We start from the raw sequence: 119,147 nt of genomic DNA, 5'->3' as shown, positions 1-119,147 counted from the left end.
ACATTTGTTAGGAACTATTTCACGTGGGAAAGTCTATAAAGTATACAACGTATTTCTCCTACCCGTGATCAATAATGGACTCTTCCAAAAAATATAGTGCTATATTGTTAGTTGTGTAGAAAAATCAGTTTAGAGAATTATGTCTAGGTTAAGAGTTGAGGGTATGGTTATGTGTAGGCTTTGTCTTGACATAAGCTGATAATATTAGTTAACAGTTGACTACTAGCTAGCTAACACCCCTTATTTAGAAGATTCCATTTCAGTAATAATATGAAGAATAGATCTATACATCAGTGTCGGGTGCATGAATTAAGTTCTTACACACGGCTTAACGAAACATTATAGTAAACAGTAGGTTAAAAGAGCTAATGGTACCGCCTTAGTGTTTGATCCTAAGGTCGGTAGGGACTAGGGATCGATTCTTTTCACGGCATATTTTTTCTCTGGATCAGTGGCGTAGCGAGGGGGGGGGGGGGGTGCGGACCGCACCGAGTGACAATTAGGGGGGGTGACACCAAGGCAAAAAATAGCAAAATATATAGAGAAAAATTATAATTCCACTTAACTAAGTGATTAATTCGAGTATTAAATAGTCTTTTAAGAGGTGGAAATCGAAAGTTTGAGGGGGGGGGGGGGAGTGCAAATCAAAAATTGAAAGTTTGTCCCCGGGAAGAGTTGCTACGCCTCTGGGGGGGGGGGGGGGGTGACACCATTAAGTGCCGCACCGGGCGACACCCGACCTTGCTACGCCACTGCTATGGGTAAAGGAATTTGAAAACTGTATTTTAATTTTCAGTTTATTATCATTTATTCAAATAACTTTTTAAAAAATACTTGAACAGCTCCGTATGTTCTGTAGTCCCCTTCCCTCTTTAACCCCCCCCCCTCTCCTCTTTCTCTCTCTCTCTCTCTCTCTCTCTCTCAGATCTGCAGACATAACACCCCATGCAAATTGGTCATCTCTGATTCTGTCATTGATCTGATCACTGAGTAATTCATAGATATAACGACATTGAATTTAGAACTAATAATGCCCGATCATTGAGTTTCTCGGTTGAATTTTTTTTAGAGCGGGTCCGTTATCATTGACACTGGCATAGATACTATCATTGAATCTCACACAGACTGCTGACATCAAGGCTCACAAGCCAGGCAGACTGCCACAGAATGCATTACTTCCTCCCCCCCCCCATGTTACCAGCCGTTGGTGGGGTTCTAGCACGTGACCAGCACGTGATCACCCGGGAACCGAACCCGTCCCTATCGCTAGACCACGCCATCCGACAACTGGACTCCACGAGATTTTAACAATCATTTTAGCGCAATCAGATTTTTCTACAGTGTTTCTTCCAGACTTTTTTCTGCGGGTTGGGGGAGGAGACTTGATATTATTATTTTTTTTTTGGGGGGGGGGGGGGGTAGACATTGGTAAAAGTATGTTTTGTATATAAATTCAATTTCGTTTTGGGGGGGGGGGGGGTAGACTTTTTTCGGGTTGTCCTTTCCCCCCCCCCCCTCTCCCCCGAAGAGATTTCTGCCTTTCTGATATCCTGAAAACGAAATGCCATGATAGTTTGAGTTACAAAAAATATAGACAACATAATACAACATAATATAGTTGTGCTTTAGCGTAACGTTTTATACTCAGAAAGAAAAAAAAACTGCTGTAAAAAGATACCACATATCTCAGAGTATTTATAACCACTGTTTAAATAGCCCTCATAAATCTACCTCGAACTGATTCACAACTATTATTTCAATAGCCTTTACGCACCTACCGTATGCGGATTCACAAAAATCGCAAGGGATATGATGTTAAAAAGGTGCGCGGGAATGTAATTAAAACCTACCGTGTCTCTGATCAATCTGTCGCCGTAATCGATTGAACGGTTTGTAAAGGTAGAGCGGGGTTACAATATGTTTTTTGACATAGATCGATAATAGGGACCTTATCAATGGCTTTTTGTTGAGTGTTGGTTACTTTATAGGGACCTGGGGTAGTAGCTGGAAATTCAGCTTTATGGAAGGGGTGGAGGGGGGGGGGGGCGACTTTCAAAACTGTTAGACTGATTTTCTTAACTATCTATAGTCGTACTCGGTAAAAGAAAAAAAAATCCATTAAAAAGGTAACCCAACCAAAATTTATGTCAGAACAGTTTTAGAGGCATGGAATAAAACTGGTGCTTATTCAGTCGAAGACTTAAAGCCTATGCTTGTGGGTTGTTGTTTTTTTTTTCGCCTTGGAGCTTTTATAATTGCTTGTGCATGTCTCACTTTACAACATTAAAGTATCAGAGTTAAGCAATCCAGAGAGCCATCTAGCAGTCTAACCGGCACTAAGAGACTTGTCCAAACCACCACCCATCCAAACCACCAACCGTCCAACCCACAAACAACCCAACCGTCCAACCCGTCCAACCACCCACCCAACTCGCCACTCGTTCAACCAATCAACCAACCAACCATCCACCCACCAACCACCCACCCAACCCGCCACCCGTCCAACCACCCACCCAACTCGCCACCCGTTCAACCAACCACCCACCCAACCCGCCACCCGGTCAACCAACCACCCACCCAACCCGCCACCCATCCAACCACCCATCCCCCATCTCGCCATTATCCTCTGTATTTTGCCATGAACCCTGGTTACTTAGCGACGCTAACAACAAGGGAAAAAAACTCGCATAGAAAACTCTGACTTGGCATGATGACAAAGTAGAGGGAAAGTAGGGAATACTTGCCTGATATGTTGTCATGTTGACTGCCAAATACCCCGTGTAAAAACAAGAAAGAAAATGTGTTATTCTATTCGCGCTGTCGGCCCCCTATCGTTGTTTTAGCATGGCTGTTAAAAATGGCGATAATTAAAATACATTTTATGTGCCGTGTACGGTAAATTCATTTTCATATAGAGCGTGTTGTTTTGGACTAGTGGTCCCACTAATTTGTACATAGTCTAATTGGTACCTAGTCTAATTAATTGGTGCATAGTCTAGTTGGTAATTAATAGTCTAATTGGTGCATAGTCTGATGGCCCCACTAACTGGTGCATAGTCTAATGGTCCCACTAATTGATACATAGTCTAATGGTCCTACGGTACATCGCCCCAATGTTGGGTACATTCCCTAAGAGCCATGTGAAAAATGTATCAAATAAACTTTATCTATTTCACATTTTCCTATTTAAAAAAAAATTATTTGCTAAATTTGATTTCATATTTTCAATGTTTATGGTGTGATTGGTAATGAAATATGTTGGCCTATATCATGTTTTATTTTACAGACCATTTGTTCTGATTTGTTTTTCTTGTGTGAGTTGTTCTCTTCTGTGGACTGTTGGGGGGGGGGGGGCTCTCTTGTAAGGGCATTTAGCTTGAAGTATGGTCATATCTGGTGTGTTGCAATGACAGGTTCGCTATAGATGTGTTGCGAGAGGTTCTCAAAGATACTCGTAGAACATAGGGTTCGCTATAGATAAGTTGCTAGAGGTTCTTTAAGATACTTTAGAACATAGGGTTCGCTATAGATGTGTTGCGAGAGGTTCTCAAAGATACTCGTAGAACATAGGGTTCGCTATAGATAAGTTGCTAGAGGTTCTTTAAGATACTTTAGAACATAGGGTTCGCTATAGATAAGTTGTGAGAGGTTCTCAAAGATACTCGTAGAACATAGGGTTCGCTATAGGTGAGTTGCGAGAGGTTCAGGGTTCGCTATAGGTGAATTGCGAGAGGTTCTTAAAGATACTCGTAGAACACAGGGTACGTCAGTAAACAGAGACGTAGGGTGTTTTGTGTCTGTGTTGATGTGTCTGAGTCTCAGGATTAGGGTTAGAGTTTGGGTCAGGATTCGGGGCCAGGGTTAAGTTGATAGAACAACTAAACTATTCTCTCTACTGCCTTTATTTAAACAAGAATCACCTTAGAACTATTACACATATGTGTTGTATAAATATATGATGTAGTCGTTTAGTGGAGTGTGGCTTTAGATTGTGTGAACAAATGTGGTGGATTATAGTGGAGGTCGAACAGCCCAAGAACGGGTTGTTTGGTATCAATTGTTTTACTCTCCGCTCGCTTGATAAACCTTTTTCTTTACACATCAAAGCGAAAGTAAAGCAAAGCAGCTCACCACGCCCCTTTAGCTTGTTTACTATGTATGTAACATGTAATGAATGGGGAAGAGGGCGGGTTTAAACAAACATGCGTGTGTTGTTTTAATGTCCGATTGTTCCATTGATGAGATGATTCTGTCCAGGTAGGAAAGAGGTAAAATTTTGACGTGTTTGAGACAAACTTAATGTAGAAAATAGACTCGCGATAGATGTTCATGCAAGAGGGAACAGTGAAAACAGATACAGGGAGGGGCGGTGTGGTAGAGCTGGAGAGCTCATGGTTGCTAACTCCTACAGTCCAGAGTTCGGACCCCGGGCAGATGAGGCTCGTTAGCTGGCGGTAGCAACCATTCTAGGAGAGAAATCTAAAAAAAAAATCAAACATCTGCTGCGTTCAAGATTGTTCTTTGGTGGACAAGGGCTATGGAAGCAAATCCTTAATAAAAGCCCGAGTTAACGGGCCATAGTCGCGCATAATATGACGACACGTATTTCATATGTTACAATTTAGAAGGAGAAAAAAAAACCCAGAGGAAACGGTAAAAATAGTCTGTCAAAATCTTTATAAAATTATAAAGTCTCCCAACATGTCTGACGTCACAGGCAACTATTCCATATCTGTTCTGTATGTATAGCACCTAGCTCTATAGAATGTGATTTCAGAATGTATTCCACCAAGTCTTTTGTAACATAAAATCTACTGTATTGTCTACTTCTACATATCTAAACATTTTAGCCCTAAGTTAACTACCTTTCAGATCTGTGTTTTGAAATCTCACTCGAGAATCACAAGATTTTCACGTGTAATCACATATTGATGTGTAACATGTGTTTGCTTTTGTTATCGAACACTGATAAAGATATTGCCTAAAATTAATTTAACCTGAATTAAAGAAATACAAAATATATATAGACGGGCATAATTTTTTTTTCAATTACTCTCGAGGAAGTAATCATACTACATACTATTCGCAGTAGGTGTGTTGGGGGGGGGGGGGGGGCAGTGGTAAAAAATTTCAACCAAGGGCCCACACACACGCCGTATCCGCCCCTGTTTTTTTTTTATCTTCGCCGATACAAGATGGAGCTAGACAAGCTTCCGTTTTTCTTTACTGAGTTAATGCTGACAGATCTACAGAGTTATGGCCCCTTAGTACACAAATCGCGTTGCTATGGTTATATGGCTCTGTGATTAAGTGCGGTACGCAGTTCTGGTATAATTGAGACCAGGCCACGAGCTGATTGTTGTGAGGTAACCCACAGCGCATAAAAATAAACGTCTGCGATTCGTGAGTACGTCTGAGCCAGTAATGGAGGTGATGTTAAATAAGTTCACGTGAACTAGTAAGGGAGGTAACGTTAAATAAGTTCATTTGAACTAGTAGGGGAGGTAACGTTAACAATAAAATCAAAGATAGAATTAAATGTGATACAATTACTTTCAGGTGCAGTAGTTAGACCCCTTTGACGTCTGCGTGAAATGTGGCTCGACTATCACCCCAGACTTCCAGTACAATGCAAAACACATCTTGCTGTTGTCGTGATTGAATCTTCTAATTAACCTCGAGTTTGATTAATTACGACTCTGTTCAAGCCCCTGATCTTTATTAAAACACAATGCGTGTTTTTTGTCATCGTCTTGCTTGTAGTCACCCGGAAGTGGAACCGACGAGATAGCAAGTTCATCGCATTGAATGCTGGGATTTGTTTACCAACAACTTAGACGCTACTACTCATAGTTATTTTAGTTATGATCTCTATCGTCTAACGAGACATGGCGATTACAGGATAAGGATTAGATCTATATCCAGTTTCTATTGACTTGTGTTGGATGTGGATTTTAGCTGGATGTTTTTAAATGGTTGTGATGTTTCTTCAGCGGCTGTTGGTGACAGCCGTGGTTGTACAGTTGTGACATACATCAGCGGCTGTTCCTGACACTTGTGTCAACCAGTTGTGACAGACCTCAGCGGTTGTACTCTGGCCTTTGATGGGGTCCAACTGTTCCAGAATCGTCGCCAAAAATCTGAAAGACGAGCTATGGTCCTACACGGCTCTGTCCGGGCTGCTCTTCCTCCACATCGGCATTGTCCTCATGGTGTACGCCCTCAAGCGAGCCACGCCCCACTCGACGGTCCTCAAGGCATTCGGCATAGGCCTCATCGTCCTGGGGGTCATGGCCACCCTGGCCTCCTGGTACGCTCACAGACAGCACCGTCTGCAGCGGGACCTCTGCCTGTGCTGCGTCTGCTGTTCGCGGCACAAAGGACGGTCGGTCGGCGCCGACCTTGGGGCGGGGGAGGGCGTGGACAGCGGGCACTCGCGGAAAGGAGGTCACGTGACGGGCAAATCTAAAGACAAAAAATCTCCGTCCGTGCCTGACAATACGATCAAACTTTTCTCGGCGCCGGAGTTTCAGGTAAACTCTTCCCTTTCTGACGGTGTTTAACTAGTTTTCCTTTTCTGTCAGTGTTTAACTAAATTCTTCCTTTCCTGTCATGTTTAACTAAACTCTTCCTTTTCTGACAATGTCGTTTAACTAAATTCTTCCTTTTCTGTCAGTGTTTAACCAAACTCTTCCTTTTCTGACAACGTCGTTTAACTAAATTCTTCCTTTTTTATCATTGTCTTTTTAACTAAACTCTTTCTTGCTTCACCTATGTAATTTGTATAAGCCTATATTGTTAGTAAAACTATCAGTTTACAAAATACTGATTTAAAAATGGTATATATTGTATTTATAGTAGCATTGGTCTTTCACAAGAAATCCAGACATTTATTAAAAAAGAAGTTTATAAAAATCAGCGTTCATATTACTGGTTTGCCTCTAGCTGAAGCTTGTAAAAATAAATGTCTGCATTAAAAAAAAAACGTTTCTGTATCAGAATTGAAATGCTGTTGTTGATGATTAAATGACAATTGATTACGTCAAATTTCGCTCATTAATTTTTTTTATAACATTAAGACATATTATTTACATAAAAAATATATTAGCCAGACTATCATAAATATTGGTTGGTTTGTTGAGATGTGGGGGGGGGGGTGAAATTAAATCATACTCCAACACTATATGTAAAGGAAACTGAATGCAACTCTTAACTTTTACAACTACACGTATCTTAACTGGCTACCTTATTTATTCCCCTTTCTGTCTCTGTCTCTTTCTGTCTCTCTCTCTCTCTATCTTCCTGTCTCTCTATCCCTGTCTCTCTCTCTGTATCTCTCTCCCTCTCTCTATCTCTGTCTCTCTCTCCCTCTCTCTCTATCTTCCTGTCTCTCTATCCCTGTCTCTCTGTCTCTCTCTGTCTCTCTCTCCCTCTCTCTCTCTATCCCTGTCTCTCTCTCTCTGTCTCTTTCTCCATCTCTCTATCTCTGTCTCTATGTCCCTGTCTCTCTCTCTGATCTCTCTGACCTCTCTATCTATCTCTCTCCCCCTCTCTCTATCTCTCTCTGATCTCTCTATCTCTCTCTGACCTCTCTATCTATCTCTCTCCCCCTCTCTCTATCTCTCTCTGATCTCTCTATCTCTCTCTGATCTCTCTGACCTCTCTATCTATCTCTCTCCCCCTCTCTCTATCTCTCTGATCTCTCTATCTCTCTCTGATCTCTGACCTATCTATCTATCTCTCTCCCCCTCTCTCTATCTCTCTGATCTCTCTATCTCTCTCTGATCTCTGACCTATCTATCTATCTCTCTCCCCCTCTCTCTATCTCTCTGATCTCTCTTGACCAGAGGTACGCCGAGTTTATCAACGGGACCACGGCTGGTGTCCAGCCTAAGACGGCCAGACGTGAGTCACATCGCCAGAAGACGGCCGTCCATCCCCAGCGACCACAGGCTCTTCCACAGACAGAGCTTCATGTTAACCCAAGGTCAGTTGATCTATAACACAAGGTCAGTTGGTTTATGACCCAAGGTCAGTAGTTCTATAAAACAAGGTCAGTTGTTTTATAGCCCAAGGTCAGTTGTTCAATAGCCTAAGGTCAGTAGTTCTATAGCCCAAGGTCAGTTAGTTTATGAACCAAGGTCAGTAGTTATATATCCCAAGGTCAGTTGGGTTATGACCCAAGGTCATCATCATTCCTTTATGGCCCCTGGGGAGCAAAGGGCTGCAACCACACATCTCCCAAGGTCAGTAGTTCTATAACCCAAGGTCCGTTGCTTTATAACCCTAGGTCATTTGTTTTATAACCCTAGGTCATTTGTTTTATAACCGAAGTTCTGTATTTCTATAACCCATGGTCAGTAGTTCAATAGGTCAATATCAGTAGGTAAAAAAAACAACATAAGGCGTCGTGAGGCGAGGGGTGCGAACCGCACCGGGTGACAAAAAAAAATTGCAAGACATAGTGTGAGGGTACAGGTGTTTTGATGATGGTTACCACCAGTCGTGATGGTACGAAATGAGGATCTTGTTTGTGGTTCTACTAGATGTACCAGTTGTGAGGGTGGGGATTTTTTTAAGAAGGCGGAACGAATGAATCCAATAACGCACAGTTCAAGTTCAACTATAATTGTTCTTTATTAAAATGATATATATGTTCAAGTTTCTACCTAACTGATCTACACTGTACTATTTACTTCTACTACTGACTGTTCATACCACATGCTACCTACTACTACGCACTCCCATGACCAATCCTAACACTAACTGTTCTCTACATTCTACAACCTAACACCTTCTAGCTTCGCTAGCTAATCATGATCTCCTAACTATCTACATTCTCGGCCGTCTCTGCCGCTACCTAACACCTTCTCTACTCTTCGCTAGCTACCTATCAACTGCCCCCGCTAACTAATCATGATCTCCCGGCCTAACAGTGGCCCACGCTTCAGTGGTCAGCTGACCGTCCCATGACCGTCCCACGTGACCGGTCAGCCCTGTGCGCCCATTGGCCTCTCTAACCAACCAACTAGGCCTATAGTCTGTTTCTGCTAACCTATATCTGCTAAACATGTCTGACGTAATCTTGCGTCATCACATATCTCCCTCCCTTTCTGTAGCTGACAAATTATATTTTTCAGCGTCTACTACTAATCTAATACATCAACAACTATCTATCTTACTAATCTATTCTATCCCTAACATCAATCATGTAAATCAAATACAAAATGGGACAGCACAGTTTACAAAAACATAAAATCTTGTGTCTGTGTTCCTGAAAAAAAAATGTCATTGTTTTCGTTCTTGTGTAGGTATCCTGACGTCTGTAGTGTTTCTGCTTGATAATGTAATTCTATGTTATGTTATGTGTGAATCCAATCATGTGCAACTCAGTTCTGGCTAGGTTGTCGTGTACTGGCCTTGAGCTAATCTTAGTAGAATGTGTAACTGGTTGAACGGCTCAGCGAGCAGTGTAAGTGTATGTGTAAGTTATGTAATTGTTGTCGTTCCTCTGTGGTGGGTGGGTTGTGGCAAGTTTTGATGTAAATTCCCGTGAGGCGGGTGTATGCGTAACTTCGTTGGTCAATGTGATGACGCAACAATCTCATCTCAACGCTGGTTGAGACGTCCACGTAGAGTGGTTATACGATGAACTGGAGCTGTCTGATGCGGTGGCGAACAATGACGTAACGTTCCGACGCTGGGAACTTGGACGATGGGTCTTCTACCTTTTGTATCTGCCGACGTAGGTGTACGTAGCTGGCGGTCTGTTATTCAACCCCAGTGCGGGGGCGAAGCGGTGGCGATGCGTCCGCTGTCTTGACCAGGGCAATTCTCTGTTCAGCAGGGCTGTTCGCTGTCCAGGTAATTCAACGTAATCAGGGCTTCAGGTGGCGGCACTCTTTGAAGTGTTTGCTTTATCTCGTCTCATTCTGTGTAAGCGTTGGTGGGTCTGAAAATTGTATTACGAGATTATGAGTAATGGCTTTACGTGACCATCTTAGTGCCCGCGCAGACAAGTATTCAGACAGAGGTACCTTCCATTTAAAAAAAAAACTCAATCCCAAATTTATACGTGCTGAACATTTGTCTGGCGGTATAACAAACATTAAAAAATAACATTACAAAATTAACCAAATAAAAAATCAGTACACTCTAATCTAACAGCAATCTGTAAAGCCTAATAAACTCAATAGACGTAAACACTACTAGAGCATAGAAATAGCTTCACAAAAAGAATAGACATGTGAGTGTGTATCGTGCCATTTCAACACGTGATCATATAGTGGAGCAGCTCTCACTAACTGACTTCTGACAAAAAACTGGCTGGCTTGACTTCATGACTGACTTCACTTTTGACTTCAGTAACTTGACTTATTTCACTTTGACTTCAGTAACTCGACTGACTTCAGTAACTTGACTTATTTCACTTCGACTTCAGTAACTCGACTGACTTCAATTTAACGACTGATTCCACTTTGACGACTTCAATTACTTCAACTTGACGACTAACTTCACTTTGAAGACTAACTTGACCTCGACGACTTCACTTCAATTCAACTTAAAAGACTTCTCTGACCGACTTAAACTTCGACGACTTAAACGTCTTCACTTTGACTTCAAAGACTTTTCCTTGACTTCAACGACTTTAATATGACTTCAAAGACTTCACTTTGACATCAACAACTTCAATATGACTTCAAAGACTTCACTTTGACTTCAACGACTTCAATATGACTTCAAAGACTTCACTTTGACTTCAACGACTTCAATATGACTTCAAAGACTTCACTTTGTCTTCAACAATTTCAATATGACTTCAAAGACTTTACTTTGACTTCAAAGACTTCAACGACATCACTTTGATTTCCAAGACTTCACTATAACTTCGACGATTTCACTTCTTCACTATGACCTCAACGACTGTAATATAACTTCAAAGACTTTTCTTTGACTGCAACATGACTCCAACAACGTCACTATGACCTCAACTACGACTTCAATAACTTATTGACTGACTTAACTGACTTCGAATAACTTCTTTGACTTCGCGCCAATTTCTCGGCGACTTAGATTCATACAAAAAAACCTCGACTTGACTTCACCATAATGTTCATTATTCAAATCATCAGTGGGGGCGGTCCAGGTCAAATTCTATCCAGGCATTAATATACCAGATACCACACTAGGACCGATAGGGCGGGGCTCGGTGTGGACAAAGGTGTTGCGAGCCTTCACATGGTCTATGATTACTATACTTGTGTTTGTGTATGTGTGTTGATGGGGTCATCTGGTTTAACGCTGACCAGGAGTAACCGTGCTCTCTGTCTGCTATCAAATTCCTTGTTACATATTCCTCTGATTCATTGTTTACCGATTTCTCCAATCTCAGCAATCTATTACTGACTGTGTCGTTCTGAAGTCTTAAGTTAAGAACAACTGCACCAATCTCGGTAATCTTTATAGAATGATCCTCAATAACCTCGTTAATTTTTTCTATCAACTTGTCCGTTTTGAATTGCAATTCGTCTACTTTTTCGTTGTCTCGAATACTGGGCTGCTTGTTTATTTGTTGCTTGTGGCTCAATAATTCTACATTAAATTGCTTCACTCCTGTAATGTTGCCTAATATCATATCGTATGGCCCGTTTTTGAAAACAACTGCTTCAACTGTTTTACACACTGAGGGTGTGGCTATGGTGACTATAGCTGTTGGCCAAACATATGTGTTGCCTCTTGAACTGTGGACAAGTTGTGTTCTGCCTGTGTATTGGTGGTGTTGTACGAATGTGTTACGTACTGCCACTGTGGAGCATAGTGTATCCCTAATTGATGTTGCGTATTTGTTATTGACTTTTGATCTAAATATGTCTGTTCTTCTACTGGCTTCTGTAAACGATGACATAAAAGCTATTCTATTTATCTGTCTATATTTTGGTCTGTTGCGTTGTGCATCTTGTTGGCGTCTATCATAATATCGTATTCTGCAATTTATTTGTTTGTGGCCTGTTCTATTACAATAGTAGCATCTGACACTGTAATTGTGTTTTTGTTGACTGTAGTTAATCTGAATGTTGTGATTTGCGCTATTATGTTTTTGGAGTGTATGTGGTGTTTCACTTTTTGTAGTAGGTATTTCGCTTGCTTCACTGAACGTGTCATCTGAATCTGAGTCGTAGGAATAGTAAAATGTTGTTTGGGCTATCTGGTTGTTATTATTAGTATCTAAACTTTGCACCGTTTCTTGTTTGGCTTGGCGAAGTTCTCTCATTTTTTCTCTTTCTTTACGAATTCTTTCTGTTTCTTCTTTAATTCCGGCAAGTTTCTTTGCTAACTCGGCATCTTTCTTTGCATCATATTCTTCTTCGTTTAACAAGGAATCTGGATCTCCGGTTACCTTATAATCTACAATTCTATTGATCAAATCTTCCATAGCATCTGGATCATCTAGAGTTTTTGCGTCAAATTCTTTAACAGTTAATAACCAGTCTCGATTTTCTGTTGTCGTTTATTGTCCAAGCCTAATAATCAATTCATCCAGAATATCTGGATCCTCAATAGTTCTTGAATTGCTTTTCACTTTGACTGTATTCTGAACATTTATATCTAGTAACGAGTTATCAATTCTACCTGACTCTTCTAGGCCTGACTTAAGCTCAGTTTTAGTGCCCACTTCGTACAATGGAGGCATTTTTAAGGGTAGTGTGGTTGAAGAAACAGATAAGAAAGAGGCAGAAAAACCGCTGGCACCAAATATCCAGCACAGGTCTAAACCCAAACGTTTAAAAAAAATTTTGGAAGGTACTTATCTTTTTGGACATGTTGACTGTTTCCTTGTGTTGTTAATCCAAACTCGTTCCGGTTGAAGAAACCCGCTGTTGTGTTGAGTTGAAGAAAGCTGTACACCAGATGTACTCCGTCATGAGTAACCCGATATACAGTCTTTCCTGTACTCGACACGCGCTCCACCAGTTGTGAGGGTACAGGTGTTTTGATGATGGTTACCACCAGTCGTGATGGTACGAAATGAGGATCTTGTTTGTGGTTCTACTAGATGTACCAGTTGTGAGGGTGGGGATTTTTTTAAGAAGGCGGAACGAATGAATCCAATAACGCACAGTTCAAGTTCAACTATAATTGTTCTTTATTAAAATGATATATATGTTCAAGTTTCTACCTAACTGATCTACACTGTACTATTTACTTCTACTACTGACTGTTCATACCACATGCTACCTACTACTACGCACTCCCATGACCAATCCTAACACTAACTGTTCTCTACATTCTACAACCTAACACCTTCTAGCTTCGCTAGCTAATCATGATCTCCTAACTATCTACATTCTCGGCCGTCTCTGCCGCTACCTAACACCTTCTCTACTCTTCGCTAGCTACCTATCAACTGCCCCCGCTAACTAATCATGATCTCCCGGCCTAACAGTGGCCCACGCTTCAGTGGTCAGCTGACCGTCCCATGACCGTCCCACGTGACCGGTCAGCCCTGTGCGCCCATTGGCCTCTCTAACCAACCAACTAGGCCTATAGTCTGTTTCTGCTAACCTATATCTGCTAAACATGTCTGACGTAATCTTGCGTCATCACACATAGAATAAATATGTTTTTGCCAGTTAATGAATAAGAGGGGGGGGGGGGGGGGGGGTAGACACCATCTGCAAAACTTACATAGAAAAAAAGAAGGAGGGGGTGACACCATGAGGTGCCGCACCGGGTAACACCCGACCTAGCGACGCCACTGAGTAGATCAACAACCTTAAGGTCAATAACCGTCGCAAGATCAAAAGTTATAAATTAAACATGCCAATCTTGCAAGATATACACAATACCCCAGTATGACTAATCAAATATACAAACTCCTGACCCCAAACAATACAACCCCGACCCCAACACAATCATGACCCGAACACAATCATGACCCCCAACACAATCATGATCCCAATACAATCCTGTCCCAAATTCAACCCTAACCCCAATCCAATCCTTAGATCCTCCTTTACAATTCTGATGCAACGAAATACAATCTAACAACTGACATGGGATGTACATACCTGAACAATTCTTCATTAGAACGATGAACAGATATCGTGTCTACCTTTCTAACCCCCCCCCCCCCCCATTTCCTCCTCCCAGTTTTATTTTTTCCGTTAACTAGACAAACATTGATATTACTTACTGTCGTCTGATCTTGTGAAAACGTGTGTTTTCGCGTCTGCTACACGCCAGGAAAAGATAATTCACACACTTTAAGTTCAAGAGGGTTAACTCTTAGATCAATACATTTTTTTTCCTGAGATTAGCAGGGGCTTGCTTGATTGCAGTATATAAATATATATATATATATATATATATATATATATATATATATATATATATATATATATATATATAAGAGTGTATATTAAATATAAATGTACATATAAATATGTATAGGTCTGTGCATATATATATATATATATATATATATATATATATATATATATATATATATATATATATATATATATATATATATATATATATATATATATATATATATATATATATAGGCCTTTAATGCAACGTTTAACAGACACTAGTATTATACACATTGTCTAATTATAAAACAAACAACAAAAAAACCCAATATCGATGCAACTCCCGCAGTATAAAATAAGCGACTAGCTCAAAATCAGTGGTAATAAATTAGTTACGTAAAGTAGGTTAGCTGCACCTACTAGACAATCTGTCTTGGAATGAAGTTAATATGTGTTCTGCGTACACAGGGAAAAACTACGTTTCTGTACTAGTGTGAGGCGTTAATACAATGTGGCGAGATGCCGGAATTTTTATGTGTGTTGAGTAGAGGGGGGTGGGGGATGTAGGTCTGTAAGATTCCTTTTTTTTTTAAAAATAGCTGCAGAAATACCGCTGCATTGTCATGTTGACATCCATTAATACCATGCGTGGTTCGCCGTGCAATGCTAACGAGCTTGTTCTTAATTACCTCATGTGTACCTTAATTACATCATCTGTGTACTATATTTACACAAGTGCTCTTACATGATGACACATTCCGCTTACACATGCAGGTATATGTAGGTTTCCTTATGTACAGATGTTTGTGCGCTGAAGTACTTGTTATGTTTGTGTGTGTGTATTAAAGAGAAAAGGTTTATGGGTCTACCTAACTGTTTATAACTATGCATATTCATGTAATACGTGAATGTGAACGAGGATATTCAAGTATAACTGTGTGGTTGTGCATTCATTACAATAATTTCCTAATCGCATACAAATAAGAATATCCAAAAACTTGACTAAACGTGTATTAAACGAGACAATTGCAAACAAATAACCCATTTCCCTTGCCTTACAACAAGGCTACTTTGTTGATACCCCACTTTGGCCGAGCTGATGATTGGGTTATCTCCCTGCATCTAATTACAGCTGATCAAACAGGGCGGTAATCCAGTTTGTGTCTACAGTTCAGCTAGGGCAGGCAAGTCGACGTAATCGTGTAGTTAAGAATAAAGAGTTATTTTATCCTCATTATTTTGGTCGACGGAAAAACACATATTTTTCTTTTTAGCTTTTGAAAGTTAAATTTTTCCGTAACAAGTGTTTATTTTTAGCTTGAACTCGAGTTATGATCCCTTTCTTATCCATTTGCAGTTTGGTTTAAAAGAGCTGCCTTACAGGATTGTTTCCCTTTGTTCCTATCGCGCTCCTATGTGGTTTCATTTCCCCATCTGGTTTTTGGGTAGTTGGGAGTTGGCAACAACTTGACCCAGGGGCGTAGCTAACCATGTTGGCATCCGGGGCGGACACCCCAATTTATGTTCAAAGGGTATCTCTCTCTCACTCTCTCTTTATATATATATATATATATATATATATATATATATATATATATATATTTATATATATATATATATATATATATATACCTATATATATATATATATATATACCTATATATATATATATATATATATATATATATATATATATATATATATATATATATATATATATATATATATATATGAATGCCTATATATATTTGTAAATATTGTGTATATGTGTGTAAATGCGTGTGTTTATGGGTATAAGTGTATGTTTAAAAGAGACAGACAACCTGTGACAGACTTAGTCACTGTACACTGGTGTAGACCACATCAGATAAACGTCAATGTAACATCGCTGTACGTGAGCTAGTCGCTGGGTGTGACTAAACACACCAACATGAGCTAGTCGCTGGGTGTGACTGAACACACCAACATGAGCTAGTCGCAGGGTGTGACTGAACACACCAACATCGCTGGGTGTGACTAAACACACCAACATGAGCTAGTCGCTGGGTGTGACTAAACACACCAACATGAGCTAGTCGCTGGGTGTGACTGAACACACCAACATGAGCTAGTCGCAGGGTGTGACTGAACACACCAACATCGCTGGGTGTGACTGAACACACCAACATGAGCTAGTCGCTGGGTGTGACTAAACACACCAACATGAGCTAGTCGCAGGGTGTGACTGAACACACCAACATCGCTGGGTGTGACTGAACACACCAACATGAGCTAGTCGCTGGGTGTGACTGAACACACCAACATGAGCTAGTCGCTGGGTGTGACTGAACACGCCAACATCGCTGGGTGTGACTGAACACACCAACATGAGCTAGTCGCTGGATGTGACTGAACACACCAACATCGCTGGATGTGACTGAACACACCAACATGAGCTAGTCGCTGGGTGTGACTGAACACACCAACATGAGCTAGTCGCAGGGTGTGACTGAACACACCAACATCGCTGGGTGTGACTGAACACACCAACATGAGCTAGTCGCTGAGTGTGACTGAACACACCAACATGAGCTAGTCGCTGGGTGTGACTGAACACACCAACATCGCTGGATGTGACTGAACACACCAACATGAGCTAGTCGCTGGGTGTGACTGAACACACCAACATGAGCTAGTCGCTGGGTGTGACTGAACACACCAACATGAGCTAGTCGCTGGGTGTGACTGAACACACCAACATGAGCTAGTCGCTGGGTGTGACTGAACACACCAACATGAGCTAGTCGCTGGGTGTGACTGAACACACCAACATCGCTGGGTGTGACTGAACACACCAACATGAGCTAGTCGCTGGGTGTGACTGAACACACCAACATGAGCTAGTCGCTGGGTGTGACTGAACACACCAACATGAGCTAGTCGCTGGGTGTGACTGAACACACCAACATGAGCTAGTCGCTGGGTGTGACTGAACACACCAACATCGCTGGGTGTGACTGAACACACCAACATGAGCTAGTCGCAGGGTGTGACTGAACACACCAACATCGCTGGGTGTGACTGAACACACCAACATGAGCTAGTCGCTGAGTGTGACTGAACACACCAACATGAGCTAGTCGCTGGGTGTGACTGAACACGCCAACATCGCTGGGTGTGACTGAACACACCAACATCGCTGGGTGTGACTGAACACACCAACATCGCTGGGTGTGACTGAACACACCAACATCGCTGGGTGTGACTGAACACACCAACATCGCTGGGTGTGACTGAACACACCAACATCGCTGGGTGTGACTGAACACACCAACATGAGCTAGTCGCTGGGTGTGACTGAACACACCAACATGAGCTAGTCGCTGGGTGTGACTGAACACACCAACATGAGCTAGTCGCTGAGTGTGACTGAACACACCAACATGAGCTAGTCGCTGGGTGTGACTGAACACGCCAACATCGCTGGGTGTGACTGAACACACCAACATGAGCTAGTCGCTGGATGTGACTGAACACACCAACATCGCTGGGTGTGACTGAACACACCAACATCGATTTCAAATATTACTCACATGCTTGTCACTTTTTTTATTACAATACCCCCCCCCCCCCCTTTTCCGGTGGTTTTTTTAGTAAACGGATGTATAATTTATGAGAAATTCGATATAATGAGAGCAGTGTGTATTTATGTTAATCTAGTGCGACAAATAAAAGCTTTTGTGTGTAGGTATGGTGTAATAGTACAAGGGAGGGAACCGGTTTGAAATAATATAAGGGAGGTAATGCCATACTTTGAGTAATTGGTTGAACCTAGGGTCGAGTTTTGTGGGAATGATACTTATAGTTATAACAACTCTGTGGGGAAAATAATTGTGTGTGTGTGTGCAAATAACAGAGTGTTAACAGTATTCCCAGGTGTAGTTGGTAGGCTATTTTCTTTTTGCTACGTAGTATTTTATGCGAAAGTGGAAAACTGGATGGAAACGATGGCTGGTTGATGTAGACAAGAGACATAAACTTAAGGTTATGAGTTTAAATAATTGAGTACTATGTTTCTAAAAAAAAATTTAAAAAAAAAAAACAATAAAAAAAACTATGGTCTATCTTAGCAACGTTTGTTTTGTTTACCTGTCACCTGACAGAAAGGTCACCCGTCAGCAACCTTATTTATCTGTAACGTCAATTGTCAGTTAGGTCACCTGTTAGTAAGGTCACCTGTTAGTAAGGTCACCTGTCAGCGGTCACCTATCAGTTGTCACCTGTCAGTAGTTTTTCTAAAACTATCCCCACCTGTCTGTAATTATACTCCTCATTATCATGAGAGAAGTTACCTGTCCGTGTCATCACATGTATCATGAGAGAAGTTACCTGTCCGTATCATCACGTGTATCATGAGAGAAGTTACCTGTCCGTATCATCACGTGTATCATGAGAGAAGTTACCTGTCCGTATCATCACGAGTCAATATCATGAGAGAAGTTACCTGTCCGTGTCATCACATGTATCATGAGAGAAGTTACCTGTCCGTATCATCACGTGTATCATGAGAGAAGTTACCTGTCCGTATCATCACGTGTATCATGAGAGAAGTTACCTGTCCGTATCATCACGTGTATCATGAGAGAAGTTACCTGTCCGTATCATCACGTGTATCATGAGAAGTTACCTGTCCGTATCATCACGTGTATCATGAGAGAAGTTACCTGTCCGTATCATCACGTGTATCATGAGAAGTTACCTGTCCGTATCATCACGTGCATCATGAGAGAAGTTACCTGTCCGTATCATCACGAGTCAATATCATGAGAGAAGTTACCTGTCCGTGTCATCACATGTATCATGAGAGAAGTTACCTGTCCGTATCATCACGTGTATCATGAGAGAAGTTACCTGTCCGTATCATCACGTGTATCATGAGAGAAGTTACCTGTCCGTATCATCACGTGTCAATATCATGAGAGAAGTTAACTGTCCGTATCATCACATGTCAGTAGCGTCAGGTGTAACAGTACTCATGTATACACCTATAACAGTGCCTGCTGCTACAGCTGTTGTTTAATTAGCCCACCCTCTCCAACCGTGGATTATGTTAATACTATTAATAATAGCGCTGCATATATTTACCATCTCGTTTTAGTAATTTTATATTTTAATGGCTTATAATTTATTATTAAAAGTACGGTATTGATTGTTTAAAAATAGTAGACTATTTTATTAACTGTATCGATAAAAGACATGTACTTAAATTAGCGTCATAGTACTTCTAGCACTTCAATCTTTAAGCATTTTGTTGGGTTTTTTTGTTGTTGTGATAGTCAGAAACTTCACAGCAAGGTTCCGTAACTCACACCTAAGTTCGGTTACTCACAGTAATCCATTACTCACAAATAAGTCATGTAAGAGGTTTGAATTGAGCAATGTTGTATAACTCTGCCTCGTTTTTCTTTTGTATTATTTTGACACATTTGTTTTTAACATGAGAATGCTTGGAAGTATATGATCAAGAAATAATTGACTGGTTTTTAAAACACTAAATAAGTTTTAATAAAGAAGAAGCAATTTATTTTTAATAAGGTTTTTTTTAAATAATTTAATTAAAAACAAAAGTAGCTGACGAACCAAATAATGCCGAGATTTTAGGGGAGTTCCTGGAAGTGTAAAATAATATAAGGTCTTTTGTAGGAAATATTATTTTATAACAGGTAAGATTACATTCTCGATTTCAATTTTTTTTTCTTTTAATCAACACATGCGAGATGCGACTATGCCACGTTGATGTAAAGTAACTGGGACATTGTAGTTGTCACGAAATTTTCTCCCAGTCGATGACCTAAAAATAACCTTTTGTTTCATTGTGTTCAAAGATCAAAGCTTTTAACTTCTTATTTAGCTCGTGATTTAAATTATCTTTTTTTCCATTGATGTGGGCCTACTATTTTAATTTAGCGACCGTAATGGATTATCTTGCCTTATTTAACTTTTTAATTTAGCTAGCTAAGTAAAGGTTTAAATCTGAGTAATTTAACAGAAAGCCAGCAAAACTTCATTTATGGCTTTAGTCAGTGCACTATTCTCGTACTCTCTGCACTGTGGGAGGTATTCGAGTACCCTATGTTCAGGATTCAGGTATTCGAGTACCCTATGTTCAGGATTCAGGTATTCGAGTACCCTATGTTCAGGATTCAGGTTCTCGAGTACCCTATGTTCAGGATTCAGGTATTCGAGTACACTATGTTCAGGTTTCAAGTATTCGAGTACCCTGTTCAGGATTCAGGTATTCGAGTACTCTATGTTCGAGTACCATATGTTCAGGATTCATGTATTCGAGTATTGTGTGTGCATAACTCAGAGCGTGACAAGAGTGATGACATCACCACCCCCCCTGATGACGTCACCACCCTTTGATTACTGCAACATGCACACGCTCATACAAGACGTGGTAACGAATTAGTGAACGGTGTATGACTACCTTGTTCTATAAATAGATGCGGGTGTTGTGAACATGTTTGGTTGATGATGATGTGCTTGTGAACATGTTTGGTTGATGATGATGTGCTTACCTCCCTGTTCACGTTATGTGAAGTGTTGTGATAGTCGGTAACAGTGGCGTTGACGGCAGTAGACGTACGTTGTCTAGCCGGAAAGTTTCTCCCATTTTTTGCCCATACATAGGCTACCCAGCATACACATTGTGTGTGTTGGTGTGTGTGTGTGTCTGTTTGTATGCTTGCCTGCTTTTCTGCCTGCCTACCTGCCTCTCTGTCTGTCTGTCTGCCTATCTGTCTGTCTGTTTGTCAGTTTCTATTTCTGTCTGTCTGTCCGTCTGTATGTCATGCTAATAGAGTATCAGATAGCGTGTTTTCGAATACCTAAACACAATCCGTAATTGAAGGTACGCTGTTAAGTATGAAAACGTATTAGGATTAGCGTCAGCTGGTAATCAGAGTTCACAATACGGACTAATCTCTCACTAGATTAGTTGTTTCCTCGCCAAGCAGGCCATCTGTAGCTTGGCCATCTTCACGCTGTAGTTTGGCCATCTTTACGCTGTAGTTTGGCCATAAGTTTAAGTTAGACGGGCCATTTCCTCACCTTAGATGCGCAGTGTTTGATGGGAAATATGACGGTTGTTTGTAAAAAGAAAAATCAAGTCGTCGTCGTCCCCCCCCCCCCTCCCCCGGAGAAAAAAGTCTGGAAGAAACGCTGGTCAGCCGCTGCTGTAGTACATCCTGACAGGATGTTTTTATCTCAAATGTTGACCTCTATCAAGTTATTGAAAACAGCTGTCTTTCATTGAGTGAGGAAAATCGATCTGCTAAAACTGAGCTATTTTTATTTCAAAAACCCCATGCTTGATACAGTACAAACCCCGTGCTTGATACAGTACAAACCCCGTGCTTGATACAGTACAAACCCCGTGCTTGATACAGTACAAACCCCATGCTTGATACAGTACAAACCCCGTGCTTGATACAATACAAACCCCATGCTTGATACAGTACAAACCCCGTGCTTGATACAGTACAAACCCCATGCTTGATACAGTACAAACTCCGTGCTGGATACAGTACAAACCCCATGCTTGATACAGTACAAACCCCGTGCTTGATACAATACAAACCCCATGCTTGATACAGTACAAACTCGGTTAATGACCCAATATTTGAACGACGCGAGTCACGTGTGCCAATAGCAACAGACGCCACCCAAATTTACCATGGAGACGGGATACTCTCGGTGCCGCTGGAATGTGTGCGAGTTGTTTGCTCGGGTTCTCCACCCCATCTCCCACTTCTACCCCACCCCACCGTGCTAATGATCAATAATATTTGTGAGTTTGTCCCTGCGATCAATTTATCGCAATGACTCAATGCTTACAATATAATGAATGCCCCCTCTCTGTTCATATGCCTATTGTCGTGATTTCCCACGGGACTCCTTGTACGAAGACAATGTCACTTGTGTTGGTGAGAAACGGCAATGCTTGATGGGTAGTTTTAATAAAGATGGATTGAGTGGATGTGCTAGTGACGGTAGATGTAGGGTAGAGTGGATATAACAATTAATATAACGAAGGATGAAATAGAGAATATGGATGAACATTTCTTAGATGTGTAATGTTAACGTCGGCTGTACGCTGTAGAATAACAGTATGCATCATCAACGCACGGGGACTGATGGAGATTTAATTTACAATACTACAGTTTCATTCTTACACATACTTTCATTCCCATCGACTTATGTAGGTCAATGTTTTCAAATAATACAAAATGTCTGATTTAATGCCCAAAGCCTGAAATTTAAAATAGTGTATTATTAAATTTCGGATTAGACCTAAAGTTTGGATATGAAAGAGAATTGAAAATGTGATTCATCATGTCATATTACAAGGATGATTTGTCTCTTCAGCTAAGTTTCCAAGATGTATTCTTTTTATTAAAAGAGGAAATTTAAAAAAAAAAAAAAAAAACGACGCTGATTATAGATCTTTCACCGTCAGCAACATGTATCCAATGGTTGGTCTAAAATAAAAAATAAAATTATTTTTAAAATTCTAGTCTTTTTTTTTCCAAAATAAAATAAATTTAAATTATTAATATACTTAAAAACAACACTGATTCACATATTTAAGTGACATATTTTATTTACTATTATAATAAAAGAATAATTGATGCATCATGACATTTGTGACACGTATGTTTGATTCTTTTGTTCAGTGTGGGAATTCATTGAAGTTGTCTCTCTTGATTTCATGTACACATGTAGGTTGTATATTAAAGACTAAATAATAAATTGTCCTATGTTCATCAGTGACATCCTGCTGGAAGGGTTGTTGGATTTGAGTAATGATATAAGGCCTGTGGTCAATAGCGTATCCGGGGGAAGGGGGGGGGGGAAGCTCATCTGTTAGTAAGACTAGGCATATATGCATATAGTGCCAGAAATTTACTGCTTGTTACAAATCTTGTGACATACATTTAACCAACTTCCTGGTGTAGCAAATTATTCGAGAAAAACCTAAAAGTTAATGTAAAAACATAGTCTTTCAATTTAAATTTAAAGAATCAATTCAAACATGTCTTGTGTTTCAGGACGTTACAGAGGGATCATCCCCGCGCTCAACTACCAGCTGTTGCCAGTCCCATTTTGTTAAAACTTTCCCACTGAGTGAAGCGACGTCATTTCCTGGCATCACAGCGCCACTAGTTAGAGCCTCATCGAAGAAGTAGCGGGCCACTGAACGAGCATACGGACTATCAGTTTATGTGGAGTTACAATCTCGAATGGCAAGTCCAACAGTTACGCCACCCGCTCTGGACCTAGATCCAGACTATGTTGTGCCAGATAAAAAAGATACTGTTTTAAGACAACTCAAGTTTTATTTGGCCCATTCTTCAGTGAATCTGTACAGATATTTATTTTTTTAAATTCTCCTAATTCCGAGTAAAATTTAGACCTACTCTATACCATTATCATTAATAATTGTTAAATTAATATTCACAAGAACGCCATTGAAACCACCGTAACAATGTTTCTTGTGCTGTAAATCGGCAAGCCTTCCAACGGCGTAACTACATTTTGTTACGCTCATGCCACCCCTCCCCCGACAAGTATAGGGAGGAAAAGCTGATATTGATCCACCCCCCCCCCCCCATATTCCCCACCCGTCGTCACTAAATATCACCCCCACCCTCTGACATCGGGTGTGTGACGTATTTTGAGGACGACTCGGGTTACCTACACAACATAACCAGTTATCCAGCTAAGACTGAGAGTGGCTTCCCCTGTTCCCTAAAAATTAAAAACAAAATGTAATTAAATGTTCACTTGTACTTGTATGTTTAATGTAATGAGGTTTAACAGTGGTGTTTTAAAGGATTGCGAAAGTTCTTTTTTACGGAACGAAAATTTACTTGTACTTGTGATAAAACGAACACATTCGGGTTCCGCCGAATTTACCAAGAAATATAGCATTCTCTCACTAATGTTTCGCTGGATTTGCTTCCCTTCGTTAACACCCCCACTACACTCCCTATCGAGAAGAGCTAATGATGTTTACTGAAGCAATTCTTGAAAAATGCATCACTGGATCAACCTGGTGTAATACAGACCATAATTCCACCAAACATGGATTTAGAGCAAGCTCCCCACAAATGTCAGAAAATGCTACAATAAAAGGACAATAACGGAATCTCCTTTAAAAGGGTGGGTGGGTGCTATGTTACTGTGTGTAATTTATTAAAAACTAATACTTCTTGCAAAATGTCAATGCAATGCTATCCCTGCCCCAAAGGGGTCGTTCTTAAATGACGTCACACTCCTAGGGGGTCATCCATAAATGACGTCACGCTTTTTTTGACGATTTTTACCTCCCCCCCTCCCCTTCGTCACAGTTCGTCACAAAAAGCCAGACCCCCCCCCCCCCTAAAATGACGTCACACCTCAACCTACAACCCCCCTCAAAATTGCAGTTGAAATTTTTTTAAACATTGATATTTTTCCAAAATCTTGTCTAAACTATTACAATTTATTAAAACAGTTATCTAAAACGCGAAATAACGTCTAAAATTCGTTTTCTAACATTGCTTTTTTATAATGCAAAAATGTGACGTCGCAACATCTGACCCCCCCCCCCCCCCATCACACATCGTCACAAAATTACGGACCCCCCCCCCCTCCCCCTACGAGTGTGACGTCATTTATGGATGACCCCTAGGGAGAGGTGGTTTGTAATTTTGTGACGATGTGTGAAGAAGGGGTGGGGTGTCCAGATAGAGTGACGTCACATTTTTTGTATTTTAAAAAAGTAATGTTAGAAACTGAACTAAGTACTTTAACTGTTACTGCGATTTCGCGTTTTGGAAAACTTTTTGTAAATTGTAATTGCATTTAATATACTCAATGCTGAATCTAATATTTAAAATAAAACTGTAGGTGACGTCATTATGTAGGGAGGGTGTCCAACTTTCTCTGATGATGTAAGGGTAAAAATCGTCATAAAGCGTGACATCATTTGATGACACCCTAACCCAAATCCTGACATTACAAATTGATTAACCATTATGATTAACACCTATTTTTGTATGACACCACAGGAGAAATATTTACTTTTTTAGTTGGTATGTATACAATAAAAATATTCTTGTTTAAATGTTGACTTTGTTAGGCACCTGTTAAATTAGTTAATGTTTTTGTTATTTATTACTAATGCTAATAAACAAGTGACCCTTCATTCATCACTTACTTTTTAAGTGGGCTGTATCATTTTTTAAACCTTAGCTCATAGTATAATACTATCACTGCAGTTTTACCTAAGAGTTAATTATTGACCTTATAATTAGTCTTAGTGTAAAGCTAGGTGTTATGTAAGAATTACAATTTTCCATGCATTAACTGAAGGGAAACGATTAAGGTGAGTTGATATTTGGCTTTAAACAGGTTTACCAAAATGCTGTTCTCTCAAGATTCATGTAGAATCAGTGTACTGCTTTACAATTTGGCATACAGTTCTTCTATTTGGTGGTTCAGAACAGTCACACAACCTTCAGTATAGGCTAGCACAATTTGATGTCGGTCACTGGTACAGCCCATCAACCACCCACATCACTGATATTTGAATGTCCTGTTTTTACTTCTAGTAAACTCATCTGTATATGACATTAACATGACAATGTGATGTATGTAATGAAATCTATGACTGTTATCCTAATCAATTAAACCTGGTGATTTGTATGCACTACTTAGTTAAAGAGTTTTTTTTTTTACACAAATATGTTTGTCATTTCCAGGGAAGAATTGTTCCAAGATGGCTGTTCTATCTATTGCAATGCGCAGCACTGAGCCAAATATCTAAAAGTCATGTCCATGTGCTTGCACCTTCGGATATGCAAATATGCAAACGACAGATAATGGATCACAATTAACTAGTATTTGACATAAATGGTTTTAACCTTTCTGTCACATGATATTAAAAAGTCATGTGATTTCCATGTGTTAGGAGATGTCACCTACATGGTGTGGTCTGATCATGCAAGTAACAAAAAGTCTGAACCTACTGAAAGTACTTTTAATCATACAAAATATCAACAGATCATAGTTCTCATACAATTGTTTAGACTACACTCTTTATCCTAAAGACATTATTTGGTCTGTGACACTCATTCAAACAAGGAAACTCAGCAAAAAGGTGACATTAAGTTTTAAGATAAAAGTAAATAATTTGTTTTTGTAGGAACACCCATGATGCATTTTAAAAAAATAAAAAGCCTAAAAAAATAATTTACATAAATACAATATAAAAAGTGAAAAGAAGTATTTAAAAAAAACAGCTTATGCAAATACTAATTTTAAAAAGCCAATTCTAATTTGTATTAATTTTTCAAGCCCTATAAAAATACCAACTTAGCCAAAAAAATAATTACAAATTTTTTTTAAATATAAAAAGTAACAACAGCTATATTACAACAGTTATAATTGACTTCAGTACCGGTAGCCATAGTTGGATGTATCATAGCCAAAATTTGTCTGACTCAAACTCCTGAAAATATTAAATGAATATTTGCTAGTGTGCAAAACACAAAAGTAGGCTATGTGGAGAGAGAAAATTAAATGTTTACATTATTTTTCTCCTCCCATCACATATAGTCCAACACTTTAAAACACCTTCACATACAAAGAAATTATTTTATAATTTTGATAATGCGTCTTTATTTGATTGATTAAAAACCATCATATAGACAAACCATAGTATTTTTAAGTGAGCAATTAAATTGTATAACCAACAACATGCACGTACCTGGAATTGTAACTGGTACCAAAACATGACCCAGCATCTTCTAAATGTCTGTCTGAGGTGTAATCTAATGGAAGTTGTTGTTGCTGTTGTTGCTGCTGCTGTTGCTGAAGCAAATAGTAATCAGCACTCTCTTCTCCCCAAGTGCGCTGTCTCTTACCACCATACCCATCATCAGAGTAGTCAGAACCAAAGCCAGCTTGAGTGGACCTCCTTTTGTTGTAACTCCTGTTGGAATCATCCACTAGAAAACAAAGCTTAGGATTATAAATCTTTGGCTGATATTTTTAAATGAATGATAATAAATTGATCCAGTACAAAACAAAGTTTGAGAAAAATCTCTTGATAACAAACCTAGGTAAATTAGTATCTATTTCATTTAAACTAAGTTTACCATTTGAAATCTACTTTGATAAACTTTTAATTAATAATGTCCACCAAGCTAGCAAAAGTTCCAGCATGTTCTAGACTTACATGAGGAACTCCCAGGGAGGACATCAGCAGCTAGTCCCAAGCTTCCTGCCCCTCTCTTGGCTTGTTCCACAGCCAACTGGGTCTGGTTTAGCATAGCTATTTGGTTTTTGATTGCCATACTCAGCTGATTCTGTAGCAGCATCATTTCTTTTGTTGCCTCAACATTCACACCCATGTCACCTTAAAGAATCAAATAAGAACCCAATCAATTTCTCAGTTATAAATTTCATATAATTATACACGATTATACTGGTCTAAGTTAGCTATGCCTGGCTAAAACTATTGATATCTACTAAATAGTTGTGCCACTAAACAAACCTGAGGGTCCAGCAGCTCCTGTATTACCAAAACTTCTGTCATTGTACCTTCTGTTTGGTCGATTGTTGCGACCAAAGTTGCCTCCACTAACTCCACCACCAAATCTCCCACCAGAATTGTTATTTCTAGAATTAAAGTTTCCTGCATTTCTGTTATAATTTCCCCCCGCGAAGTTTCCTCTATTTTGATTTGGTCTTCTGGGGCTCCTAACAGGTCCATCTCTAACAAAGCCCCCTCTCCTGTTGTCATTTCTGTTTGGTCTTCCACGATTAGGAGGTCCTGGACGTCGGATATCAGGTTTGTAAAATGGCATTTTAGGTCCCTGATAAAAAATAAAAAGGAAATAAAAATAGTGATTCAGAACTTTGCACTCAAGTATAGTAGATTAAAATATAAGTAGTATTTAGGAAATAAATTACATAAGTCGTAAATAGATTGTTGTTTTAAAGGTAATCAATACAAGAGCTTGCATTTTAAAAGTAGATATAAGACTGTAGAAATGTGAAGCTAGAATGAGCGACAACTGTCAGAAACCATGTTAGGAGACACAATTTAGGGCTTTTGTTTGTCAGTTTTTACACATCACTTTTGTTGGGAACTTTTGTGGAGACTTGTTGGCATTAATTTTTGTCAAAAACAAAACAAATAAACTTACTGAATCACCAGGAGGCCTAGTCCTCCTTCGAGGATTAAAATTGCCACGCCCGCGACCTCTTTGACCATCTCTTGGAACAAAAGGCTTAAAAAAAGAAAACTTTTTGTGTTTGTCCAATCAAGTTAAACATAAATAAATGTGGTGCAATTTCTTTTACTATCACTTGGATCAAGTCACTTGACTAAAAGGTGTCTACTATATGACATTGCCATTTTTCATGATTTTTAACCATCTGACATGGTCAGAACCCCTTTCCTCCACATCACACATACCACTCCCCTCCAAAGTGTTTTGTTTTTAATAGTTATTTCTAAAATATCAAGCAAACTGGGTCAGCATTGGTTGACTTCTAATTACAAAAGGTGTTTCAAAAATTTAAACAGCAAATATTTTTTTAAAGAGCAAAATTATGATGCCACACTTCCCATCTTCACACATTGTCAAGAAAGTCCTAACAACCTTTCACACTTGCATTATGACATCCTCACATGTTCCCAAATTCTTTCAAGTGGTGATCACATTTTATAAAAGACAAATGACCAGAGACCCTCATACAATAATTATTTTTTTGTTTGCTTTAGTCTACAAGTCAGCGACCCCAAGAAAACAATATGTGGTGCCCCTGGAGATCATGACAAATGCACTTGGAATCAGTTGTTGAAATAGTTGAAAAACTACAACTATTTAGGCTTACACATAAATTTAAATAACCTTTTGGTATAGCCTACATGTAATTCAAAAATTATACTTTTCATTTAAAAAAAAGAAGATTGTGTCAATATAAGAACCAGAGAAGATCAAATCAGTTAATGCACATTTAAAAAGACACCAAATAAATTTAGAATTCATGACTCACCTTTTTATTTTCACCTGGCTTGGTGGGAGTAATGCTAGGTTTTGTTTCTTGATTTCCAGTGGATACATTCTCTTCCTCATTGCCTGTTGTGTTATTCACTTCCTGGCCTGCGTTATTTTCACTTCCAGCTGATGTTTCATCTGCTGGCTTTGTCTGAGCCTCTGGCTCTGTAGTAATGGTAGGCTTCTTCTCATCGTCACTGTAGGATATTTTGTCACTTTCACTGTGCTCTCTTTTTTCTGGAGATGTACAGCTAACATTCTAACAAAACTATTGGTGTGTTAATTATTCTATGGTGATCAGTGAATACATTGGTACTAGTAAGTCTTGTGTCAGCTGACTAATAACTGTAATACAAACTTCACAAAATGTTACCTAAAAGAGATATGCAAAAATGTAAACTTTTTTTTTAAAGATGCTAAATCACACCTCAGAAGCTGTGACAAAAGAAGTTACTTATCAAACTCTTGTGAAATTATAACTCAGGATAAAATATTGAATCATTCAAAACAAATTAGTTTCATAACATGAGCTTTCATCATTCAAAGAGACGTGAAAGAAAAAAATTAGCTTACTCTCAAGGGGATGAAGCTCTAGCACATTTCCTCCTAATTCCACTTTGGCAAAAGCCTTTAAACAAGGAAAGACATAGCTCCTGTTCTCAAGGACCAAACGTGCAGTTCTGAAAAAGTGGTTGATCTACTTTAGTGGAGAGCACAATAATTACTGTCAGTAACCTCAAACAAACAGAAAATACTTCAATTTGAAATATCAAAACATTATTCAATGTGAAAAAAATTTGTATTACCTAAATTATCTTAGACAAAATGACTTTTTTTTATAAATGTGTAATCATTTGCATAGCTAACTAAAAATAAATAAATATTGAACACTTTTTCTCCCCAAATAAATGTATACAGAACTTGCCTTGTATGTATATATAAAGTCAAGTAGAGAATCAGAGCGCTATTTGATTTCACGGTTTATGATATTAAAGTTTCATTTTCACAAAGAGAATGTAAAAATCAAGTAGTCATTATAGAGTAATCATGTAGAATGAATCCCAAACTCACAACTTTTGTTACTGTAATGATAACCCATCACTGAATAAAATTATTATAAAACTAGTTCAAACAACTTTAAAGAAAATTTTAGCTTACATGACTTTCTTAATTTATGTAGTTTTTATTTTCATGAAATACCATCAAAGGTTTTCACAAGAAAAATCAACTGATTCATGTTTCTGTTGACTGCTGAATTTGACTTTAGATGAACTATTTTTTTTTACAAAGTCAGCAATACATCTTGAAACAGCCCAAACCAACTGCCATTAGGCATGTGCATGCCAGTTAAACACCGCTGCAGCAGGGGACAACAAGTTATTGCTCAATTACCTGCTCAACGAGTTCAAGTGTTTTGGCAGCTCTTCAGAGCTAGGCTTGGAAAGAGTGTAGGCTAAACTTACCCATCTTTAAATTTGTCTGGGTTGAAGTTCACTTCTGCTGCAAACGGGAACAAGACCCGGAGCATATCTTTTGTGGTGTTAGTAGGCAGGTTTTTCACAAAAACCGAACCTATTACTCTGCTTCTTAGTTTTTTACTGCCTGGATGGGGAAACAAATTCAAATCGCTTAAAGTTCAGTCTCAGGGCCTGACAAATACCTGGCAGCCATCCGAAATAATAAATTTTTGATGGTCAACAGCTAAACCGAGTTAGCAACTGCAATCTCAGGTTCACTATCTAAAAGAACCTAGTCGATACTGATACACTGATGGTTTATTTACCAGGCCCCAGACAACACACCATGGTGACATTACAACAACTGTCAACACTGTTCAGCCACCATTGAGGTGTCTTCCATACAACATTCAACACTGGACTGAAGCTAAAAGCTTTTGATTGAGACACAATGCCTTGTTACAGAATGCAGTTTTCACCCGAACTCCTTGTTCAATTAATCAAACAAGGTTGATTTCAACAAGCAAATTATAGATGATTAACATGTCTCTAGAAACATCTATACTGTAACATACATTTCCACCAAATTTGTTATGTATCTTTATTGCTAAGCAATGCAGAACAGCATTGTTCAGTTATATTTCAATATTAAAAAATTCCAAGAATAGGGTACCACAAATAAAATTACATGGTGCTGGAGTTTGATAAGACTACACACATTTCTTTAAACATTTCTTAAGTACTCGTCTAAAGCCATGCAATACAAAAATATTGAGATGTTCGGTGATGGTACAGTTCTAACATGTACTGATTCAGCTTTTGTGTTAGTATCACAGTGTGTATCATTTTCAAATCAACTACTCCAGTTTTCTATTTGGCGTAACTTAAAAAGGTTTATATAAGAAATTATTTGGAATGTAACCACACATGCAGTAACAGCACGCAGCTGGCTTTCTTAAATAAAATAGCTTTTACAAGTTTATCAAACAATGTAGGTGTATTCACGAACTCAAGCAGATGCCAGACGATTTTAGAAATGAATCAGATTTACATCAGTCAACAGCGGTTGATAATTGCTGATGAGAATCAATTTACCATGTGTATACAACATACACATATAGGTCTTATTTAACCCTATTAAATAGCGACGGTTGGAAAGTCATTGAAATATAACTTGTGATACCTTTCTTTGAAAACAAGGCTTGTTTTTTAAAATGGCTTTTTAAATATTATTTTATAAACAGGTTTGCAGTTAATTTTTTTGTGTGCGCAATATTAATGTTAATATACTTTTACTCGCAATATTAATGTTAATTACTTTTACCATAACGAATACTGGTAAGCCATAAGATGCGTTGTAAAAAATAAAAGCCAATACATTCAAATTATTTGATTTTTGCATTATAAAAGTTGAAATAAACCCCATTGTTGTTACCATTTAATTTAAAAACCTACCACTTTAACAGCTGTATTGTTAATTCCTTACAAAAAATGATGAATGATGCCTAAAGTTTAAAACTTAATTTTTGTAAACTTAAAGATATTTTATGCTTTGTTTAAAAATATCTGTATATGTATTTGAGAGAATTGATATCTGTTACATAATAAGAAAATTAAGAAGATAGTGATTAGCAAGATAAATGATAAACAGAATCGGTACATATATAGGCCAAGAGATGCAGACATTAACAGAATTATGCTGCATTTTTTTTCTGACTTTAATTGCCTGATCTATGCATGGAATTAATTGGAATAAACACACGGAGATATTCATTTGTTAAAGTACATTTTCTATATATGTGGGATACATTATTCTTAAAAAATGGTATTTTAAGGAAATAATGTAATTAATGTTTTAAGTTTAAGTGTCTCATGGAACAAACATAATATAGCTATTCACAGGACTAACTGAAATAGTTTTTATGGAAGTTTAGCTGATAGATATTACTGGTGACTATTTCTGCAACAGTGTCAAATAATTAAAGCTAAAAGTCTTTAATTTAACAGTAGAAAAAGAATAGAATAGAAAAGGAAATAATCTTTATAATACATACTTCTTCTTGGAAGAGATGGAGTACACAACATCCTAACCAGCTTTGTGTCGAATCTTAAAAAGGCTAAAATTAAAATAACAAAATATTAACAAGAATTTGTACATTTTAAGCATTAAATATTAAATAGCAAGATTTAGGATATTCAAATTTCCATTTCTCTTTGATGTCCTTGGGTACAACCAGCCCCGAGGATACCTGACTAAAATCAAGCAAAGTAAAGGCAGTTGGGCATGACAACCAATTCCCTTTATATGATTAAATCAAAGAAACAGATGAGCTCTAATTTATCTGCACTATGGACAAGCAGATATTAAAGAGGCTTTTGTATTTTATTTACACATCAAATCTTATTAAGAGCAGCAAGTTATAAACAAGAATTTTCAAAATTACATCCAAAGTCTATACCTTGTAAATGGAAGGTGATACACTACAGGAGTTTATGATATTCAAATAATACTACATGGATGTAGAAAGAAGTGGGTTTTTTTATATAACTACCACACAAATAAACTCTTAGTGTAAATGTAAAAGAAATGCTTGTCTCTGCATCTCCTCTGACATCCACCTTTAAAAAATTTAACTAGCATCCCCAACTTGTTTTTTTTTTTTAAAATACCTTTTTGTTCAGTAGTCCCATCATTATTCTTTTTGATGATTTCAATATTAACTTCAGGAAAAAGGAAATCAAGTTTCATGAGGTTGTGAACAACCTTGATAGCTTGTCTTGCAGTTGATACATACATCTCTCCTTTTCTATTTATCAGAGTACAGCATTTCAAAATTACAAATAAAGTCACATTTTTAAATAGCAACAAGACAAAGACAATATAAAAAGATTATCTTAAGAAATTATGGATTTTTTGTAATAGTGCTGATGCATTAATTTTTTTTTACATTTAAAAAGTAACTTCAAGCTTAGAATTTTAATTTATTGAATAGTCTTTACGCATGTGTATTATAGGCTGAAATAAAAGTCATGTTCAATGTCTGTTGACACTTACCCTCTAGCATTTTTACCTTGACAGACAATGTATAGCAAGCTTTCTCTGGCATTTTTGAACACTTTTGATATTTGACCACTGACAAAATCTCCAGCCTTAAGTGGGTACACTTTTATCTGCCAGTTACGAGCTGAAAGTTTAAAAAATTCTGCTCTTAATTTGAACTTTATTTTACAAAATTTATGATAAACTGACACCATTTAAAAATTAAGTTACACTTCATGGACAATAGAAGAACTTACTGCCTAGAAGTGCCACATTAACTTGCGGCATTACATTAGGATCAACATTTTGATCCTTGTTCAAATCATCATCTTCTTCCTCCTCTTCATCATCATCTTCTTTTTCCATTTTCAGCTCCTCTGCATCACTGATATGGTCATCTCCAGCTTCACATGCAATAGCTATCTCAGCATCAGCTAAGGCATCTTCTATATTGGTTTCATTAGCATCATTCTCCTGCACAGGTTCATTAGCATTTTCAGAGTCACCTAATAACTCATCTGTATTGTTTTGAGTTTCAAGAGTCACATCAGAATCTGCCATCTTGTATAGTGCTGAAAATAAAAGATATAGGCCTAAACATTTTACTTCATGTTTTTATATTCACCATAAAATAACTTGTAATTTAGAATGAGGAAAATGCTATGTTTTACATCCAGGAAATGGTGTACTAAATACTAAAACATCTGATTAAAGCAAATCTAGATAGCATTCTTGGGCTTGGCCTATTTATTTTAATTTAAACTTTTACTAATTTTTATTTAGCAATTTACTTAGCCACTTCTGACTTCGGCTAAGTTAAAGTAGTAGTATTACTCGCTAACTTGGAGGCGTGGTCGGTTGCTAACAACAATATGGCGTCCGGACCGGACGCATGACTTCCGGCGATTTTTTGGCCAAATTCCAGAGACCTTCTACTAATTAAATTTAAAAATGTTTACCACGCGCAAAATGGCGGGATTTCCGTGTCATAACAACAAACAATAGGTGGCAGGGTTAGATATGCCAGAAAAGCATTTTAAAATTTGGTTTGGAGAACGGAGGCTAAATTCAAAAGTTGGTTTCATTAAAATTAATAGAATTTGAAAAATATCAACTATGTAGGTACAAAAATGATCATATAAGTAAAGCATTATTAAGTCTATCAGTCTATGTAAAAAGAAAGCAAATATTGTCGGCACTTTTTTTATAAGATCGGCTCTCATATCACAACCAATTTATTTTTATTTTTTAAAAACCACGTGACCGCTATTTGAGATCACTAGTGAGGAACTCTGGGTGCATGGCCACTTAAAAAGTCTAACCTGATTTGTGGTTTTCTTTAGCATCAAGGGTTAGAAGAGTTGTCATGGAGAGATGTGTTGGCCATGGCAGTGAGTGTCAATAAATATTAAATTAAGTAATTTTGTTTAAAATGAACTAAAAACTTCAAAATTAGTGCCTAATGGATTAAATATGGATGTCTATTATTCAGTGGTCATGTTTATATTGAAAATTGCGTAAATTTTAGATTTAGTAAGAAAAACTATAAAGTAGGTAGGCCCTAAATTTGAATAACTGAGATTGAGAAGTAGATCTAGTGTTGATGTCTCTATAAAGAAAATACAGACCAATTAAGTGATATCACTATAATTTAAATCGTTAAAAGTAATTCAATACATAGATCTAGATTTCTAGATAGTTTAGACTGCCGATTTTACAATTTTTAGATCTAGAAAATGGAAGTTCAACTTATCGACAATAGGTTATCAAATTAGTCATTCAGCTATTATACTATACCGTTAATAGTCCCAATAAATTCTTTATCTCGTGAGCTTCAACAGAAATTTGAGCCTAAATAAGTCTTAATGCATACAATATTGTAATAGATACACTTAATCCATTAAATACAACCTAAATGAGGTAAAATCTTAGTTTAGCGTCGTAAATTCCAACGTAGCTAGTAATGTGCGATGAAGGTAACTAATGAATATTTCTTTCATTTGGCCATATTTATGTCATATTTTACATAACATAACAGATAATTGAATAACAAATCACAATCCAAGACCAAACCAGTCATAAATAGTCTTAAATACCCTGGAATAAACTTTAAACTACCCCGTTCGAGATAACAATGAGTAAATACAAGCAGCGGCCATGTTTTAAAAACAATACATTGTCTATTCGCATGTCTTTTGTGTTGATTTTGTGGTTTAATATGATTGTTTTGTATTGTTTTAATATATGCCGGGGGTCGTCCATAAATGACGTCACACTCGTAGGGGGGAGGGGGGTCCGTAAATTTGTGACGTTGTGTGATGAGGGGGAGGGGTTCAGATGGTGCGACGCTTCACACTTTTGCATTTTAAAAAAGCAATGTTACAAAACGAATTTTAGACGTTATTTTGCGTTTTAAAAAACTGTTTTAATACATTGTAATAACAATTGATTAAAATACTCTATTTTGACAGAGTTCAGACAAGATTTTGGAAAAATATAGCTGTTTAAAAAAAATTCAACTGCAATTTTGAGGGGGGGGGGGGTTGTAGGCTGAGGTGTGACGTCATTTTAGGGGGGGGGGGGGTCTGGCTTTTTGTGACGACGTGTGACGGAGGGGAGGGGGGGGGGTAAAAATCGTCAAAAAAAGCGTGACATCATTTATGGATGACCCCCTGTATAGTAATTTTTCTTTTTTTTTAAATATAGTTGACATGAATGACTAATAGACCTTATCAGACTTAATAGTGTGCATCCAAGACCACAACAATTGTTGGGAGGTCGAACTTTTGAACACTTTATTTGCAGTAAGCAAATCAATATTAGATCGCTCATAAATGACGTCGCTCTTAAGATAGTAATGACAGCGTGCATTATTACAGAGCAAACATATGAACATATTGTTTCAGATAGAAATTGTGATTTGTGGTGGGGAGAGGTTGAGTAGAACTCAGCGATGTGATTTTGGAGACGGGTCAGGTTTTTTTTCTCGTGAAAACGGGATGGTTGTGGGAGAAAGACCAGCTGTAGAAGTATGACGCGTCATTCATTGGTGATCCATTTTCTCAGTGGGGACGATAGAACTATTAAGAAGGGTCAAGAAATGTAAAAAGCTTGCCGAGTCGCATTTCTTGAACCCTACCTTTTTCATTCCCCCACTTAGCACATCGTCACCGAGTTAACGCTCGCGCGTGACGTCATGCAGCGGTACCGCCGACCGTTAAGCTAATTTTATAGAAAAAAAAACAAGCACTGCCTTTTTGACGCTTTTGCGACGTTTAGTTTGATTACATAAGTTGGTGTTCATTAAACAGCCCCTAACACATCTATGACTCGTCCATTTAAACGTACGTAGTTATTTCTGCAAGCTTGCTGTCTTGATACTTTCGGCCCTTTAAAAATGCATTAAGCTCACACCGTATAGAACTAGACTACCCATATTAAGCTCCAAAAGAAGCTTGGTGAAAACAGGATGGCCGTCCGATTTTGTAGCTGCTCTGCGCTTTATAAAAACCACAATAAACGATAAGATGACACTTATATTAAAGTAAATTATAGTTCTGAATCTTGATACATTAAAAGTGATATTCGGAAATTAAGAGCCAGACAGTCAACATGATATTTCAATTTAAGTTTAAGTCCAAGAAAATAAATTTCCTCAAACGATGGAACATTACTAAATTTTCGCGCAGTTTAGCGAAATTGAATTTAAGTATTTACGTCATCTTACAAAGCGCGATAGCCTACTGGTGCTCTAACGCAGCCCATGCTAATGGCCGTATTCCTAACGCCCCGCATTAGACGCGGCTTATTCGTCGGCAGGCATTTGTTGGCAAGCCTTTTTGACGGGGATAATGTGTTAAGTTAAGGCCGTTTTGCCAAATGTCTTAAACTAGCAGGCTTGCAACATTTGTGATGATTCGTTTTAAGCAAGGTATACGTATACTAATGCTTATTTATCGTTATTTTGATTGAACAAAGCATTATAGAGGTTCTCCATCAATCACCTAGGTATTTTTCCCCGTTCACCTCCTTTCATGAGACCAACACGTCATAAATTGCGGAGCCGCTTTAGTTGACGTCACAAATCTTCACGCACTCCCGTAGCAAATCATATGTGACATCATTTATGGACAACCCCATATCACTCACTTGGGTACTTGATATTGACATTTTGACAACAAAGGATAACCAAAATGTGTCTGGCAGGTGGAGACTTGCGATCGACCATAATGACAACACGCTCTTTAGGGGTGGAGTGGCTGATTATTTTAGATGATGTTTTACGAGGGAAGCTGGTGGATAATACATTTTGTCTCTCTGTATATATAAATGATGACAAACATTTATTGTTGTCAAAATTATGGCTAGAGATCTTAGATAAGGCAGAGCGAAGCGTAATTTTTTACATTAGGGGTCATCCTTAAATGACGTCACGCTTTTTTGACTATTTTTACCTCCCCCCCCCCTTCCCTCCGTCACACGTCGTCACAAAAAGCCAGACCCCCCCCCCCTAAAATGACGTCACACCTCAACCTACAACCCCCCTCAAAATTGCAGTTGAATTTTTTTTAAACATCGATATTTTTCCAAAATCTTGTCTAAACTATTACATTATACAATTTATTAAAACAGTTATTTAAAACGCGAAATAACGTCTAAAATTCGTTTTCTAACATTGCTTTTTTATAATGCAAAAATGTGACGTCGCAACATCTGAGCCCCCCCCCCCCTCCCCCTCATCTCACATCGTCACAAAATTACGGACCCCCCCCCTACCCCCTACGAGTGTGACGTCATTTATGGATGACCCCTTATGACTTGTTGTGACATTGACAACAAAAATATGACGGAGGTTGGGGTTTAATTAAGGTAAAGAGAAGTAAAAAAATGTCATAAGTTACGATAGAATCACTAATTGATGAAAAGAAAAACCTGAAATGAAAATAGTGAACATTCAAACAATAAGAAAAATCTCAAACTATATAGATTCTAGTAATAGTAAGATCAAATAAACATTAGTAAAAAAAAACGTGATTTAAAACATGGATACAAGTTGCATCTCACAAAGCTTCTAGAATTAATAAAGTTGTTTGTTAGGAAATTCAATTTTTAAAGAGCAGAATTTTTAAAAAAATGCTTTGTAATACGTACTATACAACAAGACAATCATATTAAATACATTTTCATACGAATAGCAATGAAAGGGAAGCTACTCTAAATAACATTTTCTTAAGATGGCTGCTGTTTTTAATAGCAAATTTACTATCTCGAACAGGGTTGATAAAAATTAATTTCAGGATATTTAAATTGATTTAACCATAAATGGTGATCTATTATTCAATTATTTATAATAATTTATCAAAATATACGAAAATATACTCATATTTAATGACATATTCATTAATGCACTCTCTCCTACATTACTAGATTTGGCCGAATTTACGACGCTAAACTAAGATTTTACCCTAAATGATATGCCGTATAAACTTAATATGATTTAAATTTAGAAATCTAGATCAGATTAGTTAACTTACTCAGGATACGAGTCTGTTTTAGTTTCAAAATGTCGCAGATAATAAGCTAATGGTACATTAAGCGTGAAAATAGTAGATCTAGATCTAGATTTAGTTGACTATTTTGTAATTTAGCCAGCTTTTTTATATTATTAGGCCTAATTTAATTTATTAGAAAACATTTAACAATATGAGTAGATTAAAAATAGACTTGATTTTTTAAATATTATAAATGTTAAAATATCCTATCATTACTAACAATATTATTTTTATTAGCCTAGGTCCAGAACAAAAGAGGAAAGATATTTGTACGCCGAATGATAAATTATAAAATTACTAGATTCTAGTAGATCTATAAAAAATTAAACTATGTCGGGTTATTGACTAAGATTTGTTTTAAAATGGAGAGAGATCTAGGGTTAGTACAAACTATAGACATAGATCTAGTGTCCTACTCCTATACTAATGCTCAAAACGAGTTGACATTGCCCCAAATACTTCAAATAGTAAATAGCAACTACAGGACTAACATTAATAACATGGCGCTTAATATGTATGACTATACACACAATATTTTTTTTTTGATAGGTAAATTTTAGTTTTCGGGCACGGTCTTTAGTGACGAGTGGGGTTGAGTGTTAGAAAGTGTGACACCACACGTTTTAAAAAGTAATTTAAAATTTGAACTTTAGCCGTTGTTTTTTTCCGAAGGTTTTAAAAGACTTTTTTTTTAATAACTATGTTTCGCTGGACTCAAGTCAGTATTAAGCAGCGGCGTTACTACGTAGGGTGACACCTGGTGCGGTAAACCCAAGGTGCTACCCCTCCGCCCCCCCCCCCGAACGAAATCTAATTTATATAGAAAATATATACTTATAACAGTGGCCGCCCCCACCCCGGAAATTTTAGTCCGCCCCTCCCCCCCCCCCCGGGAGAAACAATTCTGGAAGAAACATTGTAGATGGTGTAGGCTACTATAGCACAATTTGTTGTCACACTCTCCCAAATAATACTAGCAACTTCAATAAGTTGATAGACTTATCTCGAAAAGCAAAGCTTCTAATTGAAATAAGCTATATTTCGGTTTCCTGTTATACTATATTGAGTGGTAGTCTTAGTTGTAACGTCATTTAAGGTGGGAAGGAGGGGTCTGGGTTTGTTTTTGTTTTTTGACGATGGGGGGGGGGGGGGTAGAGCTAAAATTGTTCTAAAAAGCGTGACGTTGTTTATGGATGACCTGTTACATAGTTGTGCAGCTTCCAGTCTCAAGCTAGGCGCACACCTGTCGAATTATCAATTTCAAACCAACCCTCCACCCTGTAGGTAGGCCTGTATATTTTGTTGGGACGAACTCTCCATTTGGCAGCTCTGTAAATTGGTCGATAACTACACCCTATTCTCGTGCCCATGTGAAGCGAATAAGGGGTCTGATGCAGAATAAAAGAAATCAGGATGAATAGAGAGCTAAATGTACTTTTATGTCCACGTTTTCATCTCTAATATTGACTGTTGAAATGCAGTTCCATTGTCTTGGTTTCCATTCGTTACTAGATAGAGAATCGCTGTTTTGGTAGTTGAAATGTTTGTCAATAACACTAATAGCGATGATGCACCATAATATTTAAATAGCAGGCATATTTAATCTTAAGTTTAATCACAAACAGATCTTCAAGAATTTCATTCAGGTCTGTTCAGTTGTTTCATAATTAAATTAGGATTGAACTTTCTAGAAAAAAAAATTAATAAAAAATTCACAGTGCAAAGCCATGTTACATTGTACGGTGATAAGTTAATTCTTGTATTGGTGTTTGATATTGTATCGGAGCAAATGCTGAGAATTTTGTAGATCTTGATGTATGTTATTTTTCAGTTTGAACCCAATTGTGTCATTTTTAGATAATTGAAGAAAGAGTGACGACCAAAGCTAGTCAATACAGTCACCTTGATTGAGACTTAAGACAATACATTTTGTTTTGAATTTCTTTTGTTTATGAATTATAGTCTACAAAAGAAATATACTCTTGTTCGATTTTAAATGCAGTAAAATTGTAATTATTGTCTCCCTTGACACACTTTATATTTAGGGATGGGAAGTAACTATTAAATTGTAAGATTCACTGTACAAAATATTTGCATTACTGTATCAATATACAACTCATTCAGCCATCAACCAAGATGTAACGACTTTTGTGGGTCTAGTAAATAACAAAATATGTAATTAAATTATAAGGGAAATAATATAAAATTCCCTAAGTCTTTTATATTGGTGTAGTGAAATATGCAGCTCTTCGGGGGAGCGAACCTCCCCCCCCCCCTGAACGAAATGAAATTTATATAATTTATATAGAAAATAAATACTTTTAACAGTGTCCACCCCCCCCCCCCAAAGAACGTCTACCCCCCCCCCCCCCCGGAGAAAAAAGTCTGGAAGAAACACTGGTAAAAACCTACGTATGTAAAGATCGGTATCAACTTTAACAAATAATAGTTAATAGTCAATTTTAAATTAAACACATATAAAACAGCAGCCTCTCTTATAAACTTTAAAATTTTCTCTTTCATTTTTTCACGTTTTTATAAAACCTTATAAAAATTCACCACATCTTCTATTTTGTATTCGGTATTGTACAGGATGTACCACAGTTCGCTCCCTTGTGTTTGATTCTCTCCCTTCCCTCACTGCTAAACAAATAAACCTGCAAGCGAGCTGCATAAACGAATACCTCAACGATTAGTGTAATCACGAAACACCAAATAAGGGAAGTTACGTGTAAATTATAATTATAAAGTCGTTACATACTCCACTAGAACTGCTTATGGCTAGTTTAGTTACCATAGATCCAAAAAACGATACTGGGGGGGGGGGGGGGGGGTATATAGGGATGGGTCAGAACCCTCACCCATGGACCCCAGACTGACTGTTCAGTTACAGCTACGGTAGTTACAGCTACAGTATTTACAGCTGCAGTGGTTACAGCTGCAGTAGTTACAGCTACAGTAGTTACAGCTGCGAAATAGCTACAGTAGTTACAGATACAGTTTTACAGCTGCAGTAGTTACAGCTACAGTAGTTACAGCTACAGTAGTTACAGCTACAGTAGTTACAGCTACAGTAGTTACAGCTGCAGTAGTTACAGCTACAGTAGTTACAGCTGCGAAATAGCTACAGTAGTTACAGATACAGTTTTACAGCTGCAGTAGTTACAGCTACAGTAGTTACAGCTGCAGTACTTACAGCTGCAGTGGTTACAGCTGCAGTAGTTACAGCTACAGTAGTTACAGCTGCGAAATAGCTACAGTAGTTACAGCTACAGTAGTTACAGCCACAGTAGTTACAGCTGCAGTACTTACAGCTTCAGTAGTTACAGCTACAGTACTTACAGCTGCAGTAGTTACAGCCACAGTAGTTACAGCTACAGTAGTTACAGCTGCAGTACTTACAGCTGCAGTAGTTACAGCCACAGAAGTTACAGCTACAGTAGTTACAACCACAGAAGTTACAGCTACAGTAGTTACAGCCACAGTAGTTACAGCTACAGTAGTTACAGCTGCAGCAGTTACAGCTACAGTACTTACAGCTGCAGTAGTTACAGCCACAGTATTTACAGCTACAGTAGTTACAGCTGCAGCAGTTACAGCTACAGCAGTTACAGCTGCAGTAGTTACAGCTACAGTAGTTACAGCTACAGTAGTAACAGCTGAAGTAGTTACAGCTACAGTAGTTACAGATACAGTAGTTACAGCTACAGTAGTTACAGCTACAGAAGTTACAGCTACAGTAGTTACAGCTGAAGTAGTTACAGCTACAGTAGTTACAGCTACAGTAGTTACAGCTGCAGTACTTACAGCTACAGTAGTTACAGCTACAGTAGCAGTTACAGCTACAGTAGTTACAGCTACAGTAGTTACAGCCACAGTAGTTACAGCAACAGTAGTTACAGCTATACTGGCGAAGGTGCAAACGTGTTCTTTTCAAAGCTAACATTGCAAAAGTTTAAATGTCATAAAAACCACAATTTTAGATGGAGAAAAACTGTACATCTCCATGACAAAATCCTGTCTCTACGGCAGTGGCGTAGCGAGGTCGGGTGTCACCCGGTGCGGCACCCCCCAGAGGCGTAGCGACCCTTACCGGGGACAAACTTTCAAATTTTCAATTCGCAACCCCCCCCCCCCTCAAGTTTACGATCTGCACCCCCCCCCCTTCAAACTTTCGATTTGCACCCCCCCCCTGTTACTTTGCTATTTTTTGCCTTGGTGTCACCCCCCTGAATTGTGTCACCCGGTGCGCCCCCCCCCCCCTCGCTACGGCCCTGCTCTACGGTACTAGTAGAAATCATATAAGTCAAGTAAGTCATATAGTCAAAAGTTATTAAGGGCTGTTATTTTACCAGAAGAATAGGCCTACATTTTTATAAGTGTTATTGTAGTGTTCTCGAAACTCAAAAGAACTCCTTTGTGTCAGAAGAAAAAGCAATCAGGGGCGTAGCGAGGGGGGGGCGGGGGGTGCGGACCGCACCGGGTGACACCATTTAGGGGGGTGACACCAAGGCAAAAAATAGCAAAATATATAGAGAAAAACTCGAGGGGGGGGGGTGCAAAAAGAAAGTTTGAGGGGGGGGGGTGCAAATCGAAAACTTGAGGGGGGGGGGTGCAAATCGAAAATTTGAAAGTTTGTCCCTGGGAAGGGTCTCTATGCCTCGGGGGGGGGGGGGGGGGGGTGACACCATTAAGTGCCGCACCGGGTGACACCCGACCTCGCTACGCCACTGAAAGCAATATATGTTTTGTGCTCACGGCCATAAAAAGTTAAACTTAACGAAACATGAACGTCCCCGTACGAACGCATTTGTCAAAGAATTGATTGATTTCGAATCGATGGTGTAACGGTTTTTATTGTAAATGCGCGTGTTGGTGGTTAATAGAAGTCTGCTTGGGGTTTCTAGAACATTGGGCTGTGGAGGTACTGGGATGGGGCTGGGAGGATGAAGTATAAGAGGGGGTGTGAGGGAGGTGAGGACTGAAATGTTAAAGATTTGGTACATTTTAAAATATAAATTGATTCACCAATACAGGGGTAGAGTCGACTAGGCCAAGTGCTGACCACACTATTCCATTATAGGCTGAGGTCAAATACACAAATGAACTCGACTTCGACTTCTCTTGCACCATAGGCTACATATATGTAAGTGTATATATATATATATATATATATATATATATATATATATATATATATATATATATATACATATATATATATATATCCTGTAACAATGGAGCAAAGGACTGCAGTTACACCTTTCCACCGGACTGTTTTGGCAACTCTCTTTAGCAGAGCCCACGTAAGCCCCGCAGCCCTTGTTTCTCATTGCTGACTGTACCCTGTAATATAGTAGGCAAACCCTATACATTATATAAGACATGATTCATCATATCTAGATAAAGCTCGGGTATAATTAGGGTACTAAATATTATTTCTTTAAAAATAACATTCTGTTCAAGTATAATGCTGAGTTTTTTCCGATGTTAGTGATTATCTAATTTAACCCCACCCCACCCACCCCCCTTCTACTCCATCCATCCGCACCCTTCATCAATATTTGCGATAGTCATAAATAAATCAATGCTGGGTTGATCGATCGACAAATGCTACATGTAATGCAGTTCCAATTATCAATTTAGTCCCATAATCCTGACGTATTTGTACCAGAAATGTGTGAACGAGTTTTAGCCATAGCCAGCGGGGATATTGAAATTGTTTTCAAAGCCTGTTTGTCATAAATTTAAAAAAAAAATCCATTTTAATTTACGGAAATGTAATTTTTCATTAACAACAATATCGAATGTTATTGTTTGTAAATCTACGCAATTGAGGAATTCTGGGTAAAAGAATGTCAGTCACTGACGTCAAAATGTTCTGTCCCAAAAGAACAAACAAGCTTGCCATTTTTATTGGGCAAAACAAAACAGTCGTTTACGTGGGCGAGCAAGTGTGTGTAACCACTGCCTCAGATTTGTATTGGTTATTTCCCTTTAATTCAACAACCAAGGGGCAACCACTAGACGAGCATTGTTCAATGAATGTTTTCTCTTACTAGAACAACCGAGAATCGCCCTTGCTTGTGTGGATAACCTCAGAGGCGTAGCTAGGGGAGGGCGGGAAGGGCGGCCAGGATGACGACAGTTGTATTAGGACAGCAGGATGACGACAGTTGTATTAGGACAGCAGGATGACGACAGTTGTATTAGGACAGCAGGATGACGACAGTTGTATTAGGACAGCATGATTGGACAGTTGTATCAGGACAGCAGGATGACGACAGTTGTATTAGGACAGCAGGATGACGACAGTTGTATTAGGACAGCAGGATGACGACAGTTGTATTAGGACAGCAGGATGACGACAGTTGTATTAGGACAGCAGGATGACGACAGTTGTATTAGGACAGCAGGATTGGACAGTTGTATCAGGACAGCAGGATGACGACAGTTGTATTAGGACAGCAGAATGACGACAGTTGTATTAGGACAGCAGGATGACGACAGTTGTATTAGGACAGCAGGATGACGACAGTTGTATTAGGACAGCAGGATGACGACAGTTGTATTAGGACAGCAGGATGACGACAGTTGTATTAGGACAGCAGGATTGGACAGTTGTATCAGGACAGCAGGATGACGACAGTTGTATTAGGACAGCAGGATTGGACAGTTGTATTAGGACAGCAGGATGTAGACAGTTATATCAGGACAGCAGGATGACGACAGCTGTATTAGGACAGCAGGATTGGACAGTTGTATTAGGACAGCAGGATGTGGACAGTTGTATTAGGACAGCAGGATGACGACAGTTGTATCAGGACAGCTGGATGACGACAGTTGTATTAGGACAGCAGGATGACGACAGTTGTATTAGGACAGCAGGATGACGACAGTTGTATTAGGACAGCAGGATGACTACAGTTGTATTAGGACAGCAGGATTGGACAGTTGTATTAGGACAGCAGGATGACGACAGTTGTATTAGGACAGCAGGATGACGACAGTTGTATTAGGACAGCAGGATGACTACAGTTGTATTAGGACAGCAGGATGTGGACTGTTGTATTAGGACAGCAGGATGACGACAGTTGTATTAGGACAGCAGGATGACGACAGTTGTATTAGGACAGCAGGATGACGACAGTTGTATCAGGACAGCTGGATGACGACAGTTGTATTAGGACAGCAGGATGTGGACAGTTGTATTAGGACAGCAGGATTGGACAGTTGTATTAGGACAGCAGGATGACTACAGTTGTATTAGGACAGCTGGATTGGACAGTTGTATTAGGACAGCAGGATGACGACAGTTGTATTAGGACAGCAGGATGTGGACAGTTGTATCAGGACAGCAGGATGACGACAGTTGTATTAGGACAACAGGATGACGACAGTTGTATTAGGATAGCAGGATTGGACAGTTGTATTAGGACAGCAGGATGACGACAGTTGTATTAGGACAGCAGGATGACGACAGTTGTATTAGGACAGCAGGATGTGGACAGTTGTATTAGGACAGCAGGATGACGACAGTTGTATTAGGACAGCAGGATGTGGACAGTTGTATCAGGACAGTAGGATGTGGACAGTTGTATTAGGACAGCAGGATGACGACAGTTGTATTAGGACAGCTGGATGACGACAGTTGTATTAGGACAGCAGGATTGGACAGTTGTATTAGGACAGCAGGATGTGGACAGTTGTATTAGGACAGCAGGATGTGTACAGTTGTATTAGGACAGCTGGATGACGACAGTTGTATTAGGACAGCAGGATTGGACAGTTGTATTAGGACAGCAGGATTGGACAGTTGTATTAGGACAGCAGGATGACGACAGTTGTATTAGGACAGCAGGATGACGACAGTTGTATTAGGACTGCAGGATGTGGACAGTTGTATTAGGACAGCTGGATGACGACAGTTGTATTAGGACAGCAGGATGACGACAGTTCTATTAGGACAGCAGGATGTGGACAGTTGTATTAGGACAGCAGGATGACGACAGTTGTATCAGGACAGCAGGATGACGACAGTTGTATTAGGACAGCAGGATGTGGACAGTTGTATTAGGACAGCTGGATGACGACAGTTGTATTAGGACAGCAGGATTGGACAGTTGTATTAGGACAGCAGGATGACGACAGTTGTATTAGGACAGCAGGATGTGGACAGTTGTATTAGGACAGCAGGATGTGGACAGTTGTATTAGGACAGCAGGATGACGACAGTTGTATTAGGACAGCAGGATGTGGACAGTTGTATTAGGACAGCTGTATGACGACAGTTGTATTAGGACAGCAGGATGACGACAGTTGTATTAGGACAGCTGGATTGGACAGTTGTATTAGGACAGTAGGATGTGGACAGTTGTATTAGGACAGCAGGATGACGACAGTTGTATTAGGACAGCAGGATGACGACCGTTGTATTAGGACAGCAGGATGACGACAGTTGTATTAGGACAGCAGGATTGGACAGTTGTATTAGGACAGCAGGATGACGACAGTTGTATTAGGACAGCAGGATGACGACAGTTGTATTAGGACAGCAGGATGACGACAGTTGTATTAGGACAGCAGGATGACGACAGTTGTATTAGGACAGCAGGATGACGACAGTTGTATTAGGACAGCAGGATGACGACAGTTGTATTAGGACAGCAGGATTGGACAGTTGTATCAGGACAGCAGGATGTGGACAGTTGTATTAGGACAGCAGGATGACGACAGTTGTATTAGGACAGCAGGATGACGACAGTTGTATTAGGACAGCAGGATGACGACAGTTGTATTAGGACAGCAGGATTGGACAGTTGTATCAGGACAGCAGGATGACGACAGTTGTATTAGGACAGCAGGATTGGACAGTTGTATTAGGACAGCAGGATGTAGACAGTTATATCAGGACAGCAGGATGACGACAGCTGTATTAGGACAGCAGGATTGGACAGTTGTATTAGGACAGCAGGATGTGGACAGTTGTATTAGGACAGCAGGATGACGACAGTTGTATCAGGACAGCTGGATGACGACAGTTGTATTAGGACAGCAGGATGACGACAGTTGTATTAGGACAGCAGGATGACGACAGTTGTATTAGGACAGCAGGATGACTACAGTTGTATTAGGACAGCAGGATTGGACAGTTGTATTAGGACAGCAGGATGACGACAGTTGTATTAGGACAGCAGGATGACGACAGTTGTATTAGGACAGCAGGATGACTACAGTTGTATTAGGACAGCAGGATGTGGACTGTTGTATTAGGACAGCAGGATGACGACAGTTGTATTAGGACAGCAGGATGACGACAGTTGTATTAGGACAGCAGGATGACGACAGTTGTATCAGGACAGCTGGATGACGACAGTTGTATTAGGACAGCAGGATGTGGACAGTTGTATTAGGACAGCAGGATTGGACAGTTGTATTAGGACAGCAGGATGACTACAGTTGTATTAGGACAGCTGGATTGGACAGTTGTATTAGGACAGCAGGATGACGACAGTTGTATTAGGACAGCAGGATGTGGACAGTTGTATCAGGACAGCAGGATGACGACAGTTGTATTAGGACAACAGGATGACGACAGTTGTATTAGGATAGCAGGATTGGACAGTTGTATTAGGACAGCAGGATTACGACAGTTGTATTAGGACAGCAGGATGACGACAGTTGTATTAGGACAGCAGGATGTGGACAGTTGTATTAGGACAGCAGGATGACGACAGTTGTATTAGGACAGCAGGATGTGGACAGTTGTATCAGGACAGTAGGATGTGGACAGTTGTATTAGGACAGCAGGATGACGACAGTTGTATTAGGACAGCTGGATGACGACAGTTGTATTAGGACAGCAGGATTGGACAGTTGTATTAGGACAGCAGGATGTGGACAGTTGTATTAGGACAGCAGGATGTGTACAGTTGTATTAGGACAGCTGGATGACGACAGTTGTATTAGGACAGCAGGATTGGACAGTTGTATTAGGACAGCAGGATTGGACAGTTGTATTAGGACAGCAGGATGACGACAGTTGTATTAGGACAGCAGGATGACGACAGTTGTATTAGGACTGCAGGATGTGGACAGTTGTATTAGGACAGCTGGATGACGACAGTTGTATTAGGACAGCAGGATGACGACAGTTCTATTAGGACAGCAGGATGTGGACAGTTGTATTAGGACAGCAGGATGACGACAGTTGTATCAGGACAGCAGGATGACGACAGTTGTATTAGGACAGCAGGATGTGGACAGTTGTATTAGGACAGCTGGATGACGACAGTTGTATTAGGACAGCAGGATTGGACAGTTGTATTAGGACAGCAGGATGACGACAGTTGTATTAGGACAGCAGGATGTGGACAGTTGTATTAGGACAGCAGGATGTGGACAGTTGTATTAGGACAGCAGGATGACGACAGTTGTATTAGGACAGCAGGATGTGGACAGTTGTATTAGGACAGCTGTATGACGACAGTTGTATTAGGACAGCAGGATGACGACAGTTGTATTAGGACAGTAGGATGTGGACAGTTGTATTAGGACAGCAGGATGACGACAGTTGTATTAGGACAGCAGGATGACTACAGTTGTATCAGGACAGCAGGATGACGACAGTTGTATTAGGACAGCAGGATGACGACAGTTGTATTAGGACAGCTGGATTGGACAGTTGTATTAGGACAGTAGGATGTGGACAGTTGTATTAGGACAGCAGGATGACGACAGTTGTATTAGGACAGCAGGATGACGACCGTTGTATTAGGACAGCAGGATGACGACAGTTGTATTAGGACAGCAGGATTGGACAGTTGTATTAGGACAGCAAGATGACGACAGTTGTATTAGGACAGCAGGATGACGACAGTTGTATTAGGACAGCAGGATGACGACAGTTGTATTAGGACAGCAGGATGACGACAGTTGTATTAGGACAGCAGGATGACGACAGTTGTATTAGGACAGCAGGATGACGACAGTTGTATTAGGACAGCAGGATTGGACAGTTGTATCAGGACAGCAGGATGTGGACAGTTGTATTAGGACAGCAGGATGACGACAGTTGTATTAGGACAGCAGGATGACGACAGTTGTATTAGGACAGCAGGATGACGACAGTTGTATCAGGACAGCAGGATGACGACCGTTGTATTAGGACAGCAGGATGACGACAGTTGTATTAGGACAGCAGGATGACGACAGTTGTATTTGGACAGCAGGATGACGACAGTTGTATCAGGACAGCAGGATGTGGACAGTTGTATTAGGACAGCAGGATGTGGACAGGTGTATTAGGACAGCTGGATGACGACAGTTGTATTAGGACAGCAGGATGACGACAGTTGTATCAGGACAGCAGGATGTGGACAGTTGTATTAGGACAGCAGGATGTGGACAGTTGTATTAGGACAGCAGGATGACGACAGTTGTATCAGGACAGCAGGATGTGGACAGTTGTATTAGGACAGGAGGATGACGACAGTTGTATTAGGACAGCAGGATGTGGACAGTTGTATTAGGACAGCTGGATGACGACAGTTGTATTAGGACAGCAGGATGACGACAGTTGTATTAGGACAGTAGGATGTGGACCAGTGGCGTAGCGAGGTCGGGTGTCACCCGGTGCGGCACTTAATGGTGTCACCCCCCCCCCCCAGAGGCATAGAGACCCTTCCCAGGGACAAACTTTCAAATTTTCGATTTGCACCCCCCCCCCCTCAAACTTTCGATTTGCACCCCCCTCAAGTTTTCGATTTGCACCCCCCCCCTCAAACTTTCGATTTGCACCCCCCCTCGAGTTTTTCTCTATATATTTTGCTATTTTTTGCCTTGGTGTCACCCCCCTAAATGGTGTCACCCGGTGCGGTCCGCACCCCCCGCCCCCCCCCCCCTCGCTACGCCCCTGATGTGGACAGTTGTATTAGGACAGCAGGATGACGACAGTTGTATTAGGACAGCAGGATTGGACAGTTGTATTAGGACAGCAGGATGTGGACAGTTGTATTAGGACAGCAGGATGACGACAGTTGTATTAGGACAGCAGGATGTAGGCAACACACTAACCGAAACTACATTACAACGTAGAAAGTCGAACGAGGAACGACTTAAGTTTGCATGTCATGAAGACAATCGTGTTTTTATTTCGTGAGAAATAAAATTGTCTCCCCTTTGTTAAGCAGCGCAACAAAGATGCATTTCTGGGCTAACAAAGCAAGTTGCCGGTGACAAGTATTTCCTTAAACTGTCTGTGCGAGCACTTTGTTTTTAACCTCCGAATGGAAGGGTGGAGTAAAATACAGAAAACTGACTGAAAGGAATTTTTTGATTGGCTACAACGCGGCTCATAAAAATGTAACACAATAACTGATTGGTCACTCCTCAAAAGAAAGTGTTAGTTGACAACAGATAACTGGATTTCTTCAGGGGCGGAACTACAGTGCCGCCAGACCCCGCAATGCGGGGGGGCCCACGACCTTTAGGGGCCCAATTCCGACCAAAAAACAATGAATTTTCTTTTCATAAATAATGTTTTTCGTGCACCTTGATAGTGGTTTTGTAAAAAAACAAACAGGTCTACTATAGCAGTGATTGTTCTACAGTAACTAACACACACTGTTGCGTAGAAAAATATAAAATCTACAAGAGCTCTGCTTTGAAAGATAGGCAAACATTCACACTACTTCCATGACTTACTGCCCTTCATTAAAACACAAGTGCCCACAAAGTTCATTTAAATAGTTTTGTACTATGTAAATTAAAGAGCCATTTATTCTCTTATTTATTATTTAAATGAGGCATACTAAAGAATTCTATAGCTATAAAAATGAATGTATTCAAAACTAATAATATAAATACAAAAAATCATAAAAATAAACATAACGCGAGAAACCATTGCAAAATCAAGCTTACGTGTTTATATAATTTTGACCAGCCAACATTATTTTGGCAATTTTCGGTAACCACAAGGCATAATACAATCATTTGTAAAACACGATTATTACAGGCCCGAAATGAGTTCGGACTTATTGTTGACTTTGTTGTCTGGCTCGTTATATCAGAGTGGTTATACATTGATATAAAATTGATTAAAATACTCAGGTAATACACCATTTAAAATTTAGAGGAGCGGGCTACTTATATATATATATATATATATATATATATATATATATATATATATATGTATGTATGTATATATATATATATATATATATATATATATATATATATATATATATATATATATATATACATATAGGGGGGGGGGCCCAAATTTTTTTTTGCGGGGGAGCCTTTTTTTTCTAGTTCCGCCACTGGATTTCTTGCAGTTTGTATATGTTCAATATTCCGAATTTCACACCTTGCTTGCACACATACGCAGCCCATAGCATACCTTAATACATGCACAGATACACAGCCCATAGCATACCTTAATACATTCACATACATGCACACATACACAGCCCATAGCATACCTTAATACATTCCCAGTGCAGATTTTAGAAAGCTACGTGATGCCTTACTTTAGTGAATGTATACTTGTATCGCTTCCCCCACATAAGCACTAATACAATACAATACCGCAAGTTGACTGAAGTTGACCACTCAAGGTTAGGTCTTGGTTTTGAAAGAAACTGGCATGTATCCGTGTGATAAAGAATAGACGCAAAAAAAAAATCTTTAAAAGTAGAAAACATGTTTACCCATCCAGAATGTTGTCATGAAATTTGGTACAGATAGCATCGGAATTAATGACAAACTGACATTAGAAAATAATACAAACATCCGGATAGGTGCCGATGTGAGTAGGGGTGGTTTGTAGGTTTTATGAACCGTCTTATGGAGTGGGGAGGGTAAAAAGCATCGCAGGGCTAAACAACAATCACACCTTTAGATCTGGACCCAGCCCACAACTTGAGGGCTGGGCGCCCAGCCCACAACTTGAGGGCTGGGCGCCAACTCACAACTTGAGGGCTGGGCGCCAACTCACAACTTGAGGACTGGGCGCCAACTCACAACTTAAGAGCAGTTTCTTTCCGTATCTACCCCCCCCCCCCTCCCCTCCAACCCTCAGTCGCACAAAATAAAACAAATATATTAATTCTATAGAAAATATTTACAAACTAGTGTCCCCCATCCCCACTCCCCCACTTTTTTACAGTGCATTCTTCCCCCTCTTCCGTGAACCACAATTTTTAAAATTGTAAGACACACCTCAACCAAAATTTGACAGCTATGTATCAACAAAAAGCTGATAGATATAACTCACAAAAGGGTCGACAAAAAATACTGACACTTAGGTCTCAATAATTAAATGCTGACAGTTACGACTCCACAAAATCCTGACAGATATGCCTTACGAAAATGCTGACTGTTATTCAACCAGTGTTTCTTCCAGACTTTTTTCTCCGGGGGGGGGGGGGGGGCACTTGAAATTTTCGGGGGGGGGGGGGGCGGTAGACTTTCTTCGGGGGGGGGGGGGCGGACACTGTTAAAATTATATATTTTCTATATAAATTATATAAATTTCATTATGTTCGGGCGGAGCGGTAAAATTTTTTGGGCCCCCCCCCCCCTCCCCCGAAGAGATGCCTGGAAGAAACTCTGTATTCAACTGCCTGCATTTTTTAAACATGTTCTTATTGAAATACAATTCTTAAGGTCATATCATGTCGTATAAAACCAATGTTTGACTTCTGTTACTGTTAATCGCATGAATTGATGATGTAGTCAGTTTATATTTAGCACACCAGAACCCGAGTCAGCTTTCAACAACTGCCTCAATCGCCCTATTTTTTCCAAAATTATATAACAAAGTACGAAGATATTTAAAGCTCCCCCCCCCCTCCCCCTAAGTGACTCCCTATTCATTTTGTTAGCACAAGGTGTGCATGAATTTCGTCAACCCAAACCAAACACGCGGGGTAGTGGCGGGCACAGTGTGGGTTGTGAATGCCTGACAGCCTGCAAGGTTGGTCCCCTTCCCCTGTCGCAGGTAAGATCGGAGTGACGGGCTAAAGGGCGGTGACGGCAGAGCTACGACACACGAACACAGAGCTACAACAAGGGAGGGTTTCGTACAAAACTTGCTGGATTTTTCGGGCAAGAGACTTTACAAGTTTTATAATTCCAGGATTTTTTTTTCTTCTCCTCATCGTTTGGCCTGAGAAGTTAAAAACCTTGTTAAGGTATGGATTGAAATAGTTTTTGTAGATATTATTTTTGCAAATTACGCCAACGTTGATTTAGAAGTATGAAACTTTGTCTCAGTCAATTATAAAGTTGTGTGTAATATGTAATTATTTTTAAAATAACAGGTTATTAAATTAATCGTCTAATTCAGAAAGAGTCAGCTTTTAAAACTGTTTATAAATACTACATTACTGATGTTTGCTGTTAACACTAATTAGGTCTTTAATGTAACTTGTAAGCGTGTAGTCCAATTATTGTCTTACATGATATTATACAACCTAAGTTCTCATATCATAAGTTAATTATATGGATATTCAAGTATTTTGTGAAACAGGCACACAGTTTATCATAGTTCATATCTCCTGATGTCACAACACTTCTACGTTAAAGTTTTTCTTTCGAATAGTACAATAGTCGCTCATATAATATATATGTATATATGTATATATGTATATATATAATATATATATATATATATATATATATATATATATATATATATATATATATATATATATATATATATATATATATATATATATATATATATATATATATATATATATAATTTCTGCATTCGTTATTTAGTTCGAATGTAGCATTTAGAATCGGGATAGGGTCGGGAGAGATATTCCTACACAGCTGTATATATATATAGTTTTTGTATAGAATCGGGGTAAAAATTTCTACATAGCTGTATATTGTGTATCCTGTAATAGGCCTATCTAGAATCTGTATAGAATCGAGCCATATACTGCCACAAATGTATGTAACCACTAGAATCTGTATAGAATCGGGCAGGATCTAGCTGTAAATGGGCGTTGTCTTGCGACGGCTCGTGTTTCAGCACACCTATGATTTACGACCGATGACGTGATCTCCTGTGTGAAGTTTATTTCTGGAGCTGTACACGCGAGTGTCTTGTACGAAACACGAGCTGGTTGTAACATTATCTAGAGGCTATGTGGTCTAGAGTTGCACGCCACTGCGCTTTGGTGCAGTGCGAATTCTAGAAGATAAAGCATCAAGTTAATGATTGCTCTTCGTTGAAACATCGGCTTAAAATATTTAAAATACGTATTGATAAATCTATTAAACTGCTGATTACTTAAAACACATAGTTAGTAGCATAGTCCATATAAAAATAAATATGAAGGAAGATGAATAAAATTGAAATGCATATAATATTTTCACAAACAAAGGCGATATATAAGTAATTTGTCATGGGGTGTACTGACTTTTTATCTAGTAACGCTGATATAGCAAGTCTGGTAATGTTGACGATAATATTATAAGGCTCGTTATGTTAACGATGATATCACAAGTCTAGCGATGTTAACGACGATATAAAAATCTAGTAATGAAATGTTAACGATGACTTAATGACTTAATTATTAACGCTGAGATAATGACTCTGCAATTCTGAACGCGGATGTTATGTAATACCCGTGTTCTTAGGTTAGCTATTTTGGCAGAAGGAAGTTGATTTGAATACGGTCTATTTTACCCTATCTTTGGTTGACTTTTTGTAGGCCCAATGGGATAGAAATACAAGGATAGAAACTTACATAGGGTTAAACCTGGCGGTAAATAAACCTGAAATATAGATAGATATTTAATGTTTTAAAAATAGATTTGATTATATTTGTGTAGCGTTTCATGATGACTCTAGCTGTATTAGCCACCAATATTAACGCTAGTTTCTGAAGTATCTTTGTAGATAGGGGAGAATTAAACACATGAACATTTTTATTTATATCAGGGATCGTCATACATGACGTCATGCTGTTTATCTGATTTGCCAACACACCTATTGTCACCAAAAGTCATACCGTTTCAGCTTCACCTCCCCTTCTCACTTACATTTTTGTTCCTTTGAAACCTTACAGGTCACTGAACATATTGGCAGCCCCAAGTCGAGATGGGGAACATTGATACAAATTTTAGTACAGTTGACAATACAGTCTTTTCAAAAGTCAAAGAACCTATCTATTTCAGTTTGTAAAATTATTGTAACTAGTGTGACGTACCAGTTTCCTGACTCTTACGTCACACGCCGTCACATAAGTCCTGTTAAAAATTTAAAAAAAAAACAATCCAAATTACAATTCAGTGACGTAATGTTCACTATGTATTCTGAAGTTTCTTTCAGTTTACCCCCTCCCCCGAATGAAATCGAAAAAAAATTGTGTATAAAAAATAAAAATTTAACAGGTGTCCGCCTCCCTCATGGAAATTTACGTGACACCCCCCTCCCAGAGTTTCAAGTGCCCGCCCCACCCTAAAGAAAAAAGTATGAAAGAGACACTGGTATATCGTTGTCGTTTTATTGTGATGTGAATCGTTGTGTGATGTTATTTAATGTTGGGCTATTGTGTAGGTGTGTACATGCGCAGTAACCCCAGACTAAGTAAATAAGGACAACTTCCTTGCCTATAGCCTATAGACTAGCATAGACACTATAGCCTGTGCTGACGCGTAGCACCGAGATTTGTCTCCCTTGTCAAGGGTCGCTCCACGTTATTTGAGAGATATAAATCTCTACCGCCTCTACGCCTACCTGTGTTTGTGTGCGACACATCTGTCACATGTGCCGATATTAACATAGACCAGATCCAAACATATACAGTGTGAGATTATTTGAAGATTTACCATGTGCCCATGCTTTTTAATGGCAATAAGCATTTCATTTCTACTGTGCTTAACACTATACAAAAAATAAAAAAATTACTAAATCATGTCTTGTATTAAAGCTCTACATGTAGGACCCACTTAGTTAAAAGTGTGTGACAGTAACTCAAATAGTAGTATTTTGACTGAATATATCAATCCTATAATTTGTATAGAATTGTTTATAGGCAACAATGTAACTACACATCACGATACATTTGGAAACGACTTTTTTTTTTAAATCTAAAGCTTGTTTTTTTTAAAAATCTAAACTAGATCTAAATCTTGTTCTAAAAACAACTACATTTTAAATAGGCGACACAGTGGGCGCAAAAACACAAACCACGCTAAAAATGCAAATGTTTTTAGAAAGGAGGGGAGGGGGATTTACTACAGGTGACTGTAAGGTTTTTCTTGACACCTGTGAATAACACTCCCCCACCTCTCCCCCTACTACTTATAACCTCCCTCCCCACCCCTCCCCCTGCTACTTATAACCTCCCGCCCCACCCCTCCCCCCTGCTACTTAAAACCTCCCGCCCCACCCCTCCCCCCTGCTACTTATAACCTCCCGCCCCACCCCTCCCCCCCTGCTACTTATAACCTCCCGCCCCACCCCTCCCCCCTGCTACTTATAACCTCCCGCCCCACCCCTCCCCCTGCTACTTATAACCTCCCGCCCCACCCCTCCCCCCTGCTACTTATAACCTCCCGCCCCAACTTTATCCCCAACACATACAACTGTCAATTATATTAAAATTTATACCTGGGTACGGTACGGTAGATGTAGGTCGTATTAAAGGGGAATAAGTGAAAGTTATTTTTAAAAAGAGATCGCGGAAGATATGAAACAATACGTGATTTATTAACTCGGTCATGAGTGGGTCGATCCACAAAGCTAACAACAAAAATATCGCCCAAGGCGGTGTCTTTGTTCTATACACTTTTATCTGCATTCAGTGGCGTAGTCTTCAGGGGGCAAAGGGAGGGGATTCGCAAAAATCTTTTTATTGCGGGCTGCAGTTTTTTTAAGAAGTCCCCAGATCAAACTGCCCTTTAGGTGGTACGACGTAGGGGGGGGGGGGGGGGCAAAAGTCTGTCTGAAACCCACGAGAAATGCTCGATTCTTTATTATATTCCAGTCTCCTTGGCTAAAGATAATAGTTTGAGCGGGTTACGACTGTATACCAGAGTGAGAGAGAGAGGGACAGATCTAGACAAAAGACTTTTTGTTTTTGTGAAATCGAGTTATGACCTAAAAACCAAAATGATGTAAGCATACGTCATCGCCGACCCAATGTAAATAGGATTTGTGTCATCAAAAGAAAAAAAAAGTTCGAATTTAGATTGGGTCAGTCATGCCCCATAGCTGGGACGAGTTAGTCATGATTTAGTTAGGACGCTATAATCTTGTATCAACAGTGCCGGCCCACGGGTAGGATGGGAAAACTGCAGGTGACTGTTGACTTAGACGTCGGCTGGGGGAGGGGGGAGGTGTGGAGGGGTCGGACTTGGTACAAAAGAGGATCGAACCCTAGTCCTCGAATCGGAATTGAACCATTGTTTATCTACCTCCGTGTGAAATAAGGATGAGCTAGCGGGGACTGTCTATTTTGTGGTAGTCATCAGTGGTATCTTCTAGTTATAAAAAATATTTTCTTCGAACTTTATCTGAAAACTTTGAATTATTTAAAACAAAATATTTTTTTTTATTTATATCGTTTCAATAGCATTAAACATGCGTTAATTGATGTCTTTGTTATAACTATATCTTTCCGAACTTTAGTAACAGTATCCCATCGTTAAAGAGAGTGTCGTTGTTTGAAGGCATATAGTGTTTGTCTATGTAGCAATAAAACCTTAGGTAAAATAAAAGTGTACTTGGACCAAAGAGCGCCGCAGAATATTTTCTAGGGGGAGGTCACATGCCCCCCCCCCCCATCCCAATGATCCAACATGTGTGCCCTCGGGATCAGTGTGGGTCCCATCTGACAAGTGACCATCAGACCCATGAGTGTGGGCCCCCCTATGACGAATGACCATCAGACCCATGAGTGTGGGCCCCCAATGTCAATGCACATCAGACTTGAGTGTACATGCCTCAGACAAGTGCCCATCAGATCTATAAATGACGACATCACTAGCAAGATACACGCTTTGAATTGCTATTCAAAGACAGTACCCACCCATACGTGCGTTGCGTTTGAAAGTATTTGTATGATCTTAATCCAGCCAATTCCCCATTCTCCCTGACATCATCTTACAATACGACAAGCGTACATCGGGCAGACGACGGCAAATAAAGGTCGCAGAAGAGCAAACACGTGACGCGAGCGTTAGCCAATCAGCAACCAGGACAGTGAGCTTTGGGCAAACAACAAAACCTCTGGCCGAAGACGAACTAGCATGTCAACAAAAGCCCACGAAAAGGGCTACAGTGTTCCCATGTAACGTTGCCCTGTTAAGCCGACATTAATTATATCGCTAAAGATACATGGCATGCGACCCTTAGTGCTGAGGCTCCTTGTTTAACCCCAGCAAAACAAGATCGCAGTTGTTGCAAATTTGAACCACCGCGTTCAAATGCAACATCCAACTTCTGTTGGAGTTAGCTAGAACAGGTTCCAAAAACCATCCAGCAAGGGGGATAATCCCCCACCTTTTGACATTTCTTTGCTATGTTAATTGCTTTTTCGGCAAAGTGAAAAAGGAAAAAGCGAGAACGACCGTTCAAAAAAAAATTGCTCAATTAAATGTCCGACTAGATTCAAAATTTCTTTAGATCAACCAATAGCTTTTAAAGATAAAAAAAATAAAGGCTTGTTAATTTTTTGACAGTTAAGAAACCTCGCAAGCACACACACACACACACACACACACACACATATATATATATATATATATATATATATATATATATATATATATATATATATATATATATATATATATATACCAATATATAATATATAGGCTATGCGCCAAACTGTTAGCTACAATTTTATGAACTAACTGAAACCAAGACCGACACTTGACGCGTTAATTTTTGTTCTGTTTGAATTTGATTTCTTTGAATTGACATGGACCCGTCGCTTGGTTGCCTGTAGACGATTGTCCACAGTGTCAAATTTCACTCCCCATAGTGTCACATCTGGGTGTCCCAGTTACACCCCCCCCCCTCCCTCCACCCCTACTGGTGTTAAACTGACACGTCCAGATACCAGAGTGTTCTATTTTTAACCCTTGACCCAAACATAAAAAAGTAAAAGTAAAGTTTCCCTTTCAAACCTGACGGTCTATAGGGCAAGTGAAGTAGAGTTTACTTGTTTCTGTGACCTCGGCGTATGAAGAGATAGTGTGGTCAGCACTATGCCCAGCCGCCTTTACTTTCCCTAACTTGAGTTAGGTACCCAAACATGCACATTACATTTACTTGATTCAGTACATCAATTCCGGTGTCTTTTAAGTCTGATATACGGAAAACGCATGACAATGTATTACAATTATGCTCTTGATAAACATCTAAAAAATTAACTAATCGCTATATCATACACGAGAAGCAATTTAATTTTTAAGCTATCGTGGGCCTCTTCGTTAAAAATTAATTAAGCAGGTTATTAGAAACAATTGATTGATAAAAACCTATGTGATGACGGAGAAAGTAAACCAACAAAGGGAGACAATCAAGGGGAATCAATCATTTCCTAACATTAGTTTCATAATACACCAACCATGTTATATTTTGAAGACCAACGAGTTATTTATCGGTTTGTTTAACAACAGTGTCATGTTTGGTCGCTGTTAGACAAGTACAAATAAGTGTTGCGTGGACACACCAAGCAAACAAACCGCGAATTTCTAACCATAACTTAGACTAGACTCGTTCGATGGTTGTCGCGAATGGTTCTCATCCCGGCTTGTCGAGCTAAAGGAAAATTAATAATAACCATATTGATTCAACAATTATTTCTGTCAATAGACGGTGGGGGTGTGGACTGTCAGGGATATTTTAGTTGTGGCGATAGCGTATGTGGCCGTCCACGAAACGTCACACTACTGGGGGGCGGGGGGGGGCTCTCTGTTGTAATCATGTGTGAAAATTGGGGCGCTAATTATAGTATGCAGGACGCCAGATCTTTGCCTTTTAAAAGTTTTTAAACTGAGCTTTTCAGTTCTATCGCATTTTATGTAATACCTCTTCAATATTTCAATATAGGCCTACCTAACCTAGATCTAGGCCAGATAATAATTAAGATAGAATAGCTGATTAATTAACTTTAATTGAAAATGGGGAGGGGTAGCCTAAAGTGTATAAAGTTTGACTTTTTTGACGATGTGTTGTGATTGGGGGGGGGGGGGGGGTAAAAAGGCCTAAAATAAGTGTGACGTCATTTATAGACCAAGCTTCTGTAGATGGGCAGATGGATGGAGGAGGGGGAGTGGTAAGGTGGTGTTACATTTGTAACATTTGTCGAATTGTTTGTTCTCTTTTTCTCTTGAAATAAACCTTAGTTTTTACGTCTTGTAATCTTTAGGGCGGTTTAAATTTGTTGAGACCTGGTTGTGATATTATAAACAAATCGCACTGAACAGGACTTTAGTCCATAGTTATAGCATCATTAGTATAGGCCTACCTACATGTAGGACTAAATCAAACATCTTAACCTTACCAACCTCTATAAAATATATCCACAGATATGACTGCCTGCGTTAGTCCATAGTTATAGCATCATTAGTATAGGCCTACATATAAGACTAAATCAAACGTCTTAACCTTACATGCCTCTATAAAATATAGTTATAGCATCATTAGTATAGGTCTACATCAAACATCTTAACCTTACATGCCTCTATAAAATATAGTTATAGCATCATTAGTATAGGTCTACATCAAACATCTTAACCTTACATGCCTCTATAAAATATATTTATAGCATCATTAGTATAGGTCTACATCAAACATCTTAACCTTACATGCCTCTATAAAATATATCCACAGAAATGAGTGCCTGCGCTACAGCGCTGATTGTCATAGCGACCATTCTGGGTCCCATCACCCTGGTCTTCATGTCAGTCTCCTTCGGCACTGACCACTGGCTGGAGTTCCGTGTTGACCGAAGTCTGGTTACAGAACCGGATATTAAGAATACAGAAGGAGCCAAAATCTACCATTCCAGAGACCGGGGATTGTTTAGGGAATGTTACCCTGGCAACGACACAGCCTGTAAGTCATTGGTTGTTTTTTTTTACTGTGAACTTTCTAATTTTAACTTTTTAACTCCAAAATAATATATTGACGAGAAAAAAAACGAATGAAAAAAATACCACTACTCAACTATAGTACTAATTCAGAAAAAAACTAAAGTTATTTATAAAAACCTACAAAAGTCTTAGGGATAACTCAGCAAAAAAAAAAGTGTAGTTTTTTGAAGAAATTGAACATGATTTTGAACTGGTCGACATTCAGTAAGATTATACGCTCAAACGTGACTACAGAATAAGGGTGAGAACATTATGAGTCGACACACAGCTCTTTTATAGGGCTGGTAAGTAGGTCACTAACTAGTTGTACGGCTCAATAAAACCTGCATGAGCCATAGAACTGGTTGGTGACCTACTTACCAGCCCTATAACAAATCCACTGATTAAACAATCAAAGATGAAAACGGGATTTACTTAGCCAATCAACTAACTATAATTGAGGGATAAAGTTTGAACTGCAAATATCAGAGCCTGGATTATATAAATCTTAACTATAGACGCACCTTATTAAATTCGCCCCCCCCCCATATTCTCACTGTGTGCATGAACACACCAAACAAGACTGAGATAGGACGCAGGAACTAACCCCAACTTGTGTCCTAAATTATCTTCCAATTTTCATAGAGACAACTAGATTAGATCTAGATCTAGGAAGGTTTTTTTTTTTTTAATTCTAAATATGTAACAAATCCGCTTCACGCTATATTCACAAAATCTATTCAGTCTATTAAAATTCATCATTCGTTGTAGGCTAGTACTATTCAAGATCATGAATCTAGATCTATATCTAGAATCTAGATCTAGTCTAGATTTTCTGGGTCCTAGATCTAGATGATCGGGCAAGGAAGGAAGAATACAGAATGGATCGTACAAAATTAGTTGTAGAAAATAAATTCCTAAACAAAAATTATGATTTTATTTGGTTTCGCCTAAGGCGATTTCTTATCAGACAAATGTGCATTCCTGAGTAGGCCTACAACAATAGCACGAGAAAATTGAACGAGGTGTGTAGTTAAGTGTAGTAGGTTTTATTTCACCCTCATACGGTCATAGTAGTTTCCAGTTGTCAGTTGTAGATTGTGACTTGTGCTATGGTAGGTGTCGCCACTTGTTTATGAGGGGAGTTAACTGCCACTTGTAAGATAAGGGACACAACCTAGTGAACAAGTTCAAGTCAGGTAGTTTTATAAGGGCTTATAAAATATAGATCTAGGGAATATACAGAGGCGTAGCGAGGGGGGGGGGGGTGCGGGCCGCACCGGGTGACACCATTTAGGGGGGTGACACCAAGGCAAAAAATAGCAAAATATATAGAGAAAAACTTGAGGGGGGGGGTGCAAATCGAAAGTTTGAGGGGGTGCAAATCAAAAACTTGAGGGGGGGGGGATGCAAATCGAAAATGTGTCCCCGGGAAGGGTCGCTACGCCTCTGGGGGGTGACACCATTAAGTGCGGCACCGGGTGACACCCGACCTCGCTAAGCCACTGGGTATATATATGCATATACGAACGGTTAAAATTATGCTTCAAAAATGTATCGAAAGAAAACAAAATCTTACACATTGTCATAACTACATTACAAAAAAAAGCCTCGATAATTTATTTAAAAACTTATTACATACGCCTATAAGCCTAGCTTTGGGATACACACCCATTTATAGGGAGGACAAAGGATGGCTTCGTCATGGGCAGCAGATTCTTGAAACCCCATTACATACCGGGTCATGCTTCACTGAACGTAGTTCAAGCAGACACTAGGTAAAAAACTAATCGTGTGGAATCACCAATCAAATTACGTCGTCGAATGTGTGTGGGGGGGGGGGGGGGAGAGGAGGGAAATGAGGATGTTAGGCATGGGGAGGGGGGTGAATGTTAGTTTGGTGCAGATATTATGGTATGCTATGGGCTTTGTATGTGTGCATGTATGTGAATGTATTAAGGTATGCTATGGGCTGCGTATGTGTGCATGTATGTGTATGTATTAAGGTATGCTATGGGCTGTGTATGTGTGCAAGTAAGGTGTGAAGTTCGGGTGTGTGGTGTTTTATGGAGTGCGATATGATGTCTGCGTTTATGGATGTGAATTGTGTGGGTAGGCCTATATAAATGACGACATACCCGAAAATGGTAATTCTAAAACCCCCACAAACTAAACGTTTCACGTGTGAACTGAGATCTTATACTATGTGCAATGGACACCAGTGAGTTGACGAGAATCCTTCCGTAATGTTGTTGACATGGAATACAAATCCAATCTTTAGTAAAGTCCGAAAAAAACTAGACAGGCAGGATTTTTTATAACCATATTAATTGTAACTACGCCGTGCATGATTTTTCAATTAATTTATGGACCTCTCAAATACCTTTGAGACTTCTCTCGCTGGTGTCCATTACAAAGTCGACTAAATCTATTTATAGCTTATAATTCTTCAGTTTTTAAGATTGAAATAAACCATATGCTATTATCATTTTCGGTGCGGCTAGCAGAAAATGACTTTTGATCGACGGTTTCGATATCAATCGATACACCAAACATGGAAAGACAGTTAATCGAATATTTCGATGCGTGCACAATGACATTGAATCAATCAATAGTGAACATTATTTCACTTAACCAACACGGATTCGAACTTAGTGACTAGGTGCGAATGATTAGTATTGATGAAAAGCTGAATTGCTATCGTCTTGCCTTCCTGCAAAAGAAGCAACGACTTTCTCGACGGTTATTGTATTCAACAAGCCATAGCATAATTTCGAATGAGTGTGGTGGGGGGACGGGGGACGGGACGACGACTTAAGTAGGGAAACCGCACGTTAACTTACTGTCGTTCAATAAATGTAACCTCTTATCTTAGCCTAGCCTATTCAAATGTGACCCCCCCCCCCCCCACCCACCCCGTGTTGATGTGAAAAAATGATCACGGTAACCAATTTCACTTTTTTTTTCTTACCCAACGTGAAAACCTGCAGATGTTGGCATGTTGTAACCAAACTGGTTTCAACTCTAGCCTAGTGCGGTCAGAATCTCTAGATCTAGCATTCTTGCTACTTTTAACTAAACTAGTTAGCTAGACTAGTCCTAGACCTAGTAACAAAGGCAAGAATTCCACCGGCGGGCGGTTAGGGTTCAGTTTGTTCAGACGATCTTGTATAAAACGTTTACCTTGATGGTGGTGTGCTGTTTAATACGCCTGGCTCTGTCACGTGATTAATGTTTACATTTAACTATTGGTTCACCTACCTGATGTTTCAATTGTAGGGCTATCTATCTGATGTTTTAACTGTAGGTCTATTTATCTTATGTTTTAACTGTTGGTCTACCTATTTTACAGCTACTGATGTTTTAACTGTAGGTCTGTCTATGTTTTAGCTACTGGTATTTTAACTAATTTCCCTTTAATTAGCCCACGACTTCTGACATTAATTAGAACAACAAACATCAACCAAACGTTGTAAGGTTAGCCACGTATGTCATATTTGTGTTGCTATTTCAGACATCAATAATTAATGAAAACACACGGGGAGAGGGGGAGAGATTTCGCATTGGTCTTAGAGAATTCGATCATCACAATTCGCCCGTACTATTCTGTACCCCTACCTGGCTAAATCCCCTTCACCTAGAGCCATCAAATGCAAATTGCTGTAAAAACAGAATGTTTAATTTACTTGAACACGTGAATAAAAAGGTTCTAAATGAGGGCTCAGTCCTCAGTTGAGCAGTACAAAACTTCGATCTACACAATACAACACTGGGGGAAAGGGGTATAACCGCATTACGTGTATTTTTAGTAATCAAAACACATTAACAGCACGCTATTCTCTGCTACATACTGGGCCCTATGGCTCCATTGATTATTAACCCCCCCCCCCCCCCCCCCCCCATGGTTTTGTAACACAACTCCGCTCTGACAACTCGGCAAATAGAAGGCCGAAAAGCGCACGATAGAAAAAAAAAACGTTCAGCGGCAAAGGTAGTTTTTTTTTCTGGGAATGTGGCCAAATTTTGTACAGTGTTGACAAACGCTGCTTTATTGAGCAGTCGTAAAAGGAGCGATTGTTATTGTCGCTATTATGAATAAGAAAAAAAAGGTCAAAGGAAATTTAAATGAAATGTAAAAATATAATTGCCTGTTTTTGTCGCCAATGTAAAAATATAATTGCCTGTTTTTGTCGCTAATGTAAAAATATAATTGCCTGTTATTGCCGCTAATATGAATAAGGTACACAGTCAAGGGAAACTTAGATTAAATGTGAAAATAATTGACGAATTTTTTTAACAGTGTTGTGGGCAGCCTTGAGCCAATCATTTATGTCTACACATTCTGTAAACTTAAGAACAGCACAGACACTGATTGTCAGTGAGGAAGGGGGGGAGGAGGGAGGGGGAGGGAGGGGGGAGGGAGGGGGGGAGCTGGGGAGGGGGGGGGGGGCTCCATTACCCAAGGAAATTGAATTCTAAAAAATATTTAAAAACATGAAAGCCTAAGACTTTAACTTCCTTGTTCACACCTGAAAGGGCTGTGTATTTTTTTTTTACTTTTATAAAATGTTTGCAACCAAAAACTGGTTCGTGTTTAATTTTTACACTTTTAAAAAATTCATGTCACTGTGGCAACTCATTGAATATGGGGCGAGTCATGTTAAATTTTTTATCGTGCAATCCTGTGGTAAATAGATCTAGATCTAGTGCGTATGAAGATCTAAAATCTAATGTGTCTTGCTGTCGCAGACATTTCGAATATTGCAGCACACAAGTAAACCACCCAACCGTGGAACAACATTCTTCTGGTATTGTATTACACTGGCTGGGGGTACTTGAAAATATCATTGACATCCTGATATGAAATACTTCCCTGGTTAAGTTAGGCTCTATGCTTTTTTGCTTTTGAATCATTGAAAACTTACAGCCAATCCAGGTTCAATTAATCTTGTGAAGACTCTGCTTGAAAACTGCATTACCGCCTTTGGGAAAAAAAAAATTGGGGCACCTCTGAATAAGACAGCTAGAATTAATATACAGGGTGTTTGCTACCGAGTGTTTAAAATTATGTGTAGATATCTATGCCTCTAAACTCTAAAACATGGGGATTTTAAGGTGGGGGGGGGGGGAGATTCTTACAGTGTGTCAATCAAATGCTGCTAATGTTCATCAAACTAACCCAAATGATTTGTTTTTTTAAAAAATGCTTTTTAAGTGAAGATTGACATATGGGTCTAGGCATATTTTAAAATGTATGCCCCTCAGCTCCCCCCCCCCCCCCCCCCATAGAAACACAAGTAGCTAATCATCATAATAAAATGACCCCCCACGCATACTCACTCATCTGTGTGGCGACTGCTAAGAGTAAACAAAACAGCAACATTTTCTGTCGTAGCCTACACCTTAGCCACAACTTCATAAGTTTTCTATGAAAACTTTACTAATGCCCCCCCCCCCCTCAGAGTGTCTGAAAGAAAGTCTGATCTGTGCTACTGGAGTAGGATATTACCTTAACCCCCCCCCCCGTCAATTACCCTTTGGACCCCCCCCCCCCCTTTTGACAAAATCCTGGAGCAATTACCCCCTTGAGGGGGGGGGGGGGGTTAATGTCCTAGACCCTTGCACCATTAATGAAACTTTCCTTTCATTTGCACTACAGTTTTGGACACTGCCAAAGACAAGGTAGACGGGTACTGCTTCAACATTGACTACGATATGCCAGAAAACAGCAACAGCTACAGTGATTACTTCATATCCAGATTACGTAAGTTACCAAATTATTTCTTATCCAGATTACGTAAGTTGCTCAACTATTTCCTCTAACTGAAACAGTACTCAAGTTATAGGCTTTTGAAAAACCGAAAATAGAATAAGTACCACTTATGGTTACCGGAAATGGCTTAAAGGTGATACAGAACTACAAATTTGATATAATAATTATATATGAAATTTCATCAACTTAGCAGTAACAGTACTCAAGTTATCGTGTTCACAGACACATTATATACATACACACACACACATACATATATATATATATATATATACATACATACATACACTCACAGACATATGGACAAATTTGAAAAATTATGTTTTTCCGACTCAAGGAGGTGTAAAATGCAGAGATTTGATAAAATCTTGATTTTGAGTTTTTGCACGATTACAACACTTCCTATATAACGTCCTATATACTTCATATACGAGAAAGTAAAAAGTACCCAAACAAATTATTGAATAACATACAGAATTTAGATTTAGTTAAAATCTAATTTAATTGTGGTTGAAAGAAACAAGCCCAACATGTGTTCTGGGTGTCTGCACTAATTACTTAATTAGATAATGTCATTTCTTACGAGCCAAAAATACTGTTCTAACCAAATATAATACAATTACAATTTTCCCATGTTATTTCAGACTTGAACAGATGCTTCTTGGCATTTTTCATCATAGCCATTGTGTTGTTTGTCCTGGCCTATGTGTTTGGCCTTATTCTGTGCTGCCTGCGCTTCTCACGTTGGGCCTACATAGCTGGACTCTTCTCATACTCTGCTGGTGGGTAAAATAAACATACAATTTATACTGTATGTGCCATAAAGCTAATATACAATTTATTCAGTATGTGCCACACAACTAACGTACAATTTATACAGTATGCACCATAAAACTAACATACAATTTAGATAGTGCATGCCATAAAACTAACATACATTGTAAACAGTATGCGCCATAAAACTACCATAGTTTACTCAGTGTATGCCATTTATAAAGAACAAACTGTATGTCCAAGTACAGACAGTAGTATAGTAACAAATTTCAGTACTCAGGGTGAACATAATTTCACAGTTACTATAGGCCTACATAGCAATGATGATGATGCCTATACATATAAAGTTGATGATGCACCTTGGGCTATAAATGATGATGGCGCTTGGGCCTTTACATATAAATTTGATGATGCACCTTGGAATGTAAATGATGATGCCCCTTGAAGCTATACATATAAATGATAGCGATGCCTCTTGGATCTACAAATGATGATATTGCCCCTTTTGCCTATACATATAAATGATGATAATACCCGTTCTGCCTATATATATAAAGATAACAAATGATAACGCTACAATCTGTGTCATATTAACCAACATTTTTTTGAGCAAATGCCAACACACTTTGATATAAGTTTATTAAAATGTTTCAACAATCAACCCACTAACACCCTTATCACACCAACCCACCAACACCCTAATCACACCAACCCACTTTCACCCCTGAGCACACCCGCACCCTAATCACACCAACCCACCAACACCCTGATCACATTAACACAACAACACCCCTTCATGCCAAAGATGAAAAGAAAACATGATCAAATGGGTTTAGACATCTGTATGCATGCCTGCTTTAGTAATCACATTAAAAAAAGCTGTAAACGCAACAACAAAAAAAGATTTGCTAAAAAAAGCAACAACAAATAACAGTTGCCCAAAAAAAGCTTTATTTACTTTTCTCTTACAGCCTTCTCACTAGCAGCTGCCATTGCATTTTTCCATGGAGCTGAGTACATTGAGAGGAACAAGATGACTGATGCTTACTCTTACAGTCAATGGTCTGCCGTAAGTCTCATCTTATTCTACCTGTTAATCATATCAACTTTTTAATCTTTGTTCTCTCCCTCAATCAGATATAATTAGCCTACAATTTAAGATTAATTTGGTTTTATTGAGATTTTTTTTAATTTAGAAGAAATTTATTTCTCTCAAGCCAAACCCCACATTTTTTTCACCATTTAAATTATGAATTATTTTTATGTTGTAAAAAGTAACATACTTGGGCAGAAATAAATTAAAGTATCAAGTCTTAATTGGTAAATTGTTGTGTTTTGTTATTAGTAGTGAGTAATCAGATGTAGGATGCCAACACTAAACATCAAACAATCACCACTAAAAAATTATTTCACTGCACTCCCTTCCCCCTAAAAGGGTTTTGTAGTTAGGAAAGGTCTGATTACAGAACTTAAAAATTTTACAAACATCATTTAAGAATTCTTTCACTTCACTCCCTTTTCTCCTCAGCTATTGAAGAACGCCACCACACGTAACTATGGATGGTCCTACGCCCTGGGCTGGGTTGGAATGATCCTGGCAGCTCTAGCAGCAACCTTCTACTCCCTGGCCGGATGTTACATCACCAGTGAACGCTATGAGGACAGGGAAGTCCTGGAAAAGCAAAGACCAAGGGATTACCCCATAGCTATGGAGCCAGTGTATGCTGTGGGATCTGACCCTTACTACACCAAGCAATACGGGTACCCTCGTGCATATCTTGGACCAATGGCACCTGAATACTACGCCAGGAGTTACCCCACACTGAGCTATGGTGACCCATCCAAAGATATGTGGCACTGGCGTGAGATTGAAAGTTAAATGTTTAAACAACAAGAAATCACTGGTGGATTAAATTTTTGGGAGGGTAAAAAAGTAGAAAAATATTTTTTTCGGAACAATTATAACTAGGATAAACAGGGACATGTTTTTTAATAAAAAGAGCAATCAGAAAACAATAAGTATGTATTTTTATAATTTGTTGAAAATTTTAAATTTTAGACCAGGTACTAATACAATTTGAATACATTTGTTTATCCTTTACCTTAAACAACTCCATCGTTTTTTAATACAATTTTTTTTTAACATTTACTAATTTAAATGAGGATTTCCAATATTTGGTTTTTAAAGGTGTTATTCTTATTTTCAAAAGTAAAATTTTTTAAAAGTTATTCAGTGCTTTTTCCAACTTACTTATATTTTGTTCTTTTTTTTTTAAAGGAAAAATTAACTTTTAAAGCAGCCACTTGGGCATAATCTTTGCTTTGTTAATTTTAGAAAACTAGCTATCCACAAGTGAATTTAATTCTACTGATTGTCATCATCATACATTTTATAATTTTAACCTGTTAAGTCTAACCTAAATAATTTAATTTGTATAGAATGAACCACTCTTACAATATAGCTCTTCAATATTAGGAGTGTTCAAATGTTCATTTATCTATTGTTCTCACACAATAGTTAATTTTGCTAAAATGTTATGAGTGAAAAATTATAATATTTATCTAAGACTTATTATTTTACACCCTTAAAATTTCAGTTAGGAATAATCCGGAATTAGATTTTCATATTTGATCAGTGGATTACTCTGTTAATTGTTTACTTAAAGTAGTAAGTTTTTTTTTTATCTTGAAAGGTTAGGGGAAATGCTTTTTATTAAACATGTATATCAAACTTATATATTTATATAATACTTCAATGAATTGTTAATCCTTACTATGCAATGCGTGACTGTATGTGTATCAGTGGTTTAGGAGTATGCCAGGTGTGTCAATGTGTCAAGGTAACTTGTTGTGTTACCTGTGAGAATGAAAGTCAGGTTTGTGTCACATTTCCTTCACCTGGTTCGTTCAGGTGAGGTTGGCTGTGTAGTTATGCAATAAATATATAACTCGTTCATTGTTATTTAAATAATATAAATGTATGTTAACATTTCAACCATGACTGTAAAGAATATTATAGACAATTATAAACAAGGGATTAATGCTAAATTTTTTTTTTCCGTTTCACATACATCACAATAATTTTGTTTTCCATATTTAAATTTATTTTAAAACAAATTGTTTCCTAAATTGTTTCATTTATTTTATAGTTTGATTTTTAAACTAAATTTCAAATTAAAAACTGTTTTTACCTCACTTCCACTCATAGTTGTACAAATGTAATCACCATAGTAATCCTGTTTTTCATTCTTTATGTATAAACACTCTGATTAAATCAAATATTTAAAAATTTTAGTAACTACATTTTTATTTTTATAATACCTTCATTAAATTTTTAATGCTATTAACAGAATACTGTTTTACTTTTAGATACAAGTAATTAGGTAAAAAGAAACAGATGATTTAAGTTATATTACTAAAATTAACTTTTGTTCTTTTCTTAGGCTTAAGCTGCCAACTAACTAAAGCTATTGTGTCAAATTTTATATATTTCCAAATATTTGTATAAATTCAACATCCCTTAACAAAAATTACTTCATAGCATTTGTATATTGTACATAAGTTATTCCATATGCTATTATACCTAAAAAAAAATACACTTTTCTTAATGTATAAAATGTTTAGAAAAAATCTATATTCTAAAGGTCTATGAATAAATATTTTTTAAAAACATGATCTTTCATTATTTAGTTTGATGATTTAGCTTGATTAAGAAAAATAAAGATGCAACCTTTGAGAGATTATAAAACCTTTATCTGGCAGCCCTGGCAAATGAAATCACAGAATTGTCTGAAATAGGTCCTCTCTCCTTGATTGTCTTTGTATATCTATATATATAATTCTCTTCTGGGAGACTCTAGAAAACAAGCTGTAAATGCACTCCCTACCACCCCCACCCCTACATGATCTTAGTGAGCTGTGGGGGGGAGGGGGAAGGGGGAGGAGGGGGGGTTATGGTCCTTAACGTGCTACTTATAGTGTTTTAAATAAATATTTTCAGTGGCAGCGTTGGTACCGTCGAATTCACAAATTATGAATTACTGAAAAGTAGAAAAAACAACAACTAAATAGCGGCGTATGTTATGCCGCGGGCCGGCTCGTTTGTAATAAAAGTGTTGTGTGGCCATATGGCCTAAAAGAGCGAGTGTTGGATTCAGAGGAAGCCAATAAGTCCACAGAATTATTTTCAGCTGAATCACCAATCCACATTTGTAAAGTGCCTGTCACCAATCACCTCTGTAAATTGTCTGTGTCACCAATCCATCTCTGTAAAGTGCCTGTGTCACCAATCCACCTCTGTAAAGTGCCTGTGTCACCAATCCACCTCTGTAAAGTGCCTGTGTCACCAATCCACCTCTGTTGACTGAACACAGTTGTAGCTTGTATCAACTCAGACACAGTTGTAGCTTGTATCACCTCAGACACAGGTGTAGCTTGTATCACCTCAGACACAGGTGTAGCTTGTATCACCTCAGACACAGGTGTAGCTTGTATCACCTCAGACACAGTTGTAGCTTGTATCAACTCAGACACAGGTGTAGCTTGTATCAACTCAGACACAGGTGTAGCTTGTATCACCTCAGACACAGGTGTAGCTTGTATCACCTCAGACACAGGTGTAGCTTGTATCACCTCAGACACAGGTGTAGCTTGTATCAACTCAGACACAGGTGTAGCTTGTATCACCTCAGACACAGGTGTAGCTTGTATCAACTCAGACACAGTTGTAGATTGTATCAACTCAGACACAGTTGTAGCTTGTATTACCTCAGACACAGTTGTAGCTTGTATCAACTCAGACACAGGTGTAGCCTGTGTAGCCTGTATCAACTCAGACACAGTTGTAGATTGTATCAACTCAGACACAGTTGTAGATTCTATCAACTCAGACACAGGTGTAGCTTGTGTAGCTTGTATCAACTCAGACACAGATGTAGCTTGTATCAACTGAGACACAGGTGTAGCTTGTATCAACTCAGACACAGGTGTAGCTTGTGTAGCTTGTATCAACTCAGACACAGATGTAGCTTGTATCAACTCAGACACAGGTGTAGCTTGTATCACCTGAGACTGCCACTGCTCAGCTCAGCAACTACCTTAATACATCATTTTGTACTAAACAACTAGTAGAATCCAAGATGTTACCCATTTTTTTAATACTGGCTTCTGTAAGGACGGAGTGGTCTAGCGGTTGAGAGCTGGACTGCTAACCTGTTAGTCTCGAGTTCAAATCCGGGTTGAAGTCGGTAGATTGTCCTTGAGTCCACCCAACTCTGATGGGTACCTAAATCACGTTAGGTAAAGTAAAGGCGACTGGGCATAGTGCTGACCACACTATCTCTTCATATGCCAAGGTCACAGAAACAAGTGAACTCTACTTCCCCTATAGACCTTCAGGTTTGAAAGGGGAACGTTGCTTTGCTTTGGCTTCGGTAACACATTGGTAATTAATTAATGTGTTACATTTTCTTACATTAGCTTTAACAATGTAATTAACTTAAGTGTGTTGCACAACACTCTAATTAATTAAAGTGCTAACAACACAAGAAAAAAACACAAGCCAATTAATCAGTTTCCTTGTACACAACCTGCATTTAATAAATAAAAATTTTACAATACAAATGACATTCAAATGCACATTGATCTATCAACAATTAGAATCCACAGTAATGAAGCTTTGAAAAAGCAAAATACAATTATCTAACCAGATATAGTTAAAATATTTTTAAAATATTTAAACCCTAAATTTTCAAAATATAATTGAATATCAGAATTATACTTCTAAAAATTCTAGATTTGCAAGATATGGTTGAATATTTGAAGTACGCATAAAAAAAGACTAGATCTTGCCTGAGTTCACTACGGCCCACAGAGGTAAGTTACATGGAAGAATACAACAACTGTATAAGTAAAGGAAGAATTTTGTCAACAAGGAAATAAAAAGTGTTTAAGATAGACAAAAAACACTAGGCTCAACAGTTAGAACTGGTTGGAATGGGATGGTAAACATATTGGCAATGTTGGGTTCAAGTGTCATGGGTAAATAAAACTCTTACATGGGCTTGTGTGTGGATTTTGGTGAATGGGTCATCACTAGTGAAATTGATGCGTTCATTTGCAGTCAGATGGGATCAAGATGTTAAGATGGAAGTGTTGTGTGTGTGTTTGGTAGGCCAGTTGTGTTTAGTTAGATTGAAATATTGTATGAGTATGTGTATGTGTTTAGATAGGCCGGTTGTGTTAAGATACAAGTGTTGTGTTAAGATACAAGTGTTGTGTTAAGATACAAGTGTTGTGTTAAGATACCAGTGTTGTGTTAAGATACAAGTGTTGTGTTAAGATACAAGTGTTGTGTTAAGATACAAAAATTTTGTTTAAGGAGGACAGTTGATGATGTTGTAGCTCATCTTTTAATTAAGACAGTCCCCTAGTTTTTAATAACCTAATTAATTATCTTAATGAAGCTCTGAGTCATAAATATTTTGTCTGTCCTTTTAAAAACAATTGAATCATCTGTAGCTGTGGTCATGTGATGATGTACTGAAAACTAATGATGTCAATGTAATGCGTTATGTACACATTTTAGTTGCTGGTATAATTATAGTGAAAATTGATATAGGCCTAATGTGTGAAGATCAATTGATGGTATTAAAATGGTATTTAGCCAGGACAATTTTCTAACTAAAACATAAATCACTGTAACATTCTTTAAATTCTTGAAAGAAAAAAAACAATGACATGAACTACATGCTCAACAATAAAGTCCAGTTAGAGTTTTTAAAAGTTTAAAATGAAAGTTACTTCTAGATTGTAATAAAAAGCTCAACAACACTTAATCTATTTAATGACACAAAAATTGTATGAATAGAAAGCAATGCTGTAGACAGCAGTATAGTGTGGCAGTAGCAGTATAAAAATTTAACTGAGTATCCAAACTTTAGCAGTAACAAATCTAGTCAAGGGGTTGTACCCAGGAGAGAAAGGGGAAGTAACAAGTTAGATGAAGTAATGAATATAAGATAAAATCTACGTGGCAGTATAATACCTAGGCTGAGCTGAGCACTGAGAAAATGGAAGAACAATGTTTACCCTAATTTTGATATGAATACTGTAGATTTAGAATGTTACGGTTAGTAACAAACCAACTGTAGATATAATATGTTATGCTTCGTAACAAACCAACTGTAGAATGTTACATCTAGTAACAAACAACCAATGCTGTGGAGTTGGAAGCTCTTAGACTGATAAGGAGATTTCTGTAATCAATTCATTAATTAACCAAGTAAACCAGCTTTAATTATAAAACTTGAACCAGGCTATTTAATCTAGTAGAACAAAGCTTTTGTTGATGTCTAGAAGAAGAAATATTACAAACTTGCTTAGAAGAGATCTAGGTTTTTCCCAAACATTTAAAAATTCAATCATATATAACACTAAAGTGTGAAAACATAGACAAATAACTATTTTCATTAGCTTATGTTTTTAAATTTGCTAAGATAACTGCAGTGTTAGAATACTAATCTTCAATTCTACAAGTCCATCTTAGTTACATTTATTAACCCAACATTTGGTCCAAGGTCAGATCATCCAACTCCACAGCCCTATATTAAACAGTTGAACCAAGTCTTAAGCAGCTGGGGCATTCCTTTTCAAGATGTAGATCTTCTCAGTCAGTAAAATACGGAATGACGGGGGAAACGACGACTTGTCCAAAAATAGTCTGTCGTAAGCTTGGACCTGGGCAATCACAGTGTGTGTTTCTGAGTATGGGGCCAGTGGTTTTTTGTTGTTGTCTGGCGTGCCAATGAAAAGGTGGGTGTACTTCATCATGTCGCCACCACCAGCGGGCAGGTCTTCTGTTTTATTGTAGCTGGAACAAAACAACAAATCACATTGTCAAAGTAGCCTTAAACCAACAAATCACATGTCAAAATAGCCTTAAACCAACAAACCACATGTTCAAAATAGCCTTAAACCAACAAACCAAATTGTCAAAATTAATACAGAACTATGGAAAAAAAAACATTATCAAAAAAGTCTTATAAAAACCAACAAATCACAAGTCAAAATCAACAATGACTTAAGAAAATTAAAACCCACATATCAAAATAGCCTTACAAAAACCAAGAGCCTGCATTATCTAAATTAAAACAGCCTTTCAAAAACAAACAAACCAAATTGTGTAAATTAAATAAAAACCATTATCCTCATTGTGACTTTAACTGGAAAAAAAGGCTTGTGTACAAGTGTACACTAACACTGTACTTACATCCAGTCTGGTCTAAGCTGGGTAAATCTTGTGACCCCAGTCTGTGCTGTGTACACATCTATGTGTACATGTACATCTGAAATAGTGGAGTTAGGACTAATCAATGGGGGATGGAAGTTACATATATATTGAATGAAATATTGAACGAAATATGGAATGAAATATTGAATGAAATACTGAATTAAATATTGAACGAAGTATTGAACGAAATATGGAATGAAAAATTGAATGAAATATAGAATGAAATATTGATGCAATATGGAATGAAACAGAAATCTCTTATTCACTTATAAGAAACCATTTCTAAGCAACTGAGACTAAATGGTTTAGTTGTTTTAACTTTATCTCCTTTGAATGACTCTATTCTTTAAATTACATACTTTAGTTTAAACTGTATTTTTTTTAATAAGCCGCATCAGAAAATGTAGTAAAAAAGAAATCAGAACTTTACCTGTGGTATCTTTTTCTAGTTCATGTAAAATTTTCATCGCCTGCCCCCCAGGGTAGTTGTGGTGTGAGATGTACAAGAAGCCAGAGGTCATTACCATGTTTCCTACCAGAAGACCCATTGCTCCCATGGCAACCAGCTTCCTTGTGATTGTTTTGTTTTTATTATGCCAGCTGAGGATTTTTAACATTAACACAACTTTTAAAAAGATGGATATTTTCAACTATATTTAAGCATTAATCTTAAAAATAAATCTATGTTTAAATAGTGTTAGTATATCCACATGTTGAATATGGTACACCAACCTTGAACATAAATCTATGTTTAACTATGGTGTAGTATAACCACACACAGTATACTTCTGTGTTGATAACATTTGTCTGAAAATTAATTGCCTGAATTGTTTTGTAACTAAATTTTTGAATTTTAAATTTATTGAGTTTTGAAAAGGAAAATCTACTGCTCAATAAGAAAAACATTAGTCATGAAAAACAAATTTTTTTTGTTATTTAAATTGAAACAACACATAACTTTATAAAGCCGTTAATAAAACAAAGTACAACAAATCACAATCTTGAAAGTGTTGCATTTTTTTTAAATAACAGAAAATTCAAGATTTTCACCCACACATACATAAACAAATGTCTGTTATTGAAAATTATTTAATTTTTACTTAACAAGTTTTAATTAATTAAAAGAATCAATTAATTTTTTGGGGGCATTTGACTGTTCAAGCCATTTACTTTAGAGGCAAAAATCTTACAAAAATTTGTTTTTGAACCAAATATCTTACGAGCAATTATAGCTGATCCTATAGCTGATCCAACGCTACAATACTCACATGGTGGATATGGCGCATGCAGCCACTGTGTTGAAGATTGGGAATGTGTAGATGATGAAGCGAAGTTCCTTGTGTGGCAGGAAGGAGAAGAGCAAAATGTAACCAAACGCTGGCCACAGGAGTATTGTGACGTGGCGCATCAGGTAAATGCCTACAGGAACTAGGAGAAGTGTTGCCGAGAGGGCTCGAGGGAGGACTGAGTAGAAATACCATAAGAAGGGCGAAGTCTGTTTGATAGTTAAGTACATGAACTTTGATTTTAAAATTTTGCATCCAAATATGCATCATCTTGAATAATTCAATTATTAATCTATAGCTTTATAATTTTAGTTAGATCTTCAAGTTTTTTAAAATTGGCTTTAAAAAGAAAAACTTCATTTCATATAAGAATGAAGTTTACAAACAAAAACAACTAATGTACAAGTAAATAATAAATGTTTGAAAAGATACACCCCATTCTGAACTTTTGTTGAGGATAACATTGAACCACATTACTTCCCCTTCAGGCCATAACCATCTCTGCCAAAAATAGGAATCCACTGTTACTGTAAGACCTAAATAAAAAGAGAAAACATAAACAATAGTTAATCATATTTATGTGGACAAACAACCAATAGAAAAACTTCTCTTTTACAAAATTTATGTATAATAGAATAGCAAAATTTCTTTATACGAGCCGACCCGCGGCGTTTCACACGCCGCTATTTAGTTTTATTTTCTACTTTTCAGTAATTCATAATATGTGAATTCGACAGTACCAATGCTGTCACTGAAAATATTTGCTTTAAAACACTAAAACCCTCCTTTCCCCCAACACCCCCCGCCCGTGAAAGCAGCCTCCTCTTAGTTACCTCCCCTAAGTTTAAAATCGTTTCAAACTAAATTATCTGTATCTAATAGCCGTCACTAAACCTGGCTCTACGATTGTTAACATTTAGCATGAACCACAGCTCACCAAACCATGTGGGGGTGGTTGCGATATGCCTAGAGAGGAAGAGAGGGGACAGCTAGGCGCGCTTACAGCTTGGTGTTTTCTAACATCTCCAAGAAGAGGATTATATATAGATATATATATATATATAGATTTGTTTATGCAAAATTTATTTATACAAAATATATCAAAACTGATTATGATATAGTATTAAATATTGATTTAAAGAAAGATAAGGATAGATGTATTTTAAAATTTAAATCATGTGTTAATATGACTATGGTTTAGTAGTCACTCCCATAAAGTGAGTTTAAAGTAAACAGAGTGATGTTACTAGTTACCAGACTCTTCCAGAATTACATGTGTTAGGTTCTTTATTGTAATATCAGGATTAGTCTTAGTGCCATAAATAGGGTTAGCACTACCACTTGGGTAAGATTTTGGAACAGTGATAGGGTAAGAATGGGCATTAAAAAGTAACATTAGTTTATAGTTCACTACCTGTAACCTAACACCCCTTTTTAAGTGGATTCCAAAATTGTGTCATTAGTAGAAATTGGTATGGAACACACATGAGATTTTTCAATTGTTACATCAGTCAGGACTCACCCAGTAAACAAACACCAGTGTTGACAATACATTTGATCACTCCGATGTCAGGACTCACCCAGTAAACAAACACCAGCGTTGACAATACATTTGATCACTCCAATGTCAGGACTCACCCAGTAAACAAACACCAGCGTTGACAATACATTTGATCACTCCAATGTCAGGACTCACCCAGTAAACAAACACCAGCGTTGACAATACATTTGATCACTCCAATGTCAGGACTCACCCAGTAAACAAACACCAGCAAAAACAGCGTTGACAATACATTTGATCACTCCAATGCGACCAACCAACAGCTCATTCAACAGGATCAGTCCCAGGAACATCACCAGGTCAAAGCGGAAAATTATAATAGAAGCCCCCGACAGCCAGATAAAAGTTTTATGTTTTTGGTGCACCCAGCTAGCCAGGGCCAACAGAGCTGAAAGTAAAAGATTAGAAAATTATAATAGAAGCCCCAGATAGCCAGATAAAAGTTTTATGTTTCTGGTGCACCCAGCTAGCCAGGGCCAACAGAGCTGAAAGTAAAAGATTAGAAAATTATAATAGAAGCCCCAGATAGCCAGATAAAAGTTTTATGTTTTTGGTGCACCCAGCTAGCCAGGGCCAACAGAGCTGAAAGTAAAAGATTAGAAAATTATAATAGAAGCCCCAGATAGCCAGATAAAAGTTTTATGTTTTTGGTGCACCCGGCTAGCCAGGGCCAACAGAGCTGAAAGTAAAAGATTAGAAAATTATAATAGAAGCCCCAGACAGCCAGATAAAAGTTTTATGTTTTTGGTGCACCCAGCTAGCCAGGGCCAACAGAGCTGAAAGTAAAAGATTAGAAAATTATAATAGAAGCCCCAGACAGCCAGATAAAAGTTTTATGTTTTTGGTGCACCCGGCTAGCCAGGGCCAACAGAGCTGAAAGTAAAAGATTAGAAAATTATAATAGAAGCCCCAGACAGCCAGATAAAAGTTTTATGTTTTTGGTGCACCCAGCTTGCCAGGGCCAACAGAGCTGAAAGTAAAAGATTAGAAAATTATAATAGAAGCCCCAGACAGCCAGATAAAAGTTTTATGTTTTTGGTGCACCCAGCTAGCCAGGGCCAACAGAGCTGAAAGTAAAAGATTAGAAAATTATAATAGAAGCCCCAGACAGCCAGATAAAAGTTTTATGTTTTTGGTGCACCCAGCTAGCCAGGGCCAACAGAGCTGAAAGTAAAAGATTAGAAAATTATAATAGAAGCCCCAGACAGCCAGATAAAAGTTTTATGTTTTTGGTGCACCCAGCTAGCCAGGGCCAACAGAGCTGAAAGTAAAAGAAAATTATAATAGAAGCCCCAGACAGCCAGATAAAAGTTTTATGTTTTCAGTCCACCCAGCTCTACATAAGCTATGCGAAAATCCTTAATTTCTAATTTAATTTAAATCAAGTATTGAAAAAGCCAACTTACCAAAGATTAAAGCAAACACATTTGGCAATGGCCTGGATATATAAAACATGAAGTGAAACTGAGTCATTGTGATGAGGATCAGCCAATTTTTTATGCTTCTTCCAAAAACTGAATCAATTGCTCGGCAGAACACAATAAATGACAAAGCTGTGGCCAAGCCAATAGTGCCTCTTGCTGAAAAATTTATGTAAAAATAAAATGAAACAAAAAATAATTAATTTGTTGGAGAATTAATTTTGTATCTTTGAATTTTTGAGCTCTTAAATAGATAAAAAAAACTGTATATCTTTCTACTTAGTTCAATTCATGATTTAACATTTTTTCTTGATGACTATAATCATTTTCATCATAATGTAACATATACTGGAGCAACTTTTAAAAAAACAACTTTCAATTACAAAATGTATTATTGGTAATCAAACAGAGCTTTATTACATAAATTACCTATATATTGTTGGGCAACTTTACTTGCTCCTGTGACGTTAGTTAGGAGTACAAATGGTGAAGAGAGAGCTGCAACAACCAAGGGACCCAGGAAACTACGAGGGACAACACCTGGAAACTCCAAGTGGTCATACTGAAAACACAAATATTAAGGTTAATTATTTTTATTTATTATTATTACTTACATTAATTAATAGTTTAATTAAATTAATTAGGCCCATAATTAGGCCTAAGAAGTAGTAGACAAAGTCTATATAGTAGACCTAGTTAATAGCAATACTTATAATACTTATTTATAGTTTTTCAAACTTAAATAAGTAACTTGGAAAATGGGCTGCTGTGCTGCGGTAATAAATTAAAATCAAACAATATTTAAATTATGGGACGGTGTGGCCTAAGCGGTAGAGCACTAGGCTGCTAACTTGAAAGTCTTGAGTTTGAATCTGGGTCCAAGTTAGTAGAATGTCCCTGATTTCACCCAGCTCTGATGGGTACTTAACTCATGTTTAGTACAGTATCAATCTATCTGACTATCTATTTGTATTTAGTATTAAGTTAGAATCTATATCTAGAAATATATATTAAAATAATTAGATCTGGTATCAAAAAATTAAATACTAAAACTACAGTTGTTGGGTGTCACACAGTGAGTAAAGCACTTTTTTTTGTCTTTTTATTACACCTTTTCTATTTCAAAACCATAGTTGATCACGTCATGAATCGCTTGCATGTTAAAACTTTCTTCAACTTTAGTATAGGGACATATGAATAAATGCAAAAGCATTGCAATTATGACACAGGCTTCCAATGGTTTGATCATGATGCTATTGTTTTGGCCTTAAACTTAGTATATTTTCTTTTTATGTAAATTGTAAATAGTGAAAATTCTAAAACGGAAGTTAGCCACGAAAGATAACTCTAGCAAAACCGATATCGAAAGTAGAAACTTATCCCTGCGTTTAAAAATTTGAATCTGAGTCTGATTGATAAATTATTACTTAATAATATTAAGTAATAATTAATGATATTAAGTCTTAATATCATTGCGATGTAGAATCTAGATCTAGATTTAGTCACTCACTACTCTAGACTCTAGACTACTAGACAAAAGTTAATTCAAAGTAAGAGTCTAGACTAGAGCTTTAGTAGAGATCTATGTAACTGTGTAGGCCTATAATAATAAATAAACCGGTAGTGATCTCCCCTAAACTTTCTCGAATATTCTTATATAAAACAACAGGGGATGGTAACTGGGGATATAGTTATGATTTTTAATCCATTTTAAATACTTAAACTTTTAAAAATAGAATAGAATCTCATAAAAAAAACATTGCGCACCAAGCAAACGCCGAATAAAAACGCGTATAATAGTGCGCAATATTATTAGTACTTTAAAAATTTACATTAGTTTTTTGAGAAATCGGAAGTAGCGTAAATTACTACTTCCAGTCAACGGAAATTACTCAAAATTTAACAGAAGGTAGAGAATTAGATCTTTACTTACATGTGAAATTTCATTTATCTATCTGAAATAGTACTCAAGTTATAGGCTTTTGAAAAATTCAAAGTAGGAAAAGTACCACTTCCGGTTATCGGAAATCGCTCAAAAGTTGATACGGATCTATGATTTTGATAAAATACTTATATATGAAATTTCATCAACCTAGCTGTAACGGTACTCAAGTTATCGTGTTTACACACGGACAGACAGACACACAGACACACACACACACAGACATACGGACAAGATTGCAAAATTATGTTTTTCCGTATCAGTGAGGTGTAAAACGTCGAGATTTGCAAAAATCTCGATTTTTTTTTTTTGCACGATTACAATACTTTCTCTATACTACGTATATACGAGAAAGTAAAAAGAGTAGATCTATATATTATATAATTATGAATTAATCAGAATTATTGAATTATGTAATTTGAATAATTTGATTATTTTTTATTTTTAAATTTATGATGAGTTTTTGGTTTTCATCCAGTCACCAACAATTTTTAGTCCAGGCAGTGTTTTTTTTTTCCAGACATTTTTATGAAAATTTGCCTGAAAGAAACTCTGGCATTAGGTCATTAGGGAAGGTTTCTAGCATTAATTTTTTTTTTTGGATGGCGGCTCCCCAGCAGTAAAATAAAAATATAAAAAAATAACGGTGGCGTTGTTTACCTTTTAACTATCCCAGTTATAGAAAATTAGGTCACATAACTAAAAATACACAATTATTAATGCGTTGATGAAACCATTACAAAATGATTCATTACCCTGGTATAAGGGACTAGATCGCAGCAACGTGGACGGGTATGCTAGTTACAAATAAATATTCTTAACATTCCACTGTGATCACGAAGGAGATTGTGATGTCTATGTTGAAATTTTTAATCTCATTATTTGTTCAATATGATGCAGATAATTTGTTATGAAACCAATTGTAGATATGCCCATTGGGTCAGTAACTTAGCCATCTTATCTAACATACAGAAGCAGCAAAAATAGATCTCAATCATTTTTCAAAATTTAAAGCATGAGAAAAAACCTAAATAAATCATAAGCAGTTTTTAAAAAAATGTGTTGGTGGCGTCACAAGGATGGTGTTCCCCTACGCATTTACCAAAGGTGTCGCCCCATCGTCCTCAACAACTTTGCATTTTCTCTGACTTATCTTTTATTATTTTAGCTGGATACAACATAATTTTGACAGTAAATTTTACAATGATTCATCATGGTTTCACGCCTAAATGTTGTCAGCCAATGCGGACAGCACCTCTGCCCCCGCCTGTATTTGGTTACTTAAAAAACAAAAAACAAATTAATTGTAAACCTGTAACATTTTTACAAAATTATGTTGTTGTAGGCCTACACAATAATATAGTATAAATAAATAATCAGGATGTATAAAATAAAAAATGTACAGATTATTTATGTTATTTAAAACCCTACATTGTAAGTAACAGTTCATTTCTTCTTTTCACTCCTTTGTAGCCTAACGGTTGACAAAAGGGCCCAATGATAATTTTTGCATAGGGTCCCAAAAATCCTAGCTACGCCACTGAGTAAAGGAATAGTGACTATCCCTTCCAGGTTACAAGAGGAACAGGGGAACTATTATTCTATACAATAGTTCTAATAGTATACTAAGTAAAATATTCAGAAGCCTACCATGCTGTTCAGCCATTTTTACTTTCCTATGGACCTATTATCAAATAGTCATAGACTGTAATTAAAATATAGATATAATTATATTAGTACTCTAGCCTATATAATAACTGCCTAGCATAGCATCATTTGATAATAGTTTAAATATGTATCTTTTAGGACAAGCTATCCAAAGATTTTTATAAAATGTTTTACTGTTTTTTATTATCTAAAAATACCAGATGATAACAGTTTTTGTGGACCCATCGATCGCACCTTTAGAAAAACAGCAAGTACTGTTAATGAAGGCATGTGCAGATATAGGCGTCAAGTGTGAATTTGTACCTCAGAGGATAGAGAGAACTGTGTCATTTCTTGCTCCTCTAACTGAGTCGGTAAGCACAGTTTTTTCTGTTGTTAGTCTTAAATTTCAAAAGCAGATCACTTCGGAAATTTTCAATTCATGCACGATTTTGTTTTCTTTATTCCGTGACTTGACTTATTCTTTTAAAGCCAGTGAGAAGCAAAGGGCTGAAGCCACACCTCTCCACCGGACTCTATTTTGGGCAGCTCTCTTTGAGCGCGCGTAAGCCCAGTAGCCCTTGCTTTTCCTTCCACTATCCTTCATTCTGTGATTACACTGTCTCAGTGTTTATTTTTGTTGTACTGGATATAAATATAACAATCACTATTTAATGTCCTGTTAAAAGTTAGCTTAGATACTTTTTATAAATGGACTTGTATTCCAGATTTCAAATAATGATGTCATTACAAAAGAAATGCTGGGTGTACTTAATGCGGAAGATGCAATACCAATGATACAAGCATACACTGAGGTAAGTAACATATATTAGCACACATTTTTGTTGAATGTCTTTTTTTACATTATAATATGTCCTGTTTTAATACATTTATGATAACTTTTTGACATTAATTTAAAAATATTTCAGATTTCTTTTAAAAAATAAATTTAGTCTTAGTTAGGTTAAAGTGTATTACATTTAATATATGATGTTTATATATATTTCAGAGTAAACAAGGAAATGAAGTTCTGATTATGACATTAACAGAATGGGTTAGTTCCATTTTGGATGCTATGCCTGGTCAGAATTTAACAGTTCTCATTGTTGGTTTAAAGAAATATTTTAGGTATGGTATGTAAGATATCTTTCATAAAATCAGATAATAAAAATCAGAGTAATGATTTCAAACAATTTGGATAGTTTTGAAAGTACTTATTGACAAGTATTGTAGTGGAGCACCCTTTTCAACTCCAAAGGTCCTTAGTTAGATCAGGTGTGATTTTATCTTGTTATGAGACCCCCTGTATAGAAGAAATTGTGTGGTCACCTTCTGGCTCAGCCACCTTTACTTTGTTTCTCAACTTCAATCAGGTACTTGTCATAGCCAGGTGGGTTCTGATATGGTCTACAGAATTAAGCCAGGAATGGTCCCATATGTTGACATATTTTCAGTAACAAACCTTTAGTGACCATCTTGGTTGCTATTTCTACAGTACATTTATATTTGATATTATGTAAACATTAAATGGTAGTGTACAGTTTAAAAGCGTAGTGTGGGAATAGTATGGTTTGGCAGGAGAGCTCTTAGCTGCCAACCCCAAAAGTCCCATCAAGGAGAAAAAACTCCAAAATCAAACAACAGCTGCCTTAAAGATTGTTTTTGTTCTTTGAAGTTAACTGACCTACTGACTCCTAACCTGACTGTGTTGGAGGAAATCCCCTACAGTATTACAATTAAGAACAAACAAAGACCATCGTATCCACTAAGATAACTTAAAAGATTCTTTAGAAAATGTCTTTGTCGTTAATTTTAGCAACCAGAAACTATCAGCCAAACGTAAACATAGAGAAGCTGTGACTGGACAAACTTCTAAAGCGCGAAAGAAAAAACAAGATAGTGCTGTTATCACATCCCAAGAAGCTGAGGAGGTATACTTTAAAATTATAACAAAGTTTACAAAGATGTATTTTAAAAATTGTATCTTGTTTTATCTGTGTAAGGTTTCCATAAAATCTAAAAATATGTTTATCAAAGTAAATTTTAAAATATGCCAAGTTTGAGCATGTTAATATTAATCTCTTACATTTGATTGAATTGATCTAAATGTTTGATATTATTGCCCAGGCTTTTGTTGAAGTCCAGTTGATAACTGGCTGTGTAGTTCAGCATGTGGACTCAGATGAGGACCTGGCTAATTATATCAAATACTACACCAAAGCTGTAAGAGATAAACCTGCCAAGTAAGAATCTGCCTTAGCTAATTCTCTAACTAGTTTGGCTTAAATATTTTCTTAGTTTAATCACTGATAAGAAAATATTTTTTTTTCTTAAATCCAACATTTTAAGATATTTTATCTATCAAGTCAAAGTAGGCTTATCTTTCCCCAGTTGCATCTTTCCAAATACTTTTTAATAGCTTTGTGGGAAGTTATAAATGTGTAGGAAAATCAGTATGAAACCTGCTTTTTTAATTTGGTTATACATTTTTGGGGCACTGAAGTTTAGTTTTCATTCTTTTGATAGATCATTTTGTAACTAAATGCATATAATAATTTTATGTTCATCATTCGGTCAAAAGAAAATTAATTATACTTTGATTTACATTTTCATTTCAAAGGTGTGGATTTAAGATTATCTCCCCTTGATTGGATTTTAAAAAAAAATTAAAACATGTCAAATACTGACTTACTCTTAAAACAATTTTCAGATGCATTTATATATTTTTTTAAATGTATACTATAATCAGTTGTTAAAATTAATTTTCCTACACTTTTTCCTTAGAAAAGATAGATTCGACAGTGTATTCTCTTTCTTAGAAGAAGGAGCTAGTGGCCTGTATGTCAATAAACAAGGTCAAGGCCTTAGTAAAGTATGGAAGCACCAGCTGATGCAGTTCAAAAACTTAGGGGCAGATACAGCTGATGCTTTACTCAGCCATTATCCCTCCCCTTGTTTGTTACACAAGGTCAGTCCACAGCATTCTTACTTGTTTGTTATACAAGGGCAGTCAACAACCAAACCAAACAGCATTTTTACTTGTTTGTTATACAAGGACAGTCAACAACCACACAGTATTTTTGTTTGTTATACAAGGGCAGTCAACAACCACACAGCATTCTTACTTGTTTGTTATACAAGGACAGTCAACAACCTCACAGTATTTTTGTTTGTTATACAAGGGCAGTCAACAACCAAACCACACAGCATTTTTACTTGTTACACAAGATCAGTTCACAACACTTTTACTTTAGCACAAGAACAAGGTCAATATATAACATTTAAATTTGCAACTATTACTTAAATTTACTTCAATCACTCAAAAAAAAAAAACATTAAGCATAATAAGATAAATAGAATACTTTAATTCAGTTTGCTTAAAATGAAAATGTGTACTTAATATTCATTTATAATTAACATAGAAAATTGTATTATAGAAGTTCATGTTGGTTTTTTTTTAAAATTCATTAAAATAAATTCTATTTTATGAACATTTCAGGTATGCAAAGAAAATAAAGAAGCTGAAAGTGTTATAAGCGAAATAAATGTAAATAGCCAGTTTTAAAAACTAAGTTAATAATTTTAACTTAAAACAAATTAAAACTTTGTGTTTTTTTTTTAAATTCAAATATTCAAAATAATTTTGTTGGCAAATGTCTAAGACTTGTTTTGTTGATGAAACAGGTAAGACGAAATGCTAGTGTGATCTCAACCAACAGGAAAATAGGAAAAGAACAGGCCAGAAGAATTCACACATTTATGACATCAAAAGATCCAGACCAAGTTATCAAATGATCCTGACTAAATTATTGAATGTTTTTTTTTAATATTTGTTGGTCTCTCTCTTTCAAGTATTTTTGTGAAATTTTAAGTTTGTGTCAATGAAGCAATGTTTTATCTGTATATTATACAACTGTTATTAATTTTAGTTTATGAAATAAAATCTCAAGCCTATTTTGAATTTTTTTTAAATTGTGCATTACAATTCCTTAGCATTATGCAGATTGCACCTCTAGGATACTTGTTTTATATGATGTAGAAATAAGCATGCTAGTTATTTTTATGCTTTTAAAATGTAAAGTCCTGCACTTGACAAATACATGCATTAAATACTGTACTACTTACATAGATTACACATACAATTTTATAAAAAAAGTTTCTTAATGACGGATGCCTTTTGAAAGCTTTGTGTGTAAAAGTACGAAAAGAAATTTTAAAATAAAGAACAACAAACAATGGTTAATTGGACATAAACTCTTTGTCAGATTAAAAAGACAATGTATTAAAAAATTGTATGTAATCATAATCTCTTAAGCAGTCCATATTTTGTCAAACATAAATATTTTATAATTGATGAAATAAAATTATTTCAGAAAAATGAGATTAAAAATTATCACAAAGTTTACAATGTAAATAAAACAGCTTGTTACCAAAAAAAGCAGTTACTTCTCATTCCTTTTCTGTCCTGTAGAAAATAACTACAAAATTCATGTTTATAAAACTACTAGATTCAAACGCGAAAAAAAAGTATAAATTGCCAATAATAATATTGAAGTCAAATTAGAATTGGATTATAAAATACACTAATAAAAGGACGGAATGAAATACTTAGTTTAAAATGTTGCCTGTACAAAATACTTTCTTTTACATATCTATAATAAACTACAAGAATCTCCTTTTGGTAGTCTAGCAAAGTTAAATTTTTCCTTTTCAGAAATAGTTACAAATACATTTTTAATGATTTCATACTAGATCACTATTTTAAGATTTTAATCCTTGAAATTATGCAAATACGCTAGTTAATAGCAGAAAAAAAAAGAAATGGGACTATTAACTAGTGTTGTTGAAAGAACTAAATTATCACCTTTGAAAATGCATAAAAATAATTACACAAATTGACAATTTTAATATTTTATCCACAATCACGTAACAAGCCACAAATAAAATTATGTTTATCTAAATTATCAATCCTTTTGTATAGAAGAGGAATGTTTATAATTACAACATCAAAATAGATAAATGATGATTACAACAGGGCAAGTGCTAGGATCTATACACATATTTTTAAATAAGAGATTAAAATGAGCGTACTGGTTTGGTCCAGTTAAGTTTTTACATAAGGACAGCCAACGTTGTGATAAGGGGTACAGCAGGTGAGGTAACTAGGAAAAATCGTGTGAGGGAACCAAAAAAGCAAGGTAATTTAGCAAGATCAGTGATGAATTTGTAACATTTTTTTACAAATTACTTCTAAATGAAAATAAATGCATTCAGATCTACCAGTAAATGCTTAAAACAAATGCTCTCCACCTGCCTGGATAAAATAAACAATTTAACTTTCCAGATTGAATCTGAAGAAAAAATAACAACTAAGTGTAAAATAAATAAAACAGACATAATATATATAAAAGATAAATGAATGTAAAGTTTCTCAAAATTATCAGGTAGCAACAAAGGAAAGCTGAAACTTGAGTTCTGATGCCCAGGAAAAAATAATACTGAACATTGGCATTGTCCATTTATGACCCCTAACATAATAAAAAAAATGAAATCGCATTCCTCTCCCACCTATCCATAAAAGAAAACTTGAATTGGACCCTCTGGTCCATACATGAGGACAACCCTAAAGAATAACTTGTTTACATACTTAGTTCTAATTAGGTTTTAAAGATAGAATAGTAATTACAACAGGAGAAAGTGAATGCTACTTCCTTATACAAAAACTATGTCTAAACAACAGAAATTTGACAATCAAATTACACATGTACAGTTCTCTTTACTTTTTCAGCTACAGTTGTATTTAGCAATCATAAAAACTGTGGAGAAAACTCAGACTGCATAAAGTCTCATTTGTTCCTGCATGTCTTCCATGCTCCCAATGCCAAATCTATCCTGCTGTTCTTGCATCAGCTTGTAAATCTCTGCCAGCTGCTTCTGCTGAACTTTTCTCTCCTCTTCCAGCTGTTCCTCTGTCAAGTTTTTGGCTATGGACTTGGTGGCCACTGACTGCTGAACTCTCTTGATTTCTCCTTGGATGTGTTCACAAAAATCAACTGGGTCGGGATAGCGCTCAGAGCAAACAATATTGTGTCCAGCTAGAGAGAGAATTAAAAAGAACCAAAACATAATTTCAAATGTTAGTGTTATTTAATATTACTTGCATGTATTTAATTTAAATCATGGGAGCATATATCTAACAAATAGCTTTTTTTTTTATTATTTGGCACTGTGTGGTCGGGCGATGAAGCTCAAGTGCGTTAAACAGAAAATTTGGATCCTGGGATCAAATCATCGAGAAAGTAAAGGTGGTTAGGGATGGATGTGACAACAAAACCCTTTTAAATGTCTAAGTCACAGAAACATGAACTTTATCTGACCTATTACTATCAAGTCTGAAGTTATTTTTACTGGGCTTATAATTGAAAATAAGGAGCCAAAGCGAGATAAATGCTGATCACACTACTTTGTATGCAGAGGTTACAGAAAAAGGTAAACTCTTCTTCATTTGCCCCATGGACTGTCAGGTTTGAAAAAGTAGCTTTACAACAAAGACTGCATAACATCTCTTTGTTTTCTTCATTGCTTGCTTACTACAGGATTTAATTATATACTCAGCTGTTGTTTTATTTAAATTTTGAAAACCTAGCACAGCTGTTTTGATGCATCAATCATTTAGCATTTAAGTTAAATGTTTAGATCTTTGTTGTCTATGTAGGTAGTGTGTAGGTAAGCATTCAAGTTTAATTTAAAATGTGGACGACCACTTTGATCAAGTTGATTATTTGAACCCTATGACCCCTGATCTAAATCTAGATGATTGTCAGACATCTGTTAGCCTATAGAAGTCTAGTAGGCCTACTGAATGGAACCAGCATTCAATTCTAACATTTTGACTTGATTTTGACCTTAGCTTCGTTGTTGGTACTAGATCTAGGTAGGTTTAGTTAGTTCAGTTTAGTTTACTTACTGGACGTTGTCATTTTTTTGTCTCCATCTAAATCGTTGTCAATACTATCTTGATCTAAATCATCTGCTGTAGAAGGAGAGCTTACAGGAATTTCTGACATTTTCTGACTCAATTTTCCAGAACGAGTACGGAGAAAATTTTTCAATGCGTACTTTGTTGATACCACCAAAGCAATAATGGTAATAATAACAGCTACAATGCATACATATGAATACTGTTCATTTAATATGGCTAAGAGATCCATGTATAATGTATTATTTTGTATGCTGTTTGTGGAAACTATTATTTTTTCACTTTGTAACAGTACAGTTGAGTACAGTATGAGTATTAGACAGTATTAGTACTAAGTTTGTACTATTCTAGGTCTAGACTAATAATAATAAAAAAAATAGTTCATAACTTCAACTAACTGATATAGATTAGTTATTAAACTTTAAACTCACTGAAACTATAAAATTTAAAAAAATAAATAAAATTGGGCTAGGCCTAGCGGCGGCTAGCGGCTAGCGCTACTACTGTACTAGTCTAGCTAGAATTCTAGGCCAGGCTCATAGATCTAATTTAAATTTATTATTGTAATTAAAATTCGATCTAGGATTAAGATCTTGCAAGATTATTTAGAAATACTAGATCTAGATTTTTAATTAGAATATCAGATAGATCAAGATCTATGCTTAATTAATAATTTTATCGGTCTAGATCTAAAGTCAATAAGGAAAGTCTTATAATTTTATTTTGATGACATTGGCAACTATTCTATTTCACTCTCCTAGAAATTCTATTTTCTTCTTAAACTTTAAAATTGAAGAGTGTTTGAGCCTAGTGTATGAATGGGGGAGGGTGGGGATAGGAAAATAAAATAAAAAAAATTAGATCTAGGCTAATACTGAGAAATAAAAGTTAAGTTTAGTCAGAGGATGGGGATAGTATTAGTAAGCTAAGTTATGGTGTTTCGTCATTTTAAGATGGGGGGGGGGGGGGGGGGGGGGGGGGGTTGTTGGTTCGTCACTCTGGCGTTTTGCGACGACGATGTGTGATGGTGGGGAGGGAAGGAGGAAAAAATCGTTTTAAAATAAGCGACATCTAGATCTAGATCTAGTTATGGATGACCCATGCTTTTTATTAATACTAGAATCTAGACTAGGTAGAGCTATTAAGCATTTACATACACTTAGAAAGGAAGTAAGAATCTAGATCCATTTCATATACACAAATAGTTATCAACTATTTAAATCCATTTTATATTTTAAGCCTACATTGAAGTACATTGGTTACTTGAGTGGTTCGGTTTGAGCTAAACATGTCATAAAGAAAAAACAAAATAACCCAATATATTTTCCCCCTCACTTTTATTTACTTAGGGGTCATCTATAAATGAAGTCACGCTTTTTTTATACGATTTTTACCACCACGGGACCACCCTCCCCTCTGCCATTCATCGCCACAAAAGGCCAGACCCCCCCCCCCCCCCCCCGCTAAAATGACTACACCCCCCCCCCCAAAAAAAAATTACAGTTGAATTTTTCTTAAAACATTGTTATATCTCCTAAACTAAATCTTGTCTGAAGTCTGTATAATATAGAATATAGAGTATTTTAATCAATTTCTATTACAATTTATTAAAACAGTTTTCTAAAACCCGAAATAACGGCTAAAATTCGTTTTCTAACATTGCTTTTTGTTAATCTGAACCCCCCTCTCCCCTCATCACACACCGTCACAAAATGACGCCCCCCCCCCCCTCCACCACTACGAGTGTGACGTCATTTATGGACGACCCCTTTTTTTAATGATGCAAACTATGTCACACCATATAAACCCCCTCCTCCACCTCATCACACACCGTCAAAAAATTACAGACCCCGCTCCCCCAACGAGTGTGACTTCATTTGGGGACGACCCCCTTTTGAGTAGGACGTACGAGATTGTAACCACTGAAGAGAGGGATAACCTAAATATTTGGTGGAGTCTTTCTCAGCAGGTAGGGACCGTGTGGTTGATAAGTCGAGCAGACAACTGCCAACCCAAAAGTCTCCGGATCAGATCTCTGGCTTGAGCACGTAGGACGTTTCTGAGTGCAGCCAACTCTGATGGGCACGTGACTCAAAGGCAGAGGCGTAGCGAGGGGGGGGGGGGGTGGGGGGTGCGGACCGCACCGGGTGACACCAAGGCAAAAAATAGCAAAATATATAGAGAAAAACTCGAGGGGGGGGTGCAAATCGAAAGTTTGAGGGGGGGGGGGGTGCAAATCGAAAACTTGAGGGGGGGGGTGTAAATCGAAAATTTGAATGGGGGGTGCAAATCGAAAATTTGAAAGTTTGTCCCTGGGAAGGGTCTCTATGCCTCTGGGGGGGGGGGGGGTGACACAATTAAGTGCCGCACCGGGTGACACCCGACCTCGCTACTCCACTGGGTGACACCAAGGCAAAAAATAGCAAAATATATAGAGAAAAACTCGAGGGGGGGTGCAAATCGAAAGTTTGAGGGGGGGGGGGGTGCAAATCGAAAACTTGAGGGGGGGGGGGTGTAAATCGAAAATTTGAATGGGGGGTGCAAATCGAAAATTTGAAAGTTTGTCCCTGGGAAGGGTCTCTATGCCTCTGGGGGGGGGGGGTGACACAATTAAGTGCCGCACCGGGTGACACCCGACCTCGCTACTCCACTGGGTGACACCAAGGCAAAAAATAGCAAAATATATAGAGAAAAACTTGAGGGGGGGGGGGGGGGGGTTGGTTGCAAATCGAAAGTTTGGGGGGGGGGGGTTGCAAATCGAAAACTTGAGGGGGGGTGGAAATCAAAAGTTTGATTGAGGGGGGGGGGGTGCAAATAAAAAAAATTGAAAGTTTGTCCCCGCGAAGGGTCGCTACACCTCTGGGGGGTGATACCATTAAGTGCCGTACCGGGTGACACCCGACCTTGCTACGCCACTGCTCAAAGGTAAGGGTGGCAGAGCAGAGTGCTGACGAGGCAATCACTTCTTATGCCAAGCTAACTGAAACAGGTGAACTCAACATCACAAGCCTCATGTACCATCACGTATCACACTTTCACCCAGTGTTTCTTTCAGAAATTTTTCTCAGTACCTGAAAGAAACTCTGCTTTCACCTGATCATCAAACAATCAGAGGAGTGGGACAGTGCACTATACATCATAGTTGTTGACTTTGAAAACAGAGCCCCCCCCCCCCCCCCAACGAGATGAAATTTATATAGTAAACATATACTTTTACTAGTGTCCGCCCCCCCTCCAGGAAAATGTTGACCGCCCCCCATTCCCCCCGGGGAAAAAAAACAGTCTGGAAGAAACACTGTTTGAAAAAGCTTTTGATAATGTACTTTGGGAAAGCATGTGGAAAATACTAGGACACTACAGAATACCAGGTATAAGTCATCAGAGCTTTTTATGAAAACTTGGAATGTAAGGTGGCTCTAAGGATACCTTAGGGGAGTATTGAACAGGCTGTTATATTTTTCATTTTAAAAAATAATTAATTTATTAAAAATGTCCTTTATAATGTTCTTACAAGTAGTAAAGTTCCCCTTCCAAACCTGACAGTCTATGAAGCAGAGTTTATCTGTTTCTGTGACATCGGCATATGAAGGGATAGTGTGGTCAGCACTATGCCGAGCTGGCTTTACTTTTCCTAATGTGAGTTAGGTACCAATCATAACTGGGTGGACTCAGGGACTGTGTACTGACTTGAACCCAGATTCGAACTAATGTTCTTACTAATGGCAATAAATTGATAAACAAGTTATATATATCAAATGTACCCAACATTCTCAGATTATATATACACATACAAAACATAATGCACACAACAAAACAGTGTATTATAGGTTTGATTTTTTTATTTAAAACTGTTTTGCTCACATTGCAAAAACTGCATTGTCAATAAAATAAATGAAGCAAAATGTTTAGACTGGAATGATGATGATAATGATTTAACAAACATTTGCTACTCATGTACCATCTGCCAAAATTATAAATAAGCATTTTTCTTAGAAAAATAATAAACTTTGTTTAAATAAATGGAGGAAATGGCCCATTAAAATGAGGCAATTGCTTTACTAAAACAGTAAAAATATGCCATTTAAAAAACAAAACAAATTTTTATAAAAATCTAATAAATAATTATTTTTAAATTATTATTCCTTGAACAAGCATCCACCATGCATATTTTACCTTAAATTGGGGGCAAAATGACAAAATTAAAATATTTATTGAAAAAAAAAAAGATATCTTAAATATCTTCGTGTGTATGAAACTCAGATTTAATTTTATTAATCACTTTTTATTTTAAAATAATAAGTTAATATTTTACATATAATTTACAGATTACTCCATGACCACAGTATTAAAATTGTACCGTACATTTTGACCCCCAATTTAAGAAATCATTTTAAATGCACCAAATCCTCCTCTTGATTTTGACTGAAAATTTAATTTTTGCTCACAGCCTTACACATGATAAAATTCCCAAACAAAATAAAACCCAGCACCAGCCATTACAATAGTGAAGAAGCTCAAGCTGAAACACTGATTTTTATTACAGTGTTTCCCAAACAGTTTGATGACCAAGCATTTTACCCTGATGCATTTATGCTACCATTACCAAACAAGTCAAAATGCTTCTTCACCAAAACTATTCTGGGAAACACTGATGTTTTACAAGTATTAATAAAGTAGAAAAAAAGTTTTTTAATGTGCTATTCAGTCATCATCAATGTTGAAATAACAGCACATTTAATAGGAAAATTTTTATAAATAAATACACTTCTGTTTACATCTGCTGAACAACCCAACTTAAAATTCAAAATTTTGCATTGAACTTATTTACTGCACATTTTTTTCTTATTATTATTTAAAAAAAAAAAAAAACGCCATGAAACCTACATTATTACATAATAAATAAAATAAAATTTTGTATAAAAGTAGTTTCTTCTCAAATTATTTCTTATTTAAGATAAACTTAACAATAAGTTTTATTTTTGAATAATGAATTAAATAGTATTTAACATTACATTTTGGTTACATTTTCAAAAGTTAAAATAATTTAAACCCATCTTTTCTCAAACATTCTATCTTAGAAAATATGTAACAATGTAGTATTCCTAATTTAAAAAAAAAAACCTCAAAATGTTGAGTTGAATCTAAATGAGCAGAATCAGACAAGATCTTTTTTAGTTCTAAATTTTGTTTTTATCTACTGCATTATTTTGGCAGGGCACAATCATCTTTCATTCTGGTAATGTGTCATGAAAAATGAACATGTAAATATGATATCTGTAATGTATCTGTGAAAATGACAAAAATGGGAGGTGACACTAGCCACACTGAACCCAATCCAACCAAAACAACATCAAGATTTTTATATTTACAAACTGTCGAAATGTATGGGATTTTTAAAACCTTGACATAAATTAAAAACATTTGAATGTAAATATACAATGTTTTTTTCTTATATAAAAAAAGCAACTTCTGATCTTCAAAAGAAATTTAAAAAATGGATGTGTGGGTCAGATTTTAAATAAAATAATGCTTCAAAAGCAACATATAATGACAACTTTACTGAGTTCAGAGCCGAGACAATACATTTAAAGCAATACTTCATTCAAACAGTGAACAAGATCTATGTGCACTACTGAATATAATCAAAATACAATAGCCTCTAAAAACATACAGCCAGCACATTTCAGCAGCATTGAAAACAATGTAAAACATTAAAATTCTATTTTAAATCTTGAAAAAAATACCCAAGCTAGGATTAAATCACTAGATTTTGAACCCTTTAAATTTTTTAGACCCTTTATATTTATATGCTTGGATTTTATAGAAATTGTATTGTAAAAATATTGTTTACAGTATTTTTTTGGATCAATTTAAATCATCATTTATAACCATAAAATATTGGTATTGAAGCATGTGTTATACAGGGAGATGAACTTGATATAAAACAACCCAAAAAGGAAACCCCCCCCCCCCCCCCCCCCAACTTTTAAGACATCTTAAAATTAACTCTTTCTAAAATGTGATGACAATTAACAAGAGTACATCATCTTTTTTAAAAAAACAAAACAGATTTATAAGAATAATTCGTTTATTTAACAACAAAAAAACCAGACATCCCCTGGAATGATTCATACACAACATTATGCTCCCAAATTCAACAGCTGCATCCCCTCAAAAATAAAAATAGACACACTGATAAATGTATCTCTTTAAATCAATGCATGAAACCTAGTGGTACTGATAGTGTGAAATCAACTTTTAGATAGCTTATATTTCAAATACTTAAAAACTTTGAAAAAGTGAGGCAAAAATATTTTTTTATTATGGCCTTGAAATACTAGAAGCGAGTTGTTATACCAGTTTTATGATTATAAACCTAACAAAAGTGATAAAAAATTAAGCTTCATGTTCTTTATTATAAAATTAAATGTATTAATTCCAAGTAAATACAACAGTTTGGCAGAACATCAAAATAAAAAAAAAGGTGTAAAAAAACGTCACGGGTAGTTTTGCCATTTTGGCATGAATACTAAAATAAGAGAGATAATCTGTAATAACTTTTATAATTAAACTTAGATTAGAAATTAGCTACTGGTATTAGCTAAGAATGAAAATATATTCCTTCAACACAAATCAGCGACATCACTAACAAACAAAATGAGCTTTCTTACCAGCAGCTTGACAAGTTAAACAAAATAACCTCATACTTTTCAGTTTCAATCCAGGGAATGGTTTAATTGTAACTTAGAACAGCAATCAATGAGAGTCAAGTGAGCAATTGTTTTGATGTTGTTTTTAAAAAAATTGCTTTTCATTTTGATTAAGGAGTTTTATTGTGATTACTTCTAAATGTTAAACTGAATTAGATGTAAAAATGAGATGTTTAGTCAGTGGATATACACAATGAATTTGAACTTATGTGAAAAATACACAATGAAGAGAGTAAATGGATGAAAAGAAAAACTTGATGGAGAAAAAACTGTTAATGCAAAAGTGAACAGGTTGAAGATGCAATATGACAAAGTACAGTTTATTTTAACAAAGTATTAGTTTACCCTCATTGATGACTTTCCAATTATGGTTTTTAATGCACTTCACTATCAGAAATTTTAAGTCAACATTTTTTTGCATTAACATTTGTATTTTAAAAGATTTTTTAATAGACTAAAAAACCTGGTGTAGAGACTTCATTTTTAAAACTATTTTTCAAATGGGGTTAATTGGATTTTCAAATTTAAAATACAATATTAAATTTTGTTTTTTTAAATACTAAGACAACTAAAACTGAGTCAGGAAACTGTAACCAATGCAGAAAATGTTTTTGAACACTGTCGTATTTTCTAACCAATTATGCATTTTGAAACTCAGACTACCATACAAATAATAGATCATTGGCTACAATGAAAGAACCTTGGCATTTTACTAGTATTTCTCCTTTTTTTTGTATTTAATAAAAGTGACACCAAAAATGTGGAATAAAATTATTACATAAAAAGAGAATAATCCATCTGAAATGTGACATTAGGAAAAAAATCAAGTAACAGTCTTATGGCAAGGCATTCAAAACATATTAATCAAAAAAACAATTTTTTATATCTGTAACAAAAAGAGATATGGTAGTTAAAACAAAGTTTCATAAAATGCTTACATTTTAAATTTAATTCAACCAAACTTAATTATATTGCACAATCCAGGTCCTTGCCACTATAAAAATTGTAGCAGATTTAAAGAACATTTATTTTCTAATTTATTTTGAACAACTGATACTAAAAGTTAAACGTCTATTTAAAAAAATATTTAAATATGATACAGGAACTGGTTTGGTTTAAACAAATATAAGCTATTAAATTTTATAGTGGCAAGTTCAACCTCATTTCAATTCATGCTATAAAATATATAGCAACAACTTTGAAATTGAAAAAAGAATGGAAATTATATGGTTACAAAATGTCCTACACAATAAATAATTATTTACTTTTCAGCTTTATCTAAACTGAAATAAAACCTTTCTGCTTTAAATTGTTTAATTTTTTGTGTTAAATAATAAATATTTGTAGCTTAATAAATTTGTGAAAACAATTACTTGTTTTGCTTTAAAGAAGAAGGCATAAATCACTGGACTGATGATATCTTTCTTTTATAAACATTGGTGTTAATGTGATCAAACAAGCTATTTATATATGCTTTTTCTACAGCATGTAAATTAATATTCCATTAAAATGTTTTATTCAAAGATGACTATTTACAGGTGTTACAGTTTTATATTAATATAGATTTAGTATTTTTGTATACAATTTGTATACAGTATTTATGAATATTTCAAATTTATTTCAATGGTCAATTTATTCTCCCAAATTCTGAGTTCTTTAATTGGTAACAGTTTATAAGACATATTTATAGTAATATCCAAAGAAGTGTTTTTAAGCAAGAAACTGAATAAATCATAGAATTACATTATTTTACAAAACAAAAACATTTTAAAATAAACATTCCTTTTGGCTGTTTAAAATGTAAGTTTAAATGTGTGATAAAATAAAATGTTAATGAGTGAAATCTTTGTCGCTGAGTGGAAGTTTACTTGCTTATTTTTGTTTACTGGGTAAAAACCACAATACATAGCACTTGTGAAATAATGTACAAGTTTTTAATTGGCAGCAAGAATTAAAGAAAAAAATTCTGGAAGTCCCTTTTTGTAAGTAACTGGAATCAGTAACTACAATTAGTTCACTTGAAGGCCTCGAGTGCTTGTTGAGATATACATGTTATTTTCATCTTGTGATTCAACTTGATTTCTTGTGTGTGTGAATAGTTAACCTCAAGTTTTATTTTGCTTTAAAATGTTAAGATAAAAATGTAGCCCTGTTGTGAAGCAAAGTTGCTATGAGACTGTAGAACTTGGTAACATCGGTTCAGCTTTGACAACGATGGAACCATGCATGGGAGATACAACATGAGGATGTGTTAGCACTCGAATATCATTTCTGTGAGCAAAATGTTCCAAGGCCTCACACTTGTTCCTTAGCTCATGAAGCTCCATCTTGACAATATTATTTTCTCTCTGAAGTCTCTCTACCTCTGCACGAAGTTTATCTTTTTCAGTTTCCAGTTCTTCTTTTTGAGATATGCGTTTTTCTCTACAGTTGGCTGCATAACCTCTGTTTTTAAGAGTACGCCTTCGTTGTTTAAGTTTACTGACCTCATCTCTAGATAATCCCTTTAATAAGCGGTTCAGTTCTTTCACAGAGAGGGATACAAGTTCATCATCACTTATAGATGAGTGATTTGGAGTTAGAGGAGGACTTGCACTAACAGCTCTAGCAGCAGCAGCCGTAAGCTCCTCTGACTTGACTTGTGACAAAAATATCTAGTTGAGAAAAAAAAATTATTCTTAAAAACTGCACACTAAAATAAATCAGTTTATTAAATTATAAATAACCTAGGCTATAAATACCTATATTTTTTTAAAGTACTATAATCAGTGCTCATAAATGTATAGCTTGTGAAAAGATTTATCAGACAAAAAGCAGCTAGCCTAATAGATAGTAGAAATAACAAACTAAATAGTAAAAAGCAATATTATTTATTGATATCCTCTAAAACCTAAGACTATCAATATTTAAATTAGATGGGCTTCATTAATCCTCCAATTTCTTGGCATCCAAAAATATATTTTTTTAAGTTTTGTTTAACAGAATAAAGACGTTGCAAAAAGTTTTTTTTAAATTAAGGATTAGCCACTGATAACTAACAGTGTAGTAGTTGCTATTTTATGTTTTTGTCATAGCTTATTATAATTTAATAGTATTAAAATATATAGAAACATATTACTAAAATAAGAAATTAATCTAAGAAGTAATATTATCCAAAAGTTAAAACTTCCATACATCCATTATCTGCCACTGGTATCAAGTTATCAATCCTTATTGTAGTTGGGAAGATTTCATTATTCAGTTATTATTAATAGTAGCCTATACTATTTTAATTAACATACAAAATCTAGATATGATTCTACATTTTACTGAGCTGAATAAAATAAAAATGGCATCATCCCAGACATTGCTTGAATTTGAACTTGAATTGGAGGATATTTTTTAAAATTGTATGCAGTTATTAATAATTATAAAAACTTGGGTTGCACATAATTAGTCAAATTTGTATGACTTTTCTTAAATGTATTATTTGTTATTATTTTTGCTAACTAAAAATAATTAGCAAAATATTAAAATAACCTAACAATGTGGTAAAGTAATTTGAATAGAAACTAGATCTAACTATTCTTAAGATTTAATATGGTTATGTTGGAGGTAAATCTATAATAATAATAATAATATAAAAGAAGTGGTTTTTAATATTTTATAGAGAGTATAGACTTAAGGAGGGGGGGGGGGGTGATAAATAGAACAGAAATAGCCAATCAAGTTTGTCTTACAAAGGTCATGATGGTAAATATTTTAATGTTAGTTGAAGTTGAATCATAAGAAATAAAGAAATGTAGGCCTATACTATAGTAAATTGCTACATTTTCAACTATCTAGATCTAGATCTATATAATAAAAAAAAATAATTATAGATCTAGATCGTTTTCTGTTCCAATCCTTTTTCCCCCAAAAATAAAATCTACATTACTTTTTATTTTAATTTTTAAGTTAGTTAAATTTAAATATTAATCAATAATCATTAAAGAAAATAAATCTATCACAGTATCTTGAATCTAGTTTTAGAAAGATCGTTTATTTTAAAGTGGTAGCCCATTTTGTTTAATATTTTAGAATAGTATGAATTCTATAGACCAAAAGATTACATAGATCTATAGACCTAGAATTTATCTATATTCATATTTTAATTAGGGTAAGGGCCTAAGCAACATGATTATTGTTTACAAGGGAAGTGATTGATGCGCATGAGCAGAGATCTCACGTAACCTAGTCAAAGCCCCGCCCCATTTATGATGACGAAATGCGCAGAGCGCAGCGAATAGCTAGTATTTTTATTTCGTTTTATGTGAAGTCAGCAACAGCCCGTACTACGATCGTGCCCAGACTATTTTTAGATGTACTAAACAAAGACATGAGCAAGCAGATTATTTTGAAACCAACGACGCTCTCAAACGTAGAACAAAGAAGAATTGGTCGCCAGGGCGAAACTAGAATTTCAAAACAAGTAGTATTAGGAAATTCCGATTCAATCTAGACGTCTAGATCTGGTCAAATAAAAATGCTATCAACTCCACATGGGGCCTAGGCTTAGAGATATAGCCTACTTACTTTTATGTGGGGTATAATGATAACGTGTCAATGCTTATCACTGTATTACTATTAAGCCTAGATCTATATACTGTTTGTTGCCCTTTATCGTAGTGAATGCGAAAAAAATAAAATGAGACTAAAAAAAGGTGCTAAATTGTTTTTATTACGTCAGCAAAACAAAACAAAATTTAGGCCTACTTTTCATACATTAGGCCTATTAAACGTTTTGTTTCCCTAATACCGCGTTTACACTTGCGACATGTATACTATACATGTCTAGAAAAAAAAAACAACTTCGCAATAAGTGAGTGGGCTCCCCTATTATCTTAGGCCCTAAAGCGAAGTTTTTTTTCTAGAAATGTATAGTATATATGTATAGTATATTGTATAGTATACATCTCGCAAGTGTAAACGCGGTATAACGAATATTTAATATAGGTATAGATCTAGAAATAGTATAGACAAATATACCTACTGTTCTGTTAGATTAATAAAGTCAACAAGTATAAACACACACACAAACATATATATGAATATATATATAGGCCTTATATAGGCTATATATTTATTTATATTCTATAGACCCCTATATATATATATATATATATATATATATATATATATATATATATATATAGGTCCCTATTATTAATATATGTATAAATATATATATATGGCCTATATATATATATGCTCTATGTATATAGGCCCTATATATTTATATAGGCCTATATATATACATACATATATAGGCTATATATACACAATCATTAATTAATTTAAAATCATTATTGTATTAATAGTATTATTGCTGTTGCTTTGATAAAATGGATTGTGATAGTAAAATTGGTACATTATTACCAGAATTTATATTTAGACAAACACTACAAAATGTGTATTTTTGGTCATAATATCATAGGGTAAAGTTACTTTTACACTGTTAGTAGGCTTATAATTAGGGCTAATACATATAATTAATTTATCAGATCATACTATTATAGATAGATCTACAATATCTAGATCTAGAATCTAGATCTGGTCTTGGTAGTCCCTTTTCTTGTGGTTAGCCTAACGGTTATAAATCTATTATTTTTCAATTTGCTACATTAATTCTAATGTTAATTTTACTTATGCCTAATTATTTTAAAATAAATGAGTCGAACATATTAACAAGCCACAAATCATTCGGTAGGTAAATGTGTAGTCTATGGTGTATTAATTCACAAATTGCAAAACAAACGCTAGCCTTAGGCGAGGTCGAGATAACGGATCTTCAAGTTCTTGCTTCGTCAGGCTAGGCCCGCGTGGCATTCCCCATGGCAATATTAATAATTTAATAGATATGCAATTCGCTATATTTTAATGTAAATTGAGATGTAATATTAAATGTACTTAATATAGATTCAATTATAAGTATCTCATTCTTTGATTAATGTCAATGTGTCTTTTGTATTCATTAACTTTGTCTAGAAATGTAAAGGTAAACAACACGACTTGTGGGAAAATTCGATTCGTCCAACCAATGACACAGAGATCCGCACCTCACGAGGTCATGCGACCTACTTTCTATTATACACAATATTTCGATAGAAACGCCCATTTTCAAAATAAACAATCATTATTTCAATGGTATTGACATATTTCAAACAAAATATGTATAAAAAATTAAGTGTTGATGAAATTAGTATATTAAGTTGTAAAGTGTCAGATGCGCAGTTCCCATTCATCTACCCTCGTGTTGTAAACAGAACGTAAACAAAGACATGGTGGTGCTAGTTGAACGTTGAAGTTTACAACCTACAACTATACGGGGCGAAATATCTTACCTTTTTACTCATATTCCCTTATTTTCGTTGTCTTAAAATGGAATTCACAATGTTTATAATCCAGATGAACTCAAAAACACTATAATTGACGATATGGCCACGGAGGTGGTCGCTAAGTTTACTAACAGCATCAGAAATTACGTAGTTTACGCAAATCACATCGACTCTAGCTCCGTATGAGTTCGCGCGAGACGTTCCAATGTGATGACTCAGCAAAGCACGCTGTGACCACGGTTAAAAGAGTCGATCTAGCGGCTTTCTTTGTTGTTGTGCGACCAAGGAAGTTCAATGACGTTTTCTCGCGTAAGCCACCGTTGTCGCTGTTGGTCGATATTGAAACGTTAGGGGAAGGGAAGACATATTTAACTAGAGGGCTATCATTTTTTTTTGTTCGCCCTTAACATATTGTATCCACTTATTTAACAATTTTCAAGTTGTTAATGTATATTCATTTTCTTTTATTAATTAATGCCAAAAGTGAAAATGCATTAATTTGCTCCTCTTACAAAATAAATAAAGATTTATGTTAATTTTTTACTAAAATCTTAGTTTACTTATTGGGGACCTAGATATAATAAATATAGCCTAGTTATATAACAGGTACACTTTTCTTGAAATAAATAATTAAAGGAGGTAGAAATATAGATACAGATGAATGGTTATTCCTTATTTATTTTTTACTGTATATTTATAGATATTGATGTACAATTATTTTTAATCTAGTGAAGACCCTATTAGTATTAAATATATATCTCTAGATCTATAATAATCAAATGAAATCGCATAAACAACTGGATTATACAGAAGTTTATTTAGCCATGTTTTTGCTGATAGTACTTTGGTCAAAAGTGATTTTTTTAATCGGGACATTTTTCGAATATTGTATTTCAAATAATTTAAGAAAGCGAGATGTATAAAAGTTTCTAAAATGCGCAGCCATGCGAAACTGGGTGTACTTCTTGTTTCTTTTAGCTATGTAATTTTGGAAACAGTCGTCATGCTGAGGTGTTCGTAAAGATAGTAGGTCATGTGTTTTTCGAGGAAGCTACAACTACGGCAAGAACCGCAGTTTCGTATTTGAAAATAGCGGGACAGTGTTTTATGCTGACTAGCAGAATTCGGTCACCTACTTTTGAAGCAGTGACCTCTGATTGAAGAATTTGTAAACAAAATCAAAGGCCTTCTTTACACTATTTTTATGTATTCTTAAAACATCTTTTCAACATCAAGTTTCTTTGGAAATAGTGAATCATGTTCAACCAAAATATTCATCGAAGTAAGGAAAAATATACGATTACCCCTTTGTCATAGTCTACACGTGTAAAAAAATATATATAAACAAGCCTATAAAAAAGAATAATACGGGTATATCATATAATAAATAAACCTAGAAGTACATAAAGCAAGTAGGCCTAGTCAAAACAAGATAACAATAACTTTGATCTTTTTGCGGGGGATGGGGTGGGGGTGAGACAAAAGAAGTGGGTTTTGCTGGAATCCTGTTTATTTTTTTTTAAATATTTTTTAACCATCGTTGAGTAGCCTATATTTCTTAAATTATTATTCTTTTAAAATCCTTTTACGAATATATATTTTTCCCCGCTCGCAAATACCTTATTTTATTCCAACAAGTTCGAGTAAATTGATCATATATATAGGTCTAGGTAAAATTTTATTATTAAAACCTATAGCCTATAGGCATATAATACTTATTCTTTTAGCTTTCTGTTAGTTTTTTGAGAAAAAAAGTTATTGTTATTTATCCCCAGAAATCTACAGCAATGTTTGTCATCTGACTTATCTTAACGGTAGACATTATTATGTGCAAAATTGTTTTGGGGGATTAAACTTGTGCATTTCCACATCAACGTCCATTTACAATATTAATTTAGCCTTTCAAACTTTTAACTTGATCACAAATGAAATTCACATTCTACATAATTTGCAGCACGAAAATCAAACAAGGTTTTAAAAATCCGCCCATGGCTACGAATATGCAAATATTACACTCGAGTTTCCCGTAGACAAACTTTTATTATTAGCTATATCAGTTGGGCGTGTCAAGAATGATGCATAAACCTGTTTAAGAATGGTATTTCTGTTATTGATAGGTTTAAAAATTACAGTTTTTTAGTTGTAAAACTAGTTTGAAATTCGCGATCCACACAGTCATTCACACACACATACACACAACATTATATATATATATATATATATATATATATATATATATATATATATATATATATATATATATATATATATATATATACTGTTTATACAAACGTTTTCTGTAATAGTTTAACGCTATGTTATTGAAAAGGGTGTGTCAGTTTTCGTTACTCACTGTTTGAAGTGCCGTTTTGGTATTTACTTGTGCCTGCGTGGTGTGAGTATAACATCGTTATTATGTGGGAGGGGGGCATCTTGTGCAGTAATTCGTATAATTCTGCTAACAGTTATTTTGCTTCATTCGACCGTCTTCGTTTCTTTGTATTTCGTTGTAAATAAGTAAAGTCATTAAACAAGTATATTATGCTTTAATTTTGTCAGGAGAACGCACGAAAGAGGTATGAGCATTTTCCTTATTTTTCAAGTATATTTAAGTGCGTTATGTTTTATATGTATTTTATCTAGAGTAGGCATACACACGGTAAAGGTGTTAGCCTTGATTTCGACTGGCACTTTGCACTTTTATTCTACAAGGTCACGCCTGAAAACACCCACCCTCGCCTAAAACCTCGGCGCTAGCTGTTTCTCGTGTCTGGTTTCTGGTTCAAGGTAGGCTCGTGCTGACTGCGTAACGTTCTCACCCTGCCCACACATCTCATGACGAGCGAGACACATTTCATGTCAGGTCACCCGGGGTCATTGTAGCAATGTGCCTACATGAAATAAAATGACTGTGCTTTAAAAAATAAAAAGATTGAGGAAAAAGTAAAAAAAAAAAAAAAAAAAAAAAAAAAAAAAAAACAGAAAAAAGTCACAGGAAAAAAGTCACAAATGGGTATTTGGTACTATTATGTATTAAATTTTCAGAAAGTGCAAAACAACTTAAATGTAATGTAATCATTTTAGACATGTGCGTAGGTTGTATACGTATAGTAATATTTATAACGCTATAAATATTTAGTATGACGTATGATTGTTTTAATTCCGTTATAAATATGATATTTAATAGAATGTTCCGACCTTCTTGGATTTCGTCGTGTTTTAAATACTAAATTAAATTAGCTTGAAATGGCATAAAGTCGTAGTTAATGTGACTTGCTGCCCTCAACTCATAGCAACAATAGCTCAACCACCCGTACTATCCACAATTTCACGTTCATTACATAAAATAGCATAGGATCAAATCAGAAGCCGACACGGTACAAAGGCTATCATTGTCGCAAAACGTCAACAACACACAATATGGAAGGATAAGGTAGACTGAGAAGAAGCCGACCAAGGAAAAGCCTACGACAAAAAACATGCAAAACACAATGATGTAACTTTTCTACCGGGTATTTAACTAAATTTGTAACAAGCGTTTAGGTTGCTGTGTAAATTATCTTGTAGTATTTTTACTTATTATTGTTATATTATTAATATCCCACAAAAAACACCCACGCACATTATTAATAAATACCCAAAATTTTACAATTCTCAACATCTACATCAAAATATATATTAAATATTTAAAACAAAAATTTCTGTGATTTTATTTCTGTGACTTTTCCTAGCTAAAACTATGACCTTTTTCTGTATTTTTTTCCTGTGACTTTTCCCGCCCAACCTTCCCCGGTCCCCCCCCCTCCCCCTTTTTTTGGGGGGGGGGGGGTCTTATGGACAATGATTATAAACATAATAATGCCATACACAGTTGTTTTTATCAGACCTTTTTCTCCCGACGGGGGGCGGGCGAACACAGGTGAAAGTATATTTTTTTCTATATTTATTCTATTTCTTTCGGAAGAGATACCTGAAAGAAACTCTGACCGTATATAAGACATTCATTCACTGAGCTTGTTAGTGTTATGATGATCATACCATTTTGGCTTGGATTGAGGTTAGCGTTAATAAGTAGAGCGATTCTTCGTCATTTTGGTTTGGATTAAGGTTAGGGTTAATAAGTAGTGCGATTCGTATCCGTATGTGGAACCGACGTGGTATGGCTAAAGCAAACAGATCAACAAACACATTACCAAGTGTGTGACCTACTGCATTCAGGTGCAGCCATTTGCCTGGCAGGTGTGGCTGTGGTTACAGGTAATTGACTACTAATTAGCAGGTTTTCATGTTTATCTCTTGCTACGGTGAATCTGTGCTGTTTGTGGTATGCGTCTAGTAGTGAAAAAAAGTCTTCGCTGCCGAGGTGATTTTTGTAGGGTATTCAAAAAAAAATATTTTAAAAATTCTCTGTTGATGGGGTGATTACGTGTTTTAAAAATGGTGATATGTCTTTCTGGTGAGGCTATGTTGTATTAAAAGTGCTAAAAGGTCTTTGTTGAATCGGTATTTTTTTACCTATATTTTTTTAGCCTTTTTTTTACAGTGGAGGATAAATAAAACATGTGACTAACGAGGTAGCTAAGTATCGATAGTCTAGCATCCTACATATGTGGAATACAGTGTCAAACTATATGTGTCGAGCTATATGTGCCCAGCATCATATGTCCAACTAAATGTGTCCAACTAAATGTGTCCAAACTCATGTGTCCAACTAAATGTGTCCAACTTTATGTGTACAGCTACATAAATATGTACAGCTTCATGTGTGCAGCTATATATGTCGAAGGTAGAAAAATAACTGCTAGCAGAATATTACGAATTACTGCACAAGATGCCTCCCCCCTCCCACATAATGATGTTATACACACCATGCAGATACATATAAATACCAAAACGGCGCTTTAAACGGTCCTTACATTGTAAGTAAGGCTGCTAACTACTAATATTGTTTATAATTGTCGAGTGAGATTACACTTTGACTGTCTGTATTGTCGTGAGTTTGAAGGCAACAATAAGTAATTTTAGTGAGACTAAAATTTAAATATAGGCATGGCTAATCTTGATTTAAAATATACCTCTCACAGTTTCACAGCATTTGATTTAAAAACATTTCTTTAAAACTCGACCGTTTATGCGGCCCTGAAAATAAAATTAATTTGCCACACGGATATTTTAATGATTTTTTTTTTGTTGGCAATAATTTGTGATACAAGTATTTGAATGATCTTTTGTCATAGATATTTGAATGATAATTTTTTGTTCTTTAATACTTGAATGATAGTTTGTCCCTGGGATATATGACCGATAATTTGTCACAGGGATATGTAAATGATAATTTATATCTGGTATATTTGAATGATAATCTGCGCTACTGGTATTTCAATATTGTTTATGGATCAAGTAAGTTGATTGTTTAGTGAGTTGAATTAGCGTTAGTCCAGCAAGTCAAGTGGGTGTGACCTGTATCAATCCGCCCCTCAATGGCCGACTGATGACTGTCATTAACACTTGTGTGCCGACCACTTGTCTTCACCAACCAGTTGCTGTTGTGATGCGTCACTACACAATGGAGACTGCGGCTCACACAATGAATGAATCCACAACCATGGCCGCCCAATACAACCAGTCTTAGTCGGAGTTATGAGCTGAAATCGTTTTATGTTCGGCACAGCTGGGTCAAGTTCTTTTAATATCTATGCTCCATTAATCCTCTAGTTTGGGAAACAAGAACAAAGACAAGTTTGTTTCATATAATAATTCTTGTTTTTCTATTTTGAATACGTTGTTTCAATATTCTTTTTATTTAAAAAAAAAATCTTAAATAAATTTTATTTTTGATTATCTAAATGATACACAGATGAATAATTAAAGTAGCAATATCAACTTGGTTTCATTTCAGCTCGCACTAATTAAGAATAATAATGAAAACTGAAAATATTTTATTAACCATTCAAGGGAAAGAAGCCTGTTCGGAAATAAACCTCAATAAAATCTAGGCTTTTCTGCGACGCTCTCTTTGATGCAAAAGAATGGACCAGTGAAACCAACAGCTATTTTTTTTTCTCAGAGTGTTGAGAGTGGGTGAATCATCAAAGCTCACCATCACCACAATGATGATCATACAGGATGATTCACCTTTTATCGATTTAAAAAACACCATGGACTTCAGCTTTGCCTGCATGCATGGAGAGTGGGCATATTTAAAAAAAAAAAAAAAACCTTGAAAACGCAAGTACGTCGTATCTTTTCCGTATGCATTGTAAATGAGGAAGAAGAAAGAAAATAAAAGCGATGAAAAGAATTTTTTTTATACAGCAGCAGTACGGAGGCCTAACATGCTTCTGCTTTCTGAAAGGGAAAAAAATTGAGTTAGGATAGGCTGCACGCGTGGAGTTATCGACTGGGGGGACCTTGTGTGCGGAGGGGGGGGGGGGTCTTCAAGGTTAAGGTGACCATTGGCATGTGAGCTCACGCGTCGGATAGGCGCGCAAATCCTTTGTGAAATCTGAGGTGAGAATCTGACGTAGTGCCGGCCAATAGACGAGCCCAGGGTGTTGGGAGCCGTGTGGGGGCTTAAAAAAAAAGTTACATGCATAACTTACACGTTGACGAAGTTGAAGAGAAAGTAACTGTACCTGTACACGTTAGATAACTGGTTCATTGAGCTCATTACAAGTACATTTGTTTTACACGCTTTGATTTAGTCAATACATTCTAATTTTACAAAATTAAAGTGCTTTTATTGGACGAGTGACGGCAGACGCAGTAAAGGCTGAGTTGGGGTTTGTAGACAGTTGACAACAAGGGGTTTGAGAGGGAGGTTCAGGTTGGACTATTTATGTAATGGCTTGCACGTGAATAAGCAAAGGGCTTGTGGGTACTTTAGTAAGAAGGCGTGTAATATTAAAGGGTTTGTGGGTACTACATTAAGAAGGCGTGTTATATAACGGGTTTGTGGGTTCCTCAGTAAAAAGGCGTTTGTAGCTACCTTAGTGAGGACTCGTTTTATAATGAGTTTGTGGCTACTTAAGTAAGAAGGCGTGTTATATCAAGGGGTTTGTGGGTCCTTCAGTAAGAAGGCGTGTTGTATTAAAGGGGTTTGTGGGTACTTCAGTAAGAAGGCGTGTTGTATTAAAGGGGTTTGTGAGTACTTCAGTAAGAAGGCGTGCAACGATAAAATTCAAGCGATGGGATTTAAAAATAAGGGCTTGTTGATTGTAGCTTGTTTTGGAGTGGGGCTTAGGTCATGGCACGTGCTGGGGGGGGGGGGGGGGCTTATGGCGTCATTTGGCTGTGGCGTTTTAGCTGTTTTAATGAAAGATCTTAAGCTTGTATCTGGGGGGGGGGGGGCTGTTGTGTATTTTTGTGAGGTATGTGTAGGCTGGGTTGAGTGAGCAGCTTTTCGCGTGTTTTAAGCGTCAGTCTGATTTTATCGTCTGATCTCCTGTGATCACTGACGCATGAAATCGCGCATGTGTTTATCGTCCTTCAATCTGCTTTCGACGCGGTAACACAACCGAACACAACTCAGCACACTTTGTGTAATGTATGTGTCTTTAGCTCACCATTCACATTTCTATCCTCCCCTCACTCTCCCATTATTTTTTTGCATAGATAAATAGTGTCAAAATTCTTATATCTTCTAAACCAAGCTTCGTATGTATAGCAACGATAAGCTAATCTCATCGGGATAAGCTAATCTCACCAACTTTAACAGCAACCCTACATCTACTCTAACTATAGGCCAATCAAGTCTTGCTAGAGACAACAAACAGGTCCCTAACAAATCTACAATAAACAATAGACAGGGCCTTACAAATCTACAATAGATAACAAACAGAGCCTTACAAATCTACAATAAACAACAAACAGGCCCCTAACAAGTCTAGAATAAACAACAAACAGGGCCTAACAAATCTACAATAAAAAACATATCAGCCAGTGTGATGACGCAAGATTACGTCAGACATGTTTAGCAGATATAGGTAGATAGCAGAAACAGACCATAGGCCTAGTTGGTTGGTTAGAGAGGCCAATGGGCGCACAGGACTGACCGGTCACGTGGGACGGTCAGCTGACCACTGAGGCGTGGGTCAGTAGAGAGATAGGCCAGCAGAAGATGATTAGCTAGCGAGGAGAGAAGGTGTTAGGTAGTGGTTAGAGACGGTTGTAATTTGTAGAGCTACGGAACAGTTGGTTAGTGTTAGGATTGGTCATGGGAGTGCGTAGTAGTAGGTAGCATGTGGTATGAACAGTCAGTGGTAGAAGTAAATAGTACAGTGTAGATCAGTTAGGTAGAAACTTGAACATATATATCATTTTAATAAAGAACAATTATAGTTGAACTTGAACTGTGTGTTGTTGGATTCACTCGTTCCGGCCTCTCTTAAAAATCCCCACCCTCACAGCCAGTAACACATCTACAAAACAACAACTATCCCCCTAACAAAACTACAACAAATCTACACTAAACTACAAACAGACAGCCTAGCAATAAACAACATCCCACGCAGGCCAACATTCTTTGTTTGAAAGCTTTCACTAACTAAAACCTGCCGTACATCCATGGTTTCAGTACACCCCCTGCACGTGGTACCCTGTTGTTATGGACCACGATCTAAAGGCCCCCTTTTTCTAAAAAAATATCCCTCGCGTCCTTGGTACGGGCTGTGTTAAGTTGTGACACGTGTGTATGTTTACGTAAGAGGCGTGTATCCCACAGCATAGCGCAAAAGTACATCCCAGAAATGCCTTTGAATAAAATGCTACACACTAACAGGTGAAGTATTTGTTAGGTGTACTTTCGAGGGCTACTCGTGCACATCAATTTCAGAGTACAATATGAATAACACGTCCATTATTTATTCACACTTCATATGTGTCCACATATCGCCTTCCAGCCGCACCTACTCATGTAGGCCTACATAATTTTTGTGAATTAATTAATTTAATCAAGCAGACATCTCTTTCAAACAAAACAAATGACACCGCCAGTTGACTTTGCATATTTTGGAGACAGAATTTTGTTACTACCCCCACCCCCAGGTATTTTTTTTTTAAAATAACGATTCACCATGGCAACAGCCCTGGCCTCTTTAAAACCATGCTTCATCAGCAGTTAAAACCATGCTTCATCTGCGGCTAAAAGCATGCTTCGTTGAAGGCTGAAACCATGCTTCATCAGCAGTTAAAACCATGCTTCATCTGCGGCTAAAAGCATGCTTCGTTGAAGGCTGAAACCATGCTTCATCAGCAGTTAAAACCATGCTTCATCTGCGGCTAAAACGATGCTTCATTAAAGGCTGAAACCATGCTTCATCAGGCAATAAAACCATGCTTCACCAGTAGCTAAAACCATGCTTCATTAAAGGCTGAAACCATGCTTCATCAGGCAATAAAACCATGCTTCACCAGTGGCTAAAACCATGCTTCATTAAAGGCTGAATCCATGCTTCCTAAGCGATTAAAACCATGCTTCGTCAGGCAATAAAACCATGCTTCATCGGGAAATCTTCATCTGTGAATTAAGCTATGCTTCATTAAAGACTGAAACCATGCTTCATCTGTGATTAAATATAAGCGTCTTGCCTTCACACGACACAGGACGAAAAAAACTGGCAAATCAAATGGGCCAAACTTGTATTTTGTTATTGTTTTATATTTGTTTATATTGTTTTATTTTTGCCATTTTTTTTATAAATTAAAATATAACGCTTAACCAAGATTACTTCATCAGATGCTCCAAGATTGTGTCTTACTAAAGACCTAGAACCCTAAGCCTCAAGAAGCCCACCATTAACCCCTAAAGACATAGAACAACGACTTCCTGTTGCAACATCATTTACAACCAATACGAAAGATGAAAGAACCAGACCAGACCTTACACGAAACAAACCACGTAATATATCAATAAATAACTATATTATAGTTATTAACTCTTTCAAAATTTTTCAAAGTATACTTCCTAGTCGACATAATCTATAAACACAATAGCAATCTCAATTTTTAAAACTATTTTTAAATAAACTAAAATTTAACTTTGGAGTTATTGTTGTCGAAGTCGAATTCACCCAAGCGTGGAGAGGGGTCGGCCCGATTAACAATTTCTTTCTAATTGCTGTAATGAGCTCTTTGAAGGGTAACAGGCTGCGATGACATCAATATTTTATCTACCAAATCTTTATTGGCTTTGAACGTGAGTACACGTGGCTTTGTCATCGGTCTGGTCACGTGACTCACTCCATTTAGACTTGCCGGCTTGTCGTTTCTCCCTGCCCACGTGTACATCGTCAGTATTGCTGCATTTTATTTAACAATCATTTCTTCATTGAAACCATTTTTAAAAAAATTCATTTTTGAATTGAAAGATAACTTAGTTAAAAGCCACTTTTAAAGTATCTATTAATGATAATTGTATAAAATCGGAAGACATTTTTAATAATACATTCGCTACGTCATAGGTAACATTTTGACGATCTATAATTTGTTTCCGTAAATCGTTGTTCACCGAGTTCAACTTTTTAGAAAATCGACATCGGAAGAGATTTGATGTGAGTGAATGGCTTGGATATCTGTTGGGTGTATGTGTATATTCTATTCTAGTCTCATTGACAAACCGCAGCTGTCGCCATCCCAAGGACGGGGTTAAACTGGTGTCTACAGTCTACGTCTGTGTTGAGCGTGGGCTTTGTGGGTTAACTGGGGGACACGTCATCGAGTTGAAGTAATAGTTTAACTTGCTTGAGAAGATACGGAGTTTGAAATCTCATGAAGCAAATGAAGGAGCGTTTGAAATCTCATGAAGCATATGAAGGAAGGAGCTTTTGAAATCTCATGAAGCATATGAAGGAGCGTTTGAAATCTCACGAAGCATATGAAGGAGCGTTTGAAATCTCACGAAGCATATGAAAGAGCGTTTGAAATCTCATGAAGCATATGAAGGAGCGTTTGAAATCTCATGAAGCAAATGAAGTAGCATGGACCATGGAAGTAAACAAACCCATTGCTTGTTGTAATAAAAAAAAATTTTAAACGGGGGGGGGGGGGGGGGGGGGTATTCTTTAGGGCCCTCTGTCCCTCATGTCATATCTCGGAGCAGAGTTTCTTCGGGGGTGGGGGCGAAGAATGACGTTTTTAATGACATTTTTGGCGGCTAGGTATACTTACTAACTTAATCCTCATCACTCCCTGTGGAGTATAGGGCCGCAACAAATCCCCACCATTCCACCTTGTCCTGGGCGAGCCACTTTAGTTCATGCCAGGTCTTGCCTGCAATTCTTCTTCCATCTCTCTCCTCCATGTTCTCTTTCGCTTTCCAGGCGGAGTCCACTTCAGCGCCATGTTGGGGAGTCTTCTTTTGCTCATGCGTAAGACATGGCCCCGACTAGGTATATTATGATGTACATACAGAACAGATAACGTCGACCTTTTAATTGGGCAACTAATATATATCTTAAACGTTTCAACAGAGTAATACGTTTCAAGCTTATCTTAACAATAGTAAATGTATTTATATGTTTGGTGTCACGTTTGTAATAGTTCATCTAATGCCACCATTACACAATAACTCCCCCCTCCCCTCCCACTTCTCAGCCCAGCCCTATTCACGAACTGCTACCCCTCCCACAAACTGCCACCCCTCCCACAAACTGCTACCCCTCTCACAAACTGCCACCCTTCCCATAAACTGCTACCCCTCCCACAAACTGCTTACCCTACCACAAACTGCTACCCCTCCCACAAACTGCTACCCCTCCCACAAACTGCTACTCCTCCCCCCCCCCCCCAACAAACTGCTACCCCTCCTATTTTGTGTAATACGCCTACCAGTTTGCCGATACACATTTCTTTTTAATTTGTTATCAATAAAAAGATAATGAAAAAAGCTTACAGAGATCAGAGACACCGAAGAAATATAGCAGGAATAAAATAATAGTCCCAAACAATAAAGTAATATTTATTTTATTACATTCACATTTGTGGCTTTAGCGAAATTAGGAAATTCCGTCTATTCAGAAATAGTATAAGCCGGCCCTTTGTTCAAATTTGGCATCATATTAATTTCTAAACATGAACGTTTATTTAAAAAAAAAAGAAACAAAAAAAAAATAAAAAAACAAGTAGCCTCTATTTAACTCTGAGGTGCCACACAAGCAAAAACCAAAGTCTTTGAAAAGTTATTATTCCCTCTGGTAAAACTGCCGGATACACATCAAGGAGGTTGACGCAATAATGGACAGTGGTCACACAATTTTTAAACTGTTGTTTCTTTTTGCAAAATTGTGACGGGAATGTGATGGTGTTGTCATGGATACATAGCTAAATAAATTGTTATATATCGATGAGATAGAGTGGCGTCACTAGCTCAGGTGACACCCGGTGCTGTAATCTAGGGGAGTCAATACACCCCTTCGACAACCATCCAGTGTTTCTTCCAGACTTTTTTCTCCGGGGGGGGGGGGGGTGCACTTGAAATTTTCGGGGGGGGGGGGCGGTAGACTTTCTTCGGGGGGTGGACACTGTTAAAAGTATATATTTATCAGATCAGTTCAGTGGACATATCTCTTATTAAAAATCTGGCTTTTACACAGGGCTAGCTATTTCAACAAGTAAAACTGTCATTCGCAACTTCAGTCATGAACAGCTCAGGTACTTTTCAAGATTGTAAAGCATTTAAAGCACGGTTAAGAAACAATTAATCTTTCGGTAATTAAATAACTAATGGAAAATAAAATTAGAAGACATCATAAATATACCCCCCACCCAGGGGCGTAGCGAGGGGGGGGGGGGGCGGGGGGTGCGGACCGCACCGGGTGACACCATTTAGGGGGGTGACATCAAAGCAAAAAAAAAGCAAAATATATAGAGAAAAACTTGAGGGGGGGGGGGGGGTGCAAATCGAAAGTTTGAGGGGGGGGGGGTGCAAATCGAAAGCTTGAGTGGAGGGGGTGCAAATCGAAAACTTGAAAGTTTGTCCCCGGGAAGGGTCGCTACGCCTCTGGGGGGTGACACCATTAAGTGCCGCACCGGGTGACAGCCGACCTCGCTACGCCACTGCCCCCACCCCCATCCTTTAAAAAACATTACTATATACCGAATATAGCTGACGAAAGTTTCTATATCTACAAGGCATCATCATCTCTAGATTTTTATTTATGATTTCCTTAAATATCACTTCATGCCAAACTTTCTAAGTTTTTATGTCGGCAGGCATACGAAATAACATTTAAATAGTTTAATACGTGTATAACAATACAAAGAAAAGGGGGACAGGGGGTGGAGTAGTATGACACGCTGTGCAATGTGTTCTGAGGGTTGTGACGTAGGTAGATAACATTTATTAAAATTTTTATTATGGAGACCGCCAGAAAATTAGCATGCACATATCCATGTAAAGTTATGCATAGATCAGCGTGCGTGTTGTTAGATAGCTACTACTTTTATCAATCAACCAGTCGACCATTACTATAAGCCACGCAAGGGTAAACTGAATAATTAAAATCAACTTCAAACAGAGAGAGAAAAAATGTGCGGGATATATTGACGCGGTGGGTCAAATATCACCATCATGTACACCTGTAGGCCCTACGTGAACATTTGTGACGCAGTGAGTCAAGTAGCTCTTAATGTCACGCTATCACGTAGGCTACACGTGTAGGCCCAACGTGAACATTTGTGACGCAGTGAGTCAAGTAGCTGACTCTTCATGTCACGTTATCACACGTAGGCCTATAAGTCCTACGTGATCATTTTTGACACACTGACGCACGGAGTCAAATAGCTGACTCTGTATCGACACACTGATAAACACAAGCACGATGGCAGGTGTTGG

The 119,147-nt window shown here is 37.0% G+C and overlaps 8 protein-coding genes across 11 annotated transcripts; 3 read left to right on the top strand and 5 right to left on the bottom strand.

The window, feature by feature from the left end:
• The first annotated feature begins 5,903 nt into the window (after positions 1-5,903).
• On the top strand, positions 5,904-23,913 carry LOC131940646 (uncharacterized). The gene is made up of 3 exons (XM_059299360.1): positions 5,904-6,533; positions 7,848-7,987; positions 23,408-23,913. Exons 1-3 carry the CDS (start codon positions 6,105-6,107, stop codon positions 23,481-23,483), a joined length of 645 nt encoding a protein of 214 aa, XP_059155343.1. The 5' UTR covers positions 5,904-6,104; the 3' UTR covers positions 23,484-23,913.
• A 2,455-nt stretch (positions 23,914-26,368) lies between these two features.
• On the bottom strand, positions 26,369-39,478 carry LOC131940759 (uncharacterized). The gene is made up of 13 exons (XM_059299552.1): positions 39,445-39,478; positions 34,168-34,482; positions 33,926-34,055; positions 33,541-33,677; positions 32,925-32,987; positions 30,877-31,015; positions 29,987-30,093; positions 29,412-29,650; positions 28,556-28,639; positions 27,901-28,222; positions 27,583-27,762; positions 27,112-27,352; positions 26,369-26,853 (listed from the first exon to the last, which is right to left on the bottom strand). Exons 2-13 carry the CDS (start codon positions 34,469-34,471, stop codon positions 26,796-26,798), a joined length of 2,004 nt encoding a protein of 667 aa, XP_059155535.1. The 5' UTR covers positions 34,472-34,482; positions 39,445-39,478; the 3' UTR covers positions 26,369-26,795.
• On the top strand, positions 39,099-89,685 carry LOC131940780 (crossover junction endonuclease EME1). 2 transcript variants are annotated; one of them, XM_059299583.1, is made up of 9 exons: positions 39,099-39,235; positions 85,493-85,645; positions 86,000-86,086; positions 86,281-86,399; positions 87,088-87,202; positions 87,399-87,514; positions 88,056-88,239; positions 88,771-88,818; positions 88,956-89,685. In XM_059299583.1, the coding sequence occupies exons 1-9, from the start codon at positions 39,233-39,235 to the stop codon at positions 89,064-89,066; spliced, it is 936 nt and encodes a 311-aa protein (XP_059155566.1). In that variant the 5' UTR covers positions 39,099-39,232; the 3' UTR covers positions 89,067-89,685. The 2 variants fall into 2 exon arrangements, with proteins under 2 accessions (XP_059155566.1, XP_059155576.1); XM_059299593.1 differs by lacking the exon at positions 39,099-39,235 and adding an exon at positions 83,194-83,232.
• On the top strand, positions 54,433-72,794 carry LOC131940789 (transmembrane protein 178B). The gene is made up of 6 exons (XM_059299606.1): positions 54,433-54,662; positions 62,336-62,560; positions 68,237-68,341; positions 68,995-69,132; positions 70,096-70,193; positions 70,653-72,794. The coding sequence occupies exons 2-6, from the start codon at positions 62,338-62,340 to the stop codon at positions 71,001-71,003; spliced, it is 915 nt and encodes a 304-aa protein (XP_059155589.1). The 5' UTR covers positions 54,433-54,662; positions 62,336-62,337; the 3' UTR covers positions 71,004-72,794.
• LOC131940682 (uncharacterized) lies at positions 73,355-75,161 on the bottom strand. The gene is made up of 2 exons (XM_059299422.1): positions 75,090-75,161; positions 73,355-74,200 (listed from the first exon to the last, which is right to left on the bottom strand). The coding sequence occupies exons 1-2, from the start codon at positions 75,159-75,161 to the stop codon at positions 73,355-73,357; spliced, it is 918 nt and encodes a 305-aa protein (XP_059155405.1).
• LOC131940766 (dol-P-Man:Man(7)GlcNAc(2)-PP-Dol alpha-1,6-mannosyltransferase) lies at positions 74,702-82,994 on the bottom strand. 2 transcript variants are annotated; one of them, XM_059299573.1, is made up of 9 exons: positions 82,794-82,994; positions 82,112-82,244; positions 81,668-81,841; positions 80,455-80,649; positions 79,133-79,236; positions 78,683-78,909; positions 77,845-78,014; positions 77,394-77,469; positions 74,702-76,994 (listed from the first exon to the last, which is right to left on the bottom strand). In XM_059299573.1, exons 1-9 carry the CDS (start codon positions 82,929-82,931, stop codon positions 76,751-76,753), a joined length of 1,461 nt encoding a protein of 486 aa, XP_059155556.1. In that variant the 5' UTR covers positions 82,932-82,994; the 3' UTR covers positions 74,702-76,750. The 2 variants fall into 2 exon arrangements, with proteins under 2 accessions (XP_059155556.1, XP_059155547.1); XM_059299564.1 differs by lacking the exon at positions 80,455-80,649.
• A 1,299-nt stretch (positions 89,686-90,984) lies between the features above and the next one.
• LOC131940751 (uncharacterized) lies at positions 90,985-92,559 on the bottom strand. The gene is made up of 2 exons (XM_059299539.1): positions 92,239-92,559; positions 90,985-91,366 (listed from the first exon to the last, which is right to left on the bottom strand). The coding sequence occupies exons 1-2, from the start codon at positions 92,480-92,482 to the stop codon at positions 91,101-91,103; spliced, it is 510 nt and encodes a 169-aa protein (XP_059155522.1). The 5' UTR covers positions 92,483-92,559; the 3' UTR covers positions 90,985-91,100.
• Positions 92,560-98,307: 5,748 nt separating this feature from the next.
• On the bottom strand, positions 98,308-105,481 carry LOC131940742 (transcription factor MafF). Of its 2 annotated transcripts, none has more exons than XM_059299516.1 (2): positions 105,323-105,481; positions 98,308-101,614 (listed from the first exon to the last, which is right to left on the bottom strand). In XM_059299516.1, the coding sequence occupies exons 1-2, from the start codon at positions 105,332-105,334 to the stop codon at positions 101,129-101,131; spliced, it is 498 nt and encodes a 165-aa protein (XP_059155499.1). In that variant the 5' UTR covers positions 105,335-105,481; the 3' UTR covers positions 98,308-101,128. The 2 variants fall into 2 exon arrangements, with proteins under 2 accessions (XP_059155499.1, XP_059155509.1); XM_059299526.1 differs by lacking the exon at positions 105,323-105,481 and adding an exon at positions 102,135-102,293.
• Positions 105,482-119,147: the final 13,666 nt, after the last annotated feature.

This window comes from Physella acuta, unplaced genomic scaffold, assembly GCF_028476545.2.
Source record: "Physella acuta isolate Inbredline_101_S28 unplaced genomic scaffold, ASM2847654v3 ptg000023l, whole genome shotgun sequence".
NCBI lineage: Eukaryota > Metazoa > Mollusca > Gastropoda > Physidae > Physella > Physella acuta.
This window is presented reverse-complemented; position numbering and strand designations above follow the sequence as displayed.

Bases quoted from the DNA above. Each gene is read 5' to 3' on its own strand.
- LOC131940789 (XM_059299606.1), top strand. From the start codon at position 62,338: ATGAGTGCCTGCGCTACAGCGCTGATTGTCATAGCGACCATTCTGGGT. The intron at 68,342-68,994 runs GTAAGTTACCAA...ATGTTATTTCAG, and splicing joins TTACTTCATATCCAGATTAC to ACTTGAACAGATGCTTCTTG. The intron at 69,133-70,095 runs GTGGGTAAAATA...TTTCTCTTACAG, and splicing joins ACTCTTCTCATACTCTGCTG to CCTTCTCACTAGCAGCTGCC.
- LOC131940646 (XM_059299360.1), top strand. From the start codon at position 6,105: ATGGGGTCCAACTGTTCCAGAATCGTCGCCAAAAATCTGAAAGACGAG. The intron at 6,534-7,847 runs GTAAACTCTTCC...TCTCTTGACCAG, and splicing joins TCTCGGCGCCGGAGTTTCAG to AGGTACGCCGAGTTTATCAA. The intron at 7,988-23,407 runs GTCAGTTGATCT...CTTGTGTTTCAG, and splicing joins GAGCTTCATGTTAACCCAAG to GACGTTACAGAGGGATCATC.
- LOC131940759 (XM_059299552.1), bottom strand. From the start codon at position 34,471: ATGGCAGATTCTGATGTGACTCTTGAAACTCAAAACAATACAGATGAG. The intron at 30,094-30,876 runs GTAAGTTTAGCC...CCACTTTTTCAG, and splicing joins CCAGACAAATTTAAAGATGG to AACTGCACGTTTGGTCCTTG. The intron at 28,223-28,555 runs GTAAGTTTATTT...ATTTTTTATCAG, and splicing joins CTAGGCCTCCTGGTGATTCA to GGACCTAAAATGCCATTTTA.
- LOC131940751 (XM_059299539.1), bottom strand. From the start codon at position 92,482: ATGGATCTCTTAGCCATATTAAATGAACAGTATTCATATGTATGCATT. The intron at 91,367-92,238 runs GTAAGTAAACTA...TTCTCTCTCTAG, and splicing joins CAAAAAAATGACAACGTCCA to CTGGACACAATATTGTTTGC.
- LOC131940766 (XM_059299573.1), bottom strand. From the start codon at position 82,931: ATGATCAAACCATTGGAAGCCTGTGTCATAATTGCAATGCTTTTGCAT. The intron at 80,650-81,667 runs GTAAGTTGGCTT...TTTTACTTTCAG, and splicing joins TGTGTTTGCTTTAATCTTTG to CTCTGTTGGCCCTGGCTAGC. The intron at 78,910-79,132 runs GTATCTTTTCAA...ACTATCAAACAG, and splicing joins ACAAAAGTTCAGAATGGGGT to ACTTCGCCCTTCTTATGGTA.
- LOC131940780 (XM_059299583.1), top strand. The intron at 85,646-85,999 runs GTAAGCACAGTT...CTTGTATTCCAG, and splicing joins TTGCTCCTCTAACTGAGTCG to ATTTCAAATAATGATGTCAT. The intron at 88,240-88,770 runs GTCAGTCCACAG...TGAACATTTCAG, and splicing joins CCCCTTGTTTGTTACACAAG to GTATGCAAAGAAAATAAAGA.
- LOC131940682 (XM_059299422.1), bottom strand. From the start codon at position 75,161: ATGACACTTGAACCCAACATTGCCAATATGTTTACCATCCCATTCCAA. The intron at 74,201-75,089 runs GTTTTTTGTCTA...TGAGCTGAGCAG, and splicing joins TTCTAACTGTTGAGCCTAGT to TGGCAGTCTCAGGTGATACA.